Source organism: Punica granatum, chromosome 8, assembly GCF_007655135.1.
Source record: "Punica granatum isolate Tunisia-2019 chromosome 8, ASM765513v2, whole genome shotgun sequence".
NCBI lineage: Eukaryota > Viridiplantae > Streptophyta > Magnoliopsida > Myrtales > Lythraceae > Punica > Punica granatum.
In genome coordinates this window covers 10841283-10985461 of record NC_045134.1, presented here as the reverse complement: position 1 = coordinate 10985461, position 144179 = coordinate 10841283, and the positions used below count along the sequence as shown (strand labels likewise).

The 144179-nt window shown below is 37.8% G+C and overlaps 9 protein-coding genes and 3 pseudogenes across 17 annotated transcripts; 6 read left to right on the top strand and 6 right to left on the bottom strand.

The window, feature by feature from the left end:
- The first annotated feature begins 17659 nt into the window (after nucleotides 1-17659).
- On the top strand, nucleotides 17660-23150 carry LOC116189169 (AP2-like ethylene-responsive transcription factor AIL5). Its single transcript, XM_031518716.1, has 9 exons — nucleotides 17660-18165; nucleotides 18466-18892; nucleotides 19344-19426; nucleotides 20253-20261; nucleotides 21006-21094; nucleotides 21235-21308; nucleotides 21447-21497; nucleotides 21705-21781; nucleotides 21978-23150. Exons 1-9 carry the CDS (start codon nucleotides 17961-17963, stop codon nucleotides 22763-22765), a joined length of 1803 nt encoding a protein of 600 aa, XP_031374576.1. The 5' UTR covers nucleotides 17660-17960; the 3' UTR covers nucleotides 22766-23150.
- A 31233-nt stretch (nucleotides 23151-54383) lies between these two features.
- LOC116215913 (DExH-box ATP-dependent RNA helicase DExH15 chloroplastic-like) lies at nucleotides 54384-55701 on the bottom strand. Of its 2 annotated transcripts, none has more exons than XM_031551723.1 (3): nucleotides 55220-55701; nucleotides 54902-55077; nucleotides 54384-54793 (listed from the first exon to the last, which is right to left on the bottom strand). In XM_031551723.1, the coding sequence occupies exons 1-3, from the start codon at nucleotides 55583-55585 to the stop codon at nucleotides 54700-54702; spliced, it is 636 nt and encodes a 211-aa protein (XP_031407583.1). In that variant the 5' UTR covers nucleotides 55586-55701; the 3' UTR covers nucleotides 54384-54699. The 2 variants fall into 2 exon arrangements, with proteins under 2 accessions (XP_031407583.1, XP_031407584.1); XM_031551724.1 differs by having other exon boundaries at nucleotides 54384-54651.
- Nucleotides 55702-64831: 9130 nt separating this feature from the next.
- LOC116187942 (VIN3-like protein 2) lies at nucleotides 64832-69526 on the top strand. 5 transcript variants are annotated; one of them, XM_031516994.1, is made up of 5 exons: nucleotides 64832-65128; nucleotides 65239-65481; nucleotides 66070-66733; nucleotides 67485-67888; nucleotides 68070-69526. In XM_031516994.1, exons 3-5 carry the CDS (start codon nucleotides 66102-66104, stop codon nucleotides 69170-69172), a joined length of 2139 nt encoding a protein of 712 aa, XP_031372854.1. In that variant the 5' UTR covers nucleotides 64832-65128; nucleotides 65239-65481; nucleotides 66070-66101; the 3' UTR covers nucleotides 69173-69526. The 5 variants fall into 5 exon arrangements, with proteins under 5 accessions (XP_031372854.1, XP_031372853.1, XP_031372851.1 ...); XM_031516993.1 differs by having other exon boundaries at nucleotides 64834-65101; nucleotides 65239-65398; XM_031516991.1 differs by having other exon boundaries at nucleotides 64834-65128; nucleotides 65239-65398.
- A 1052-nt stretch (nucleotides 69527-70578) lies between these two features.
- LOC116187945 (ribulose bisphosphate carboxylase small chain clone 512-like) lies at nucleotides 70579-71785 on the top strand. Its single transcript, XM_031516997.1, has 3 exons — nucleotides 70579-70835; nucleotides 70924-71055; nucleotides 71301-71785. Exons 1-3 carry the CDS (start codon nucleotides 70689-70691, stop codon nucleotides 71529-71531), a joined length of 510 nt encoding a protein of 169 aa, XP_031372857.1. The 5' UTR covers nucleotides 70579-70688; the 3' UTR covers nucleotides 71532-71785.
- A 1008-nt stretch (nucleotides 71786-72793) lies between these two features.
- LOC116187943 (U4/U6.U5 small nuclear ribonucleoprotein 27 kDa protein) lies at nucleotides 72794-75216 on the bottom strand. Of its 4 annotated transcripts, XR_004152152.1 has the most exons (4): nucleotides 74467-75216; nucleotides 73623-73741; nucleotides 73344-73448; nucleotides 72794-73074 (listed from the first exon to the last, which is right to left on the bottom strand). XR_004152152.1 is itself a non-coding variant. In XM_031516996.1 (2 exons), exon 1 carries the CDS (start codon nucleotides 75131-75133, stop codon nucleotides 74480-74482), a length of 654 nt encoding a protein of 217 aa, XP_031372856.1. In that variant the 5' UTR covers nucleotides 75134-75215; the 3' UTR covers nucleotides 73124-73448; nucleotides 74467-74479. The 4 variants fall into 4 exon arrangements, 1 of the variants encoding a protein (XP_031372856.1); XR_004152150.1 differs by lacking the exon at nucleotides 73623-73741 and having other exon boundaries at nucleotides 74467-75215; XR_004152151.1 differs by lacking the exon at nucleotides 72794-73074 and having other exon boundaries at nucleotides 73124-73448.
- Nucleotides 75217-75452: 236 nt separating this feature from the next.
- On the bottom strand, nucleotides 75453-82798 carry LOC116187941 (WD repeat-containing protein 75). Its single transcript, XM_031516990.1, has 16 exons — nucleotides 82229-82798; nucleotides 81606-81791; nucleotides 81053-81226; nucleotides 79839-80247; nucleotides 79047-79165; nucleotides 78872-78949; nucleotides 78651-78788; nucleotides 78321-78365; nucleotides 78051-78217; nucleotides 77493-77571; nucleotides 77330-77415; nucleotides 77083-77212; nucleotides 76859-76991; nucleotides 76579-76739; nucleotides 76224-76416; nucleotides 75453-76082 (listed from the first exon to the last, which is right to left on the bottom strand). Exons 1-16 carry the CDS (start codon nucleotides 82346-82348, stop codon nucleotides 75865-75867), a joined length of 2436 nt encoding a protein of 811 aa, XP_031372850.1. The 5' UTR covers nucleotides 82349-82798; the 3' UTR covers nucleotides 75453-75864.
- Nucleotides 82799-85991: 3193 nt separating this feature from the next.
- Nucleotides 85992-93081, top strand: LOC116188733 (annotated as a pseudogene).
- Nucleotides 93082-98443: 5362 nt separating this feature from the next.
- Nucleotides 98444-102199, top strand: LOC116187343 (subtilisin-like protease SBT4.4). Its single transcript, XM_031516000.1, has 10 exons — nucleotides 98444-98679; nucleotides 98801-98895; nucleotides 98993-99084; nucleotides 99202-99448; nucleotides 99583-100075; nucleotides 100240-100337; nucleotides 100457-100687; nucleotides 100767-100881; nucleotides 100996-101209; nucleotides 101455-102199. The coding sequence occupies exons 1-10, from the start codon at nucleotides 98584-98586 to the stop codon at nucleotides 101973-101975; spliced, it is 2202 nt and encodes a 733-aa protein (XP_031371860.1). The 5' UTR covers nucleotides 98444-98583; the 3' UTR covers nucleotides 101976-102199.
- A 14651-nt stretch (nucleotides 102200-116850) lies between these two features.
- On the top strand, nucleotides 116851-118782 carry LOC116188769 (annotated as a pseudogene).
- A 125-nt stretch (nucleotides 118783-118907) lies between these two features.
- LOC116188731 lies at nucleotides 118908-120513 on the bottom strand (annotated as a pseudogene).
- A 630-nt stretch (nucleotides 120514-121143) lies between these two features.
- Nucleotides 121144-122692, bottom strand: LOC116188770 (pre-mRNA 3'-end-processing factor FIP1-like). The gene is made up of 3 exons (XM_031518242.1): nucleotides 122218-122692; nucleotides 121863-121960; nucleotides 121144-121512 (listed from the first exon to the last, which is right to left on the bottom strand). Exons 1-3 carry the CDS (start codon nucleotides 122444-122446, stop codon nucleotides 121471-121473), a joined length of 369 nt encoding a protein of 122 aa, XP_031374102.1. The 5' UTR covers nucleotides 122447-122692; the 3' UTR covers nucleotides 121144-121470.
- Nucleotides 122693-123283: 591 nt separating this feature from the next.
- LOC116188767 (adagio protein 1) lies at nucleotides 123284-128374 on the bottom strand. The gene is made up of 2 exons (XM_031518241.1): nucleotides 127808-128374; nucleotides 123284-125444 (listed from the first exon to the last, which is right to left on the bottom strand). Exons 1-2 carry the CDS (start codon nucleotides 128038-128040, stop codon nucleotides 123836-123838), a joined length of 1842 nt encoding a protein of 613 aa, XP_031374101.1. The 5' UTR covers nucleotides 128041-128374; the 3' UTR covers nucleotides 123284-123835.
- Between the last annotated feature and the right edge of the window lie 15805 nt (nucleotides 128375-144179).

The window sequence follows — 144179 nt, the reverse complement described above, 5'->3', positions numbered from 1 at the left end:
CCTAATCCCCCCCCCCCCAAAAAAAAAAAGGGTAGGATATTACTTTGGAAAATGATTAATTTTGTCTTTTAAAGGATGAATTTGAAATTATGATTAATTTCCCCGAAAATGACGATCGAGACATTCATTTCCTGTAGGGGTCAAAAAAGAAGGGACACTTTAAAAGTTCACAAGAAAAACGAAGACAAGAAAAGACACGCAGCACACGTTGGGTCCAATTGAAATGATATAAAGTACAAAGATAGAAATATATATATATATATATATATATATTTAACCCATGTATTTATGTATGTATATATATATATATATATGTATTTATACAATCAATATATATATATAGAATTATAACCCATGTAATAATAGGGTATAAATATAATTAATTATTTATATGGGATAAAAATATCAATATTTTTGCAATAAATAAGATTAGAAAAGTAAATGTTTATTGATATAGAATTAGATTAATCATTATCTAAATAATATTTACTTCTAGATCTAATTTAGCTTAAATTTAATTGAAAAATAATAAAATAAGAAAAAATTTACTTGAATTAATTTTTCTAAGTATTTTTTCTCTCAATCTTGAAAATTTCCTTTGTATTTAAAAATAAAAAGATAGAGAAGAAACATGTATTTTTGCCCTAACCTAGAAAATTTTATTTGTAAAAATTAAATTTCAAGTAATAGGTTAATTATACTATCTATGAAAAATTAAAACTTATAAGGACAAAGTTCAATATATTGTTAGTTAGACTGTTACGATACAAATATCCTAAGATTTTAAAATTATCTTGAAAATTTTATTATAGCAAATAAAATTTCTATTATGTATAACAAATTGATCATTTTATTGCATAAAATGACGATATAATTATTTGTACTTTGAATCTTGCTTAATTTATGAAAACCACTTTATTCAAATTAAAACTATAATTAATTTTGGAAAAACATAAAAAAATTTCACTGAGAAAAAAAAGAATTATAATCTTATATTTAAAGGGAAAAAATTCAGCGATTCTCCCACAAAAAGCTATCCGTGCAATGCATGGTTTAAAAATTCTAATATATATATGTAGAGAGAGTAGATCCCTTTTAATTTCTTTATTAAGTTAGCTCAAACTAAATTAGGTGGAGTTATTGCCTTCCCAATATTAACATATACATCCAAAAAATCTCTCTCTTTATTAAGCAATTTAGCCCTGGTTAACTCTGACTGAAAAAGGAATAAAAAGGGGTAAAAAAGAAAAATGAATTGGCCCTTAATAATTCAAATCCGTGTTATGGGCCAGATCGTGTTCCCTTTCCCTCCCGCCTGCTTCCCCACTCACATACACAAAATATTCGAAGATGCATGGTATGTGATAAAAATTTTATTATTCTTAATAAAATAATTTAGGTTCAAGAGAGATTTAAATTAACCCAGTATTTAAAGATGGTATCTGAAAATATTTTATTATTTTTAATTATAAAAGAGACATATGATTCTAATATAATGAAATAAAATACTAAATAAATGGATATAAATAGTTCCACAGTCCCACCAACAAGAATCAAACATATGACTTACTGATTATCAGACGGGAGTTTTTTTTACTATATTGTATTTCTTTTTGAAAATATTTTATTATTTAAGAATCATCTTATGGTATTATGTACTGTACATCGGTTGGGTCTCTCCTTTACAAAGAAATTTGACTTGATTTCTGAAGAGTTTATTTTTATGGTTTTTTTTCGGTAATGAGTTTCTTTTATAGTTAGATATTGTTATAATGAGTCCACATTATTTACCTTGACGTAGTCAATAGAATTGTTGTTCTGTAATTTATAGTCCTTTTTTTTGCTGAATAATACAGTCCTATTTCCATTTTAATAAAACTCTACTTTTTTTCAGTTAGAAAAATAAACTAATTTTTTTTGCTCAACATATATTATACTTTTTTTTAAGTTAGAATAATAAATTAATTATCCGAAAAAGAAGCTAAGTCTATGTATATTTTATTAAATTATAGATCCTACATTATAACACATTTATGGTTCTGCAAAAACTGTAAATCGTACGTTAGACATTGAATGGCTATATCCATATATACCTAGTAAATGTAAATGATAGAAATGCAATTGCAGAATTATAAAAATGGTGAGTGATAGATATATATATATATATATATCATAAAAATCAACCAGAAGCAGATAAGATACTATATATTAGGGTAGATGTAGGGTGTCGGTCTTCGTGTTCGGTTCACGCCGACCCTTGTGATCTCACTCCATTTGGACTTTCTAAGTTTGAATTTGAATCATTTCTTTTAAATAATTAATTAACTTAGCAGACACATCATCAAAATTCTGTGTTGCCTTCTATATAATGGTAAATATAGAAGCAAAAGACGGCCAAAAAGTCACATGACTTAGAGATTACGAAAAGGAGTAATTCAAAATGCCAATGTGGATTGATATAGGCAGTTTGATACTTAATTTGTTATTTGAAATCCTTATGAATGCAGAAAATTCACTTTGCGAGAGCCCTACCTCTTAGTTGATCTGACCCTATTCGACTGGATTAGTTCCGAATATCAGGGTTCGCACCGAAAAATGAAGTAATTCAGAATAAAATTTATGAGATAGCAAGACCATTGGAAGAAGGCACAAAGACAGCAAACAAAAGGGACCTTTGAAATTTACTACATACTTTAAAAATTGCTGGAAGGGCATGTATTTTTCATTTCCTGTCAAATTTAGTATGTCACGAATTTCCGTCCAAATTTAATGGGATTGCTCGCGTGATGCACTACATTGTGAAATATTGGCGACACCAAGACATATCATGGAATTCACCCTCTTGGTCTCGAATTCAAGTGACGGAGGAGAGAGAAAGAGAGAGAGTCAACGAAGAAGGATTTGGAGGAGTATGGGTAAGCAACGATAGCGAGGGAGGGGATGGCAGTCATTGAGAGTCAAAAGGAAATACATATGATATATATAAAGAGTACATAATTTTGTAATGCGAACCCAATAGAGTTGGCATGTGTGGCAGATAATTTGGAAATGGTATTTGGCGCATTGAATTTGGAAATGTTTCGTATCCCGATGAGTGAATTCAAATATTGAAAACTTTCAAAAAAAATATTGTAATCATCATATACAAGTAACATGGGTGAATAATCAAAATACATCGAATATGATGCTAATAAAATATAGTAAAATTCATTGAACTTGAATTGATAAGTCAATGCTTATATTGTTACTTCGTTTCTTCTCCCTTTTATTTTCTCTATCGACAACCCTTGAAGAAATTAAACCCTAACTAGCCTCCCTTCGCTGGCGTGTCCCGCCACTATTCCCCCCATTGGAAATTCGAGTCCTTCCTCTTAGTGGGCTTGGTTTCCCTGATGACTCTCTCTTCTTTCTCCCCCTCTTCTCTTTCTTTGGAAGGTAGGTGAAGGAGATTATGTAGGTGATGGCAACGAAGTCCACCATCGTCCTCAGTGGAGCTCGCTAGGCCGCGTCCTCTATCTCGATCTCGGTGGCTCGAATCCTTCGCATCTGTGGAGATTTGGGCTAGCTTAATAGTCTTTCAACCGAGATGCGGTGCGGAGATGATGAAGACCACATCCCCTATGGTCGTAGCAGCCCCCCTTCCCCTTCTTCTCTATTTGGGCGTGGGGTTCTTGGTGGTGGTTACCCCTTCCTTTGGTGGCCTGCGCCCACTCTAGCTCTGTCCAGTCCTATGGCGAAGAGCGGAGAAGGCTAGGCTTGCTACCCAAGCGATGGAAATCTGACAGCACCTCCTGATTAGTGGAAGAACGGCAGCAAAGGCCCTCCTGATTGGCGGCGATTGGCTCATTGATGGCTCGTCCTCCTCTCCAACCCTCTCATTCCTCCCTCCTCCTCCTCCCCTCTGAATGCAGCTTCTCTTCTACAGGAACTCTGCCTCTCGTTAGCGATAGCATCCCCACCCATCATACATAGGATTGTGCTTCCAACAGATCTGATCATTTCTCCCATCGATTCAAATTAATTTTTATATGGCTTGCCTTTTTATTGTTGATTTTGGACATGTCTGAGTTTAGGATCAGGTTGATAGTTAGGTTGATTGAGCTATGTCTAGGGTTTGTAATCTGTTGCAAGATCTCGCGCTCGGATACTGCCCAAGATGCCATGTCTGTTCCACTTTGTCGTGGAACTGGAATTTCACCATGGATTTATGGATTGGATTGAGGATCCCTATTCTCGGTTTTTACTGGGGTTCATGGTGAAGTGCTCCATGATGTGAATCTCAACGAACTTGCCGCGAGGCCCAACAACAATAGAATGAAATCAGATCCGGGATCGTCCAATGAAGGTTTCAAGGATAGAGAATATTGACCCGCTGACTATAAAGAGTTAGAAACCAATATTATAAATGTTGGGAATCACAAGTCATCACACTTGCAATATCGGCGAAGTTGCTGAAGAACATCTCAATGAAAACCTCTCTTACAAAGTTGAATGAAAATTGATCTATCTTCTCTAGGGAGGCCACAGGCCTATTTATAGAGAGAAGCTGATAACCTAATTGGGTTAATGGACTGGGCTAAAATAAATAAATCTAATAAGCCCAAAAATGAAATAGGCCAAAGTTATGGAAAAATAACTAAATTCAGCCCATTGAACTAGGATCATCTTCTAAATAAATTTCTAAGATATGAACGGTCATGCCTTCTTGTTCTACATGCAGCCAGCCCAAGAGCTCGACTTCTCCTCCATGGACATGCAATAACAGCCTTTACATGACTTATTGGATTCGCTTGGCTCGTGCTCTTGTACTTGTTCTAGCTGGCACATACTTATCCCAAAGCTCGCCTTCATACCCGACCTTGTCATCCTGTGATTTTTCCTCAAACCCGTGCGAAGGGTCCTCTAGCTAGATCATATCACTACAGATAGGTCGTGATCGAGATTAACGGTTTTAGGACGATAATTTTCAATTGCACTTGTTTTATTCTAATGGTTTGTGCACATTATTTTTCTTTGCAGAATGCCTAGTGGATAAATTGTTATATTCCATTATTGTAATATCCGAATTGGGCGTTTTCCTTTGTATCCATTTTTATTGAATATATGAAAGATCCTCGTGATCGTTTCAAGCAACAGAGGACGTATTACCTGTAGGCTGTAGCTAAGAGTTATGGAATGTAAATCTCACATTTCACACGTCGACTTTTATATATTAAATATAAAATTTAACACAAGAATAGGGGCATTTGAGCCATTATGTTATAAGTGATAGAAATTTCATTAATTAAAAGGGTATCTACAAAGTACACTATCCAAGGTAATAATTAAACACAAATATACATCAGAATTCAAAAACTCTAGCAGCAAGAGAAGTCTCAAGTTTGGCCTCAAAAGTAGGAATAGATCTCTCTTTTAGCTTTACAAGGCCTAATACTTGCTGCAAAAGAACTGATATCGAATTCATCCTCTTTTGAAAAACCCGGAGGTTCCATTCCTGTCATACTTGATAGATATAGCCTGTCCTCGCTAGACGAAGAATGGTAGAATCAACTCCCCTGCCTTTAAACAAGCAAGTCCATCTCACCTCTGAATACCAATCCTTCACTTCTTGATGAACTCCAAACCTGCTAAGAATATTCTTTCAAAGAGTCCGAGTTGCGCAACAAGTAAAAAAACAAGTGATCCCTCGATCTATGTTATATATTCGCTTGCACGCACATTCATATTTAATTGTGCAGATTAACCGAAGTCGATGTGCCATGTTTGAGTTTTGCATTACGGAAGTTTCAAAACTTATTTAGATTTGGTGGAAATTCATATTTTTTTTAGGCAATTTTTAAAATATGTACTAAATTTGATACATTATCCAAATGATACGGCGCTATCATATCCTTTATTTTTTTCGGTTATAATGGAGATCCGTGTACCTAGTTTAATGAAATAGAAATCACAATAGCTGATAAAGGGATATTAGTAATCACACTAAGTATCGAACCTGTAACGTTTTGATTGTCAGGCTAGAGTATATATTATTGCACTCCATATTTTTTATATTTGCAGTGCTAAAGCAGTGACTGCACCTTCTTTAATATTTTATCCTTTATTTTATATAAGCAACCTATCCCTTCATGTAGGTTTTTTTTTTGGTACCAGATCCCTTAATGTAGGTTAATTTCTTCTTTGTTGTTACATTCTTTTTGCAGGTGGAGCAACAAAAGATTTCATAGGCCGATATCCTTCGAAAAAAAATTTGCTTCATATTTTTATGGCATGTAAATATGTATATATTGATTACCAAAAAAAACGTACGTATATATTCATTAGAAACTAACACAATGACGTTGATAGATCGTTATTAGTATCCGTCAACTTAACGAATAGATTGGATGTCTTATGATGATAGAATATTGTTTAGCAATCTGATTAACAACCATCTAATGAGCATATCCAGCATCAACCAAACCACTGACGATGTTTTCAACAAAAAAAAAACCATTGAAGAAATCGCCACATGTAGCGCCAAAAAAAAAAAGGAGAAAAAGGGGACCGTCAGATTTGCCCTCCCGTTTACATGTTGACATATTTCTCATCTCAAAGGGGACGCTTTTTCGGGTCAAAATAGGGAGCGGCAAACAGTGGGAGTCACCGCTCCCCTGTCCCATGAAAAGCTTCCACTTGGGGTACTCCCCCTCCTTATGATATTGAATACACATAAAAAATTATATTATTATGTATAAGGAGAACATATAAAAGTACAGACGTAGTACACTTTTTACATTATAAACTATTTTATTTTATGAAAAATATTCAAACTATTAATTCGTTATCAGTTTCATCATATCGTTAAATTTTTCGTCAATTCTAACTTGATGTGCTGATGTGACACTTAACAATGACACGTGGCGTATAAATATTGGCTAGGTAGACCTCGAATTTTTGAAAAATTATAAATTAAAAAAAAGAGCAAAACTGTACCTGAAAAACTAAGAAGGAAGAGGAGGGGGGCCAACAATGGGGACCTTATCGGCGGCCACCGTATTCCCAATCAGGGTCCGAGCATTCCCTCAATTTCTATCGGTGGCCCTCACCGGCAGTCTCCACCACTCCAAATGGGGTCGTCAACCATCACACTGGTGACCGACGATCCCGATTGAGTTGTGGTGGGAAGGCTACCTCCCTGCAAATCGGGTCACCAACGACTACTGCCCCCATCTTTGACCCCTACTCCCTTGTTCCTCCTTCATGTCTTCTATTTTTTTTTATAATAACTTTTAATAATAAAATTTATATAGGGCCTACTTAGCCAATATCAATGCGCTACTTATTACCATCAAGTGTCATGTTAGCACATTTGGTTAGAATTGACAAATAATCTAATGGCATGCTAAAATTAATAATGAATCAATAGCTTGCGTATTTTTCTACAGAGAAAAAAATAATTTGTGCTAAAAAGTAAAAAAAACGTATAAAGTTTGTACTTTTTCTATATAATTTTCCCTATATATAGTTATAAAGTTTCTCAAAAGAGGAAGAAATATATTAAAAGGAGTATTTGCGTTCTTTTTTTGTTTTTTAATAATAATAATATATAATAATAATTATAGTTATAAATAGATTTTGGCATCTATCTGCTCCCAATGAAAACAAAAACGAACATGAAAGTGGCTGACATTTTTGGTGTACACAATGAAATATATTATCATATATATACATATATATGTGTGTGTTTATTTGTTTTTCTTAAGACCAATTTAATGTATGCACAAATAATAGAAGAGTAATGATTACCAAGAGTCATTTTTTTACTTATGTAAAATAAATTAACGTATGATTTCACCGATAATCAAACATATCATCGACTTAATTCATATTTTGCTTCATCTTTTGTTTTATTTATTTATTTAGTTATTATGATCGCTGCATGCATTTGCTTCTTAATCTGTTTCTGACCATTATCCGGCTTTCACATCTTTGATGAGTCGATATGCATATTACTTGTTATTCACCGTAAAATAACAATGCATACTTTATTAGTAGGAAGAAAGTGGAGCCCGATCTAAATTCTTATTAGTTACCCAGTTAATATTTCATATATAAAAGGAGCTATTCATTAATTTTCACAACATAACACTCTTCAGTTATTGCTCCTTTTAGCAATTAATTTTTTTAATTACCCTATAAGCAACAAAAATAGAAAGGGGTATTGTGCGTACAGAAACTTCGACCTTTTCTCGAGTGCTTTGAAAATTATATAGGACAAGCGTTTTGCGGTCATAATACGGGGCACGTGTCTAAGAAGCAGGACCTGTTGGCTTTGGTTTTCACACTTCTTGCAACCCATTGGGGAAAATTTTCGCTGGACTCCTCGAGGAATCCCGATACGAAAGAATTTCGAATTCGAGATAAAACTGAAAGATAAGAACAACAAACCTCCGATTATATGTGACAAAACTCAAACTGAAGGAGTAAACAAATATAGGCAGAACAGAGGAATTTTACTATTGAAAAACGAAAATTATTGTTGAAAGAAGTTGTATTCCATGTCGGAGAAACATGAAGAAATTCATAGGTATATAATCAAATCCTGATTATCCTATCGATTTGCGCTTTTGGGATATATATGATCGTATTCGCTTATATGTCCAATAGAAATTTTTCCTGAATCATGGATTATCACAACCTGTAAAGATATTTTTTCTTATCCCATGATTTGGGGAAAGTATCCCGTAATGATATCAGAGCATGTTGCACATCCTTGTGACTCCCACACTAGATTCAATGCCGATGTTGCCAAAATTGTGCCTTGTGTTAGTCCAACCAAGCGTGAAGCTTGTGGCGAGTAGTTCGCATGCGACCGCCTCGTAATTAGTTTATCTATGTTTCTTTTTTGAAAGTTCGAGTGTGGAACCCGTGACCCATTTGTCCCCCTTGCCCAAAGTCAAGTGAAGACGAAGCTTGGAGTTGGAGAATGGGGCTGTGAAAACTGCGGTCGCTCCTTTCTCAAACCGTGGTTCATACCTTGCACACTAAAGTATAGAGGCAAACATGCCTCTACACCGCATTTCAAGCGGTCCAAATTGTGGTTTGTGGTCGCTCAATGGCAAACCGAGGTTCGGCTCCCTAAAACATGATTTGGCATTGTGGTATCCTAATTAGTTCTGCCTTAAAATGCTCCCTGCAACTCTTGGTGATATGTATCATCAAGATTTGTCTCGGGATTTCCTCCATCCTTTTATGGTCTTATATTCATCTCTTTGTTATAAGAGGGTGCATGTGTGAAAGTATTCTTTGAGAGTTTTTGATAAATTACGGGACAAATTACAAAAAAATTCAAATTTTGTAAAAAGTTTCAGTTTTGTCCTAAATTTTGTTTTGTAACAGAAAAAATCATAAGTTTTCTAAAATATCTAAAAAATGACATCCGTTATAAATTCCGTCAATTTTTGCTGCTGATGGTGGGTCCCTTTAACAGTCCACGTAGGTCACACGTAGGCAAAAATTGACGAAATTTATAACGGATGTCATTTTTGAGACATTTTAGAAAACTTATGGTTTTTTCTATTACAAAACAAAATTTAGGACAAAATTGAAACTGTTTACAAAATTTGAGTTTTTTTTTGTAATTTACCATAAATTACACCATACATCATGATTTTTTAATTCTTTTCACCGCACATCAAAAATCGAAATATTTTCATGACATGACACAAAATTTTCGATTTTTTACAACACACATCAAAATGTTAATTTTCTATCAAAAAATTGACAGAACGCTATTGTGGCACATTTTTGAGGCCAAATGTTGCCTAGTTGGACACATGCGAGTCCCATAACCTTATTGTCCCCCTTCCTATATCCTGCCTTTCTCGCCCATCTATGCAAACACTTCTACTCCCAAACACCCCTTTGTTTTTTCTTCTTCTTTGGCAAAGCAAACAAAGGCGATCAAAACCCTAAATCCTCAATGATCACTGGAATGATCGACTGAACTACGAAGGAGAAAGTGTAAAAAAAAAATAATAATAAAGAGGTAGCACGAGAACTTAGAAACTCAAACTGATACAAAGACGAAACCGGAAGATCGGAAGACACGAGAGAGCCGAGTCCTGTGTTAGACACAAACCCCTTGAAACAGAATTATCATCTCCTGGGTGCTTGAGGTCACGTGGACAATTGTTTCCCAAGGTAAAAATAGCAACAAGCGAAGTAGCAACACAAACAACAACGCTTCAGCGAACTCGAAGTGAAGTGCGAACACTATCTCAAAATACGGATGCAAGTTTAGAAATCTAAGAGAAGAAAATGCTTGTGCGCCCTTTTAAAAGTGAGAGAATTGTTGGATTTTATAGGCTAGGAGTTCAATGCTTTTATGACTCTTCTTATTCTCTCCGTGCACTAACACATATATTCAATATATGTGTTATTGGAATTTGATTATTCATGAATGCAATCCATTCATCTCTTGTAACCACCACTTAAACATAATTCATTCCCACTTGAATGTAATATATTCCTCTACCATGAAGAGGAATTTTAAGTTTGGTTAACACAAGCAAATCGAGAGTCATTAGTTTGTGAACAATTTTTTCATTCACCCATAAGCCATAATTTCCAACAATCCCCCACATGAATGTAAATTGTTTTGTTTTGACTCACTGATAGTGTTCACCAGTTGAACTTGCATAGGATAGGTAGGTGTCACCACCCTTGAACCTTCCCTTGTGAAAATGCATGTACTTTACTCTAACAGTCCAATAGACGCGATGTCCTTGAATTGTTCCACTGTTTTGTGTAAAGATATCACACACCTCACACATGAGTCAACTAACTTCATTCGGTTCTCATAGTTGTGTCTATTTTTGCCATAGAACATTGTCCTGGTTCTACGAGAGTTTTTGAAGAATTAAGTCCATAGAAATTTTCCTCTATAGCGGCCCTACTTCTCTTTCACATAGGTGATTTCACATATCATTAAAGTAATTTAGATTGCTAGCCTTATTCATTTATCACCGTTTCATCAAGGAGTGGTCCAGGGATATTCTCCCCCACAATGATTTAATTCAGTTCTATAATTTGGTTGTCCCATTGAACCTAGATCTTGGGATCTCTAGTCAGCTAAGTTGGGTGTTCTCTATAAAACCTTTCCTATAATGGCCTTCAAACCCATTCCCTTTGACAACTTCTCAAACTGCTATTTACTTAACCCTTTGGTTAGCTGCATCTATATTATCCTTTGATCGCACGTAGTCAATAGAGATAATTTCAGTTGAGATCAGTTGGCTAATGATATTATGTCTACGATGTATATGTCTAGACTTACCATTATACATATTACTTTGTGCCCTTCCAATTGCCGTTTGACTATCATAGTAGATACAAATTGGTGGCACTAATTTTTTCCATTTAGGAATGTCTTCTAGAAAATGGCGCAGCCATTCAACTTTTTCTCCACATTTATCCAAAGCAATAAACTCAGATTCCATTGTGGACCTAGCGATAACAGTTTATTTCGAGGACTTCCATGACACTACTGCACCTGCTAGTGTGAACATATATCCACTAGTGGATTTCGAATCCGTTATATCAGATATCCAGTTTGCATCACTGTACCCCTCTAGGACAACTGGATATCTAGTATAGTACAGTCCGTAATCTCGAGTGTATCTAAGGTATCTGAATATCCTGACAATTACATTCCAATAGTTCCGACTCGGATTATTCGTATATTTACTGAGTATACTAACTGAGTATGCAATATCCGGCTAGTACAACTCATCAGATATATTAGATTTCCAATGACCCGTGAGTATTCTAACTGAGAAATACTTTATCATCTATTCTTTGATAGATGAAGATTATTGTTTATTGGAGTCTTTGAAATTCCATAATCATTTTTGCGAAATTTTTTCAGAATTTTATCTATGTAGTGTGACTGATTCAAAATTAGTCCGTCTGATGTTCTCATGATTTTAATTCCTAAAATCACATCAGTGAGTCCAATATCTTTTATGTCAAATCTCGAATTCAGCATATTCTTCGTAAATTTGATCATTTTGTCATCACTACTAACAATAAGTATGTCATCCACGTAGAGACATAAAATGACGTAGCCATTTTATGTCTCCTTAATGTATACACATTTATCACATTCATTGATATTAAATCCATTGGAAATCATTGCATTATCGAATTTTTCGGGCCACTACTTTGCGCTTGTTTCAACCCATACAATGATTTGATGAATTTATAGACTATCTTTCTTTTCCTAAAGCCACAAACCCATATAGATTTCTTCATCTAAATCTCCATTTAAGAAAGCTGTTTTCACATCCATTTGATGAACTACCAAATTATGTAGTGCCGCAATTGCAAGTATCATCCTAATGGAATTTATTCTTGTCACAAGAGAATAAGTATCAAAATAGTCCAAGCCTTCCTTTTGCCTGTATTCCTTAATTACAAGCCTGACCTTGTACTTATCAATGGATCCATCTGCTTTCATTTTCTTCTTAAAGATCCATTTGGATCCTAAGAGTTTGCAACCAGTGGGGAGATCCACTAATTTCCAAGTATGATTCTGCATAACCGAATCAATTTCACTTTTGATTGCCTCCTTCTAGAGAGGTCCCTCGAAGGAATTCACTACTTCAGCATAGCTTTGTGGTTACTTTTCTAACAAATATGTCAGAAAATCATTCACAAATGATTTTTCAATTCTAGCTCTTTTGTTGCGTCTAGGTTCAATTTCTTAATCTGAACCCTGGCTTTCATGATCTATGTCATGAAGTCCATCATTCATAGTGTATGAGGTTTGCTTCGACAAACTCAATGCCTTATTTAGTTTACATGGAAATACATCTTCAAAAAACGATGCATTCCTTGATTCCATTATCGTGTTCTTCTGTATATCGGGAATCTTAGATTCATGCACAAGAAATCGATAAGCACTATTGTTATGTGCATAGCCAATAAAGATGCAGTCCACCGTCTTTGGATCAATCTTTACTTTCTTTGGTGTTGGAACAACTACTTTTGCCAAGCACTCCCACACTCGCAAGTGATTGTAGGATAGTCTCATGCCTCTAAATAATTCATAAGGTGTCTTTTCCTCTTTCTTTCGAGGTACCTTATTTAATAGGTAATTGCTTGACAAAATTGCTTCACTCCACATATTTTGAGGTAATCATGAATTTAATAACATCGCATTCATCATGTCTTTCAACGTGTGGTTTTTGCGTTCAACAACACATTCGATTGAGGTGAATAGGGTGCAGTCACTTCGTGTATAATTCCGTGTTGTGTACAGAATTCCCTGAAAGGCGTTACGTATTTGCCTCCTCTGTCGCTCCTCAATCTCTTAATTTTCTTGTTGAATTGATTCTCAACTTCATTTTTATAGAGAACAAAATTTTCTATGGCCTCATCTTTGTTTTTCAACAAATATACATAACAGTATTTTGTACTATCATCGATAAAGGTAATAAAATAATTATTACCACCTCTTGTTGTTGCGAACTTTAAATCGCATACATCACTATGAATTAGATCAAGTGTCTCGGTGTTCCTTTCAATCGTTTGAAAGGGTGATCTTGTCAATTTTGTCTCAACACAAATTTCACATTTGTGTTGTGATTCAATTTGGAATGTAGGTATGTAATTCAAGTTAATTAATCTACACAAAGTATTATAATTAACATGACCTAGTCTTCCATGCCACAAATTAGGAGACTCAATCAAATATGCAGAAGAACCATAATTCTTATTGATTGTGGTCATTACATTGAGCTTAAAAAGCCCATCACACACATATCCCTTTCCTAAGTACATTCCAGACTTGGACAAAATAACTTTGTCTAACTCAAAAACCATCCTGAACCCATGCTTGTTTAGCAATGACCCGTAGACTAAATTCTTCCGAATCTCAAGTACGTACAATACGTTGTTCAGAGTTAGCTCATTTCCTGAAGTCATCTTCAAGACCACCTTGCCTTGACCTTCAACAACAGAATGGGTAGAGTTTCTCATATAGATCCTCTCCGCAATGACCGGTTCAAGCATAGTGAACAAATCTCTGTTTAAGCACACATGTCTGGTGGCATCGGTATCAAGTCACCATTCCTTCGGGTTGGACCCAATGAGGTTCACCTCAGAAATCACAGCAGATAGGTTGATGTTTGCCACATCTCGGGCTATCTCATTAACCATGTTTGCTTCATGGTCCATTTTCCTCTTGGGAGCTTGCAGTCAGCAGATCTGTGACCTTTCTTGTCACAGTTGAAGCATTTCCCCTGAAACTTGGACTTGGAGACTTCTCCATTTATACCCAGTTTTTTCTTGCCTTTTTTGTTCTTGGAGATTTACCCTTGCTCCATGACATTTACCTTAGCAGCAGTAGGAAGGATGAGATCCTTTCCGGAGTTCTTATTGTCTTCTTCAATTCGAAACTTGACAACTAGATCTTATATTATCATCTCCTCCCGTTTATGCTTCAAATAATTCTTGAAATCCTTCCAACCAGGAGGTAGTTTCTCAATGACAACAACCACTTGGAAGGATTCATTTAGAGTTATCCCCTCAGCTTGAATCTCATGCAAAAGCACTTGAAATTCATGGAATTGACTCATTACGGTCCTTGAATCCACCATTTTAAAATCGAGGAATCGTCCGACGAGAAATTTTTCGCACCGGCATCCTCTGATTTATATTTACGGTCCAAGGATTCCCAAAACTCTTTTGCCGTCTTAAGCCCTTGATAGACACTAAATAGGGAATCATGAAGACTATTCATGATATAGTTCCGTCAAAGATAGTTGGAGTGCTTGCAGGCGTCAACCGCACTGAGAGCCTGCACATCCAACTCCCCCTCAGATAGGGTTGGAGCATTTTCAATTAAGAACCTTGCAAGGTTCATAATTGTGAGGTAGAATAGCATCTTTTGCTGCCACCTCTTGAAGTTCAACCCATTGAACTTCTCGGGCTTTTCGACATGGTTCACAGGAACCATCGAAGGAGCAGCCATGTTTTGGCTAACTAAATGGTTAGGCAACATAGGAGCAGGGCCGGAGCCAGTAGTTTGGCTTCCGTTGGTCGCATTCCCATCGTTCCCCGACGCCATTCGAATCGTTCAAAATAGAAAAAAATATGTTTCAAGATTGTAAAAAAAAATAAAAATAAAGAGGTAGCATGTAATAAGTAACAAAATTGAACGACAATTCGTATAGCAATTCGGACAAATAGAATACTATAAAATTAAATGAATTTCACTAGTATAAGAACTTAAAAATTCAAACCGATAAAAAGACGAAATCGGAAGATCGAAAGAAACGAGAGAGCCGAGCCCCACTTGAGACACAAGCCCCTTGAAACAGAATTGTCCCCTCCTCGGTGCTTGAGGTCACGTGGACAATTGTTTCCCATGGCAACAAGCGAAGCAGCAACACAAACAGCAGCGCTCCAGCGAACTCGAAGTGAAGTGCGAACACTATCTCAAAATATGAATGCAAGTTCAGAGATCTAAGAGAAGAAAATGTTTGTGCGCCCTTTTAAAAGTGAGAGAATTGTTGGATTTTATATGCTAGGGGTTCAATGCTTCTATGACTCTTCCTATTCTCTCCGTGCACTAACACATATATTCAATATATGTGTTAATGTAATTTGATTATTCATTAATGCAATCCATTTATCTCTTGTAACCACCACTTAAACATAATTCATTCCCACTTGAATGTAATATATTCCTCTACCATTAAGAGGAATTTTAAGTGTGGTTAACACATGCAAATCAAGAGCCATTAACTCGTGAACAATTTTCTCATTCACCCATAAGCCATAATTTTCAACAGAAAGCTCCTGATCGTTGAAGGGTATCGGTTCCTTCCGTGAAGAGGAGCAATCGTCGGTACATCTTGCGGTAAATAGAATGATCAATCATAGGTACTCTCGATATCATTTTGCATGTCTTTTTTCTGATTTCGAGTTGATGATGGATAAACACAATCCTTTCTTTAGTTGCGGGGGGACATAACTTAGAGAGAGTTGGTGGATTGGTGGGATAAAAATAGGAAATTTTCGACACAGGGAGCATTAGGTGTCCTATCATTTGTATGTCGATGTCCTTATGAGGTTTGTCTTATTCATTAACAGCCATGGAGTTTGAGTATTTGCTTAGACTATGAGATTGCATTGCACGAGATGTTCCCTATTGTGTCGTTCATTTTATGAGATCACCAATGCTTACTAATCGAGGAAAGCAAAATTAAACTTGCAAGAGCACAAGAGACAAGCAAAAGGAAGAATCGCATACCGGCTGAGGAAAAGGAAGGAAGCGCGTAGCTTAAGAGCTCCTCTTTTATTGTCCGATTGTAATTGAACTGAAAAAGGGCAAGGAAGAACCCTAAGTCTGTTTTTGTATTGGGTGAAAAGACGGGAGGGAGAAGGAAAAATTGCAGAGATGGGCGGGAAAGACAGGACAGAGGAAGGGGGAAATAAGGTTGTGGGACCCACACGTGTCCAGTTGGGCAACATTTGCCTAAAAATCGTGCCACGACAGCATTCCATCAATATTTTGACGGAAAATTAACATTTTGATATGTGTTGCAAAAAATCAGAAATTTCATGTTATGTCATGAAAATATTTTCATTTTTTATTTGTGGTGAAAAGAACTAAAAGCAATGATGTGTAGTGCAATTTATACCAGAGTTTTTGGATTCCACTTATAATCTAAAACATTGAAATTGCTCATAGTAAAATAACAACCGAAAAAACCTCCTTTACTTGTGGACGTACGGTTGGCACACCACTAGCCTGAACCATGTACATGAGTACGTGATTGTGCAATCTTCTCTTCCCTTATCCCTTTTAATTGTTCGCTCGTTATTATTGTGAGTTAGATGTTAATCAATTTCATCACGACACTACACAACATAATAAACTTCTATTAAAAGTTTAATTTTGAAATAAAAATATTTATTCCTTGCAAATGATATTTAACAATTCTCCAAATACTCACGTATGTCAGTTGTCCGTTGTTGTTATGTAAATTACGAATTATTGAATCACAATACTTTTTTTTTCGATTACAAGAGAGACTCACGTATTTTAGTAAAAGAAAATAGAAATTTAAATAAAGTAACACATATCTTTTTTGTTAGATAAAAAAAGTAGGCAACAGTGATGGAAACTTTGATGCTTCTGTTACGCAATATTTAGACTCTCGTGTTTAACTGCTAATATATCAAACGAACTGAACAACTAGCACAACCAGTGTTTCCGTTCAAATAACATCACCGAAAATTTAGTATAGTTCACAGAAATCAGTGTCCCCAAACAATATTAAAGAGCACATTTTTAATAAATATTTTGATATAATTACGTGAAGGAGGCTCAAACATAGGACATTAGAATTACACAAATACATAAGAATAAATTTAGAACCCATCAGATTGAGTGATAAGTAAAACATATATACACGATGAAAACCTCTTCATCGGTGAATAAAAACTCGACACTACACACTAAAGCAACGCGCATTTTTTAATCCTCTCTCATCAGGGAAGAGAAAAAAGAAAAGACCTCGATGGCCCTGTCGTGTACACACAGAGGCTCACTTCTCCCTCTTATCTTACTCTCTCTCTGCCTTAGCTTGCATATTAATCTCTTTCTTCATACACATACTCTCTCTCTCTCTCTCTCTCTACCACCTCTATATCTGTGTCAAACCTCGCCACTTTCCTCTTCGTCTCCTCCCCTCCCCTTCCCCCACTCTCTCTCTCTCCCCCTGCAACCCTCTGGATTAAGATTGGCCTGAAGTATGTGTGGCGTTGTTTGATATTTCCAAAGAAGTCGACCCCCCCATTTTTTCGCCTTTTTTTCTAGTGAAGACTGGAGAAGAAATTTCAGCAAAGAAGAGACATCCCCTGCCCATCCCTTTCACGCTCACCGACGAACCTAAAACTAAAACATGAGCTCCAACATCAACATGGACACCACCAATCCTCTTCATCATCATCAACAACATCAGAATTGGCTCGGTTTCTCTCTCTCCAACACCTCCTCTTCCCCTCATCATCATCACCACCACCACCACGACTCCGCCACTTCTCATTCCCACCACCTCTCCCTTTTCGAAGCCTTCACCTCCTCCTCCACCTCCTCCTCCACACCAGGTCCCCCATCTTTGCATGCTTTGCTTCCCCTCTCCTTTTTTCTCCTCTATTACTATTATTATTTCACCATCAGTCGAAGAGATATATGTATATATATATTATGAATGATAGAAAGAGGGCTCGTGCCACTTCATCGTCCTCGAACGGGGACTAATCATCATTGGGACTTTCGGTTCTCGTTTGTAACCGAAGAAAAATATATGTGTGGGTGTGTGTGGATATGGCTGTCTGCATGATATGAGTCAAAGCTGCTATATCTGACTTAAAATGGATCGGGCTTCTTTTCATATTGATCATCAGGTAGTGCCGTTGATGTCTCGAGGGAGGAGGATCCCCACCATCACCATGCAACCACGGCCGGTGGTGCAACTACGGTCGATCTCTCCATGTTCGGCAGTGGCGGCGGTGTCCGGAAGCTGGAGGACTTCCTTGGTGGTGGCGGCGGAGCCACTGCCCAGCAGCAGCCGCAGCTGAGCCACTTCCCGGTGGAGGTGGCGACGACCGTGGTCTCGATCCCCGAGGTGGCCGAGTACGACTCGGAGCTCAAGACGATAGCGGCGAGTTTCTTGCGCGGGTTCTCTTCATCGGACGATCAGCAGAAGCAGCCGCAGCAGCAGCAGCAGCAGCAGCAGCAACTGGTGGTGGCTCCTCCGCCGTCCGATCTCAACCCCAAGAAGACTCTCGATACCTTCGGGCAGCGGACCTCCATTTACCGTGGCGTTACTAGGTAAGTAAAATATAACCCTGAAATCCACTGAAAAAAAAAAAGATCCACCAAAAAAAAATTATTGCATTCAAAGAGCCACAAGCTTTGAAGAAATGAATATGAAAATTTCTTTTTGTGGGAAGGGTATTTTTTCCCCCTATTTTTCGAAGTTATAGGATCATTTGATAGGAAAAAAAAACACTGTATTTCAAAACCCTTTTTCTGGTTTTTACTTTTTTGGACATTATTTATTTATGAACATGAAAATAGAGGGAAATGAAATAACCGACATACATGTTCGAGCATACTTTTTCTTTGACTAAGATCAAGAAGATAAGGAAAAAAAATAAAAAAAATAAACCCTTGCCTCTTCGCGGTAAAGTCCAAATTTTATAGCAAACTAAATCACCAGAGTTAATTAATGATTTTCACTTTTTGGGGCTTCTATTTTTCTCTTGAATGGTTTAATTAGGCATAGATGGACCGGAAGATACGAGGCTCACCTTTGGGACAATAGCTGTAGAAGAGAAGGGCAGAGTAGAAAAGGAAGACAAGGTATACTTCTCTCTACTTCTTTCGCCTTTTCAAACTTTATCTTCTTCTTTTAGATTAATATATATTTATATACATTATTTTTTGAATTATATATATTATATGATTTATATTAAAGAGAAGTTTATACAGAGAGAACAAATTAATGTACGAGCTAATATATCTTTCATGGGTTTTAAGGGTTTTTCTTTCTGGCTCCAGTTCTAACATACGCCTGGTGTTTAAATGAGCATAGACCTAATTATATATAGTTTCTCGGGACATGGATCCTTTGAAGCTTTTGGCCTATACATACAATACAAATAAAAATAAAAAGAGGAGTAACTACTTTAGTTCAATATGAAAACTATTACTGGAAAAACTGGGAGATTTTTTTTTTGATAACTAGGATATAAGTAATTATTTATATGATATAAATATTTTTTTTCATTGAATCTGCCATTGTCAAGATAAGACTTAATGTAACTCGGAGGTGCATGGTGAAGAGAATTTATTATACATAAAAAGCAGTGACTAGTAGGCAGCTGGCTTGTTTTGAAAGAATCTCATGAGTTTACCGATGAATCACTACCAAATGGCATTCCTTCTGGATGATCCCTTGAGAGTGTGTTTTAGTTCTTGATTTGTAAATTTTCTTTATATCAGATAATTGATGCTGTGGATAGATAATTAGATAAGCGGATGCAGATGTGCAGATATCTTTAGAGGAAAATGAATGGAGGAATTAATAATTTGAGAATATTCTAATGTGCATTTTTGTATGTGTGGCATGTGCCATGGGGAAATCATTGCTCACACGGATTCTCGTACCCATCATTATGTTCTGCAGTCTACCTAGGTGAGTTCATTCTCTCTCGTGGTCTTTTCCATAACATTTACACAGCCCCAATTAATTTCAAATGTACTTTGAACCATCTTCCGCCAAAAAAAAAAGGGTACTTTGAACCATCATTTTTATTCACTGTAACAAAATCTCTCTCTTCTGATCTTCTCATCATCTCAAACTATGTATTTTTAGCTTAACAAAACCAGTGATTAAGTAATGATTCTCATTATTGAAAATGTGTAGCTCATCATGGTCAACATATGCACAAACCGTCCGTAAATAACACAAAATTTGTTAAGAAAGACAGAGTTATTGAGGCTCTCTCAAGGGAATTCAGCATTCATTATCGACATTGCACTGTTTGGGGAAAAGCAGAGTTTTGTTATTTTTATCTAGGATTTATAGCCCCACTTTCAATTTTCTCATAAAAATCTTCACTTTTTTATTTTGTATAAAATATAGCCTGAGCCGGTCATGATTCGCCTATTACGTTTTGCTTACGTGGAGACTAATGGAGTGTACATGTGTGTTGCCTCATAAGCTCTGGGTAAGCAAAGAGATGGAAAACATGATGGGCAACTCATGGCTGGATATATCTAAAGATAAAATCGAAAATGTGAGTAATTTTATGAGATAAATTGAAAGTGGGGCTAAATCTGAAATAAGAGTGAAATCTCGGGCTATTTGGTGTGATTTACCCTATTTCTTTTTATTTTTCCCAGATGGTATCTGACGTTGATTTAATTCGATTGGTAGGTGGTTATGATAAGGAAGACAAAGCAGCTAGAGCATATGACCTTGCAGCTCTCAAATATTGGGGCCCAACGACTACCACAAACTTTCCGGTAAGATTGGCTAATTGGTAACCTTTCGCTATACACACGATTTTATCATATATATAACTATCCTATCCTCTATATGATGTCTATGTGTTTGTATTTCTTATAAGTTTTGATTGCTAAAAGGCTGTCTGTTTTGGTGATAGATTTCTAACTATGAGAAGGAGCTGGAAGAGATGAAGCACATGACTAGGCAAGAGTTTGTTGCGTCCCTTAGAAGGTAGAGATTACATATTTTCCATTTAAAACATCTTTAGCATGTGAAATATTAATATTAATACTAATATCGGTGCATTGGTCAAAAGTTGGAAAAATGAGTCCGGCGACTTTAATTATTTTCTTTCCATATACTTTGCAGGAAAAGTAGTGGGTTCTCTAGAGGAGCCTCAATTTACAGAGGAGTCACCAGGTACGTATGTATCATGCATATATTGTCATTTTGTTCGTTCTGGCTAATGTACATGTCATATATACATATTATATAGTTATATATATATATTATATAATTATATAATGGCGTGCTTGGACATCAATTTCAGTTGTTAGATGATCGAGTTTTCTCTTGTAAGACTTGTCCCATTTTTCAACTGTACTCAACAATATTAATGTGTATCAGGCACCATCAGCACGGGAGGTGGCAAGCACGGATTGGGAGAGTTGCAGGCAACAAAGATCTCTACCTTGGCACATTCAGTGAGTGTTTGAGTGTTTTAATCTTTCACATATAATGCTGACATTTTAATCATAGCTTAGCTTGACCAATATAAATGCATGAATGTATGTGGCCTTAGAGGAGATTTATTTTAGTTTGAATTGGACAATCGATGGTGTTCCCTTTTGCTTTCCTGCTTTTACTTTCTATTGAATAAAGCTATGATTGCTTTTACAGGCACCCAAGAAGAAGCAGCTGAGGCCTATGACATCGCGGCCATAAAGTTTAGGGGCCCGAACGCTGTGACCAACTTTGACATGAGCCGGTACGACGTGAAGAGCATCATGAACAGAAACCTCCCAATTGGCGGGATGTCCGGAAAATCCAAGAATGGCTCAGACACAACCTCAGACAGCAGGAGTGGATCCCGTTCTGACGAGCTGGACCCGTCCTCAGCCTCCTCCTTGACCTTTACCTCGCAGCCTCCCTCGTCCACCCTGAGCTTCGCGATCCCCATCAAGCAGGACACGAGTTCCGACTGCTGGTCCAACATCTTCGGGTACCAACAGACTGGCCAGACGACACTGAACCAAACCCAGATCCCCTCCTTGAACAATTCCAAGAACGAGAATCCTCCACCGGCTCACAATATCACTACTCCAGCATCCAGCGGACTGTTCCTGAACGTCCCGTCAGCGATATCATCCTATGGCATGGATTTTGTAATCGGTCAGGGCGGGAGCCCTAACCCGAGCCATAGCGGACTGTTCCTATTCAATGGAGGGTACAATAACTTCCATCATCAGCAGAGCGAGAACAGTCCTGCCTCAGTGCCACCACTGATCCCATTTGCCACGCCCATTGCCCTAAATTGCAATAATAATAACACCAACAATGCTGCCAGCAACAGTGGGAGCAGCTGGAACAGTGGCAATGGCACCAGCATTGCACCATCTCTGCATTCAATCCAAGCTGCAAAGCCCAATCTGTCAATGTTCCAGACACCCATTTTTGGAATGGAGTGACATTAGCTTATGTTGTCCTCTGGGGTGGCATTGAGAGGGAAGATCTATCAGGTTAGGGGGATCTAATGAGAATCTGTGTAGATGGAAGGTTGGAGCCCTGTGAGTGGTGAGTCAAAGTTTTTGGGCAGAAGGAGCGGGGGAAGGAGACTGACAAAATCATTTCAGCTTCTGACATAGGACTAACTCAAGTTTTTGCTTTTTTGTAACAGAAGGATTATATATCTATATATCTATATATATGTATGTAGGTTTTCTTTGCTGCTTTTGCTTTTTCTTGCTCCTGACATGATTTCATACAATGGGTAAAGAAAATCCTTGTGTAATCTTTCCAGTATATCCATGTTAAATGGAAAAATCTTCCGATGCATTCCGCATATTATCCCGTCGTTTTGGAGTACTTCTTGTGCCAGTGATTAATTTGCGGTGTCAGATAAGAATGTCATATCATGCCAAGTTATATAATCATCTATTGAGCTGGTTGCTAATAACCTTGTGGACCTAGATCATATGGTAAATGATTCAGTGATGCTTTAAGGGCCTGTTTTCCCCCTCCGGTTGGAACACCTCGTGTTCTCATTTTATCATTTTATGGATAAAGACTAATCTCGTTTGGGCGTCGACATCTTTGGGCTTTTCGATGATTTTTGGGCGGGAATGTTGTGTTCCTATGCAATTATAGTTCGAGGTAAGTTTGTGTTGTGTTTATATGCAATTATACAGTTAGATATTTATTTTACTTATGAAATAAAAATTGAGTAGTACCTTTAAAAAAACAAAAGGATTTAGATATATATATATATATATATATATATTTAAGGCAATTTGTAGGTGGCTACCATCACATCCTTTTTATTCATGCACGGCAAATTAAAAGCAATTGGAAATGTTCACCAAAAAATAAATGTTAACATGTTTCTTATTTATGTATTAACAAGAAGTGAGGATCTTCTCCTTATTTTTCATTTTTCATTTCTAGTAGTATCGTAGAGTCTATTTTTGCTTAGATCTTGATATGTTATGTAACGAAATGCGTCTATTTTTGCTTAGACTTGATATGTTATGTCACGAAATGCTTTTAAGGATTTTAAACTTCTAAATGCACGAAGTGCGAGGGCGAGGTTTAGAAGTTATCCGTGTTACACTTACATTCATTGCTGGATTTCTTTATCCTTCAGAGTGGAATGAGGAGCATCTTCACTTCTAGACGGAAGAATTCATCTTGTACAAAGTGGTTGAGAGCAAGAACGTTCTTGCTTTATTCGGTCATGTTAACGAGACTTAAGCAAAGCATGTCATCACTTGTACATGTTCTTGCTTTAAAAGGTTTAGAAGCATGTTTACAGTATTTAATATTGTTTAAAATATGAGAAAAGAATATAAAGACGGTAATATTTATGCAAATGCACACTTCTCTTGGGATAATAAAGGCAAGACGGTAATATTTATGCAAATGCACACTTCTCTTGGGATAATAAAGGCAAATAGTATATAACCAACGTTGATTGGTTTAAGCGATTCGACGCTTATTCTCCTTAAATAAGATTTCGTATATGAGTCTTGTTGATTGAGAAAATTCACTCTGAGAGAGTTTTACCCGTTAGTGAAGTGACCATGTTTGACCGGATTAGTCGAGGTCCATTGAGTTTCGAATACCCGGATTCACACCGAAAAAAGACATTTAGTATATGTATTGCGTGTTCTTTTAGAATATACGTGTTAACTAACGAATCCTTAATGGTGTTACTAGGACTAGGCTGAGAGAGTTTTATCCCTTAGTGGACTGATCATGCTTAACTGAATTAGTTGAGGTCCATTAAGTTTCGAACACATGGATTCACACCGAAAAAAAGACAATTAGTATAAGTATTGCGTGTCCTTTTAAAATATACGTGTTAACAAAGGAACCCTTAATGGTGTTACTAGGACTAATGTAACTTCACGTGAACAGAAATTATTGAAGACTACTTGGATTGGAAAGAGGAAGAAGCCCTCGGAGACCCCAAGGAACCAAATGGGCCATAGCTAGCATAATCGTACGATTGACCCAAATGATGACAAAATACAATAATCCGAAAGCGAAATTATATAACAGAAATTCTTATACATATACATATATATATATATATATATATGCCTAAAAGAAAAAGGTGGGTTAACAGACTTTTAAAAAAGATGACGATTAATACCAAATAGGGACAAAAACAAAAACCCACATCTTAGTCTGGTTTGTTTGTGTCCCTCAGCCTTCTCGATATGAGTCCCTTTCGTACTTTCTTTCCTTAAATCCCTCACTTTATAAATCACGTCAATATTATAGCCACGACAGCTAGCTAGCAAACTATAGTGCCGGGTAGCCGACTTCATCTATAAACAAGATTTGAAACTAATGAGAAGCACTTCTAGACCGGTGCAAATTAACACCATTTCCATTAGTAGATAGAGAACACGTGCCATGCTCACTGAGAAAATCCTTTAATATTATTGTCTTATTAATTCTTAAGCTATATGAATTCAAGGTAATGCTTTGTTATCTATTACTAATCAAAGATTCTGATAAGACTCCAAGATTTCAGATCGCTTTGGCATACACAAATCCAAAATCCCAATCTCTTCCAATAATTGTAAATATTGATAAGCATCATTTAGTTTCAAGAAAATTAAACCATGCAGAGACATACATATTTATGTACACGCATATAAATATATATAGAAGAGAGAGAAAGAGGGAGAAAAGAGGGAGGGAGAGGAACCTTTTGTCCTTTTATTGTCCCTATTTCGACTCCATAAGATGATGGTCCTGTTTGCAACTTTCGGCGCAGATTGGATCCTTACTACTTATCCCCCACCATTATGCTCCAATCTTTGACCAATGCTTTGACTGCCAATTATAATTTTCATAATTATAAGGATATTTATCTATTTTCCCCAATTTTTATCATGCAAAAGAAAGAATTATTTTGAGTCCTGCAAGGACTGTATGTAGAATCTCAAAGAGCTACAAGGGACATGAAATCATTGAACTATATAGCTTCCATCACATGGAGAATTGATCACCATTTTTGGAGGGAACATTAAACATGTCTTTTTAGTTATAAGGTTGAATATCCAAATATGTAAAATGGAAAAATATGATTCTCTCTGAAAAATTTTATCTATGGTAGAGAGGACGACAAATTTTACAAAATTAATTGAAGGAAAGAGAGAAATAAATCAAAATAAATCAAAATGGGCTTCTTCTAGCAATTCGGCAAATTTTTTCTTAAGTAAGATTTTGATTTCAGATCTTGTGAATGAAGAAAATTCATAGATGAGATAAAATTTATTCCAAATGGATTTATTCGACCCAAACTAGATTAGTTGGGTCCCGTATTACACTTTCAGATACTGGGGCACGCAAAAAAAAAACTTACATATACAAAATCTAAACCGACTAGGTATATGCAACATTATTTTTAATAACAATATTGAATAAATCTCCAACAATCACATTGCAAGCAATCCCAGCTAACAATATATGAGTTGAGTTTGACATTGTTCGAGCTAGAGTGTGTACACGAACATGAGGATAAGATTGAGGAAAAAGGGGACGTACGAGCGGCCGATCATCTTTTTACTTTAACTAGGAAAGAAGCAAATCTCACCGAATTGATAAGCGTTTGGTTGGTTTTTTAGCCAGCAGAAAGAGATAAGTTAGGCAATTTTGTCAAATGGGTTGGTGTTTTGTCTAATATATTATACCAAACCACACAATCTCGAATACGGCTGTCTGTGTATTGTCGTTTATTCACCTTTTTCTTTTTATATGTTCTTTATTTGACAGGACAAAACTAAGGTATCTTCTCTATCTCTAATATGCTTCGTAGCACATGCTGATTCCCTGAAAAGGCTACGTTTCAATTGCAAAATGGAATAATAAATAATGAAAAAAAAAAAGAATCAATAAAGGAAGGGGAAGTATTGCTAGTCTTTTTTTCCCCCCCTTGGAAGGGGAAGAATTGCTAGTCAAAGGCCATTGATGCTGCAAAAGTTCCATCCTCTCCCTTTTCCTTTTTGTTCATTCCCTCCTTTAAATAATTGGTGGGGCAAAAGCAAAACCCCAATTATCATTGAAGCATTTTATCGTACTCTTCTATATTGTTATTATTATTATTTTTTCATAATGAGAGTGTTCGGTTTTTCCTTATTAATATAACGTGCAAATCCACAGGACAAGTAAGTCCAGTCCGGCTATAGACCATGCAGGTGATCCGATAGAGAATATTCTCCTGCATAACTTCCAGAGTGACTCGAATTTAAAACTTCCTTGAGGAAATCACAACCATTCACCACCGGTTCAACCTCATGGGTTTATATTGAAACTTTACAAGCTCATGTGTGTGTGTGTATGTGAGTTAACGAAATGAAACACCAAAAAAGGCAATCCTAATTCCCACGTATATGAAAAATAAATCTTAATGAACTCAAGGGATAGAGAAAAGCATGCATATACATATATATCATAAATCAAATTCTATAATGTGATCCTCAAGTTGAAATATGTCTAGAGTCACCCAATATCGCCAATAGCACGTGGGGATTATCCTTTGGAAACAATCCCCGAAATCATCACATGATGGTATTGAAGTAATTAAGTCGATGCCACTGAAACTGCTAGAATCTACGTAAAAGAATGATTGGTGCATGCAATAATTTTACCAGTTTTATATCAAGCCTATATGGATATTTGTATGCTCCTTATCTAGGAAAGATAATAGCGCTTTATATGCAGTAATACCCTTTTTTTCCCTTTTACAATATCAATAACACATATATATTAGATTACTCCTCAGGTATTTGTCAATATAATGATCTTCTTCTTCTTCTTCTTCTTCTTCTTCTTCTTGGTTTAATTTTCAACCCATGTTGGCCCTTTTCTTTTGCATACATCACATGCAAGGGGTGGATGTCGGCCATATTCACCTACTTATTATAAGTCGTATATAATATATTTTCACTGATGAACTTTTCTTTTTTGTCTCAACCTTTTCCTTTGACCATAAGCCCCTTTACCCAACTGTTCAATTCCTATATATAGATATACATATAGACGGAGTAAAGACGAAAGGATTAGCTAGGGTTTTGCCCTCCAGAATGTGAACAAGGCTTCATGAATCAAGGACGACGACGAAGACAGATGCTATTATTATAGTGCAAATTGCACTAATTGGCTTTATATCTTTTCTCTATATGTGTTGGAGTTGCAATTATTATAATGAACTGTGCTTTGGATAGTTGCAAGGCAGTGAGTTTAATAATCATGAGTATATATTGGTAATGAAGCCCCACCACACGTTCTTGTTGACTGGAAGTGATCGGCGAAACGTGCGGTTGAACGCTGCTTCATGTGTCCTGTTCAAGACCAAAACTTAATACTTTTATTATCATTCCAGTTTGGTGGATTATGGGAGACAGGATTTTTTTTTCGGTTATAAAGAGAACTCATGGATTTAGGATAATAGAAATATAAATTTTAATAGATGATAAAGGGGTAAAAATAGTCACACGGCAAGTATCTAATTTAGAATCTCTTAATTACTAGATGAAGGCGTACGGCAGTATGCTTCTCTCTTCTTTGATTGTGGAGAACGATATTAGATAACCAAAGTGTATGGTTTGGTTTCCTTCCTGAAACAGAATTAATAATGCAGAGTCGATGCCACGTTTCTTATTAATTTATTCGGTTCAGTTTCAAGTAATAGAAGATGCCCTCGAAACCATTAATCTCGATTTCTGATCTATTCATTTTCTATGTATAAAATAACTTCCAATGAGTTATGTACATATATAATCATGTTGTGTCTAATAAGGTTACTCTTGATTTCAATGGAGCAACAAGTTATGATAATCATGTACATATATATAATCTTTGTTATGTAAACAATTATGATAATTATCTCAAAATCTTACATTTTATCTATTGATCAGTCACATATGCAAAATAAATAAATAAATAAATTTATGAAATATGACATTTTTTTTTCCTTCTTTATTATGTTTCTCCTGTGAGGCATAAAGATTTTGTATACTAAATTTTAACAGGGCATTCATCCCAGAAGAAGAGAAAATTGTAAGAGGGCAAAATTTTCTTCCAAGCGTTGCGGGCTAGCTTGGTCCCAGTGAAAGTCGCGGTTTAAAGTTAATTTACTAGTACTACCTTGACTATCAAAATGGCGACACGTGTATATATACCCACAAGAATGTGATTCAATAGCAAATTAAACCTTTAGTGACTGGCTTTATTTGCATTACAGGGATTCAAAACTCATTGGAAATAACTCGTGACTGGAGACTAGCTAATGTCAATATTGGAATAGCCTCAGCCCATTGGCTGTGAATACCCATGCATTATTTCCGGAAACATAAAATTTAAACAACGGTATTGGTGTAATGTATTAGTAGATGGGTAGATGCCTTCAGAAGACAACCTACGCATATATATGTTGGATAATAAAGAACAAAACTTATTACCCAAGGAATAAGATATATAATAACAAAAATGCTACCCCCGAATGAAAACAATCAAAAGTTCTGCGGTTTTCCAATCAGATCCTGACCTGGGCGCCTGGATCAAATGAACTGAAGATTGTCTGGAATGGGCGAAAGGAACGAAGAACTCCGACCAAGAAAAATTCGTAAGTACGGGAAGTTTCACTTGGAAGATTAAACTCGTGACATCTATTGATTCCGGATAGACAACTTGTGTAGTGTATACTAAGCGCCTTTCCTCAGCATTTGGTCTGTTTTTTGTCAAAGCTCCGATCTTAGAATATATCAGGATTTTGCTGCAATTGCTCACTGCTTGCTAGGGGATATTCATGGGATCGATGTTCTATATATTAATGTATTAACAGTTAAATTAATATCAGGAAATCTTAATCATGATCAAAACGAATTTGAACTTCTCAACGAAAAAGTTCCACGAAGATTGGACAATAGCCATGATCTTCGCGGGAGAAAAATCCTTATTTTTCTATAATAATATACCATCTTATATGAACCTTCAAGATCAATCATTGCTGTTAGTACTCTTAATAACATCTCCTGGATGTCCAGCCTTTTCTTCAAGCTTTATTTTTGGCATGAATTGACGTCATTGAGAAAGTTGAAAAATCATTATATTGTCTTCATATAATTGCTTTACTTTATCTTGTGGTCATATAGTTTTGACCAGACAAAAATGCGAATCATAGCAAGGTGCTCTCCCTAATATTATTCCCATGCAGAACTATCATGATACTTTGAATAGAATAGGTCAGACTCTCACGATTCCGCGGTTTCCTTTCCTTTCCAGTTTAGGCTGGCCGACGTGGGGTCAATTTGCGTATAACTCAATTAATTTACTTCTTTCGAGCAAGTTAAAACCAGGCCATTCACCATTTACCCAAAAAAAAAAAAAAGGCAGGCCAGTCATTGCACTATGGCTCACGGGATTGATTTCCTGTGCGCCATTTGGTCCAACAGAGATTTTCATATTCCAAGGTTTTGACATGAACACGCAAATTCTAGATCATGGGCTTCCCACAACAGGGCTTTCACTAAATTAAGAGCTGTCGTAGCAAATTTTCATGAGCTTTGACATGAGCCACATTTGAGATTTTTCTTGAGATAATAAAATTTAAACTATGATTTTTGTGTTGAAGTTCGGCTACTTCTGGTCTAACATACTTAACCGCATGTTGTTGGATTGCACAATATGAAAAGAGTGAGGAATTAGTAAATCGACATTAGTCCCGAGTTCGATCCTCGTTAGCTGGGCCTCATCCACTTCATTTCCTTGGCAATGGGCCTCTTTGTAATCCTTAAAAAAAAAAAAAAAGGAAATATTTTTGGAAAGAAGAAAGAGAAATGAGCCGATTGCATGGGAAGAGAGGAGGGGGTGCGAAAAGACAAACGCGATTGGGCTTCCAGTAAGTAATGTGGGCTGGACCCACAGAGGCAAACCAGAGCGACTCGACAAGTAATAACTGGGCTAATGTTACATACTTGTATTCTCATGGACCATTACTGGGCTGATAATCAAATTGGGCCTAAACTTGGATCCGTGGGCCTACAATTTCGATCCGTGGGCCTGAATTTTGGCCTCAATTTGAGATAGGAAATCACCAGCTGTCCCCCAGCAATCATCTTGCAAGACATGATTTATGAAAAATCCAACAGCTCATGAAAATTTTGCTACGGCTCACGAAAACTCAGTAAATTAATCTCTGAAATCCGAGAGAGACCACCACTGCATCTGCCTCGTGATTTACAGACGATGAGATGACAATTATGATCGATGATCATGGAATTAACTCGGAAAGTGAACGATCAACTTGATCTTGTCCTCGCTGAGCCATACCGGGCAACCTCATCTACTTGTAAATTGGTAATTATATATACATCTACTCGTCCAAGGAGGTAGACTAGTTGAGATGTGCCTAAGCTGATTCCGTGCTCACTTACCGTCAAATTAAAAAGAAAAAAATTAAACATAAAATATAAAAAATATATATATTTATTAAATAAATAAATAAATGAAGAGAGGAGTCAGCTGGTTTCCATTTTCTGTTGCACACCGAACGGTACCCGTTTCCCATTAATTGCTCAGCTAATCAATGATAAGAATTAAGAAAGGACCCACACAGTCCAGTTTGGGATCAATGCCCATATTGATTGTTTCACCGAATTTAAATCATTATAGATGATGTTGAACATGATATGTGGGAGCCACTTTCGCGGTTGGAACAATAAAACTGAAACTTTTTCACGATAATCTCAATTCACCTTCGTAGGATTGACAACATATTTCATACAAGTTCCGAAAAATAGGATGGAATACTTTAATTTACGTTTGATCGAGATAAGGGATGCAACCTATTGATGCCCCATCGCTCGGGAGTCGGCCTGGACAAGTTGGTTTAGGTTTAGCCACCTGATCGAGGCCGAAACTTTTCTTCAATATGAACATGATGAGCCTTACATGTGGATTTTGGATTTCACTTGTTAATATAAAATGAAATAATCACGCCGAGATTTCCTCGGAAGGTGAATTGCAATGGCATTAGGCACTTTAATTTGAGCCAAAATGATAAGCTTTTCTTGCTCCCGGCGGGTTTCGGCACATTTGGGACACCGTCTTGGTGTTTGGCATTGGAAAAAAAAAAAAAAGGAAAACTTTATAATACCCACTGCGGGTATTATCTCTGCACTCCTATTAATTGACGATTACGAATTTCACACTCGGATCTTACTAACAAGTCGAACCCACTACGGATATTATGTCTGCCCTCGGACTAATTGACGATCACGCATTTCACACAAAGATCTAACTAACATGAGGCACACTTTAGCGACCTCCGACCAATTAACGACCAAAATGAATATGTAACTCACTCTGATACATTTTAAATTTCAAATGTATTCATGAGAGATTGGCGGCATTTCTAAACTAAAAATTCAAGCTGATTAGGTATAGCACCCGACCTTTTATCAATTTATAAATTTCCTTTTTATTTTTCAATGTGGGATTATTATTATTATTTTTTTTTTGAGTTACGGATTGAGTATTATGTTTAACTCTCAACAAAATATATGTTTCCTATAGATCTTATTTTCCCATTACATGGACAAACTTTGGTATGCATGTTCTTCTTGATCCTTTTCTCATGGAGGAAAGAGACCCTTCTAATTGGGCCGATTTAATTCAAATTGAATTTAATAAATAGAAAAAAATTATAATGAGAGAGATTTATCCATTAATAGGTCAACCTGATTCAAAGATTCATTAATTTTTCGGATATCATAGTGGACGTTGGGAAAAAAAAAAAAGACCCATCCCATTTTTTAGCGCAAAATGAAGAAATGAATTTCATCCTGCCGCTGCACGATAATCTATTATTCGTTTATATAAATTGATTAGCATGGGGAGATGTCAATCATTTAGAAGGAAATTATTGTAGGGAGGACAAAGAAAAGCAATAGCCAATACAATTACAAGCTTGGGTCGTGATAATCCCAGCCAACATGATTCTTGGAGGGGAAGCTTCTCTTGTTGCATAAAGGTACCCCAACCTGTGAGAGACTCATTGGTTACTCTAAAGTAAATAGCATATAAAATAATATAATAAATTATTATAAAATAAAATGTAGATCAGATCACATTATGTTATATTATATCATATAAATTGGCCATGATAACGAGGTTGGCGACTGTTTCGGGAAATACTTAACTTAATCATCAATTATGAGGTGATGAAAGAGGCATTAAAAGTCGACTATTGTACAAAAAATTCATATTATTTACATTTTTTATATTTTTAATTATAAGAGAAGTTTATGAATCTAATACAAGAAAGTAAAAATAGAAACATAATCAAGGAAATACGATAATCCTACCACCAAAATCGAATTTGGAATCTTTTTATTACTGATCGATGATATTTCCTACTACACTACTACATTTATCTATTATATATATGCATTTTCTCATTCAAAATCACAATAATATATATTTAAGGCTTGTTTGGTTTCAAAGTGTAATTTTAAAATTATACTTTAACTTAATTCTACCAACAACAAAACAAAATAACTCATACAAAGTCAAAAGGTAAATCTCATACATAATCATTTATACTATTTTTTTTCAAAATCAAAATCTTATTTTAAAATCTTACTTTGAAACCAAACGCAGCATAATTAATCTCCATTATTAATAAGTTTTTGTATCCCAAACCCGATCTCTTTTTCATCCCAAACTTCACGAAATTATCTTTTACCATATTTTTGTGTGGTTAGTTAACCCATGTGTAGGCGACATTGACAGGATAGACATAAGAACATGGTTCTTAGAATCATGATTCGAATCGTAGAATCGTAGGGTCATGCGATTCCGATACTATGGGCTGAATCGCAAACTGTTGAATCGGGCCTGAATCGGGCCTTGAATCGCTAAATCGCGGAATCGGGCCGATTCCGCGATTCCGGATTCGGCCCACACTCAAGCGGAGGCCAAGCCAGATTTGAGTCCTCGGGCCAAAGCCCAGCCCATTGGGCATGGGCCCGACTCTTCCCCCCCTCCCTCCTTTCCTTTTCTTCTCCGACGCTCCTCCTTTCTCCTCGAAATCTCCATGCCCTAATCCACTGGCCTTCTTTCGAGCTGTTTCAATTTTCGCCCCATTTCTTCAGATTCTTCTTGTTATGCCCGTACCGGTGTCTCTTGTTTGGTTGTTCCGATTCCGATGATGAAACTCCGCAAGTCCGCAGATCCGACTTCCGAATTTTTTCGAGTTCTGATTTCCGCGAGCTTCCAGTCAGTTGCTTCCAGTCATCTGTGTTGGGGTTAGGGATGTACTCAACCAAACAATAACGCAGCAATTAATCTTCCTCCCCTTCTAGTGTAATCGAGATAGGAACTAATCAAATCAACCAACAAGCAGTAAAGTAAAACAACACCAAGAATTTTACGTGGAAAACCCCAATGTGGGGAAAAACCACGGGACCAACTCCGAATCAACGATCCACTATGAAGATTATACAATGTCTTTCATCAAGGGTAAACCCTTGGATCACCAAACTCAAGAGAAACACTCTCTTGGATCACCCAAATACTAAATTCGTCACCCACACCGGGTGGTTCACAAAATCAGCTGAAACAGCACCTACAGAGCTCGAATAGAAATTCTGACCGTTCAGAAGTTAGCCCCACGTGTTGTGAAGCTGCTGTCAAAATTTCGTCCCAATCGGAGTTCGTTTGATATACCGATCGAGGTTTGATCTCCAGCTGCGCGCTGCCCCTTTGCTGCTGCTGTGCTGCCGCCTTTGCTGCTGCTGTTCTGCCGCCTCTTCAAATCTGCAGCTCCGTTATTCTGCTGTTCTCTGCTGCCATATATATATATATATGCTGAAATATAAACCCTAACAAAACTGGGTTCTTGGGCCTATTAAAGCCCGATAAAAGCCCAATACAATTTGAGCCCAACTTCCTCCAAATTGGAGGGATAGCCCAACAAACTCCCCCTCCCGACTATTTGGAGGCTTCAAGCATACCGGCTATACTTCGGCAAACATGAAGTTTCTCCCTAGCGAGAGGTTTTGTCATCATATCAGCTCCATTCTCATCAGTGTGCACTTTGTCTAGCTTCACCAGCTTGGACTCCAACACATCTCTAATCCAATGAAACTTGATATCGATATGCTTCGACCTCGAATGGAAAGTGGGATTCTTGCAAAGATGAATGGCGCTTTGACTATCACAGTGTAGAACATACCTTTCTTGCTTCAAGCTCAACTCCTGCAAAAACTTTTGCAACCACAACATCTCCTTGCAACCTTCGGTCACCGCAATGTATTCGGCTTCCGTTGTAGACAAAGCGATGCACTTTTGAAGCCTTGACTGCCATGAGATAGCTCCCCCTGCAAAAGTCATCAAGTATCCCGAAGTGGATTTCCGGGAATCAATATCTCCTGCCATATCCGCATCCGTATAGCCCACTAACTCCGGCTTACCAGTGCCAAAGTGTAAACACACCTTGGATGTTCCTCTGAGATACCTCAGAATCCACTTAACTGCATTCCAATGCTCTTTCCCCGGATTGGAGAGAAAACGACTAACCACACCAACAGAATGAGCGATATCTGGCCTTGTACAGACCATGGCATACATTAAACTTCCTACAGCTGATGAGTAAGGAACTTTCTTCATCTCTTCTTTCTCCTTCTCACTTGTAGGACATTGCTTCGAGCTAAGTTTGAAATGAGAAGCAAGTGGTGATGAAACTGGTTTAGCATTACCCATGTTGAACCGATCCAAAATCTTCTCGATGTACTTCTCTTGAGAAAGCCAAAGTTTTCCACTTGATCTGTCACGAGAAATATGCATCCCAAGGATCTGCTTTGCCGGTCCCAAATCCTTCATGGCAAAGGACTTGTTGAGCTCCTTCTTCAACTCTGTAATCTTGCTCATATCATGACCAACAAGTAGCATATCATCCACATATAACAGTAAAATGATAAAATCACCATTCGAGAATTGTTTCACGAACACACAATGATCTGAAGTTGTCCGTGTGTAGCCATGGCTCAACATGAAAGAGTCAAACTTTTTATACCACTGCCGAGGTGCTTGCTTAAGCCCATACAAGCTCTTCCTCAGCCTGCACACCAAATGCTCCTTACCTTTAACTCGGAATCCTTCAGGCTGCTCCATATATATTTCTTCCTCCAAGTCACCATGCAGGAAAGCTGTTTTTACATCGAGCTGCTCGATCTCCAAGTTCAGACTAGCTGCCAGTGCGAGAACAACTCGGATCGATGACATCTTGACAACGGGCGAGAAGATCTCCTCGAAGTCAACTCCTTTCTTCTGGTTGAAACCTTTCACTACCAGTCGAGCTTTGTATCGAGGTCGCGAGTTCTCTGTCTTCAACCTGTAGACCCATTTGTTCTTCAATGCTCTCTTACCTTGCGGTAGCTTCACTAGGTCATACGTGTGATTTTCAGACAAGGAGTTCATCTCCTCATTCATCGCCTTCAACCAGTGCTCCTTGTACTCATGTGCCACAGCTTCATCATAGCACTCAGGTTCTCCCCCGTCAGTCAGTAGCACATATTCATGAGGCGGATATCTTGTAGATGATCGTCTTATTCTATCAGATTGTCTAGGTAGATCTGCAGGCTCTAACTGTAACTGCGAGCCTGTATCATCCGTAGTCACATCATCATCTACCTGAGGAATCTCACCCCCAGTCGTGGTTTCTTCATACTCACCAGATACCTCTTCCACTGGATGTTCTACATCAACCGGTACAGGAATAGAGATCTCGTGAGGATTGCCTACACTGGCCTTCTCTAACTTTTGCAAATCCTCGATTGTCTGGTCCTCAAAGAAGACAACATCCCTGCTCCTGATGATCTTCTTGCTATCAGGGTCCCAAAGCCTGTACCCGAACTCTTCATGTGCATAACCCAAGAAGATGCACTGTTTTGCCTTGGCATCAAGTTTTGATCTTTCATCTCGAGGAATGTGAACAGATGCCCTGCACCCGAATACTCTGAGATGCTTGTATGATACTTTCTTGCCGGTCCACACCTGCTGGGGTACATCTCCATCAAGTGCAACTGACGGTGTAAGATTAATAAGATCAACCGCTGACCTCATTGCCTCGCCCCAGAAAGGCTTAGACAGTTTCGCTTGAGAAAGCATACAACGAACTCTCTCAACAATTGTGCGGTTCATCCTCTCTGCAAGCCCGTTCTGTTGTGGTGTCTTCGGTACCGTCTTCTCAAGTTTAATACCGTGAGTCCTGCAATAGTTCTCGAAAGGACCTCTATACTCACCACCATTATCAGCTCTGACACATTTCAGCTTCATGCCTGTTTCTCTTTCCACTGCTACATGGAAGTTCTTGAAAATCTCAGTCACCTGATCTTTAGTTCTCATAGGGTAAGCCCAAACTTTCCTGGTGTGATCATCTATAAATGTCACAAAATAGAGAGCACCACCAAGAGATCTATCCGACATAAAACAAACATCTGTATGCACAAGATCAAGTATATGATGGCATCTAGAGGGACGACTTCTAACAAAAGAAACTCTCCTCTGCTTACCAGCTAAACAGTGATCACAGGTGCTCAAGTGCATACCTTTAATGGGCAAAGACTGCTTTCTAGCAAGAATTTGAATACCTTTCTCGCTGATATGCCCAAGTCTCCTATGCCATAGCTCGATAGGATAATCCTCAGCAACATTAATTTGACCGGAATTGTGTCTGGCACGCAGCCTGTAGAGAGTGTCGGTCTTCTGACCCTGTGCCACAATCAACGAACCCTTGGAGAGCTTCCATCTCCCATTGCTGAATTCATTACTGTAGCCTTCATCATCAAGTTGACCCGTCGAGATTAGGTTAAGGCGAATTTCTGGAACATGCCTCACCTTCTTCAAAAACAACTTGCAGCCAAGCTCGGTCTCTAGACAGACATCACCAATACCGACAATCTTGCATGATTGTCCATTCCCCATTCTCACATAACCATAGTCCCCGGTAGTGTAAGATGAAAAGAAATCCCGATGAGGAGTGACATGAAACGAGGCACCTGTATCTGCAACCCAGGTAGAGTCCTGACATGTGAAATTCACATAAGCTTCATCACAAATGATGTAGGTCTCTCCATCACATGCCACTGCTGTAGTGCCTTCTTCCTTCTTGCTCTCACCGTTGCCATTCTGATTTTTCTTCAGAGCTCTACACTCCCTTTTGTAGTGTCCCTCCTTTCCACAGTGATAGCAAGTGACCACTTTCCTCGTCTTCGACTTTGATCTACCCCTCGATTTGCCACGTGAGTTACTATGCTTGGAAGAGAAATTTCTGCTTTGACTTCTCCCCCGTTGTTCAGTAACCAAAGCTTCAGACTGAATGGAAATTCCCGTGCCTTTCCTTCTAGTCTCCTCATTAAATAAACTGTCTGTCACCGTAGCCAACGATAGCTTCCCGTTTGGCGCAGAATTGCTTAATGCAACCACAAGTGTGTCCCAATTATCCGGTAGAGTCCCTAAAAGTAGACAGGCCTGCAACTCATCGGGTAATATTATCTCCAGGTTCGTCAACTGGTTAATAATATCTTGGAAATTACTCATGTGCGCAGCCATATCACCTCCATCCTGAAAACGAAGATGAACCAGCTTCTTCACGAGGAATGCTTTATTTTGCGGTGTCTTCCTCGCATAGAGATTTGTCAATTTATCCCACAAAGCTTTTGCATTTGTCTCCTGAGCAACATGATGATAAATACTATTGTCTATCCACTGCCGAATCAAACCAATAGTCTTCCGATTTGTGCGTTCCCAAGCCTTGTCATCCTTATCTTTGGGTTTCGCGGAATCCCCTTCAATGGGATCGTACAAATCCCTGCAAAATAGAAGATCCTCCATCCGAGACTTCCATATAGAGTAGTTGGTTGCATTCAACTTGAACATAGATCCTGTAGATTCCTCCATCTCGAAAACACCGAAAAACTCAAACTTCTCTAACCCGAGGCTCTGATACCACTTGTTGGGGTTAGGGATGTACTCAACCAAACAATAACGCAACAATTAATCTTCCTCCCCTTCTAGTGTAATCGAGATAGGAACTAATCAAATCAACCAACAAGCAGTAAAGTAAAACAACACCAAGAATTTTACGTGGAAAACCCCAATGTGGGGAAAAACCACGGGACCAACTCCGAATCAACGATCCACTATGAAGATTATACAATGTCTTTCATCAAGGGTAAACCCTTGGATCACCAAACTCAAGAGAAACACTCTCTTGGATCACCCAAATACTAAATTCGTCACCCACACCGGGTGGTTCACAAAATCAGCTGAAACAGCACCTACAGAGCTCGAATAGAAATTCTGACCGTTCAGAAGTTAGCCCCACGTGTTGTGAAGCTGCTGTCAAAATTTCGTCCCAATCGGAGTTCGTTTGATATACCGATCGAGGTTTGATCTCCAGCTGCGCGCTGCCCCTTTGCTGCTGCTGTGCTGCCGCCTTTGCTGCTGCTGTTCTGCCGCCTCTTCAAATCTGCAGCTCCGTTATTCTGCTGTTCTCTGCTGCCATATATATATATATATGCTGAAATATAAACCCTAACAAAACTGGGTTCTTGGGCCTATTAAAGCCCGATAAAAGCCCAATACAATTTGAGCCCAACTTCCTCCAAATTGGAGGGATAGCCCAACAATCTGCCCCAGCTTCCAGTCAGTTACTTGCTCACTGCAGTCTGCCCAAGCTTCGAGCCGAGAGCGTCCACTATCCAGACTCCAGGTAGCGTGACTTGAACATCCGATCGCCTTCTGCTTCGATTCATTCGATGAACTGAACTAAATTGAGTGAACTGATTCTGAAAACCTTGGCTGAGCTGCTTAGCGTTGTCTTGTTTCCATGGCCGCGTCATTTCTCGGTTTTGAGTTTTTGTCCTTTTTAACAGAAGCAAATTATAGCTTGAACAGTGGTGTAAATTTCTATCTACTGTCGGATGTCAAGTATTACTTCTTCTTACTGTACAGCATCATCCTAATTTCCGCAGAGTGAATCCGAGATAGCCTCTTCATCATTTATGAAAACCTTTTTCCTTCAACATTCTACTAGGCCAGCAACTGCGTATTTTCCCTTTTTTTTTCATGCATTTGCAGAGATAAAGTCACTGCCATGCAAATTTTCGAGTTTTTCCCTTTTATTTCAGCTTCATGAGTTTTTCCCTTTTATTTCAGCTTCGAGTTTTTCCCTAGTATATGATCAGACTAATCATGCTGAAGATTAGGTGTCATGTCAAAATTTGTATGCAAATTGAATCTACTGATTCATGTCTGAATATAAGGAATCAAGGATTGTTTTTTTTTTTTTCAAGAAAGTATAATACATATATATATATGTTATTTTTTTAATTACAGGTAGAATCTTATGATTCACATTACGATTCTACGATTCACGATTCTACGACCCTCGACCGATTCTAGGTAGAATCGCGATTCTGAAAACCTTGCATAAGAAAGTGGCAACCCAATTCCGCGAGCTACTTCTTCTTCTTGCTTAAAGAACGTTATCTTTTAGTATATCATGTGTACGACAAGCTGATCTAATGAACTAGAATAAGAGAACTAGGCTCAAAACATGATTTGAAAAAAGAAATCATCATTGAGTAAGTAAAATCACGTTAATTATAGTAAACATATTTCAAATCATGCATGCTACCCCCCCAGTCAATGAAACAAATTCAAAATCTAATTATTGAGTCCTATAAGTAACGTTTTGCAATGACATCTACCAGTTTCTTGTCTCTTAATTCTAATCTTGCCTTAACAATTTGTACGTTTATATCTGTAACTTCTCTATTTTCTTTCTTAATATACTTTTATCATTTTAAATTATATTTCAATAATTAATTCTATAAATTAATATATTTAATTACATGGCATCACCTCAACTAAAATTATATTAAAATACTATGAAGCGATTAAAAAATTAGAAAAAGAGAAAGTCTCTCGCATTTAGAATGAAAAGAGATAAAATAATAATAATAAATAAATAAATAAAGGGGGTGGAAACTGAAAAGATGACAGAAGTGTTCGGACTAGAATGACATTTGCAATCTCGAAATTGATATGTATTGCTAGAGAAAGAAAACACGAGCTGTTATCCGCACTCCTTTTTTTTTTTTTAAATAAGTATCCACACTCTTTGCATTGTTTGAACTGGTTTATGAAAGCTATAAGATCCATATTTAGGTAAATTATAAGAACCATATTTCTTATAATCAAGTTTGCATACTTGAAATTAATACATATTGACAATAATTTGACGATTAAATACATTATTGATCAATTTTGCATCCTTACCTAATTTTGTTCACAAGGCAATAGGATGCCCCCTTAGTACAACCTCTCGTTTAAGGGAGCTTATGTAAATCCTTCATACTCTTGTATATAGTTTTGGAGTAATAAAGTCTCGCATTTATCATAATAAAAAGAAAATTATCTGTAAAACAGTCACTATAACATTCAAATTAGTCGAATATATTGTAATTATTGTTCGAAGTCTTAAAATTCTTTTTGTTCCAAAAGAAGTAAATAATTTTTTTTTAAATGATGAAAAATGGTTACCTGAAAAATCGTTGTGCTTTTTTTTTTTTGTCTCACTACATATGTTTCACTAGTGTGGGAGTATTATGACCATTCATATATAATATTATTTTCTAGTAAATGATAATGTCGGCTGCCCAATGAAGCCCGCATCTCTAATTAGTTAAAAAATGAAAATGGTTCATCTCTGAAATTCTTTTACGTGTTCTTTTAGGCACATGTCCCTTTCGAAATACATGTCTACAAAAATAATTATAAGCTTTTTGGCAGTCAATATTCCGCCGCACCACCCAAAAACAAAATATTCTTTATGTAAAGTTGGTGCAATATAATGTCATGCCTTCGTATCCGTTTGTGAATAATTTGCAGTACCTTTATATAATTAATTAATATATATTATCTCTTGTCAAAAGTAACAAATCATCAAACATTTTTGTAAACAAAAAGACAAATAAATTATTTAACATAATTGGACTCGTTTCAGTAGAACTGTGAAATTGAAAGGTACCAAAACACATGCATCAGTTGATCTAAAAGAATTAAGGGGAGAGTGAAATGGGAAGAAAGTGGCACGAGAAAAGCCACGACATTAAATAAAAGTTAGAACATTTAAAGATCGAGGTAGTTACACCCATTTCTCTAATTTTGATGGTAAGAATATTTAATAGCCGATTCAAACTCGAAAACTCAGATAGAGCTAATATATGAACATACTTAGAGAGCTATATGAACGTTCAATGCGTAATATATATTGTTTAGGAAATGCCATTACATATTCAATCAATCATAATTCTATTTAACTAATTGGTACATCGCTGGTGAATGGGTCCTCTTTCTTTTCAAGCATGAAGGTATGGGTTAGCATTATTATGTCTTGGCGGTCCCCCGCCAGCAAAAGAAGAAGAAGAAGAAAGAAAAGATCTTGGACAGGGCTCTGAAGAAGTTAATTACAAGATGAGAAGTAGAGAATGGAGATATCAAAACGTGGTGGTCGTAAACGATGGGAGTTTTATTCTGACTTGACTCAATACATAGATAGCCTATTTATAGGCTCAGGACACAACGGAATTAGGAAACAAATAATCTCAATATTGATTGATACAATCTTATTTTCAAATATTCTATTTTCTAATATGATAAATCAATATCTCCAATACTCCCGCACAAAATGAACATGGAGGGTCACGAAATGTTCATATTGCAACTAAAGTTCAAGATCGCAGCTTATTATTTTGATCAATTGAGCAATTAATCCATCCCTAGGCTTAACTCCAATAAATGGAAGCAGAACTTAACTTTCCTTTTCCCTTTAACGGAGGTGAAACATCTGACCATACACGTGCAAATACTAGAAGTATCGAATAAACTAGGGATAGATAAGCAGAGAAAAGGGTGATTGTATTCTTTGTGTTATCAGTTATCGTATATGTACAAGACAAGGATTGATGTGCTTCAAATTGCAGCCCAACTCGTATTCATGAATCAGAACTTGATAAGAAATAAGGGTGGATGGTAGAACCAACAAAACTCATTCGATAAGATGACTCGCCACGAGTAAGAAAAGTCTGGTTGATTCGCCAGGCTCAAGGATGAACTATAAGAATATGGGTTTTCGCCACTAAACAAGGGACTTGTTTAGATAAGAAAAATAGAGGAAACGCTCTAGGCAATTTCATTCAAATATTCATCAAATTCGTCTGTGTTCTTCTCTTACAATAAGGTGCATATTTATATAGAAAGAAGACACCCCTTTGACTTTAAAATAGGAAACTGATATCTAATCTTCCCTAGATTACTTTCCAAAAATAGAGTAAGGCAATAATCTGAAATAGGAAACTCAAGACTACTGACTCAAGCTAATATAGGAAATAATATCTAATTAAGAGAAATTATATTATAGCAATAACGGAAACTTAATATCTAATTAAGCTAAATTCTTGTTCCGGAGTCATCTGGAATACGCGTTTGGACCTGCAAATTCAAATACAAGTTGGGCTACAATCTGAAGCACATCATGCCCTCTCGATTTGGAAAAGACGCGTCCTCGAGTCTTCGTCAATCTTCTGCTGGTCTTCATGTGTGCGCTTCGGTGCTTTTTAGCTTGCCACTTAATGACCAACTTTTCTGTACGAACTCTCTCTTGTAATTCCGCATAGATCAGATTCTCTGTTCTTCCTCGCCGATCAACTCTCTAGCTGGATTGCCCGTTCCTCAGCCAAGTCATGTGCTCTTCAGGTAGCTTAGGTTTCACTTGATGAAACACCATTGATAGATCTTCAATAGCAAATTCTTCCTGAAGTTCCTCTTGGGCTGAGCTTAAAATGGGTTCCTTCAGGACTTGCTTTGGAGAGTTTGATATCAGTACCTTCGGAATGTTCTCCAAGCATTCCCGCTGCTCTTCCAACTTTGATTCCAAACTCACGACTTGCTAAGCCTTGAGCTCCTCACCCTCATCAGCATATTCCACTTTCTCCTTGCTCGTAACTACACAAACATCTACAACGGCCTCTTCAACTTCACTTTCGACAGCGTGAGGGTTCTGAATGGTTACCTCTCGCCAATTGGAGAATTCGGAGGTAAAGTGTCTGAATCCATGAAATTCAAGGAACTTAATGTTTTGGCACCAAACAGGGGGTTGTGGATCGACCTCCTACTCCTTCACCTTGGCCAACTCAACTTGAGACTTGAGTGAGCCCTCAACTTCCTTTCGTGGCTTGTTCCACCTTGAGGCTAACCTTTGGGGTGTGGATCCAGCGATCACCGGCTTCTGGTTGAACACTCTTGGCGTAGTTCGTTGGCAATGTTTCCGCTGCCTTAGTACCTTAATGGCCAGCTTTATAACATCCTCTAGCGACACAAAAGGCTGTCGTTTGATCATATCCGCAATCTCCTTGTTTAGACCACCTAAGAAACACGCAATGGATGTCTCTTGAGCCTCACGCAGCTCACATCCCATGGTCAGTTGTTTGAATTCCTTAACATAATCTTCTACGGACATACCACACTGCATAATACTTTGCAATTGAAGATAAAGTTGTTACTTGTAGTACTCAGGCACAAATCTTCTATGCATAAGTCTTTTCATTTCCCACCAACTACGAATCTCATTCTCACAATCTCTCATTCGTTGTGCTTTTAAACTTTCCCACCAGAGAATAGCATAACCAGTGAACTCAAGGGCAGCATGCTTACACTTTTCCAATTCAGAGTACTCGTGGTACTCAAAGACCTTTTCAACTCGTTGCACCCACTCGAGATACTCTTAAGGGGAACTCGTGCATTTGAATTGGTGAATCTTCAGCTTGATATTGTTCCCGATGACCCTTTGCTGCTGTCGTGGAACCGGCTGCTCTTTTTCTTCAGGAAGTTCATCCTCCTGGTCAGCTTCATCTTCCACTCGAACATTCCGTTTAGGAACTCGATGTGCACATTGTGGAGGAGCACGCACCAAGGCTATTCGCTCAACAACTTGGGTCAGTTGATCGAGTTGTGCAGAAAGCTTGTCTTGCCTCTGCAGGAACCCAAGGAATTGCTCTTGGTCGAGTGTGAGTCCCCTCGGAACCTCATGGACGTTTTCCTCATCCATTGCGTTTCTCATAATGATTCCTCACTAAACACTCGTGTTTATACTCCGTCATGTGTTTCAATCGACCAACAAGAATAGAACCTTCGCTTTGATACCAAATGATAAGCTCACGAACCAGAACTTGATAAGAAAGAATGGTGGAGGGTAGAACCAACAAAACTCACTCGATAAGATGACTTACCATGAGTAAGAAAATTCGGGTTGATTCGTCACGCTCAAGGATGAACGATAAGAATCGGGATTTTCGCCACTAAACAAAGGACTTATTTAGATAAGAAAAATAGAGGAAACACTCTAGGCAATTTCATTCAAATATTCATCAAATTCGTCTGTGCACTTCTCTTATAATAAGGTGCATATTTATATAGAGGGAAGACACCCCTTGACTCTAAAATAGGAAATCGATATCTAATCTCCTTTAGATTACTTTCATAAAATAGAGTAAGGTAATAATCTGAAATAGGAAAATCAAGACTACTGACTCAAGCTAACATAGGAAATAATATCTAATTAAGAGAAACTATATTATAGCAATATCGGAAACTTAATATCTAATTAAGCTAAATTCTTGTTCCGGAGTCATCTAGAATACGCATTTGGACCTGCAAATTCGAATACAAGTTAGGCTGCAATCTGAAGCACATCATGATTTCTTCTTGAGGTTCCACTTGGCCTGGGTCTAAAAACAATTCAGCCTGAACTTTCTCTTCAGAGTTTGAAATTAGTTCCTCCCGCAGAATCTTGCCAATCGCTAAATTCTTCTCGACCAGAACATTATTATCATGTGACGCTTGAGCTGCTTCATTCTTGGACTCCACTTCTTCTTCTTTAAATTTGTCACCCTTCATAGAAGTTTCTTCAAGTTGTACTTTTTCCTTGATATCAACAATCGTCATAGGAAAAACATTTGTTTTTCCATTCTTAAGAGGATAGGTAGACTTCATGCAATCGTCTTCACATTCATAGAGGCGTTCTTCATATCCCAAAGGAAAGAATCTGACCTTTAAGAGTTGTTTCATGTGCCTCCACGTAAATAACAGATTCCTTCCATCTTGAAGACGATTATTTTTCAATTTTTCCCACCAAGTAGACACTTTGCCTCTTAACCGATAAACAACTCTAACAACTCGACTTCCATTGAAAGTCGATGAATCGGTCCACATCCGAAATCCACGCCAAGAATTCCGCGGCATTCATGCTTCCATTGAAAGTCGGGATTCTCTTTGGGCGATAATCCTCCTACACCCATTGGTGTCTTCTTATTTCATCGGAACTCGCAAGGGCTTAGATAACTCGCTCGAGCCATGCTAAACTCTCTTCTATTCGTTGCAATGTGGGGAGCAGGTCTTGGTCGAAAGTAAGCCCTCTTGGAACTCGTTCTAGGTGGTCTTTAGCCATTATCTCCGCATATTTAGCAAAATCCACTCAATCACATGCATGTTCACTTGTTCACGTGTTTTCACTCGGCCAACAAAAATAGAACCTTCATTTTGATATCAAATGATAAGCTTACGAACCAGAACTTGTTAAGAAAGAAGGGTGGAGGGTAGAACCAACAACACTCACTCAATAAGATGATTCGCCACGAGTAAGAAAAGTCGGGTTAATTCGCCACGCTCAAGGATGAATGATAAGAATCGGGGTTTTCGCCACTAAACAAGGGACTTGTTTAGATAAGAAAAATAGAGGAAACGCTCTAGGCAATTTCATTCAAATATTCATCAAATTCGTCTGTGTTCTTCTCTTACAATAAGGTACATATTTATATAGACGGAAGACACCCGCCTTGACTTTAAAATAGGAAACTGATATCTAATCTTCTCTAGATTACTTTCCTAAAATAGAGTAAGGTAATAATCTGAAATATAAAACTCAAGACTACTGACCCAAGCTAACATAGGAAATAATATCTAATTAAGAGAAACTATATTATAGCAATATCAGAAACTTAATATCTAATTAAGCTAAATTCTTGTTTTAGAGTCATCTAGAATACGCGTTTGGACCTGCAAATTCAAATGCGATTGGGCTGCAATATGAAGCACATCAAGGATGGTTGTATACAATCTTTACAATCTTGTTTTTGTATAATGGTCAGGAAATCCCAAGATTTTCAGGTTGTGAGGCGGCACCACATTGTAATGAATCTTTTCCTTCAATACAAATGAAAATAAAATGCCAACTTCAATTGATAATAGCAACCGACTTGTTTTGATCGATCTATGTAATAACATGATGAATTTCCTATGGACCTATAAGCAATTGGGCAATAGAAATTTTATATCATACCAAAGTAAGTCATGCGTCCCCGTGTGAGCTAATACCATATCGAGCCCACTTCTAAGAGTAGCCAAAGTACGCGCCTCATATAAGTGCCCTCTCATCCAAGAACGGAAAGGGAGCCTGGCTTGTGGTCATGAGTTATTGAGGATTAGTGTCTAAGGGCATATAACACGCAATGACAAGTGAGAAAACATCACACGTTATTGCATGAGGGTGGATGTTGAGAGTTGTCCAATTCCACATTGAAAAATTAAAAAGAAATTCATTGAATTTATAAGAGATTAGATACCACAACTTATTAACTCGTACTATTGGATTAGAGATTGATCCAGTTACTTATAGATCCAATTGAAATTTTAGAGATTTGGCCCGATACGATCATCTGCAATCTTGATGAGCACTTCATTTTTTCATAGGAAAAAAGAATGATGCATCATCACTGAAGAGTCCCCGACACGCTTTGGGCAACAAAAAGTGGGGAATCCTCTTCGAGGGTCCTTAAAATTATAAATTTTTCTCTGTGTTTGCCCATTCAGAAATGCATGCTTGGTAAGATCCCAACTCACTGCACTAGCTAGGATACGTACCTTTAAGATGGATACGTTTTATCACCTCACTATATATAGGTCAAAATGCTCCACCCATGGCCCCAAATGACACAATGCTATAATACTATACCCATTGAGCTTATATCTAGGGTCAATTATGCCGACATTTGAATAAAGATTAATCTCAGTTGGTCGGCTACAATAACCCATATGGTCTCATCAGGCCCAAAAATAAAAAATAAAAAAATTATAGAGTAAGTAATGGTTTTGTTAACAGTCGAAAAGGAATTATTGCTACAGGTTCTCTGGATTTATTTTATTGGGTAGCCATGCTTTATTGCATTCAAAATTAAAAAGAATATTTTGAAGAGAGCTATTATGTAGCCGTGATTTATTGCGTTCAAAATTAAGAAGATGCGTTTTTCTTTGTTGTATCTAAGGCTTATGCCTTCCTGTCCTACCGAAAACAATTAAGAAGAATAAAAACCTATCTGTATATAAGTATAAATTACTTGACTGGCAATAAATACTCCTTAATAAATTCTCTTTAAATTAATACAATTGAAAAAAAAATTGAAATTAAAATACTATTTAAAGATATATTACATATGTAAAATTGACTACTTTTTACAATAAATTCTATCAATAATTGTGACAATTATACTTAACTTTTTTGAACAATAAATGGTTGAGAAAATGATATATTTGGTCCTCTAGATTTGTTTGTTTTTCTTTTTTAATCCTTTTTTCTAATTTTTTATAGTTTATATCCAGTAATTTTGAATACTTTTTTGTTTCAATCCTTTTTCTTTTTTGTGATTCGTTTAGGTCCAAAACTTATACTTTTCTTTTCATCCTTTTTATCAAAATTGTTTATCATAAAAATTTTAATTTTGATACGCAACCTTTTGTAGCTAATTTTTCATCCTAGTTCTTTATTTTTTGTTCAATTTTTCATAAATAAAAGATATTTTTTAGCTTCAAAAATAAAACAAAATTAAATTAAAATAATAAAAGAAAAATCATGAACGTTATCGATAGGATGAGAAGGAGCGGGCATATAGGCTGTAGGCAATCTTGGTAGGGGCAACGGTGATCAAAATTGAGAGCATAGGTACTCGAATTTGCGAGCAATGAATTAGAAAAATATATGAAAAAAAGTCGATTGTGGCCCAATAGCCGTCAACCGCTCTTGTGAGGTTGGGCGATGACACACTAAATATATGAAAATCATAGTCACGTTATTATTCTAATTGTTATTAATTTAGTTTCATAATTTTCAAAAATAATTTTGAACTATGATGGAATAAGAAGTTTCATGTTGAGGCAAAATTAAACAAAAAAATAAAAGAATTAGGACAAAAGAACTGACAACAAAAGGTTGATTACCAAAATTAATTTTTTTTCCTAATGATTATTTTGATAAAAAGTTCTAAACAGAAAAAGTAGTAAAATAAAGAAATATATAGGTTAATTATACCGGTGGTACAAAAAAATTTTAAAGTGTAACACTTTGGTACAAAAAAAATTGAAACAATTAAGTACACAAGCTTTCGAAAATGTTGCAATTAAGTGCATTCTAGTAATTTCAAACTAACACTTTCAATCACTTGTGACGTGGCATATGACATGGCATAAATATTAAAATCAAATATTTATTTTAACATTTTTAAACTGAAAATATAATTAAAAAAAGTAAAAAAAAATATATACTTACTCCGAAACTAAAGTCTCACTTACACCGAAACTTTGATATGATCGAATCGATCTCTCAATTGTTCTCAAGGGAATGAGATCGCTCACGGAGACGATGGCGACTACATGTCCCCGGCCAAGTATGTATCTGATTTGTTGTCTCGGGCACAACAAATCTACAGCAAAGTCACTCCCACGCCGTCAGAGTATAATGCGAAGTTTCCTCCAGCTAATGGCTCTCCGTTAGCGGATCCTACTCTTTATCATCTCGTGGGCGGTCTTGCCTAATTTGCACTGACACGACCTGACATTGCTTACGCGGTGCATGTAGTCAGCTAGTTTATGACAGCACCACGGTACATAGCAGTTCTTCGCATACTCTAATATGTGAAAGGCACCATCTTCCACGAGTTGCATTGCTCCTCCAGCTCCTCCTTGCAGTTGCGTGCATACGATGATGCTGATTGGGCAATTGACCTTACAGATCGACGATCCACCCCCGATTATTGTCTCCATCTTGGAGACTCTCTTATCTCGTGGTGCAGTGAGAAACTGGTTATCGCAGCTCACTCCAGCATTGAAGCGGAATATCGTGCTTTATCCGACCTTTTTTTTCTAACTTCTGAGGCTCAAGAGGCTTCTTGCAGGCATCGACGTCATTCCGAGTCCACGATACTCTAATGTGATAACAAGAGTGCTATGCAATGATGTTTTTCACGAACAAGCCAAGCATATTGAAATGGATTGTCATTTCATTCTCCAGACTAGCATATTAAGTAAAATCGTGTGCCATTATACTACACCTTCTTTGAATTTTATATATTATTTTCTTATTTTGACTATGACGTTTGACCTATAAATTGGCCTCTTCTTGTACAATCTTAATCATCGATATACATAATATCGTATTACTTATACTCGTTGTCAAAAAGTAAAAATATATATTTGTATTACCCATAAAATAGCACAATATTATATTGACACAATATGAGTAGCTAACTTAAATCGCTCATCAACTGCATTGACTTCATAAAGAAATCTCATGAGGACATATATACGAAAACAAAATAAATATATAGATCATGAACGAGTCTGCGGAGACATCTGATGTGTGTATATATATACTCACGCGGGCAATTGGATTTGGCTCTTGGATTATCTATTAATGAATAAAAGTAAGCTACGCATATTTGTTAGGCATCATTAATTGATGATGGCTATGGTGACCAGCTAAATACTCTGATGCAGAAAACCACCACTCGAGAGATTTAGTTTTATTGTGAATTAATCAGGTGGTTTGCCACTTCTTTCGCCTAATCCACATATCAAGTTTGAGTTTTTGTAAATAAAAAAAATTTATGATTTTGAGAGTTTTATTTCGTAATAGTCGATCAGACTTAAGTATGGATTGATTGAGGTAATTGAACTTTCGCATATCAAACGATATAGACCTCAAGTGGAAAAAAAATCAAGGACTTTTTGTCTCGGTATGTAGGTTGATCTACTATGGCTAGAGGGACCACTTGACTTGATAACAGCTAATAGTACGTTACTCCATATTAACATAATAATCTTTAACCGATTTTTACACGTGTAGATATTGTTGTGGCTCGCGTCCTATACAGATAATGTAAGATGTGACTTACTAATGTAATCCACGGTCGTTTTCCTTTTCCAGAGGGAATGCATGCTCTTCATCGTTTCGCACAACTGGCTGAAGTGAAATTCATTCGCAATTCTCACTCACTGTATAGGTTAACGAGAAACTATCAATATTGATAAATGCAGGACTGGCCAATCGACATATATATACAATAATTGCCATGAACTTGCACAAGAAAAGAATTGATATTGATTCTTTTTCGTCGGATTCTTTGAATCGCGGGTCACCGTAGATTTTGTGATATATATTTTTAGTTGTGCGATTATGTAAGAATTAATTGTGGGACCATAGCTGGCTTTCGTTTTGGATGGGGAAGTAGGACATTTCTTGCAATTGGAATAGGGATAAAAGACAAATTAAAGGCCCAACAAAACAACTCATCATCAGAGGCTAAACGTCGGTGTTCTTGGAAGAATCGTAGGACGTGTTATTTCACCATTAGCCGAAGCACTGATTGGACGGTGCGATCTCATCGCAACCTTTTTTTCTTTTTATGATTTAACCAGCCGTCCAAGCAATTTATCCATGGCTCCAAAAATAGTACTTCAATAATTTCAATTGAATTGAAATCATCATCACTGTGTCGACAATTTAGACTAAACCATAGGTATTCATGATTCTACTTTGAGTTTGCTGAAGTCGTTCTTTTTCTAGAAATATTTGATGCTGTCCAAGAAAAGACCATCTCATATTATATGATGATTATTATATGTCGATCGCTGAGATAAGATAACTTTACATTAATGACTTTTACTTATATTATCTAAATACTATTATAAGTAAGGATTTGATGTCCCGTGCAATTATAATCTCCGTGAACCGTCCAAAATACTGCAATTTGAAGCCCATAGACAAAATAATTAAATAAATATCATAAAATTACAAAGATACAATTGTCCATGCAATTTATTTTCTCTCCTCTCTCTCACTAGCCAACCATGAAGATCACGTTTTCATAATTTTCTGTTTTTGTTTTTACCTTTTCTTTTCCCTAATTAGCGTTCAATTTTCTTTTTCAAAATTAACCAGAACTACGGAAAATTTTGAAAAGAAAAAAACCCATCTCACCAACCGAGAAAAAAACCCAGGTCAAAAAAGAAAAAACGGATAGTGCAGTGCATATGCGCAGGTTATAAGTTTAGATGCATGATGATTAAATGAAGAATAGTATATTACTAGTACATCGGACACGTGCAAGGGTGCATCTATATAGTTTAGTTTCGCACGTAGTAGGACTACATGATTTAGTATTGTTTGCACTCATTTTCCGCACTTTGCAGTAAATGCACTGAGGCGTCCACTGGACCGGTCCAATTAGGACCAGCCCATGATCAAAGACTCGAGGACTCGACTCGAGAATCCGTGGCACTACCCAATTTGAACAGCTACTAGTGGGAAGCTAATTCGAGAAAGAAGTCATGAAATGCTTTAATTGGGTTGATTAGATCAGATAGTCGAGAGCAAGCTGTTAGGTCGTACTAAGGGAGGAGTTCTGATTCTTTCCTAAACGGCATTATCGCACGAATCTAGACATACATGATCAAGACTCGAGTATGTGACTCTACATGACAGCGGGAGTTATTTCCTTGGCTTGCACACCAGACATGGAGAGTTAGCGCGACACACAATATTACTAGCTTAATTATGGAATTTATTCGATACTCTTCCTTTTATGGGCTGGTGCGTGCGGATCAAGGCAGAGGCACAGCTGGTGGCCTAAATCTGGCATCCAGAGAGTCTTTCCTTGGAGGAAGCTTGCGTTTACGGAAATTGCTTGGAGGTTTAGCAAGTAAATTATTTTAGTTAGGCAATTTCCTTACCTTTAGTTAGGTGATATATTTTGTTTCCTAGTTTAGCTAGCTGCTTGGATAGCACGAATTTTATTACTTTATATTGCTTATCTCCTTAGAATAAGACCGAGATATGCTCTTTAGGGTTTCCTAGATCTGTCCTATAAGAGTTGACGATGCCATTCGATGCAATCCCCTTTCGACACATCAATCAAACGCACTTATCTTTTCTATCCTTGCTTATCACACTCGCACATTTCAATATCTATTTTTCCCGTAGCTTTATATACCATGCACTAAACCACTTTCTGAAACAACCCTATCGAACTTTCAGGGTCACTCTACCGCCGATCCATTTGCTACAACAACTAGACTTGGCTTCTGGATCAAGGCATTCACTGAGCTATGGTTTCGGCCTCTAGCTTAACTCTCTCGACTATCCGTAGCCGAAACCAACTAGCTCCCGTGCTCCTTGGATCGTGAACAACTAGCCTCGAGATCGGCTTCCGAGCCATCTCCTTCTATGAGTCGGGGTACAACAATCATGAGCACATTCGGGAGAACCAAAACGGCCTTTCCCTCGTGGCCGTGATATCACCTGAAGATAGTTCAACCATCAATCACCCGAACCTACTCATCTCCGAGGAAACCTAGCCGACAGCTAGTCCTTTGGACCTCAGGCACCGAGGCGCTACGCACTAGATCGGTGAGGAAAGCTGGTGGTTCCGCCACCTCACTATCTTGGGACTGCGTCTTGATACGCCTGGCATTCTAACCGCTACATGCGTGTGCTGAAGAGTTCCTGTGAAATATTTTGAGCGGAACAAATATATAAATTTTAAACAATTTTGAATTAATGTTGCATGTGTCGTCATGTCAAAGGATATAGATAAATTTTTACTCTTTTTAAATTTATTTGCCCCTATCTCTATTCTTTTTTCTAATTATAAAAAAGTATCATGTAGGGCCGACAATTCGTATCGTGTCGTGTTTATACGTGTCGTGTCTAAACGGGTTCGTGTTATCGAAGTCATAACCCGTACACGACACGATTATTAAACGGGTCAGGTTTTGGAAACCCGTACATGACACGGTTATATTCGTGTCAACCCGTACACGACACGTTTAAACCCGTTTATCGAAACGTGTCATAATAGGTATACGAATACACGACACGATTATAACCAGTACCCGGACACGTTTACACGACCCGTTTATCCGATAAACCCGATTACCCGTACACGTTTACACGACCCGTTTATCCGATAAACCCATTTACCCGGATACGTTTACACGACCCATTTACCCGTTCAATCCGGTTACCCGGACACGTTATACGACCCGTTTATCCATTTATTTCCTCCATGCATTGCACAGTTGCACTGCAGCTCAACAAAATTTCAAACACCATCCAAATTATACTGAAAGCCAAACACAAGTCTCATCCATCAAAGACAAGTCCCAGTTCTCAATTATACTCATCCAAATTATACTGAAAGCCAAACACAAATCTCCTCCATCAAAGACAAGTCTCAATTCTCAATCAACAAAATTTCAAACATTCATCCAAATTATATTGAAAGCCAAACACAAGTCTCCTCCATCAAAGACAAGTCTCAGTTCTCAATTTCTGACTTGTAATCCTCCATCAAAGACACAAGTCTCCATATATCATAATGTTTTCCTACAGAAACGAGAAAAACACGATCCATCAGATACAAATTACATCAAATTATATTTCGGTTGTCATTACAACAACTTGAGCATCCTTGTTGACGGCACTCTCCCCAGTTAGAAGGCCAACGTACTTATCTCCAAAAGTTTCCCTGATATGATAAAATTAAAATGCAAGCATTTGAAGAATTACATCAAATGGAGAACCCCAAAAGTCTGCACCTTCAGAAAAAATTCAATTTAAGCAAACTATAGCTCACCGAAGTTCGCGAAATTTCTGATTAGATAGTGCCTTAAGTGGAGTTGTATAGAACAACCGTCTTCCTCTCGCTACGGTGGCGACTGCTGCGGCTTCTGCAATCAGAGTCTTTCCGCTGCTCGTGGGCGCAGAAACCACAACGGAGGAGCCTCTGAGAAATGCTTCGATTGCCAATCGCTAACAAAAGGGTAATGAACCTCAGTCAGGACATTGTCCAGCTACATAAACAATCATTCGCAGGATTCTTCCATTTCTAGCAATTTAATCCAACAGCGGAACAGGAAGATGTCAATTCAAGGAACAGGAGAGGGAATTGAACCTGAAATTTGTCAATGCGAAAGTCGTAGATCGAAGCAAGCTCATCCACATCGATCAGCTCAGCTCCGAACTCTCTGACTTCGCTGCAGAGCTTCTCGACTCTCTGGACCTTCAACTTCTCCAACACAGCGCGCCCACCTGCCCTGACCTCCGATTCCACGGACATCTCGGCTTCATCATCGCTTGGCTCAGCTCCGTCGTCGGAGAGGTCGCTGGAGATGTCTTCGTCGTCGTACTCATCCACGGCCAAGTCAACGAAGAGAAGTAGAGACCTCGAGGTCGACGGCTCGAGGATCGAGGGCTCGAGGGTCGCGGGGTCGAGTCGAGGTCGCAGTCGAGGGCCCGGGGTCGCGGCTCGCGGGTTCATCTTCGTCTGGTCAACTGGTCTGAGTAGAGGGCTTCGACTCGTGAAGATGAAGGATGAAGGGGGGCGTGTCGCCGTGTGAAAGTTGAAATCGGGTGGAAGCTCAAGCCTACTGCCTCCGAAATTTCGAAATTATGGTTAACTTAAGGATATTTTCGTAAATTCAGTTAGATAAACGGGTTAATGGGTTACACGATTACAGTAACATAATTAAACATGGTTAAATAAACATGTTTAATCGTGTATAATCGGGTTACACGGGTTCAACCCGCTAAGACACGTTTATTAATTGTGTCTAAACGGGTTGGACCCGTTTAACTCGAATATCAAAAATACCCGACCCAAACCCATTTAACTCTGTGTCGTGTAATCGTGTCGTATCAAATATTGTCGGCCCTAGTATCCTGGGCTTGATAAGGAAAGAGGCACTAAAAGGGACATATCAAATTTTACTAACGAGAATTAAATTCATAATTTTTTAATTTCATGTTAAGAACATATAATGGTTGGAGATTTTATTTATTGTTATAAGGAAATAATTTGTTAGAGATCAAATAAATTTGTTAATTTATATTCTAGAAAATTAGGAGCATTTTTGGATTTTTTTATGTGCACCATGATATTTGAAAGTCCAATGGACCTTGCCTAATCCAGTCGAGCAAGGTCGCTCACTAAGGAGTAAAACTCTTTCAATATGACTCAAACCCCAAACCTTATTTAAGGGGAAAAAAAAGAAAAATTAGATAATCTGCTCATCTAAGGCGGATGATTCATATTTTATCATCGAACTACTTGAATCAACCCACATTGGTAATGTATTTTTGGATTTGATATTTTCTTATTTTTATTTCACCATATAAGCTATAAATTGCTAAATCAATAATTTGTAATTTCTAAAGTCGTTCTACCTAGTCAGTATATTTTAGTCCCTTGAATTCGGTCTCTCTCGTGCCACCGCGCAATTTACCATATCTTTCCTCTCCTCCAAATTACATGAAATTTGTCATGTACATTACAGGATCTAAGAATCCCGATTTTTCTTGTCTCATATGTTTATTTTACTTGTAAAATTGTGGATGATTGGCGTTAAACAACATGCCTAACTTTCGACCAACACTGCGTATGATCGACATTCGAGCTATATGGACCAAAAATATTTGGCAATCTTTTATTTTTTATTTTTTATTTTTTTTAAGGGTTGGGAGCAGGGGGAACTCGAGAACCATATTGATCCGGTGGCATGGGGAGCATGATCATTAAACCAATGAGTGTGGCAGATCATTCACAGCCTATTCATGACACACACTACCTGCCCTTTTTTGTTAAATTGTCGATCCACTAGTTTCCTTCAGTCTACATAAATATATAGTCAGCAATATATATATTATCATATATGCTCTTAGGAATTTTATAATATGAAAGAGTCATGATGATGGCGTGATATATTATGTTGAAAGATGTGGTATTTTTATTCCAATGATTTTGAAATACTTTTATTCAAATGCATTGTAGTTTGCATTTGCATTTGAATAGAATACCGTATTATATTACTATGACTAAATTATCGTATTATAAAATCTCATAGTCTTTAATGGATCTACATTTACGTGTTTTGACTGGAAAAATGGCATTTCTCGAAATTCAAAAATCACGTGTATAATCAGGGGCGGAGCCAATGAAGGAGCAGGGGGCAATTGCCCCCTTGAACTTTGAAATTTTAAAATTTTACCTCAAAAGTATGAGTTTTTTTTATGTAAAATTAGTACTTTGCCCTCTTGAACTTTGAAAATTTTAAATTGTACCCCAAAAGTATAAGTTTGCCCCCCTGATAAAAATCTTGGCTCCGCCCCTATGTATAATAATTCCTAAACTCTTTACGGAGGTAATATAGTTCACGCACTACTATTATTGGATATTATGTACTTGAAATAATCGTGTTGGGCATGTTTGGTTTTGAAGTTTTTTTTTAATTCTACTCCACTTAACTCTACTTATGTTTAATTCTACAACACAATTATTACTTTTTTTTCTTTTTTTTATCCATTGAATTCTATTTACAATACTAAATTTTCTCAACTATTCATTATTTTTTCACAATTCAACAACACAATCATTATTTTTTCTTAACTATTCATTATTTTTTCTTACTTTTTTTCACAATTCAACAACAAATCACTACAACTCTAAATAAATATAATTATTTATAATTAAAATGGAGTTGAATGAAACTTCACTCCATTTCCAAACATAATTTTTTCAGTGAGCATCATTTGGTAATGGGAATTCCAATGGCTCCAGCTAATCCAAATTCAAATCAAGTAAGTCTACTAAGATATAAAATTCTTTCTATTATGAATAACCACCTTAATTTAAGTCCTATGAAAACTAGACTGTTTTTTAAGCTAATGCAAGGTCGTAGTTTCCGTCTAGGAATAGGACATAGCTATTGTAGGGTGTACCAGTCTAGAAATGATAATACTCACCAAACCTGAACGTGTTGTAATAGAAATTCTCGATGCAAAAAGTACTATTTAAGAACCATGAGAATGCGAGTTAGCTTATATCGACCAGATTTTACCTACAATGCCGATTGCCGTAAACCAAAATTTACTGAAAATATTTAATGGTTGGTGCCAAACCTATCTTTCAATAGAATTAATTTTAATTAATAGATTAAGAATATTCGTAACCTGAGCAAAAACATAAAACTTATTTTAACAGAGACTTCGCATACCAAGCAAAAACTCGACCTTCCTTGGATTTTAGTCAAAGCCAAATTATTTCACAAGATTCTCAAGTTATGACCAGAATCCAAGAAAGTCACATGATTTTCCACTATGTGATATAGTCTCATACATATATGTGTGGGTATATATAGGGGGGGCCAGTGATTAACTACTTTTTGTTTCTTCCATTGGAGCACCAATGTCTACTTTGGATTCCAAAATTTCATTATTTTACTCGCATTACTTTTTTATACTCAAAGTTATACATTTTTATAATTTTTCGATGAATTCATCTCTCTCACGAAAAAGGGTTTCAGAATAAAAGTAGATTTAACACAGTTGTAATTATACCCGACTCAAAGTCGAGGTCTTTACTCTATATGTCACTATTCACATGTGAAACTCGAATAAAATTTTTTTTTTCAATAAACTCACGAATTTCATTTATAATTATGAATAAAAAAAGAAAAAAAAGAGTTGTTTTAGGTGACTAATCTGAATTTTCAAATATAAAATGGTGCCTGCGTTTCCTGAGTGGGCACAGACATTGAGAAATCGAGGAGACTAGTACACCACCTTCCCCCCTCTTATCAACTTGACCATTAATTATTAATTACCAAAAGATATATTAAAAAATCAACGATTTGAGGATGTCCCACGCTCTCACATTGCGCGTGCAGCGGAAAGAACATTTTCGCTGATTGGATTGGGAAAAAAGGTAGACGTGATATTTAAAAATAAAAATAAAAATAAAAATAGTAATAATAATAACAGTAGAAATACTATAATAGATTCTGTTTTTTCTTAAAAAACCGGTAGGGTATCCTATGATAAAATCCAAAATAATATGTCTCGGTTCGAACAGATTATCTATATCCAACGTAGTATAATCATGACAATTTACTTCCAATGACAATTAAAACTCAAAACCTTAAAGAAATGAACAAACTTTCTATATATCTAACCTAACTTTTTATTGGTAAATAATAATAAGCGAATTGATTTACATGTTGATAGTATCTCATAAAATCACGCATCTCTCTAATAAAAAAATAATTAGGAAATTACAGTGCTTTTTAGAAAAAAAAAAGTTTGGAATGGTGAGCAGTCATAACCACTTCTAGTACAGCCTAGGGCTCCAACAGTTTCAGCTCGGTGCAGCCTCATAAAGCACAACGTGCCTCCCTACCAAGGCACTAGTAGTAAGAAGAGAACATATTACATGAACTCTCCCAAGAGTTTATTAGGGGGCGTTTAGTTTCAGAGTTAAAATAATTTTGATTTTAATTTTGATTTTGATTGTGAAAAAAACAAATGAGATGGTATTATAAATTTGATTTGAAAAACGTGTGTTTTTGTTGTGTAGTGGGTAGAGTTAAAATCAAAATCATGATTCTAAAATCTGATAATGAAACCAAACGGACCCTTACATATAGGAGAACTGCAGGGAAATCGCAATTCTTATGGACACAGTGCCGTTTTCCTATTATATTATTTTTCAATGAATTAAGCCTATGATCCCATTTTTAACACGTAGTAGTAGTAATAGTAATAATAATAATAATAATAATAATAATAATAATAATAATAATAATAATAATAATAATGTATAATTATTATTATTTCAGATAATGGAATCATCCATTTTTCATCACAAATGAAGAAAATGACAAAGTGTCTAATATATCTATGTGGATGATTGGGACATCCCTCTTTATCGAGTGGACATCGAAAGAAAATATCACCCTATACATATTTGGACATAAAATATTGGAATATATGGACAATATAATTTTTAGGGTGCAGAAAGATTCTGAATTGCAAAGAAAAGAAATTTTCTTTCCTATCAGTATATGCTCAAATTTATTCAATTAATTAATTTTTCCATGCTATATAAGGATTTAAAATAAGGTACAATAAATAAATTTTTTTCATGCATATTCTGAAAATGCCCGTACTCATTTAGGTTCCATACATCAATGAAGACATGTACATTCAATCCCTTAATTTCCTCCTCCAATCCAATAAAATGGAGATTCTACAAAATACAACCATCGTGGTTGTTTTTATTTCAACCGTTAGATTTTAATAGTTAAATATGGACGATATACGTGTCTATATTTTTTAAATATGAAGATTTCTTACTCATACATTTTATATTTTTAACCACATCTTTTTCATGATGCTCGATCGCAGTAGATGATAAATCGATCTTGATTCATATCATTTCCAAACTGAACTTGCCAGTTCAATTAAAAAAAACCATAAATTTTTTGCCAAAAAAAAAAGAAAAATAAATGAAAAAAACTAACTAAAGATTAAATAAAAACCAACTTACATACAAACCGATTTCGAGCTTGGGAACAAAAGCGAAAGCTCAGCTCCGGCAAATAAACGAGTAAACAAAGCACAAGTGAAAGGAAGAAACAGTAGCCTCTTCCTCTCACTCTATGTCCGTCTCTTTTCTCTCTCTACCTGTCTGGGTTAATCAGTTTCTCTCTATACTATTACTTGGGTATCAAAGTTCAATGAGAGGCCCCACGAGATTGAAATCTTGGGTAAAGAGAGAGAATGTAGAGAGGGAATGAACAAGTTCAAACATATCTGTTGCAATGGATTGGGGAAGGAGAAGGAAGAAGGAGGGTGGAGGGGGAAGAGCTTTCTGGTTTAATCTTTCATAATGATTCCCGGTCATACGTAGGTTGGGGTTTTCTGGTTTAATCTTTAATTTGTTTTGAAAAGTATGAAATTATTACTTTATTTTATTGAATCCATTAACTTCGCTTTAATTTCGAGCCGGGTTCGACTTGTTTCGTACACAATGGAGTGTTGTTGAAAAGATCCGTGATCGAAGCTATAAAAGAGAAAAGTATGAGTGGGGAATCTTCGTATTATGAAAATATGAACACATTTACGATTTAGGTCTTACCTAATAAAATCGAACAGCTAAAATAAAAACAACAACGATTGTTGTTTTTAGGCACCAACCGCTGTAATATCACCCCCAATTAATTAAATAATCAGCGTAATTATTCAAGCTTATTATCACCCATGCTCTCTTATTGCATGCGACAGAAATTGTTATTTAGCATGTACACATACGTATTGAATGATGTTGCTATTTCACTTATGGCCAACTTCTTTCTTACACATTCAATGAACTTTCGCTCCTCTCACCATCAAATGACAATATAAAACTTGATTCAAATTTTGTGAATTTTGCGGCTTGCAAGTAGATGAATGGTGTCGTACTATACGTTGTTATACTATGGTGCGAGTGGATGATGGGCATTTCAAATTTTAAAATATATGCGCATATTGGACTGGGATAAAATCTATGTTGTAATTTATAAAGCAAGAGCTAATACAACGGCGATTATAAGGGAGGTTCATGCATATAGTATAGGAAAATAAAATCCTAAATAAAGAAGCATATGTAATTTCACGAAAAGTGAACCAACTTCTGGATTTTTAAGTGAGTACATTCATTCATTATAACTCGCTTTCTTACTCACGTATTTTAACTATTTTTTTTGTAAAATATATTATGAAATTTAATGAAATGACGACTTAGAGTTTAATCATTGATATTTTATAAATTATACACAAGATTTTATTGCTCTCCAAAAATCAACAACCATATTATGCCACTTTCGGGTCTCCTTTAAATCTAGAATTTGAACTGACAAAGTATTTTCTCTATATCATTGCATCATTCCATCATCTTTGTTTCTTTTAGTCTGAGCGGGTGCATTTATGTTCATAATTTCAATTAATATCTTAAATTAAATTCATGAACACTAATAGAATAATTTGTAAATATCACATCATCATAGAGAACATCCAAGCTGCTAACAGGTAAAGAAGCACACATTACATTTCCGTCCTTTTGTCCAGCATTATTATGTTCACTCTTCAACCAACCATGGACCCACCACCCACTGATTAAATTATTAAAAGTTCGAGTATAAAAATTCATCTGAAACCCACAAGGGTAAGCATATATATCTATAAAACTGCAAGCATACCTTGCCTTCCTGCATACTCTTCTACTGGAACAACATTTACACCATCAGTTACTGGGGCTTGGACCTCTGGTGCTATACCCACCCGATTCATTGCCGACATAAAATATAATTGAATTGCTTCATCAAGCTGGCTCCCAACTTGTATCCTGATATATAAGAGTTTCTCATTAACAATTGCCATTCGAGATGTTTTAATGCCTAATAAAATATTTTAGAAAGAAAAAAGTAATATGCATATCAACTGAGAAAAGGAAAGCCACAATAACAATGCATAACTCAATTTTCAGACATTCTATTCAATATTAAGTTCAATAGAGCTTCGTCATTATATCAACCAGAGCCATCATACAGCTTGATAGAGCACGAACGTTGTCCCTGCTCACAGATTGACGCACTCAAGCAGGTCAATTGGTGTCAAAGACTTGATCAGGTCAATCAGCCAGCCGATTTGGAAGCAGAGATCCAACGGACAATAAAACTGAAACATTCAAAACATTGTAGTCCACATTAATTAGGCAAAAAGACAATTACAGTTTCTATTCGTTCCTCAAATTATTCAATGACTGCAGGCTGCTGAGAATGCTTGATATGGATGGGCTTTGATCCCGTGATGCCTCAAATTCGAGAGATCATCCTGAAGAAGGCGAGTGACTTTATTCGGAGCAATATCGGGACAGGTCACTAATTTACCAGAAATGCCATTCGAGATATTATGCCATTAGAAGAAGCATTCTTCTGTAAATTAACAGTAGATGATATATATATATCTTGATGTTGTGACTCGTAAAATTTAAAAACGAATTGCACTTAAGGAATATATGCATATTGTAGGAAGATGCCACAGGTGGGTCCTGGCTCGGCGAGTGAAGCATGTGCTCGTAGAAGCCTTGGATTCGAGAATTGGAGGGTGCTGAGGAGTGAGCACTGCTGGCCGAGGAAATCACTGGAGAAGAGGAAGAGAAGCGATGGAGGAAATGCGGTGGATGGGCTCATCTGATAATTATTAATTAGAAAATTATATACATCATTAAGATGAACCCATGTATGCTTAATAACGTAAGGAAATGCAAAGACACTGAACCAAATGCTTCTGAATTTATCAAAATACTGACGTGACCAATTTCTATTATATAAACGGAGGCTTCTCGTCGCTCAGGCTCCGAAAACCAATTTTAATATAATATAAATAGAAAATAAGTACGTCCTCTCCCTTCTTAAATATTGGGTTTTAGTATCCTCATAGTAAATCACCTTTTACATCGCACTCAGTTGAATTAGAGTACGTACGTACGTGGCACCTTATGGTGATGATATATCATTGGTAATTGCAAGGTCCTACGTAATTTAGCATTAAATGAATCTATTATATTGCATGAACTGAATAAAATGGTACAATAAGAAAAACAACTCATATGATCCATATCCAGTTGAAAAATATAAAATCAAGTAAAATATATAGATGGCAATCCTTATCTAGACTACAGTGATCAAATTGAAAGAAACTACTAATCAACATTATATATATTGCTATACATATAGCTTTTGCATTAACCTCCATCTGTGCATATATTTCTGAACCTTTCCCAATTTCCATAAAATGCCTAGTTTGAGTGCAATCCATGAAAAGAAAATGTAGAAGTATACTACGTCATATTTGGACATTTAAGCATTAACACAAGGGCCCATCAACCGGTAATAATTAATATGACGTCTTTAATTACTCCTTGCACGATGTTGTAGAGTACTTTGCAATAATTTACTCAGAACTATTTGAGAAAAAGATACCCAAGGGGATTACTTGAAACCGTTATTATACTAAGATGAGATTGGATTATGTAAAAGAAGATGATCTTAACTATGTCATATAACACAATTTTAATATACTCATAGTGGATGACTTTTCACATCATGTCAATCGAATTAGGGCGTGGGGCACCTTAGGGTGGCGACCATTAGTAAATGCAAGGTCTATGGAATTTACTCTTATTTAAAGGAATTTCTATTGCACGATATCTAAAATAAAGTGGTACAAGAAAGAAAAACAACATACCTGTCGATCCGTAGTAAAATGCAATATTATTAATCTTGATGCAATGTTGCGGAGTACCTATCTACAACGTACTTGGATTTCAACATATAAGACGTTAATTTTGTTAAATTAACGTGAGTATCACTGCATCTGTTATAAGACGATAATTCGGGTAATCTATATGGTGACCCAACAACATAATGTTGCCTTACTATCTGGATTTCAATCCTTGACAGCTCTAATGTATTTGATGCAATCTTACCGATGCTTTTTTAGTAACTTTTCATTCCTTCCCCCCCCCCTGTCCCGCAAAGTTTTTATTTTTATTTTTTGCCAAAAAAGTTGGGAAAATAAAAATAAAACGAGAAACGCCGCTTTCTGGTGAGATCACACAGTTTTGGCGCGTGGCCTACAAGAGCGAGTGAGCGGCTGTTTATTAATTCATTGGCTGCCTTTTCTTCTTTCGCTTCCCTCTCCCTCCCTCTCTCTCTCTCTCTCTCTCTCTAGCACAGTCCCTCTCGTACCTCTTCCTCCTCCCTCTGCACAGAGAGCCGGGGGGGAAGACCAGTTCATCGCCACCCCCACCAGACAGCAACAAGAAGCAGGACCCATATCACCGATTAGATAGATTGGATTGGATTGGACAAATTCACCCAGCAACAGAACGAGAGAGAGAGAGAGAGAGAGAGGAGGGGAGAGGGGACAATCTCATTCGTCGGTTCCTACGCTTTAAATGGTACAAGATTCTCTCGCGCCGTCCATGGTATCATTCGTCAATCGTCCTCCACCTCTTTTTCCCCATCTGGGTCTTCTCTCCTCCTCCTTTCGGTTCTCTTTATTGGCTTTGGCTTTGGGTTTTGTTCTCTTCTTCAGGGCTATCTCCTTTTGGTGGGAATCGCGGAGAGTCTCCATCTTCGTTTTTCCTCGCTCTCCCTTTTGTAATGTCGCGTGCTGATTGAGCGGTTCTGTTGTGTGTATCTATCTATCTGGACGAGACGAGGGAGCTCTCTTTCAATGGATTCTTCTTCTGAGGGTAAAAAATCTCTCCTTTCCCCTGTGATTGTGAATGCCTCGTTTTCATTGACGGAGCCCCCCACTGGTTGTCGGGATTGATAGGTGAGTGATGTGGTCATTTGTTATTCGTGATGAGTTGTTGCTGCTCATAGCTGCAAATCTTCTGGGGAAAAGTCAACGGGAGTTCTCTCATTTCTGGTGATCCATGATCTGGTTTTGGGAGTAGTGTGGCTCTTTTTTTTTATATATATATATACATATATAATTAAAATTACAGAACCATAGCCCATGTTGTGTTGGGACTCTTTGTTGATGGAATTTTATATTATTTGTGGTAGCTGGGGTGTCACTGTTATTGCAAGTCAACGACCTTTTCCGGTTTTCATTGATGACAGCTTATGTTTCATTCTTTCGTAAATACATATATGCGACAATTTTTCCCAGATAAAATTTCATGGTCAGATGTTCGTAGTGGCGATTTGTTGATTTGAATGTTGATGTTTCATTCCAATACTTCCGAGTTCTGCTTGCCCGTTTTGCTTTTGGTGTTCTCGCTCTGAAGTGAAGATTAAGTATTGCACTGATAAGGGAACATGATAAGTATCTGTATCTTTGAATAGAGTCAAATTCTCGATCAAGTCAATGCACTTTCTTTGGCAATAACATCATTCTGTTTGTCCTTTACATTAGGCGTCCCGGTTGATGCAACGAAACACAGTAAGATGAGTGTAGAAGAAAAGAGAGAGTTTGTCTATCAGATAGCGAAGTGGCCCCAGGGTGCCCCTGCAGTGTTACAATCATGGAGCCGTCAGGAAATCCTGCAGATCCTCTGCCTGGAAATGGGCAAGGAGAGGAAGTACACTGGCCTAACGAAGCTAAAAATGATTGAGCATCTCCTCAAAATTGTGTGTGAGAAACAATCGGGTGAATCTGAGGAGGCAGATAATAATTCTTCACAGGACCCGAGATCATCCAAGAGGCAGAGGAAATCGGATAATCCATCCCGACTGTCTGTTTCAACAAGCAGCACCCAAACAGTCAAAACTGAGATTGATTCAGAGAAGTCGGTGTATTGCAAGAACACGGCCTGCAAGGCCAGCCTGAGTAGGGAGGACAAGTTCTGTAAAAGGTGTTCGTGTTGCATATGTTATAAGTATGATGATAATAAGGATCCAAGCTTGTGGCTTATTTGCAACTCAGAACCGCCATTTCAGGGGGACTCTTGTGGAATGTCGTGTCATTTGGATTGTGCCCTGAAGAATGAGAGGTCTAGGATTGCTAGAGGTGGGCAGAGAGGTGGTGTCGATGGGAGCTTCTGTTGCGTATCTTGTGGAAAAGTAAATGATATTCTCGGGTATTTATTCTGAACTTCCTTTTCCTCTTCAATATCTACCTGTGTGTCTATCTATATGTATGTTTTAGAGGATAAACAATTTTTGACATGGGAAATTGTGTTGTTACTTTCATTTCTTTTCATTCTAGTGAGGCTTTCAGAAATATTTGACAAAACGATTGCTTGGATTGGACTAAGTTGAAGTGATTGTTTGCTGATTGTTACATTGTGTTGCGATATCTACATAATCCTTACAAATTTTTACAGATATTAGGATGTTTTCATTTATTTTGCTAGTTACTCCACCTGGACATGATGTATTATACTTTTTCTTGGATCTGGGATTTTATTGAGGACAGTTATATGAGCTTACTTTTCCATTTAAAAATGAGATGCTTAGACTAATGTACTTTTTCTTTTTGGTAAGTTAGACTATTATACCTATCTAAGCACAAATGGGTAATGGAAAGCAAGTATCCAGTCACTTGAAGCTTCATATCTCTCCATTAATGAATCCTATTTTGGCGTTAAAATGGAAATGTTAGTTTAGCACTTGATTAACACTTGCATAATCTGAGAATTTATTATCTGCATTTAATAGTTGGATTCTATTGGACTTTGCATTTTAACCATGAAGCACATGCCTCTAACATTTCATGGAGCTACATCTTTAAGATTGGAAACTCGTAGTGGAAATCGATACAAAAGCAGAAAATGGGTTCAGGTTTTTGGTTTTTAATACTGTCTAAATAGGGGTTGATATGCATTTTAGGTGCTGGAGAAAGCAATTAATGATTGCAAAAGACACAAGACGGGTGGACATACTGTGTTATCGTCTAGCCTTGACCAAGAAACTTACTAGCGGAACTGAGAAGTACTCAGAGATCAATGGGATTGTAGAAGAAGCGGTGAAGAAGCTTGAGGCAGAAGTGGGTCCCCTATCTGGGTTACCCGTAAAAATGGGTAGAGGAATTGTGAACCGGCTTTCTTCTGGACCAGCGGTTCAGAAACTCTGTGCTTCTGCCGTGGAGTTATTGGACTTCATGCTTTCAAGTTTAGCCTCACCTCAATCACCTGAATCAATATCACCAGGTACTATGCCTTATTTTCTGACAATAAGACCGGATGCTTGGATTCGTAGTTGGCACTTTTGGAATATCGTGAAGGCTTCGGATGGTATTTTCTCTCGACTGTTTTTATATTTTACTGGAAGTCTTCATGTAAGTTATTTCTGTTTAATCATGGAAGGGACAAGAAAACCGCTGCGTTTTTGCTGGCGACAACTGATTGCTTGAGGGTATGAAATTTGTTTTAGGCATTGGCCTTAATTCGCTGTATGTCTTCCTATACCGTGCAGATTCAGTTTTAGCCCCTGAAAACCTACTCAAATTTGAAAACATCGGCCCAACATCAATTACGGTGATTCTGGGCTCAGAAGATCCTCCCTCTGGAAGTTCCATGCTGTATAGTCTATGGCATCGTGGAGCTGATGAATCGGATTATTCATTACGAGCCACGTGCACACTTTCGACCCCAAACAGGAAGTTCACTGTCTCAGGTCTGACTCCATCCAGTGAGTATTTCTTCAGAGCGGTGGTGTCTGATGGAAAGAAAGAGCTAGGCTCATTTGAGATTAGCTCATCCACAAGTAGCTCCTCTGCCAATGAACTGTCAAACCAGATCGTAGTAGAAAGAAGTCAAAGCCCTGCAACTAACTGCAGCAGCCTCTCAAATCCTTCCTCAGTAGAAGACGAGACTAACAATATGGCTCCTTGCAGTAATCAGAATGGTATTGAAGCAGGGGATTATCAACTTGTTGCTAGTTGCCCTGGGTTCGGTGAAGGACAGAGCCTGCCAGAAGCATGTCCACTTGGGGCAAGGGCCATTGTCCCGATGATCCCAGACTCTGAGGCCCTGAACCAAGAAAACAAGGACAAAACTGCGGAGGAAACAAGTACCGATGATGGGTCAGGCAAAGAGTGCGTCCCCTTTGCAGGTTCATCAGAAGAAGCTAGCTTGCCCATTACTCCATGCAAGGCGGAGAATAATAACTCTAAGGATGAGTCTGGCCGTACCTGTAGGACAAAACCATGTGGTAACCTAGACATTGAGAATGAGATCGGCTTTGGGAGCACGATGAAGAAGCGAAGAAGGGAGAGTGGACCCATAAACAATGACGGTCAATCACCCGACCGGGACTTTGAGTTCTATGTGAAGCTTATCAGATGGCTAGAGTGCAAGGGCCACATTGAGAAGAACTTCAGGCAGAAGTTCCTCACGTGGTACACCCTCAAGGCTACTCCTCAGGAGGTGAGGATCGTGAAGGTCTTCGTGGACACATTTATAGAGGATCCCGCATCCCTCGCAGAGCAGCTCATGGACACATTCTCAGACTGCATTTCGAGTAAAGAGTCATCATCTGTTGTTCCTTCAGGGATCTGCATGAAGCTCTGGCATTGACAAGAGATGTTCGAGTGGAGGCAAGGGGTATCAAATATTATTCAATTGGATTGATTCTTGGGATGAATTCTAGGAAGAGCTGATGAAAATTCTTTGATTTTCCCCAGCATCTGATGTTCATATGATATCGTAGAATAAAGCTGGTAGAGAAGACTCAGTTTTTTGAGTTTATCTTTATAGGAAGAGTTAAAATACAGTCTATTGATCTAATTTATTTGGGTCCCTGTTCATCAGTTGCATATCATGAAATACTGTGTTTAAGTTGCTCTCTTCGTCAGATTCGAAGTTTCTGATGTGTATGTAATTTACTTCTCCTTTGATTATCCAACAGATGAAATGCAAGTGCTTTGACTACTGTGATGCTCTTATGAAATAGAGCAGAAGGGCAGATCAGATGCTATCACTCATGATTGGTAGCTCACGTCTCGTGGCTCAAATTCATTGACTATAACAGAAGAGACGGGGTTCCTCAAAGCTCGTTGCATGAGACAATAAATGTAATCGGTACTTGTGGACAGCGTGATAGAAGGTCCTAATCCCGGTTAAGTCGATACAATTGGACCTGCAGGCATCTGTTTCTGGTCTTTTAACATATTTTCCGTCTGCTAGAGGAGGAGACATATCTACCTGAGCATATGCAGAGTTGATCTTGTGGAAGGCGCCATGTCCAAATCGCATGAGAGAAATATTGAGTTTTCTATTTCTTTTTGGCCTTGGGAAGAGCCAAAGGGAAGAGATGACAGATTTCCTTTATATTATATTCGAATGATTGCTTGCCTGCACCCAAAGACCCGAGCAGGCGGTACCATATGATTGGCAGGGTCTTCAAATATCTATTCGACCCGTCCGAGTAAGTCGAAACACACCTCAACCATCAGATCGATGACAGCATACCGTAGGCGCAGCCAATACCAGCACGAATTCGCAAGTGGCATCGATGGCAGTCATGTGGAATCCCTGCGGTTCCATTTTGCCCTGCTCGCTATTTTCTACATATTCTGGTACATTTCAGCCATCGGATTTGTGGATTCACTGTGGATCCCGCAAGATCAAATGCCGGTGTTAGGCCCAAACCAGAATACAAGGGGCTGCCAGCAAGTGGGTGGTCGAATCAAGGACAGAGAACTTAATAAAAGCCCCCCAATTTCCTCGTTCCCACCGTCTTCCAGTTCACCTTTTTTTGCCTGTCCCGACAGACAATATAGTGGAGTGACATCATCCTCGATCACAAACCAAGAGGTCTTAAATTCGATTTTCACCCATAAAACTTTTTGTGTCCCTTTACATCTCTCCCTCTATTTATTATATTCTAAGCCCGTAAGCCTTTTTTTTTTATGAAAAAGGAATAAAAAAACCCATGCGTCTCTTTTTGCGCCCTTTTATGTAAGTTAGTATTACCACTTGGCCAGAAAATATATATTATTAGAACTCCAACTTTACCACTGAAAGCCTTCTTAAGTCTTTGACTCATCCCTTTGATCACTCATCAAACTACCCATCCTAATTTCCTTTAGACATGTCTGCTGGAATCTTTACTATTCTGGTCGCGGGACCCGCCTTCACGGGCCTGCATGCGAGCTCGAACAAGCTGTTCCCGGTTAAGGATTCTGTCGGGTGGCGGTGCAAGACTGTCTCCAATGGATCAAGGGTTCATTGCATGAAGGTGATTCATTTGAAAGATGATCATGGTAATTTAAAGGAAGATCCTCTCTTTCTGGTAACATGTATTGCCAATCTGTGTCTTTTGTCAGACGTGGAACCCGATCAACAACAAGAAGTTCGAGACGCTATCTTACCTGCCCCCTTTGTCGGATGAATCCATCGCGAAGGAGGTCGACTACATGCTTAAGAACGGGTGGATCCCTTGCCTTGAGTTTGATGAGGTAATTAAGTAAATCTAAGCCTTCTTCGAGAATCGGTCATGCGTTCTGATCCTTCTGGCTTTTACTATGTGCCGGAATGGATAGAGAATACAGATCTAGGACTTCATGACTCATTCGTGGCTGAATCATTCCAGTGATACGGTGGCCTATCAGACCTATGATTCGGTTTTAGTTCCATATACATAAAGCTGGTTGGGTTCCCTTAAAACTGACCCATCACCCTTCCCGATCGCTGTTTTTGAAAGGTCGGGTGCATACACAGGGAAAACAGCAGGATGCCGGGGTACTACGATGGGAGGTACTGGACGCTGTGGAAGCTGCCGATGTTCGGGTGCACCGACCCGTCCCAGGTGCTGAATGAGATGGACGAGTGCAAGAAAGCGTACCCGAACGCTTACATTAGGTGCCTGGCATTTGACAACAAGCGCCAGACTCAGTGTATGGCCTTCGTCATCCAAAAGCCCACCAACGCCTAATGACGAACAATTCCACCAAGCCACTGAAAGGAATTCGCCCACCCTTAGGGCATTCCCTACTTTTCAGATCACATAAGACTCAAATTTCTGCCTTTTGTTTTCGCTACTGGCAATAAAATTATTGGTGGTTTGAGTTTTTTTTTTTTTTTTTTTTTTTTTTTTTGTGTTTCTTGGCCTAATTAAAGAGCTTTACGATGTATACCGAATGATTTGAGCCGTAGCGCAGAGACTCGGTGGTGGGTGAATCATGGGCACATTGTGAGCCAGCTGTGTCGCATTGTCCGATTCGGAGAAGTCCATTCTTTTTTTAAGTAGGTCGTAGTAGTTAGATTAGGATAAGAAAGTTGTGTGCTGGCCATGGTTTATAGGCTTAATATATCATTAGGGGATCTGTGGGACTATGCAAAGCCCATGGTTTTTCAAACTTTACCTACCTCGAACTCAAAATACTTAAATTGGGGGTTAGTGGGATAGTCGAGATTGACTTCATCCCCTGGATGTCCTCTAGGTAATAATCCATTGTCGTTCAGGAAGGGGTTTAGTGCAGTACGTAAATCACCGACTCAAAAGAGGTTGCAGATCCGATTTTTTTCAGGAGGACTTTCTTGCGTCGTTATTTCACCTTTTCTATCCTCGTATTAGTCCCATGAGCTTTATTGCGTGTTGTATCTAACCCAATAGGTCATAAATGTCGAAAACTCAAAAGCACATCTTCTTTCGTAATGGGCGGAGCTAAATCCACGCATCATATGAATAGGACCACTACTTCTGTGATTAATAGACAAAATTACCTTTTAAAAGTGGACTCTAAAATTGGATCCTACGGAGAATAATTTTGACCATGAACAATAAAAGTGGTGTCCACCCGTATGGAGCGTGAATTTAGCCCCAGCCTTTCCTAATTGATTCTCTTTTCGGCCTCAATTTCCTAATTGCCAATAAGCTGAATTTGTAAGATATTAACCTGATCAAAATTTTCTTGAGCAGCAATGAATGTTAAGTACGAAACACGGTCCGAGTTCTTAGTCCACTGACAAAGCTATGTCACTAATGAGCCCACTTTTTCCGATCCTACACTCAGGACATCAAACTCATTCGATTTTTGCTTTCATTATTCGTCCATATTTAAATAAAACATGTCCGCACCAACAGTTGATTACACAAGTAAAGCTCAATCCGAGCACTCCTGATTTTCTTTTGCCCGCGGGTTTTTTTTTTGGGGGGGGGGGGGTGGTATTGAAGGCTACGATGATGAACGATGATTATGCCGATAAGATAACTTTTTCATATGTGTTAAAAATAATATGCACCATCAGATCTGGTCCACATTATGTGTTCAACCCAGAAGAATATGCAAGTCTACTACTACATCTCACCTATCCAAGGCATCCCGAATTACCACAGAACAATGCTCAAGGATCGCTACGTGAGACAACCCATTAGTTGCTTGATAAGAATAGCGTTAGGCTATGGAACTTCACGCAACATACCATTGTTCATGCTTTATGATCCTTTCGAGACAAATCACAGGCTCCTGTGCATCCTGCAAAATAGACCCAGGAGGAGATAGATTGATAGCATTGAAAATGACATTGGAGCGTCTGCAAACTTTGTGCATTGAGATAATAGTCGATCATAGGTCAACCGGATACAATGTTCATGATGGATAAGATGGCGGGATAATCTCATGATACATCCTAAATTTAAAATTCCCACAATTTGCACCACATACTCGGAACTCATCAAGACAACATCAACCAACTTCAATGTAAATCAAACCCAAATGCAAAACATTTCAGAAGAATCAACCACCTGCAGGCACTAGACATTGTATTCGCAATGTGCAACTCCACATTCTTGAGGCTCCGATAGTTGAATGCCAGTGTAAAGGTTGTAGTTTCCGCGAGCACTCACCACCTACATAAAACCGAAAGATTCATTCAATCAATTTGGAGCATGTGATGCAACATTTTACCTGCAGTACCGAACATTGATTTCTAACTATGAAAAAATGTTGTAAGGCTCCCACAATGACTTCCAATTAATGGCACCTTCATAAACAAATCATGGCAAGTTAATCCAGACACTGACCTAAGCCAATAGTTTGCCCCCACAAGATCTAAAGATTAGGTTGTGCATCGAAGTCAATCTAACTATCAAACATCCCGAGTCACATCACCATCTAAAGTAACTGATCTTATCCATTATCCCTGCATCAATTGAAGAATAGCACCACTTATTAGTTATGGAAACTTAATTTAGCATATGATTGTAGGTCCAAATGCTAAAGATGGTCAAAAATCAGGACAAAAAGGTGAAGATATTGATGAAGGGTCTGATTCCTCGGCGATGGATTCATCCAGATTAAACCAAATGAAAGGGGCCCAATGCACAATCCTCCTGCATATACCAGGGTCCTCATGGTTTTATCTAATTCCGAGGAACAAAACTTGAATTCTATTCAAACTTGCTACTCATAAACCAATCACAATAGTTTTTGAGGAAGCGACTCCAGATCAAATTGCATGAAACTGGTACTTATCATGTTTAGCAACGGGGACTATTTGATGCAACGAGGACCTTAGCATAACAAAGATCTTAACATCACCTACCAAGTTCCTGGGACAATACATTTACACAACCCATATGGACTAATGCACTTCAAGCTCAGTTCAACCATTCATGCGGGCACAAGCAGATTAACCCAAATTTGGCTCATGTACACTCGAAGTTCATGAATTTCACATCATCCTCATTGTATCGAGCTCATTTAAGGTTATTCTACTTGGGCAATAATCAAACTTCCAGCCTGTCAGGACAGTACATCACATTGTATGCATAGCCCCTACACCGTGAAAAGCAAACCCTAGCTATTCCAATCAAAGGAGAAACGGAACTAAAATTTGATCAGAGATTAAACACGAAAAGCTCTGACCTCAAAATGGTTGCTACCGGTTCCGCTCCGCCGGCAAAGGCCTGTTAAACCCTCCTCTCCTGTTCATGTACTGGCGGGGCTGCCGCTTCGTCACGGGCCTGACGCCACCTACGTCAGCCCCCGGGACGGGCTTCCCCTTGGTTGAATCAAAACCGACTGGAATCCCTAGCTTCTTCATCATCTCGATCTCATCGTCCTCCATCCCTTCCTCTCCCACCCCTCCACCAGCGCCGCCGTCCTTACCCTTCTCCTTCTTGCTGTTATGCTCCTTAGCGATTCCATCCACGAAGTCCGAGACCACCTTCTGCCTCTCCCTATCCCGGTCCCTGTCCTCCCGCTCCGGGGAGTCCCGCCGGTGCCGCTTCCTCGCCGGTGAGGGCGATGGACTGTCCTTGTGCCGGTGCCGCCGGTGGGACCTGTCGTCGGGGGACCGAGTCCTGGACCGGGCGTGGCGGGATCTCGGGTCGTCTGGAGTGCGAGAACGCTTGCTCCGCCGCTCTCGGTCCCTGTCGCGTTCCCGGTCCCGGTCGCGCTCCCGGTCACGGTCAGATTCCTTGTCACGTCTTCTCTCCCGGTCACGGTCTCGGTCCCATTCCCGGTCCCGCTCTCTGTAAGCGTCGCGGTCGCGGTCGCGGTCTCGGTCGCGAGCTCTGTCGCGGTCGCCCATTGAGAGCTCGGCTGAAGCAGGGAGGAAGAGCAGCAATGGCGGAGAGGAGGGTTTATGCTTTTTCAAAATTCCCAAATGTCTCTTCTTGCAAATAGAGGAAAATGTATATATCCAGTTTCCAGTTTTACCCTTTCCTCTGAATTATTTCATGGACATTATTGGGGCAATTTCACACTACTATAAGGGTAAAAGGGTAATTACATTATAGCCCAATTAGTTTTTCACATCCGAGTTTAGCAGGAAGAAAAATATGCAACTCTTTCTTTTCGTTCCGTTATAAGGAATAGTAAGGAGGCACAAACACAGAGTCGAAAAAATCTCACTAATAAAAATCGAATCTGACACATTTCATGGATGAATATAATTTAGTAACAGGAAAATTACACAACGCAATTATATATATATCTTTCAAAAGTAATACAATTTTCTCCCTCGGGTCATAATTCTCCTTCCAGGTTCTATAACCTTGATCAAACAAAAATGCCTCCACTTGAAAGATCTCAAAGGTCACGAAAATTGAGCTCCGAAACTAAGCTACAAAACTGTATCAATCTCTCTGAGCAGTTGACCACATTCTTTATCGAGACTGGGCAACTTCACCTGTGCCTTTCTCTTTGTCCAGATAGGCAGCAACTTTCGATCGTACAACTCTTTCAATTTTACCCTGAACAGGCCAAGAAGATGGGCAGAGAGACAGCCTGAGTATCAAGAATCTCCCATCTGGGAGCGCACTATGATGACTCTACAGCAGCGGGTCGTTTCTCGAGCAATGACTCGAGGAAGGCTGCACACAATTTGGTGAGCGGTGGAAGATTGTGTGATGACCCGCTGAAGATTGTTTCCCACGGCCTCTCTGATGGTACCACCACCGCCTCCGCAGCAGCCTTCTGGCTCTTCTTCAAGTCAAACTCCGGCAGCTCCCCGTACAAGGACGCATACCCCACATGTTCTGTAATTAAAAAGATATATAAGAAAAAATAAGAATAAAGGCTTAAATTTGGTTTTGATACCCATTTCAGCCACCCACTTGATGTACCACACTAACTTCAAAAACCCGAACTAGTAGAAGACCGAGTAAAAGAAAGTGCACCTGTTTCTTCAGAAGCCAAACTTCTATTAACAGAAACACTGTGCTCAACCAGTTCCTGATCATCAAATGGGTCAAAGAGGATGTACTCATGATGGCCATTTATAAAAGCGAGCAACCTGTGCTTTGGCCTCCAGTCAGAATTGTACTCTCCCAATGGATTACCTTCGATGAAAGCAAGTCCCCCTCCCTCAGCCTGCAATAAGTGCATAAGAAAATAAGAAACAACGCAGATATTACTTGGTAGAGTTTAAAATCCAGAACTTATCAGAGCAACTTCTAGTTCTAAAAAATGAACAAGCAGAAGCAAGCAAAAAAATTGTGTCCAAGTTGCTCCTAAGGCAAAGGCATATGCTACCTTTATCACAGACCATGAAGCCACTGGGAAAGGTTGCTTAACATCAAATAATAAGATTACTCCATCTCTCCCCACAAATGTCATTTCCTCAGACTCGGTGAACGATTTTGGAAGGAGAGCTACAACAGCAAAACTCGAGGAATTCTCCATGCAAGCTACAGCTGCAGAATACAAGGAAGATATGCTTGTAAGATATAAATGCAGCAAATGATGCCAGTTGGGGACTCTACCGGGTGCTAAACAGGCTAACTACAAGATCTGATAGTGGGATGTTCAAAACCTTCTACTTGAAGCATATACGACCAAGATTTAGTGAGTTGTGACAAGCTCCAGACAGATAGATGTGGATCGGGATTACCAGAGGCAGCAACTAGATATTCCGACTGCCCAATGAATGACAAAGTCTTGATTGGCTGCAATAGGACATTTAGAATACGAGTCACAGGATGTTTCAATTTCCTACATGCAGGGCAGAAATGTCTACAGGTAAAATTTTAGGCCCACCGAGAAAGTATCTCCAAGTACAGCAACAAGAACATTCCTATCGGGATCCCATAATGTTATTACTGTCTCGGCTGCAACAGCTAGAACAGAACCATCAGCAGAAAATGCTGCAGCTGTCATTGGCTTTTTCCTGCAATTTCATATAACCAAATTATCACATTTTTTTAAAAATATTAAAAAAGTAGTTTTTAAGCAATTTTCTAAAGTACAAACAGCTCATTTGCACATATGATAGCTATATACATACTTGTATGCCCCCACCGCATGGCAGACCCAACCAGAACTCTGTCCCAACTCATTTTTCTGCTGAGTCTCATCTTTGCATACCCAAATCTGAGAATATAAAAAGTCAATTAGTTAACATCATGAGCAATAAGAGTCCTGATAATCCTACATGATTCAGTGATTACCTTAAAATCTCCACCCTTGGATGTGGTGACAGCCATTAGACGATTAGGCCGGAAAGCAATAGAAGACACATGCGAATCCCTGAAAGATCAAATGTCAATGTTCACATTCAATATCTCAAAATAAACTTGCTCCCACCAGACGAAACTAATTTAAAATGTACTTTGAAACAGGATAAACTGGTCAGTCTAATTGGTCCAACTGGAAATAAGGACCTCAAGTCACTCCGTTATTGGAAGAACTGGTTCTGAAATAGGATCTAGTGAGTCAGGTATTTTCCTGCTTTGAACTGGTTTATATAGCCTTATTTTTACTGAATTCATGCTCGTAAAATGATTTTATGTTATAAATATCTACAAGTCTAGTTGAACCCGTTGAACCTCGTTAAACCTGTAGCTCATCCACATTCTGTCCAGTCCAGACTATGATTATGATTTAGACTCTTCTTCCTGCCCTCTCTCTCCAGTTCTTCAAATAGAATAAACTCTTCCAGCAACACATTGAAGGCAGATGTTTGAGAATCAATTTAAATTCCTCCAACTTAGAGGAACAACTGATACCTGTGAGGCTCATAGATGACTGTTGATAAGGTGAATTGTTTGTTTTCTGGAGCTGATGTCCAAAACTTTAGACAAATAAGGCCACCGATGTCTTGTTCAGGAAGTCTAACATCCACAGTACTCATCACAGAGCCATCTGATGAGAGAGCCATTAAAGTCACTACCACCTGCAAACTCACCGTTGGAAGATTTTAGATTAAACTAAACTATCAAAAACTCAGATATAGAGCACAAAAGAATACAGAAAATGAAATTGTCATCACTTCATACCGTGACTTCATCAGCAGGTTGATGGTTCCTCTCACAGACATATACCTGCATATTTACAACAGATCATGAAGAACTGATGAACCTCATTCTCCTAGAAACAAGATACACCAGCAAAATAGTCCAGAAAAGAACCTACCATTCTGACACAAAAGAATGCAACTTTGAAGCACATACGTCTTACAGGGGGTAATTAGCAAAAACCACTTTAAGGCCTAACCAGGGGGAACAACCATGACTTACACATGAACAGCTAACCGTGTCTAGAAAGAAGAGTAAAATGGCGAACAAGACTACTATCATTTCATTCTTAGATATCCAATTTGCTTGTACCTCAGAAATCCCGCGGTCATCAAGCAAGCTATAGCATTGTATTCCATAGGCTTCAGTACGTAGGGCAACTAATCCAGCTTTATCAAATGCAAATCGACCACATATACCCTTGAGTGCTTCTGGAGCCGAAAAAGGAAGCTGCAAAATTTAAATTTGAGACCTCATAAGTACCCGTTGTTTCTAGCTATCAGCAAACAATGGAAATGCCACTAGGAACACACCTTGATTCCTGATATGGACTTCATAATCCCCAAAGAAGGCATTTTCAGTAGATGAATTTGGTTATCTGCACATGATATCTGAAGAAATTATCTTAGTAACAGCTTGAATCAGATTACTATTAGGTAAAAAGAATTCACTGATGACTACTGCAGAAGGTTACGAGGTTCTTCTTACTGAGGCAAGCGTGGGATCAGGAGAGTCCACAAAATACAAAAGTGGAGATCCAATTCGTGGTAAAAATTTCTTCTTCCCAGTATCCAGCTGCCATACCACAAGTACACCTTCCCTTCCTCCTAAGTGGGGTTGAAAAAAAAAAAAGGATTCATGATGAATTAGAAGATTGGACATTCTACGCGGCCCAAATTAGGAAATATATGAAGGATTTACAATCAAGTCATTCCATCAAGAGACCCAACTGCAATTTAACAGGAAAGTCTAACATCGTATGCAAAAGAACTCCCATGAAAGCTGCAGTATGACTCTCCAAGAACACCTATGCTGACCGTTCTGCTAGCAAGTCTTTACTAAACCTGTTCCAAGCATTAATCTATATATTTCAAGTGTAGTTGAAAATTTTAGTAAAAAAACAAAGATAAATCAGCATAGTTGAACCCCGCTGACTAATGCCAGCTTAGCTGGTTTAACCTGCAACCACCAGTCTGGATATAGTCCATATCTTGGCAATAGAAAGTGCATCTGAACCTGCTACTTCACCAACAAAGCAGGTTGAACTGTGGGTTCTTTCTGCATACCAGTTTGAACAGAGTTTTTATATTATGATTATCTAATATGCAAGTAAGCAGTTGAATCCTTCCAACACACGGTTTGTCACATAAATGGCTGAATCCTGGCCTCTAGAGGTTTCAATTTCTTGTCTATTTCACTAATAAAAGTTGGTGGGGGGAAAAAAAAAAGAAAAACACAAGTAGAATATAATCTTTTGTAGATAAATCCACATGGACTAACCAGAATAAAGATATTCGCCATCAGAAGAGAATGCAAGGACATTAACTTCTGTAGGGTGCCAATGCCACGTTGAGCAAGATTCTGCATCATCATCTCCCCGAACCCCGGGTCTTACATCATCATAATTCTGTGAATTTCCGTCCATTAATCCATGACTGTTCGAAAATGTTTTATTGCCAAAACCTCTCCATATTAAAATTCTCCCAGTGACATCACCAGCAGCTACTATTCTCTGACTTTGATGAAACGCCAAGACCGTGAAGTCCTTCGTATGATGCAAGACTATCTTCTTAAGTGCCACTTGGTCTGAGTCAGTCTGGGGGACCTTCCAGATGATGAGCTTGCGCTTGCTTGAGATGCCAAAAAATCTCCCTGAAGGACATACGCTTATAAATTCTGGCCTCAGAGTCTGTTATAATTGACAAATAATTGTCATAAATATTCAGATATTAATCAAAGACATATAAAAGAGTGCGACGACATCATTTACCATAGACAAATTTTCAGTACAAAGGGCATAACAACAATACCGATAAAGGAAAAGCATTATCTAGAATTCTCAAGGTCACCATAGGTAATACTTGTACGTGTTTTATTAGTTCTAATATCTAGCAATCATCCAACTATCATATATTAATACTTTCCTTTTCACTGCAAGGTGTTTTTGTTTAAGAAGATATATACAATTAAAAGCTTTCATCATATCTCCAAGGCATCAAATGTTGATGAGAAAATGAATGTACATCATATCATCAAGTCATCCAATGTTTTCCATCATAGATATGATGTTGATCAGAGAATAAATGACACAATCTTCATTTTACTGGTGAATATTAATTGCATCTATTTGAACTTACCTGTAAGATACCCTTACTCCAATGAGGGGGGAAAAAAAAAAAGGGTTCACATATTTCACAAGCATATATTGGAGATGACCTTTAGATTCCAGTACCATCAGTGGCCCCATCTTAATCTATTTCAAACTTGAATTACCATTTCATCCACCCCACTCAATGTCACTGAGACAAAATTCTCCACAGCTCAACAAGATACTATATCTGGATAGAAAAGCTTAGATAGCATAAGAAGAAAACAGAATAAAATGCAACAATGGTGAAAGCATGAATGGACACATTGACTAAAAAAAGTTTTCCAGGATTACTTGAAATGAACAGACCACTCAAAGCAATGTTCTCTACACATTTGATGCATACCTCTTTCAAGATCACTCCTCCAATAAGTGACGACTTGGTTAAATTACACTTCCGAAGTTGTCCACTCAAGGATTTGGGCTTTTCAGATTTTCTTATATTCTCAGTTGATATATAAGCATAAAGACCCTGTGTTCTTTCACTATCAGCTGGACTCCTTAGTAATGAGGGAATCACCTGAAAACAGAACGCCATAAGCATAAACTTAAGAGCTGATGGGTCAAAAAATATTTAAGAAAGATATCAAAATTACAGCAGTTGAATATAGAATATTGGGATAAAATATGATTTTTAGAGTTTCAGTACTCTAAATTTTCATTCAATTGGTCAACTATTGAAGATAAAATCAAACTCCAACTGAAAAAGAAGAAAAAAAAAATCCTTTCACAAAATTGATATACCCAATAACATAAGCCTTTCTCCAGTATGTCCAATCAGACAGCTTTTCACAATTCAGACGTATAGCAGATCGTGCAAACTCGGGAAAACGAAGTGCAAATTCAATTCTCATGTTCGTTACATTTATTTAGAAGAAAAGGAAGTGATGCAAACATACCATGGAAAAGATGGGCATCCGAATATCAACTGTTTTCATCAACTCGGGAACTGAAAAATCCCAATATCGAATAGTCCCATCAAGTGAAGCAGTCCAACAATAGCACAATATCCTACTACCAGGGCTCGAGGCAGGTACCACTATGACTGATGTTACCAGTGCAACATGACCTTCCAAGGATGCTATCTACAGAATCCGGAAGATAAGCCATACAAACAGTAAACAAAAGGAAATATTAGAAATGTAGGTGGAATTCGACAGGGACTTCTTGAATGCAACGAATCACAATTTCCCCCTAGCAAGAAGGATGATCTTTTGTGCTCTCACCCACTATATCTTAACATTTCCGAATAAAATTCTAAACATTTTGTATTCGAATTTTTCCCAAAAATTTGCATAATTGGCGTCCTAAAATCACACAGCTCTCAATTTTGTTTAGGACCGTGCGCATCATTTGACAAGATAGTCATCAAATGTAGAACGATTAACCGCATCAATCTCGAGTCACAGAGCCAATCACTTTCCTTGCCTAATGAGTCAAACTATCATTGATTCAAAATACTAAACAGACTTTTGAGTGATCACACGTCGACGAAAGCTTCGAATTTGAGAACAAAACAAACCTGCAGGCCAGTGGCAGTGCTGAAGATGGAGACGGTGTTGCCCGTACAAACAAGCAGCCGCTTGGCGTCATTCGAGAAAGCCGGAGACGAGGAAACGTAGCTTCTGCCGCCTCTGATCATGTTGTACTCAAATTTGGGTGGCTTTATCTTCCAAATTTGAGACACACAGCGAGACTCTTCCTTCAAGGGGCAGCAGCAATTGTCCCCAGTGCGATGCGGGAAGCTCCAAAGAACCCCTTTGAGGCCTGTCTATGAATAAAACCAGTTGCCCACCTACTAAATCGAAACAATCGTCACCACTCTTAGTTTCAGCCGGGCAGTAACACAGCAGCAGGCGGAAGACGTTGGCCCTGCTAATCAGAGAAACGCCGAGAGAGAGAGAGAGAGAGAGAGAGAGAGAGAGAGAGAGAGAGAGAGAGGGAGAGATAGAGGGGAGGCGGCGGAAGGAGTCGAGCTTCGGGGATGTCACCGAGCGGAGCAACAACGAGCCAAGAAGCAGCAGCAGAGGCCCTGTTTGTTAAACCCTAGGGGAGCGGCTAAACTTGCTAAACCCTCTCTGCTTGTTTGTCTTTCTTCGCGGGTAACTTTTTGTTTTTTTCTTTTCCGCTAGCAATCTTCACTTGGATAAACGGGTTAATACTAAAAGTTATTTTACTTTTATGAAATCTTATTATCCAAGAATAAAAATATTTCTTATAAAACATCAATCGACTAATTTATATATGCAGTTGACTGATTATTTTATAAAAAACGTTATTTTTCTCATACAAAATATTATTCTAGAGTAAACTAACAATTTGGTCCTTGATGTTTGGACCGGCCATCAATTTCGTCCCCAGTGTTTTGTGGCCATCAAATACATCCTGGACGTTTGCATTCCGTCCTTCACTTTCATCCAGCCATCCAACCCCCGTTACTGCAGATATTAAAAAAGAAACAAACAAACAAACAAAACGAACCCCACTTTATTGAAATCAATTCCCAAATCAACATTCCCTCCTTTTACCCTTCTTTACTCTTCAATACCCAAATCCCTAAAGAATCCTTGTACCAGTCTGTCATTTTTTATTCTGAAGATAGGGAAGAGGAATTATTGGGCGAAAATCTGTAAAGGTCAGTTCGGGAGAATATACAAAAAGTTACAAACAGTAGAGGAGGCTTCATCCCAGCCTTCTTGCAACCAGCCCTCTCAAAGATCTTCCACCAATTCGTCTGCTAAAACTAAGGAGAATTGATGTAGCTTGTTTTTGAAATGTGAGATATGTTGTTTTTGGATGAACATGTAAATATATTGTTTTAAGTATGGAATATGCTCTTTTTTGGTAAATATGTTCCCCGTGTTTGATTGATTATGGAAAACTGTCCATGGTCATCTGAATATGATCCTTTTGGGTGAAATGTAAGGTTGTTTCAGGTTTGATTGAGTATGCTACATTTTAAGTTTTGAGATGTTTGTTAGATACCAATGAAAATATTTGACTCTGTGAAGGGTTGTTGATGTTGTTGGGAGAAAGGTAATTGGGATTAGGCTATGACTTCATTGCATAATGTAACTAGGACAATGAAGTGCAGAACACTGGATGCTCGAGCAGCAACCTCTGTTTGCAAAGCTTGCTTGCTCATTGAATGTTCAGCAACTTCAGTTGGCACAGTTTTCGAGCAGCAACCTCCATTTGACAAAGGGTTTGTATGCAAACAAATTTCATTGATTGATACTAGCAGCCAGAGTAGTGGCTAGTTCAGATTTTGGACTCCGTATGTTTTATCAGAAATGGTAAACTTCTAGTATATGAGAGCACCTAAGTTTTGTTCAGTTCTTTCTTTGTTCGCTTTTAACCAAAAGGAAAATTCTTTGTTTGTTGTTGTGTGATGCGATGACTGTTTATTCTTGTGCAAATGTGTTGGCTGAACTTCATAACCTTCGGTTATCAAATTAAGCAGATCAACTTTTCACCAGTGAAGAATCTTTGGAGTATTCTGATATGTAAAACCTAATATACATTCTCAATTTTGGTTGTTGCTTATAAGTTAGAATAAGCAAGCCTTCAATATGGACAAGGAGAGGAATATGCAGCAATAACAAAACCACAACAGCAACAATATAAAGCTCACTGCAACAACAATAGCAGAGCTTAAAAAAAAATTCAGCAACTCATTCACTTATTCAATTGCTTGTCTTGTACAGAGGAAAAAGTTAAAAGAGAAGAGTCAATCAATCGAAATACTTCCAAGTAGATCAGAGAAGAGGTATTATAGTATTTATAATTGCTTCTTGATTACATAAGATGGGTATATACAATGACAAAGTACAAAATCAGCAACTCATTCGCTTTCTACTACAACAAACAAATGCATGACCACACCATTCTAATGGAAGCCTGGCAGGCTCTCTTCTTCTACAGCTCGACATCATCATCTGCAACCCTGTTGCTTTGCTGCTCCCTTCCCCCTACAGCAAACACAAAGCTTGTAACCAGATAGATGGAAAGGTCTCTCTTTGTCATCCTCTGTGCCCCTTCAATGGCCTTGCAAAGTGTCACCGTTCTTCTGAAGCTCCGCTTCAATGGGTAGAATGAAGTTTAAATTGAGTGCCAAAAACTGAATTCAATTCAAGAAACTGCAATCCCATTAAGGACTTGGGGTTGGTGGTCGACAAATTGGAATCAAGCTAAGGTATATGGGGATTGAAGAAAGAATAAACGAGAGAGAAGCAATTGGGATTTGCAATTTGATTTCAGCTGCAACCCTAAGAACTCAGCTGCAATTTGATTTTGGCGACCAAACCACAAACAACTTCCCGCCTTTCGCCTTCTTGCTCGTGCGCTTTTCACCTTCTTCACTTGCTCCCCGCCGGAGCCTTGATGCGTGAGAGCTGAGAGCGGCGTGGGTTTCTACTGGCAGAGGGATTCTACTGATGTTGGGCTAGGATTTCAACTATGCATGAAGCGATATCATTTTAAGTCAATTTTCCCTTTTATTTTCTTTATTTTTAGCTATTTAATGGACGGTGTTAAGTCATCTGTGACGACAGGAAAACAGTTGGACCAAAACAATGGACGGAGCACAAACGTCGGGGGTAAAAATGATGGCCACGAAACACTGGAGACGAAATTGATGGCCGGTCCAAACATCAAGGACCAAATTGTTAGTTTACTCATTATTCTAAGTATGAAAATATTTCGTACAGGACGCAGTGATTGAATATTCAGCCACTTAACCCCAAGAATTTCAAATCACTTGAATAAATTTACTAATACTAGTTAATTTATGTGCATTTCGCGATAATTTTTTATTTTTTTATATAAAAATGGATAATAAATACATATAACTTATAAATGAATATATATAAATAAAAAATGTAGTCAAACAAGTAAAATCATGATGAAATAAAATATACTCTAAACATATAAAGCAAATAATATATTTATAGAGATATCGCAATTTAATAATATAATTTTTTTATCTAAAAAAGTACGTACTATTTAAAATTTTTTTAATCTAGCGCGTACTTTAAAATTGACAAAAAGAAAAACATAACATTTCAAATCATTTCTTAATTTAGGATGCCGTCTCCATCATCCATCCTTCACTATTAATTGCTTACGTGGCCGTTACTTTTGATTTAGTTAACCGTTAATTGCTTACGTAGACCGTTAATTGTAACGTGTAATCATCCCATTAGCTATTCCATTTTCTTTTTCCCTTCCACCCTTCTCTCCTTCTTCGTTTTCCCCTCCCATGTTCTTTTACTTCCCCCAATGCCATGTCGACCACTGCCCCCACAACCCCCGGTATTTCTCCTCCACCTCCTTTCTCCACCAACCCGACATTAACCATCACGTCTCTCGCCCGTTCTCTCTCGGTCACTTACTCCATTGACAGAACGAAGGGAAAGGAGAACTGGAGAAGCAGACCATTGAAAAACAGAGAGAGGAAGACAGTGAAAGAGAAGGTGACGGTGATGGAAGGGAGTCGAGGAGGGGACGAAGGTGATGGTGATGGTCAACATAAGAAGGAGACAGGCCCCACGAGCTGCTCGTGATACATTTTCCGCTACTAGTCTGTCGCCAATCCAAACTATGGCGACACAGTCCCCGTCGTCACCTCCATGTCGGACTCGTCCCTGAACTGAGAAAGAAGAAGGAGAGGCTTCCATAATTTGCAGCCAATCAGAGAGAAGAAGGAAAGGCTTGCCGAAGGAGGAGGAGGAGGAGATGGCGAAGCAGAGGGCGAAGAAACGGAAGGAAGAGAATGCCCGGCACATGTCCAACCTCCCCCGCCTCATCATCGCCTGCAACGTACGCAGGCTGGAATTTATGTCTCTTTCCCATCTTAGATTCCCATCTTATCTTCTTAGATTCACGTGTCTCTTTCCATTAATCATTGACCGAACTGCAATCATACCCTCTATTTGAAGCGAAGCCCACCTGTTATTAGCCTGGAATTTGTGCAAAGCTCTGAACTTTTTGTGAATCTTCACTATCTTGTTAGTGCCGGGGTGCATTCAATTTGCGTCATCATCCTGAAACTGTATCAGCTTTCATGTTTTGTCGTATCAATGTCGTTTAACAATTCTGTGTTTCTTTTTTGCTATATAACAGAGAGCACTGGGGCTTCTAGTGAGGTACTTATGTCGATAGGGAAGAAGAATTAAGAAATTTGCTGATAGTTTGCATGTCTATGGATAAATAGGCAACATAATGGTGATGTCAGTGATGGTCTGTTGCAATCCTCCAATCTAAAAAGTTTCACCTTTAACGAACTCAAGACCGCGATCAGAAACTTATTGGATTTTGATGTTGAATCGAGCTGTGTTGATCGAAGCTCAAGGTGGGGCAGTCAGGGTGGCGAGCTAAGCAGCAGAGCTGCAGGAAAGAGAAGGAAGGAGATACATAGCAGAATGGTCGTGATCTTGAGGCCGTCTAAGGTAGCCGTGATTTGGCGGAGGGTGGGCGAGTGGTGATGGTGGTGGTGTTGAAAGGGCAGTCCGGGATATGAAGAGTAGGGGTAGAGGAATAACAAGTGATGAAGGAGAAAGGGCAAGAGTTGAAGAGGGAAAAAAACCGCCAATACGAGGATTACACGTTGTAATTGACTGCCAGCTAGTCAAGCTTAACAGCCATGTTAGCAATTAACTGCAGAGGACGGACGGAAGGTAATGGCGTGCTAAATTAGGGAAGGATTTGAAAGTTTGTGGTTTTTAAGACTTTTTTAAAGTACGTATTAGATTTAGGAATTTTTGAATAGTACTTGCTTTTTTAAGCAAAAAAACCCTTAATAATATGTATAAGTACTTATGAAAAGTAGAGATATCATGTAGAGATGTAGAAAAAAAAAACATAGTGAATAAAAAGGATGATGGATAAAATGAATTTTATCAATAGTTTATAGAGAATTTAATACACTAAACTTAAAGTATATTACGTAGTTCAAGCAATTTTATCAATAATTTACAAAGTTTCATAAGTCGAGCAATATTACATTGTTTCATAATTCGAGCAATATTATTATTCATTTAAAAAAAAAAGGTTGAGTCGAGCAATATTACATTTGGTTCTTTCTCAGTACAAGACAGGCCTCTTCATGGAAATTATGTGCCCATTAATTGCAGGGGAGCAGGTCATCGTGACGGAGATTATCATAGAGCAGTATATGTATGCATCTATGCCGAGAGCACCCAGGAGTTGCTGCTTCGGAAGCATGCTGACTGCAAGAATTCGTGGCCCGGGCTATGGGATATTTCGAGTGCTGGTCATATTTCTGCGGGCGATTCTTCGCTTATATCAGCACGGTAATTTCTTAAACTCTCAATAAAATAATGTCTTTCCAGCATTATTTTTTACATGAGAAGGCTTATCTCGAATTTGAGTTGCAATAGTTTTCACGTCATTATGTAAACCTGGAGGAGCTGCTTTACATTAGGCTGCTTCGCTCTTTGTGGATATTTTATTTTATTCACTGAGAGAGAGTCCATGCACGAGCACTCGAATAATACCATGAGTTTGAACCTAATAACTTCTGGTTGCACTCAGGAGAGCACTTGAGGAAGAGCTGGGTATAGTGCTCCCAAAGGATGCGTTCGAGTTGATATTTAATTTTCTCCGAGATTGGTTAGTACGTATGTGGTTTTTCTCTGAATGCTCCATCTCAGATCATGTGATACGCTAAATCCTAAGCTGGTCTTTTTCTTCTTTGATTTGGAGTGCAGGACGACAAATAATGGCACATTTATCAGCAATGAATTTGATGATGTGTATCTGGTGACAACTCTCGATCCGATTCCTCTAGAGGCCTTCACACTTCAGGTGAGAGGTTAAGGATTAGATTGGCTTTATAGTGACAGCTAAAGCCCCTTCCGCATGCATGCCTTTAAGTTTCCGAAGTATATTAGCTGCATGATTCTGTTATGATTAATTAATGTTTGGTCATTATTTCTCCTATTTAATAGTTAGTTCCTTTCTGGTGGATGTTCGTTCGAGAATCATTTTTCACAACATATATAATGACAATTGCTTGTGCACTTTTTGCCAAGGTCCTTACTGAATGTTGGTTTCTACAACTTTTCTTTAGGAAAGTGAAGTATCTGCTGTGAAGTATCTACACTACAACCAATATAGAAGCCTTCTTGCGAAAGAAGATCCTGATTATGCGCCATATGATGTTGATGGACAATATGGACAGCTCTTCGATATAATCGAACAGAGGTATGTTGTCGTCTTCTCTCTTGAAACGACCCATTACTCTCTGTTAATTTGCTTTTCATGTCGAAAAAAGTTACCCCAGCTGAAGAAAAGCATCTTCCTTTTCACTGAGGATATTTGCTGTTTCTGCTCGTTCGATGGATAATATTCTCCATCGAATTCCATCTTGTTATATAGTTGCTGAATCTTTCATCCATCATTTTTACTATGAATGAATGTGCCGCAGATACAAAGAGAACACAACAGCACGCTGTTTGGCCCTGCAGAAACAAATTGAACGTTATGCTTCAGTCACCCTTAATCTCGAGGTTGTGAACTCCTAGGAAAGGATACATGAACAGCTCCTCTCTTTGCAAGAGAGGGAAAATTGATTGTCCTCTTTACTCATTATCCCCTTTCTTAGCAGTTGAGAGGGCTTTCAGAAGGAGATACGAGAGCTCTGGTTCTAATTATTAAGGCTGCACGAGTTATGGATGAGATCTCTCACCAGCAGGTAGTTATATCCCACATAAATAATTGAATCTAGTGATCATCTATACTCGCCATGTCTGAGTGATTCTTCAATTCATGCATTCTATGTACCATTTCAGGTATGGCACAGCAACCCAGCTCTAAGAGATTGGTTGAAAGAGCACGCTGCAACTTCCGAGTTGGACCGACTAAAATGGGTATACTATTCGATTAACAAGAGTCCTTGGTAAGTGTTTCCTCTTCAGGACTCAACTCAAGGAACAATTGACTATAATATTTGGTTCCGTGTTTCCTCTTCAGGACTCAGTTCAAGGAACAATTGACTATAATATTTGATTCCAAGTCATAATTTTGAGGACTCGTGTGTTTTGATTAAGAAAAATGTTTCATGTGAACATCTGTAACAGGTCCTGTCTCGATGAAAGTGAAGCATTTTTAACGACAGCCGATTCTGCTGTTAAGTTGCTTTCTCAATGCTCGAAACCAGTTTCTGGGAGGGAGGGTCTTGAATATAAGGCTGCGTTCCCTAAGCTGAAACCACCCGGTGCAAATTTCTATCCTCCCGATATGGACAAAATGGTATATCTTGTATATTAAGTAGTCTGTGCACATCATCCTTTGTGGGCAATAATTACTTATCCTTTTTGTGTAATAGGAATTTGATTTATGGTAGCATGGCTTACCAAAGGATCAACTGGAAGAAGTGACGGGATTCTTCAATGTCATTAAGAGGCGAAGTGAGCTAAGCATTGAAGCTTCCATGACTAATCTTGCAGTCAAAAATCACGATAATGATAATGTGGCAGTGTCTGGCACTGACCTATACAACGTTCCCTACTGCAAAGAATATATGTCATCTCTCTCGAAAGCAGCTGAACTGTTGCTTGAAGCTCGAAATCTAACCAGCTCAACTAGGTATATTGTTCATTCAATTTTTTTTCGTTGATAGTTCATTTATTGTAGTGTATCTTACTAGATCTTATTTCCTATATAGTTTGAAGAGGCTTCTTCATGAGAAGGCCAAAGCTTTCTTGTCAAATGACTATTATGAATCTGACATAGCATGGATGGAGTTGGTTAGTCATGTCTCTTTCATCTACACTTAATTGCCATTATCTTCTTTTTTTTTTCTCTGGTGGGATTTCATTAATTACACATAATGCTAAACTTGGAAGTTCATTGTGGTTTCTTAACACGCATTAGCATGTCCACTTAAGCATAAGAAAGGCAAGGTCATATTTCCTTACTGGTCAATTACCAGTGATTTCCTCGTCAAGCTGTCACGAAACTTTTTTTCTTTTTTCCCGTTTCTTTTGTTACAGGACTCCAAGTTGGATGTTACTATTGGTCCTTATGAGACATATGAAGATGCTCTATTTGGCTATAAGGTACAACATCTGCAGAATTTTCCTCATATCTGGGTGAATATAAGTATTTCACGATGCTTGTATTGACTTCATCGCTCTGAAATGTAGGATTCTTAAGGCATTGTCTTTTGAACCAGCTTTTGTGTTATATGAAAAAAGGACCAGGTTATTAGAAACTTGATGATGAATACGAACTTGTCATTCATGCATCAGACTCCAATGATAATAGTTGTCATGTTCAGATATAGTGAATATATGCCTCATTTCATCGGTCGCCAGTGTAGTATATGTTGCTCAGCATTTGCTCTTGTTTCAGGCTACATTTGAAGCGTTTGTTGGAATTCGGGACGACAACGTGACTGCTCAGATTATCTTTCAGCTTATGATAGCAATAACTATCTATCTAATCCTTAACTAAGTCCAGTCCTTAAATGCATGTGCTCTAGGTATTGGAACAGAATCTCCCATTGGACGGTTGTTAAAAATAAAAAAATGTCAGTGCTGCTCCAATTCGCATCATTAACCTTGTTTTCAATGCAGGGGTAAGTTTCCTGAGTTATGCTGGAGATACTGAATTCCACACTTTGACCTTCTGCATCCAACTGTAGCCATTTCAATGTCAAGTGGGTTAACATTTATTTGACTATTTTACTGCAGGATGTGAAGGGTCCTCAAACTATTGCTTTCAACTTGCCAAATGATGAGCGCATTGTAAAAGATTGAGGAACATCGATGGCCATTCTCAAGAATATTTTGGAAGCAAAGTACACCCTTGGCTCTTATTCCTTCATGATCATCCTCTTTGAGTTGTTGCTTAGATTTGGAAACAGCACCAATACGTTTCTTTACTTCTATCTATTTATCATTTTATCCAGGTTTAAGCATATTCTCCAGCCCATAGCTGGTGCTTGCATTTCAAGAGAGCACCGAAAGCAAGTAGATTTTGAATCTTTCTTCACTCACACGATTTGCCACGAATGCTGCCACGGAATTGGTCCGCACACAATAACACTCCCAAATGGTCGCACTTCTACTGTAAGAAAGGTCAGTCCTATTTTCACTAGACAGATGTTGAACGCTTTTCTAATCCTTTTAAGTGGTCAATTGACAAATATATTTGTGCAATGCTTTTGGTCTTCGGTCACAGGAGCTTCAAGAGCTCCACTCACCTTTGGAAGAAGCAAAAGCTGATATCGTCGGTCTTTGGGCACTGAAATTCTTGATCGCCGAGGTGATTATAGACATAGTAACTGAAAGGATGGAAAAACAGAATTACCTGATTCCGAAGAGCAAACTCTAAATTTTAATGAGGCAATGACTAATTTTTATTCTCTGATAATACCAGGGCTTGCTTCCAAACAATTTAGTCAAGTCCATGTACGTGTCTTTCCTAGCGGGATGCTTCCGCTCTGTACGTTTTGGTCTGGAGAAAGCTCACGGGTAAGCTAGACAATCTACTCCATTCTGAAACAACCATTGGTGTAATGTAGCACCTACTAACTCATTCATGCTGCCCGTCCCTTGCACAAACTGTAAAGGTCAAGCATTGCAGTTCAACTGGTTATTTGAGAAAGGAGCCTTCTTTCAGGATTCTGATGGAACATTTTCAGTTAATTTCTCGAAGGTAATTCCATCCCCGATTTTTTCTTTTCTTTCTCTTTTTAATCCTTGATGAGCTTTTTAGTTAAGAGAGACATCGTAAATTGTCTGGTTCGACATCTTTCATTTGCAAAAGGTTGAAGGTGCAGTCGAGAGATTGAGCAGGGAGATACTCACGATACAGGCAAGAGGTGACAAAGCGGCTGCAGGATGTCTGCTTGAGAAGTACGGTACAGTGACGCCGCCACTGAGAGCTGCTCTGCAGAAATTAGAAAGCATTCAGGTAGAACTCTGACTTTCCCTTGCTGCTTCATTGTATGATCTGTTCTTCATTGTATATGAAGTAATGAATTAAGCTTAAATTAACACGAGTTGCAGCAGTTTGCAGGTTCCTCTACTCTACTGATGTGTTATTCTTGTCGTGCCGTGCTTTTCAGGTACCTGTGGATATTACTCCGGTATTCTCGGCAGCTGACGACATAGTAATAATAGAGTAAAAAGAGACGATGGTTAATTAAGAAGCAAGCATTCAAATGACTGGTTCATTTGGCATTTACATTTGCTTTCCTAGATAGAATCTACAAATGTAAGGGCAATGCATTTCGCTGAAAGGTTGAATCATGTTTGTTCCGACTTCTTTCATATCATGATTCTTCGAGTGGACGGAGAAAAAGGGGCGATATATGGGAAATTATCTCCTTTTTTTTTTCCTAGACAATATAGGAATTAAACTAGACCAAGTCAAGCCCCTGTCAAACATTGCTAATTCAGATCTTACGGCGAACGATTTTTCTCTGGAACGGTATATCGCACATAAAATGATTAGCTTCTTGTACAGCAACAACCATTGTTGGCTCGGCAAAACACTCATTAAATAAATAGTTCGCTCATATACAATCTTTGCGTTGCTAGAGCCAAGCTCTCTGATTATCATATATAGAAGCTCAATTGGTTTGGTATTCTCTTTTCCCTCCACGAATTTGATTCGGTAAATAGTTTTCAGCAAGAAACAGGAGCTTTTTGGATATATTAACAACAAACAGGATCAATCTGCAATACAAACCTAAATTTGGGGGACAAGGGGGAAAAAAAGAAGTCGAGGGAAAAAATTTCTCAGAATAATTTGTTCGGGCCATATTGATCGGGCCGATTGAGGGAATGGGTCAGCTAAATTACTAGGTGCATTGTCCCTTCCGGTTTAAAAACACACAATAAAAAGAAGAGATTTTTCTAAAAGAAGTTAAAAGTAAAAACTATCAAAAATATTTTTAAAAAAGAGAAAAAATGAAAATTTTGCATTTCTTTTAACTTCCAGATAATAGATTATATACGTGCATGCGCGCCTGCTTGCACGTTTACATATACATATGCATATCCATATATATATATATATATATATATATATAACAAAAATGATCAAATTAAAAAATGCTGGAAAGTAAACTTCCATTAATTTTAACAATATAATTAAAACTCAATAAGTCAAAGAAGATTTCCTTTAGTTAAAAACTATTAATAAATGAAAAAATTAAATACAGGTAAAGCATATGAAAAATATCAATTCTTGCCGCAAGAAAATAATTTCACCCAAAATATAAAGAATTCTAAACAGCTATTTATCTTTTTAAGAAAATAACATGCTTGGCATATTGAATTAGTACTGAACATTAAGAGATAATAGATAAATAATATATAAATAAATTTTCATTACTTACTTTGATATTGAATATTGCTTCATGTGTACCTTATACATTTACTATTTTGTATTTATTAAAACAAAGTTTCTCGATGAAGACAATTAATCCTTAATTTTATTAAAAAATGTAAATGAAACTAACTATTATGGTCTTTTCTTCAATCCTTAATTGAACAAGTTTTTTTTTCCTTTTGTCTTAAGTATTATTATTTTATAGATACAGGACTCTAATATAAATGATTGGTTTTGATTTATTAATATATAATCCGTCTTTATTCGTATAAAAACACATTTTTAATCTAAATTATATAATTGTATATATATTGTTAATTTTTTTCAAATAGCAATAAAATTTTAAACAAATCAAGAAACAACATTAATGTGTAACCGAAAAAAGAAACAACATTAATGTAAATAAACAACGATTGATAAGATTCTAGGAAGTTATCAACCAAGAAACTTCTTAAACAAAACTAAAAACAAAATCCTACGAAATGCGCAGGTTTATAGGCCAATTAATAATTATTGCGTACATATTGAAATAGATGAAATTATGTTTATATGAATTAATTGTATAAATATTTTTTCGTTAATTTAATTTAAATATTTCATATTTGATCATAATTATTACTTATTTTTTACGATTTTATCCTTATTTATTGGATTGTAGTCATCTCTCTCTCTATATATATATAAAAGAAAGAGAGCTACCGAGGAAACTACATTTAGATACAAGTTGAAATTTTATTTTCAACACTTAATTTCGATGTGCACTTTGGTATTCAAAAGTTCAATGGGCCTCCGACTAATTCAGTCGAGCCAATTCTGCCCATTAAGGGATAAAGATCTCCAAACGTTAAGTTTTTTCATTCACAAAACTCAAACTCGAGACCTGACTTGAGGAAAAAAAGTATTGAACCACTTGAATCAACCCATGTTGGTTAATTTTAACACTTAATTTAGAGTTGTCAAAAATCACCTTATCTTATTTTTGGTATACATTTGAAGTTGCGATCAAATCCATTCATTAGAAAGAATCGATACATATTATATTAATCATATAATATAGTTAGAATTATAACTAACATTTCATTAATTTAGAAATAGAAGATAATTATAATTATTCAGTTATTTAGAATTATTAGGAATTATTAGAATTCTAATATACATTATATTCTATATATTAGAGTTTCTTTTTTCAAAATCGTGGAAGATTCTAATGGAAATATTAAACTAAGAAATTCTTATTGAGTTTAGAAGGTTGGACTGATATGGAAAGAATACTCAAGCCAAAGCTTTTGCCAAACATGCCAAAATTAGATTTCCTAGTAGATCAATATGTATGCTAATTAGTTTTTTTGGAAAAATTATAGTAGTGGTCCTATATGTTTGTCATTTTTTGACATTGAGTTCTAAAAGTTTAATTTTGAAAAATCAAGTCCTAAAAGGTTTGTAAATAAGGCAACATTGGTCCTTTCTGTCACGGCCCGTCACGAAGTTGCCGACATGGAGCAAAAGTTGTGAAATTCATTCCAGGTGGCCGTTTATTGTATATGTGGCCTTATTTTATCCGGAAACCTGACCTAATGGAAAAGCCGAAGCTCTGAAACACAAAGCTCAAAAACCAAAGCTCCCCAACTTCAAAAATTAAGTGTTGTTGTGTAGGAGAAAGCAGGAGAACTGCTCTTGTCGCGCAGGAGAAAGCGCATTGTCATGCAGGAGAGGAGAGGAGGTAGCAGCAGAAAAATAGAAGCTTTACTTTTATTCTGTGAACAACCAGAGATGAAGAAGAAGAAGAGGAAAGCTTTGACCTTTTAGTTTCATGTTCAAGGTTCCCAAACTTTACTATTCAATTACTGTTCATTTTTTTGGCACGTCATGTTTTATGGGAAAGATTGTCAATATTGTGAAGCTTCTTCTATAACTTTGGTTTTGTAGAATGAATGATTTCAACTTTCCCAACTTTACCTATTATGGATACACCCTTGAAATACACCATGGCAGTACCTTTAAGAAGGAGGGGAACTATTGTACAGTGGGGAGAGATATTACTTTAGGATATTGACCCAGACAAAGTGTCTGTTACTCATATGGTCAAAGAATTGGAAAAGATGGGGTATAAAGGTAATTTAGAGGTGGTCTTGTGTAGGGTCCTTGGGAAGGGATTAAAAGAGGGATTATATGTGGTGTACAAGGACAGTTCTGTCATTCAAGTCATAGGGTAGCTGTTGGTGCATAAATATTGCGAACTGTATGTCAAGCACATAATCGACCTCGCAATCCTTAATAGTTTCAGTTATTAATAGTACGTTTGATTTCAGAGTTAAAGTTTTGTATTTATAACTTTGATTTTGATTGTAAGAAAAGACAAAAAAAAATGTAGGGTCTGTAGACCCCACAAGTTTTGTTGTGTAGTGTATTGAGTAGTGTATGGGATTGTATATTGAATAATATATGGGGCTCACCAGTTTGACTTTGGAAAATTATGTTTTATTGTGTAGTGTATTTAGTTAAAGTCAAAGTTAAAATTTTAAATCGCGACTTCGAAAACAAACGGAGCGTTGTAAATGGCACTTTTGTTCTTACCGAAAAGAAAATAGAAGATAAAGATAAATTTTCTATAGATATTGGGTTTTGTAATTTCTAGGAGGAGTAGTGCAAATTATTTTTTCGTAAAAAATGAGACTTCTAAATTTAGTACAGAGAAATTAAGAAAAGAAAAAATAAATAAAAAGTAATTATTGATAAAAATCGAATTTGAAATTTCGAAATTAATAAATAAAAACACGTGGCACTCAATTCCACGCCGTTTCTAGAGGCGAGCTAATTAAATTATTATGTCTTCTTTTGCTGAATAATTATTACGTCAGGAGTAATAAGGTATGTGTTGAATTGATTCAGTCATCACTGTAAGTAATAAAGTACGTGTTGAATTGGGCCCTTCAAAGGGCCTTCGAAAAGGCTTTCGGATCCCTCAATGCATAACCTAATGTAATGGTTCGCTCCAATCGGACGACCTTATAGTGATTGGATTGAATCATTATAGAGGCCCTTGCAATAATTTCTGCTTGTTATGTCAAAATTTAGTCCCTTCACAGAAATTAACAAGTTAAGGGCTCACCTAATTAATTAGCAAACCATGCATCTAGCTAAACATGATCTGCTCTGGTCGACATCTAGTGACACGTGGTTGACGTCACTGTCTGCACTCGGGAAGATCTTCCTGAGAGATGACGCAAACGCAAATTCGCGGACCCGAAACGTGTGGGCACCTATAAAGAACATGAAATTTGAGGTGAACAATCTCTCGCGACTGATTAAATCCTGAACTCCATTAGCAAAACTCAAAGATATACATAATAATTAATCATCTGAGAGGGCAACCATTTCTTTGTATCGACCAATACAATTTCGTGCCATGCGTCCCTTCATATTGCATCAAAAACAAATCGGTACTCCACTACTAAACTGTGGACGATTATTCTTCAAGTGATCACGTCATCCACTACGATACGCGACCGTCGGATTGTGCATAGCAAACACCGGAATGAGCACGCCCACATGTCACAGAATTCTGACTCCTTGGGAAGTTTGTTTGAGCACGTCCATGCTCAGACTGATCAGCCATACTTCCCGACCTGTAGGATGATGCCAAGCCATGTTGTGAGACTGGCTTCCCTTTGAAGAAGCACTGAATGAATATGCCTCCCTTCTATGATCAATAGGATCCTGTTCAACCGAGCTACTAAGCTGAGCTCTACCTTGTTCCCTCTATGTAATCTCCTCTTGTAAGTCTTCTTCAGCGATAAAAAAGATTAAAAACGTTTGCAAATGGAATGGATAATAAGCTGTTAATGTTGCTAAGTGACCAGAGCGAGCTGACGAGTTTTATCATCCCATGTGTCACTGTATGATTGGCTGGTGTCACCATATGGCAGTGCTGACGTGGTGACACTGTTACATAGGATACTTTCTCGTTAAGAAGGAGGATCGGTGTTTATACGATGTACCATATATGCTTAACAATTTTCTCCTTCAAGAAATCTAAAAATTTTAGTAGCAACTGAAGTATAATATTTTGCATAATATTGTTTTAATTATTACTTCGGATTTATATCCTTAAACAGATTATTACATAAGTCAATATATCATTGAATATAATTGTGTGAACCCACGGCATCGGGCGTAATCTCTGACCAGGTGTACCTGGCTGACCGGATCCTGCAATGGCACCCTGCCTACGAATTCGGCTTGTGGACGCTCTCGGTTATTAGGCTGCTCAATGTTCATTCAGGATGCTTTGACTGCTGAACCGCACATATCAAATCATGTATATATGCATATACAAAATGACCAGAAAGGAAACAATTGAATCAAAATAAATGTGGTTCCAAATTTGTAGGACAATACCAAAAATAAAAAAAGAACGGATAGCCCATTGATTGATATAATAAGTTTGTGAGATGTACTACTCTGAGCAGTGACAAGAATCCGATCGGTTCGAAGAAAAAACCTATCGACATGAACGGATTTTGTCGGGTTCTCGGTGTTCTTTCAGCTGTGCTGCTACTGCACATGAACAGATTGTGCAGCTCCCAGGATGCAGAGGAAAGGAAGGCAAGCCTGCTTCTATCCACTTTCTATTGACAATTCTCATGGTTTCCGGAAAATTAAACATTGATTGGTTTCCCATAAAAGGATATCAATTCTGCATAGGATTTTCTGATAATCGATGCAGGTCTACATCGTGTACATGGGTCACCTTCCGGAGGACGGGATGTATTCACCGGCTTCTGCACACTCCAGTATATTGCAGGAAGCGATTGGAGAGGGGTAAAAATTTTATGTACTTGACCTTCCGATCACATCCCTCTAGTCGAATCTTCCTGGTTTTGATTGCTCCATACCTATTCATTGTCTGTTCCACAAGCGCCGTTTCCGATTCCCTTATCCGAAGTTACAAGAGGAGTTTCAACGGTTTTGTGGCGAGGCTCACAGAAAGTGAGGCCAAGAGAATAGCCAGTAAGTGCTTCAAGAAATGTTTATACCATAGGCGAAATTTAATTTTGGTGGTATGATTTCCTTCCTTCATTTCGATTAGTTATTTCAGTAACTCTTGATGATCGTGCAACGTTACAGGCAGAGACGACGTAATTTCGGTATTCCCCAGTGGGACTTTCCACCTCCACACGACGGGATCGTGGGACTTCCTGGGCTTGCATGAGACGGCAAAGCGAAACCCTTCAATCGAGAGTGATATAATCATTGGAGTTGTCGACAGTGGTGTCTGGCCGGAGTCGGAATCATTCAGCGATGAAGGTTTTGGTCCTCCTCCGAAGAAGTGGAAGGGTACCTGCCAAGGAGGCGCCAACTTCACCTGCAACAAGTAAAATGATGTTCATCCTTTGATGGTTCCTTGTGTCACAAGAAATTTCGTTTTGCTCTTTCCGTCTTTTCCTTTGCACCCAGATGTTCCGTCCATGGTGGTTTTACTATTAACTTCTGATCCTGGACTTGCAGCAAGCTCATTGGAGCACGATTATACACCGATGACTCACCTTCTGCAAGGGACTCTTTTGGCCACGGGACGCACACAGCTTCGACAGCAGCTGGTAACTCTGTGAATGGCGTGAGCTTTTTTGGATTAGGGAATGGGACTGCAAGAGGCGGCGTCCCATCTGCGAGGATTGCTGTGTACAAGGTGTGCGATGGCAAAGGAGACTGTGTGGATGCCGACATCCTGGCTGGCTTCGATGATGCCATCGCAGATGGAGTCGACGTCATCACGGTGTCACTGGGTGGCTCAGTGGTGCAGAGCTTCGACACAGACCCTGTTGCAATTGGAGGCTTTCACGCAATGGAGAGAGGGATCCTCACGACACAGTCTGCAGGGAACGATGGGCCATTCGGGGGAACTGTCTCTAGTGTGGCCCCGTGGCTCTTCACTGTGGCAGCAAGCAGCACAAATCGAGGGTTCGAGACCACTCTCGAGGACGCGGTTACTTGGGCGACTGTACGTATATCGACTAGAAAACAGTGCTCCAATTATTCAGTTTTTTTCCCCACTTGGCTGGAATTCATGTGTTCAATTGCATTTCATATAGCATTGCCTTTAGTCGGATTGTACCCAAATTTTGCCTTACACTGCAATCGAAATACACTTTTCTTGTTGAACAGGAAAATACCATAAATGCGTTTCCATCTATGAGCACGAGTGTCCCGATTGTACATGGTGTCCAGGTGAAGAATTCTGTTTGCACGGAGGACCTGGCCAGGTAGATCTTCAAGCTGGAAGATAACTTTTCAATAAATGATCGCCCTATTACAGTTTCCTTCTTCTATGTGTATATCGATGTTGTTAACTGAAACATTTGTTGCTCGAATTCATATCCAGGGAGTGCAACCCCACTTGTTTGGACAGCAAGAAAGTGACTGGAAAAATTGTGCTCTGTGACACGCAGCTTCCCGAGAATATCGAGGAGGCTGTCAGTAAAGGAGCTGCAAGTGTGATTGCACAGTGCAACACCCTGACACCCTTCCCTGAACCTTTCGTCACTCCAATTCCAGTCGTGTGTTTTGTGGACGTTATCTTCGATTCTTACGTTATGTTCTTCAACGATACAAAGTAAGCGTTATTAATTACTCAGGAAAATGAAAGTTACACGAATATGTGACCTCTCGGGTTCTTTTCCTCCCCACTGCAGAAACCTCACGGGACGGATACTGAAATCTAAGGAAGTTGAAAACACCAATCCATATCCTATAGTTGCTTCCTTCTCATCGCGGGGCCCGAATAATTTAGTCGCAGAAATCAGGAAGGCGAGTCCAATCAGCAAATCTTTGTTCTCTTTTCTGGATGAAATGGATATATATATCTGTTAAATCACACGACTCTCGCTTTATTGATGTTGTTCCGGATGAAAATCTTGACAGCCCGACATAAGTGCCCCAGGGGTGAATATCTTGGCCGCCTTTTCGCCTCTCGGCTCACCTTCTTCTTCCCCATTAGACAAGAGGAGTGTGAATTATAATTTCCTGTCAGGGACCTCCATGGCTGCCCCCCATGTTGCTGGTGTAGCAGCGTACATTAAGTCGTTTCATCCCGATTGGTCTCCTTCTGCCATAAAATCGGCTATTATGACTACCGGTAAGTGTATATCTATCTTCTCCTCCACCACCCCTGAGCTGAGACCTCTGCTTGTTTTGGTAAACATTGTACCTGTGCTGTGCTGCCTCCTAGTCCTAGAAAAGTGACGAACTTGGAGATTCTGGAACCGGATGTTATTCCTTCCTGAATTCTCGATTCTCCATTAAATGAATTGAACGAAAAACTGGGGCAGCAAGGAGCCTTTTGGCCTTGTCTAACGACGAACCTCCTTCCCTTTGTTGCAGCTACTGAGATGCATGCCCTTTCCGATCCTGAAGGTATTGGTTCGGGCCACATTAATCCAGTAGGCGCTGTGGATCCAGGTCTCGTGTATGAAATTGAGAAACAGGACTATCTCAGCTTCCTCTGCAACCTAGAGTACAACTTGGGGAGAATTTCGTCGAATCGAACCGCCAGTTGTCCCGAAGGATCGAAGGAAATGTCACCAGCGAAGCTCAACTACCCTGCGGTCATCTTCAGAGTGCCAGTCAGGAAGTCTTTTCAGGTAGCCTTGAACAGGACAGTGACGAACGTGGGTCCCCCAAACTCGATCTACAGAGTATTGGTTCCGCAGATCGCCCCAGAATTAGGTGTGAGTATCGATGTATTCCCGCAGGTCCTCCGCTTCAAATCCATAGGCGAGAAGCAGACTTTCACAGTCGTAGCTTCAGGAAGACTGAGGGATGTTATTCACACTTCGATCTTATGGGCAGATGGACAGCGCAAGGTGAGAACACCGATCACCATGTATCCGGGGCCACAGTAGCAATTATAGCATCGCCTTCTTAGCGATTAAAAGCAGGAGATCTCTAGTAGATAACAATAAGCGAAGAAAAGCATGCAACGAATACCATGTGTTCTCATGCTATGCCGCAAACATCTCCCTGTATTTTGGAGTTGATCATTTGTTACATATATTCCTTCATGATCGGATGCCAAATCATATCTCTTGGAATGGAAATGAAATTAATACTGTCGATCATCTGCAAATTCTTTTTGTGTTGCTTGGATTATTAGAATATTATATCGATCAGATAGATAGATTGCACGATCAAAGAATCCGTACTATTTTCAAGTGATATATGCACCACTATTTTAATTTTCTTGCTTGGAGATTTTTTACCTACCTAACTTGAAGATGTTGTATGGTATCGGACATGTCCACGCAATACTGAAGTCGATATTTGCAATCACATAAATCAAACCAATCTCTCATCTAATCCCTTTTAGGTTAATGTTTTACAATATTATTCATGTAAATATTGTTATTGATTGTAAATCACTATTTTCAACAATTTATAACGCATATTTTGTAAATGATAAATTGGAGGGGGAAAAAATCATGTTCAATCCCGCGTAACGCACAGGCTCTATGACTGATAATAAAATATAACAAAACCAATGACATCCCGAAATTGTGAGGTAATATCTCGAACTTGTTATCCTACAAACTAATGATCTTTCTATGCAATTCAGGTTAACCACCATGATTAGATTGGGATAGTAAATTGTAAGTATTCATAACTACATCTGTAATGATAGAAAAATAGATATTTCATGTATGATCTGTGTTGGTTGTACATGTTAAATATCAAACGGGCTTATTCACCTTAAAATATGTATCTCTCGTGAGTTTAGAAGGGATTGGGCTCCCATTTATTCTAAGAGTTCAAGCTTATACGGTTGCGGAACCAACTCTTTTATAAACGAGTCGCATGAAGGGATAATTCTAGAATATCTTTAGAATATTTCAAATGGGAAAATATCATAAGATTATATTGTGATATCTTTGAGATATTTGAAAGGTGTTATATCTATTTAATGGGGAGAGGGTCTTGTATCAAGACAACATATTGTTTGAGAATTACGAGTAATCTTCTTGGAAATTCTTGGGTTTACTCTCTTGGAGTCTCTAAGGTTCATAAAGTGAAAGAGTGGTGAGGATTGAGAGAATTGTGAGGCTATTCTCGGGTTGGCTCTCGTAATAGGAGCTGAGAAATATAAGTGTTATCTCGAGTGTGTAATTTCCGATTTATTGATCCAGTAGAATCTCTCTGCTTTGTCCGTTGACGTTTCCCTCACTCATAGGGTTTTACCACGTATATCTTAGAGTTCTTTCTTCTCTCTTCTTGGTCCAAATTTATCGAATTCGACATCCTTCACAACATATACCATAAAGAAAATTGTAAAAAATGTATGAGAATATTTCAGTCACTTACTATTATACCATTAACAAATAAAAATATATTAATCATTTTAAGAAAATAAACAATGCATTAAATTGGGGTAGAAAAGAAAATATCAAAATAATGCATGAGTAAAGTGGTATAATCCTTATTAATTCATACGTCAATATACTATATATATCTTATGAAGAAAATATTCAAAAATTTATAAACGATATTTCAATCACTTATTATCACATCATTAACAAATAAATATATTTATCATTTTAAGAAAATAAATAATTGTTTATACTTGTATAAATGTAAAATTTATTTAAAAAATTGAATCATTGTAGCTAATCTTATAAAAGCTTAATTAAGTAAAACTCTCATCCAAGTACTGGGTCATTTTATCTAGAAGTGTTCAAATTTATAAAATTTAATATATGGAATATTAGTTATAAGAAATATGTAACCAATGCATTAAATATTGGTAGAAAAGAAAGTGTCGAAATAATATAGAGGTAAAATGGTAAAATATTTACTATTACAGATGTTAGTAAATATACTATATATACTATAAAGAAATTGAAAAATTTATCAATAATGTTTTGATCACTAAATTATTATTATTATATCGTTAACAAATAAAAAATATTCATCATTTTAGAAAGTAACCAATGCATTAAATGGGAGTAGAAAAGAAAAATGTCAAAATAATATGGGGGTAATTCCTTACTAATTCATATGTTAATATGTTATATATTATGAAGAAAATATATTGAAAAATGTGTGAAAAATATTTCAATCACTTATTATCATGTCGTTAATAGATAAATATATTTATCATTTTAAGAAAATAAATAATCATATTTACTTATATACTTATATAAACTTAAAATTAATTTTAAAAATTTGAGCATTATTGCTGCTCTTATAAAAACTTAATTAAGTAAAACTCTTATCTATATGACAGGGTCATTTTATCTAAAAGTGTTCAAATTTATAAAACTTAATATATGAAATATCAGTTATACTAAAGGCGCACAAGCAAATAATAAAGTTTGAAAGTTTTGATAAACTCTAAGGTTCATATTCTTTCATAAAATAAAACTAATGATCTTATTTAAAAATATTCAAATTTTAGATTATTTTCTTAGAAATTAATTTGATAATTATAATGATATATATATATATATATATTACATGAATTCCTTACTTAAGAACTTTTATGAGTATTTAATATATGTTACTCTATTACAAGTTTGAATTTACAACTTTTTACATGCTAATATAAAATTATGAATACAAACTAAATTATTGTTTTTATAATGGTTAGATCTCTATTGTTAAAATAGTTTCAGTTATTAGAATGAGAATACACCTCGCAATCCTTAATAGTTTCAGTTATTTAAATGGCACTTTTGTTCTTACCGAAAAGAAAATAGAAGATAAAGATAAAATTTCTATAGATATTGGGTTTTGTAATTTCTAGGAGGAGTAGTGGAAATTATTTTTTCGTAAAAAATGAGACTTCTAAATTTAGTACAGAGAAATTAAGAAAAGAAAAAATAAATAAATAATAATTATTGATAAAAATCGAATTTGAAATTTTGAAATTAATAAATAAAAACATGTGGCACTCAATTCCACTCTGTTTCTAGAGGCGAGCTAATTAAATTATTATGTCTTCTTTTGCTGAATAATTATTACGTCAGGAGTAATAAGGTACGTGTTGAATTGATTCAGTCATCACTATGAGTAATAAAGTACGTGTTGAATTGGACCCTTCAAAGGGCCTTCGAAAAGGCTTTCGGATCCCTCAATGCATCACCTAATGTAATGGTTCGCTCCAATCGGACGGCCTTATAGTGATTGGATTGAATCATTATAGAGGCCCTTGCAATAATTTCTGCTTGTTATGTCAAAATTTAGTCCCTTCACAGAAATTAACAAGTTAAGGGCTCACCTAATTAATTAGCAAACCATGCATCTAGCTAAACATGATCTGCTCTGGTCGACATCCAGTGACGCGTGGTTGTCGTCACCGTCTGCACTCGGGAAGATCTTCCTGAGAGATGAAGCAAATGCAGGTTCGCGGACTCGAAACGCGTTGGCATAAATAGAGAACATGAAATTTGAGGTGAACAATCTCTCGCGACTAATTAAATCCTGAACTCCATTAGGAAAACTCGAAGATATACATAATAATTAATCACCTGAGAGGGCAACCATTTTTTTGTATAGACCAATACAATTTCGTGCCATGCGTCCCTTCATATTGCATCGAAACCAAATTGGTACTCCACTACTAAACTGTGGACGATTATTCTTCAAGTGATCGCGTCATCTACAACGATACACAACCTCCAGATTGTGCATAGCAAACACCGGAATGAGCACGCCCACATGTCACACAATTCTGACTCCTTGGGAAATTTGTTTAAGCACGTCCATGCTCAGACTAACCAGCAATACTTCTCGACCTGTAGGATGATGCCAAGCCAGGTTGTGAGACTAGCTTACCTCTAAAGAAGCACTGAATGAATCTGCCTGTCTTCTATGATCAATAGGATCTTGTTCCAACCGAGCTACTAAGCGGAGCTCTACCTTGTTCCCTCTAAGTAGTCTCCTATCGTAAGTCTTCTTCAGTGATAAAAAAGATTAAAAACGTTTGCAAATGGAATGGAGAATAAGCTGTTAACGTTGCTAAGTGACTAGAGCGAGCTGAAGAGTTTTATCATCCCATGTGTCACTGTATGATTGGCTGGTGTCACCATATGGCAATGCTGACGTGGTGACACTGTTACATAAGATACTTTCTCGTTAAGAAGGAGGATCGGTGTTTATACGATGTACCATATATGCTTGACAATTTCCTCCTTCAAGAAATCTAAAAATTTTAGTAGCAACTGAAGTATAATATTTTGCATAATATTGTTTTAATTATTACTTCGGATTTATATCCTTAAATAGATTATTACATAAGTCAATATATCATTGAATATAATTGTGTGAACCCATGGCATCAGGCTAAAGCCAAACCTGCAAATGTTGAAAATAGATTTGAGCAAGCTGAGGCGGCTATTGAGGGAGCTATTGAGGAGACTTGTCATGGGACTATTGATGAAACTGCATTTGGTAGGTTAGGAAGGAATGGATTTGATGCGTTGTAGAAGTAGAAGTGAGAGGATATAGTACAGCTGTTAAGGCAGTTGAAGATGTTATAACTGGTGGTGCCAAATTTTGCTATGGAGGAAGAGTAACAGCTATTGAACTAGATCCAACTGTAGAAGATTGTGAAGAGAACAATGGTGGGAGTGAGAGTGATTTTGCTTATGGGGATGTGTCTGCAGATCTAAGTGAAGATGATGATATTGAGCTCCAAGATATCAGATCCCAAGTTCAAATTGAGAAGAAGAACAAAGGTGAAAAGTTGAAGAGCGTGAGGCTAGGGAAGGATCAAGAGACTATTACAAGGGAAGCAAGACAAGATCAGTAGAAAAACGAGGGCAAAGAGAAACAGAATGCTATTGATATTGGTGATATAGTAGATCAAGGATACATAACATATTTATCAATCTTCTAATAAGGCCTGCAGCATTAACTCTGGTGAATCAAGTTTAGAGTTTGGGGATGATGAAGACACATTGAGAGAAAATGAACACATATGTTACTTCAAAAAGTCAGGTACATTCCTTCAATATGAACCGACTTCTGAGTGGCCTACTTTTGTTGTCGGTCAACTGTTTGAAGATGGGAAACAGTTAAAGGATGCAATTTCTTTGGCTTTTGTGAAGACCCAAAGGAACCTATACTTCAAAAAAAAATTGCAAAAGAGTATATAAGAGCGAGATGTAAAGAGAGGAACTGTCATTGGAAGATAGTTGCTAAATTCATAAAGAACCTTGGAGCTTACCAAGTGAGGAAAATTTTGGACAATCACACCTGCAATATCACTTACAAGAATAGTAGAGTGAATAGCCAATGATTGGCTAGACATTACATAGGCACAATCAGGTCACTTCCATCCATCAAGCTAAATGAATTCAAAGGCTAGTGAAGGAGCAGCTAGGTGTGGAGGTATCTAGATTCCAGTGTAGGAGGGTAAAGGAAAATGCGTATGATTTGTTGGTTGGTGATAGTAAAGCAGAGTATGCATTGATGTAGTTTTTATGCTGATGAATTGAAGAGTGCAAATAGGGATTCCTCTATGTGTATGATGGTTCAAAGGCCAATACCAGCTAAGCTACCAATTTTTGATAGATTTTATGTGTGCTTTGAGGCTTTGAAGACAGGATTTGTAAAGTGCTACAGGTAAATAATTGGTGTTAATGGCTATTTCTTGAAGACAGTGCTTAAGGGTCAACTACTGATTGCCATTGGTAATGATGTGAACAATCAAATGTTTCCCATAGCTTGGACCGTAGTTCAGGTTGAGAGTACGGATACATGGTTATGGTTTTTGAATTTGCTTAAGGAGGACTTAAACATAACTGATGGCATGAATTGGTCAATCATATATGATCAATAGAAGGTAATGTAAATAATATGCATACATATTAATTATTCTCCTCATGTTATTTTTAAAAAGTGCTAATTGTTTTGTTTTTTTTTTACATAGGAGTTGGTACAAGCAGTAACTTAGTTGTTCCCTCACGTAGAGCATAGAATGTATGCAAGACACATCTATGCTAATTGGGATGGAAGTCAAAAGGGGCCAAAGATACAGAGGTAATTCTGGAACATTACTAGATCAACTACTGAAGCCGATTTCAAGGAAAATATGTAATTACTCCGTAAAATGTCACCCCAAGCATATGAGGACTTGTTGGAAAGACCACATCCCAAACATTGGTGTAAGGCTTTCTTTAATCCCATGGTTAAATGTGACATTATTGTTAATAATCTAGGTGAAGCCTTTAATAGGAGAATACTTGAAGTAATGTGTAAATCCATTTATTCAATGTTAGAGGACATTGGGAAGTTGTCTATGGAAAGGATCCCCACTCAGAGATCAAATTGTGAGAAGTGGACGAATGATTTTGGTCTTGGAATTGAAAAAAAAAATTGCAAGATAGTTTGAAGTTTAGTAATAGTAGGTATTGTCATATTACTTGGAATGGTGAAAATGCTTATGAGATCGAGGCTTGGGGCACCAAGTATATGGTTGACATCAAGAATAAATCATGTGGTTGTAGAGCATGGTAGCTTTCTGGAATTCCTTATTGTCATGTTGTATGTGCCTTCTTAGATAAGGATTTTGACCCAAGTGATTGCATTCATAGCTTCTATAAGAAGTACATGTTTTTAGAAGCTTATGGCAAGGTGATGGAACCTTTGAGGGACCTTAAGTTTTGGGAGAGAACTGACATGCATGAACCACCTATCCCTCCAAAGTTAAAGAAGAAGAAAGGAAGACCAAAGAAATTGAGAAAAAAGATAGTGTTGGAGACTACCATTGGAAAATATGGGGTTGAACAAATGTCTCATAAAGGTGCAACTGATACGTGCAGCCTATGTAAGCAGCCTAGTCATAAAAGGATGAGGTGTAATCTAGGATGCAAAGACAACACTGAATTAGTAAGTTAATTTGACCTTAAATGGATTTCATTATTTGTCTGCTCTATTATATATGTCCGTGTGAACTAAATTTGGAATTAGGTTAGTAAGCTATCTGTGGATTTGCAGGACCTTTTCCTACAGTGCAACAAATGCCAACCCAACAAACAAATTGCCAATCATCATCACATGTTCCAGAAAGAAGTAATACAAGGTATGTTCGATAATGATATGTATGCTACTACATATTAGATATTCAATATAAGATTCATGATATTATTTTATTTGTCAATTTAAACAAGCATGATAATTAGGGGCATAAAATTATACCAATATTGGAGATGGAGGAAGAAGAAAAAAAATCCAACTCATAGAAGCGGAGATCTGACCTTACATCTGGTTTAAGAACTAAGAGATCAATGCAGCTACATATGAAGCCCAAGCATCCTCAACTCAGTCATTATTCCTAAGAAAAAGCATTGCAGTAACAACCCCAAGTGTTAATAGAGAATATATTGTAATGAATGTGAGTCAATTACTATAAAAATCTACAAATGATCCTCTGTTTATTTTGACCATATTATTTATGGTTTCATATAAAATGGCATCCATTCTCCGTCTAAGTGCAACCTAGAAGTGTAAGAGAGTTGCTTGTGGCTAGCGAAGCTGATCATTCAAGGGAGACCGTGACTATCAACCAACTTCAAGCCTAAGCATAGAGGAGATCAAACAGGAAAAAGGCAGATGCAAGCAAAAAAAATAAGACTGCAATCATCTCAAGGGAGTTCAATTGGAAAATCTGGAAAATAGACTCTGTGTTTGGTTTGTGTTTTGAGCTACATATAAGGACTTAAATCACCTTTATTTTGTTGTGCTGAAGTCGAACTTCCTGAAGCATTAGTATGATCTTCTTGCAGCATTATGAGCTACAAAGAAGATCTGCATAGTTTTTTATTGTATTTTGAGCTGTAAAGAAGAATTTCCTGCAACACTAGTATGATTTGGATGAACTCTGCAGCATTGTGCTTCCTGCAAGATTAGTATGATTATGTATGAACTCTGCAACATTATGAAAATTCCTGCAGCATTATACAAATTCAGTATTTGACATTATTTTTTCTTATTATGATCATATTTCATCTCTGTTTTGCCATTATTTCATCTTATGACCATGTCTCATCTTATGAGCAGAAGATTTAACAACTTTGGCCATAAAAGATCAACCTTGTATTTCATTCTCAAGAATGGAGTCGAGTGCATATATACTCATATAAAACAAGATATCCAAAACTAACAAAGTACAAGCTTACAACAAAGATCAACCTCGTATTTCATTACCAAGAAGGGAGTCGACTCATATCAAACAAGATATCCAAAACTAACAAAGTACAAGCTTACAACATTTATAAATGAAACCATATCATGCCTCATTACTTCATAAGTCATGCCATACTGACTTTAATTCCATGTACTTCATTTCCCATTTAGACAAGGAAACTTTTTCTTCAGTAAATTATGAAATCGATTTCTACTACGTAACTTCAAATGGATGGTCAATCCACTTAAAATAGCCACACCCTCCATTTTCTCGGTACCTTGGGCATCCAACGAATCTTCTACCTTGGTTGTTTGTTGTGCAAGATATCATCTACTGAACTCGCAATTCATAGCTACATAAGTGTGCATTTGTGAAATCCCACATTTTTATACGCATTCACATGCATATGGTGCACACATGTGTGTGTGTGTGTGTATATATATATATATACACTTATGTAAGACCCGACATTTAAAAAAAAAAAAGAATGGGAGCATGGGCTCCACGTGGCCCAAATTCCTCCCCTAAGCTTCCACCGCCATTGACCATTCCTTTCCTTTTCTTACTCTGTTTTCTGCTGAAATGGTGGAAGGAAGAAACAAAGCATTAGAGAACTAGAGAGAACAAGAGAGAGAGAAAGAGAGAGAGAGAGAGAGACATGGAGAGAAGTGTCGAGAAGGCAAGGAAGAGCTCGACTTTGCTTTGTGGTTCGATTGTCAGCCAATTTCAGGTATGTAGTGTGAATTTTCTTTTTGTTTTGTTAGTGGGATAGCTTAAACGGGAAGTCATTCAAGAGAATGAGTTTTGATTGCAATCAGTTAGCCTATGGGCACGTTTGTTCAATATGTTATTGATTTTTTTTATTGTGCTTTCCTTGATAACGTTTGTTGAATTTCTAAATTTCAGTTCGGGATAGGTGGAGCGAGGGTGGAGGAAGAATCATTTTAATCATGCTCTATTGAAGGTTCTTTGTTTCTCATTCGATTGAATTTAATTTCGTTTTAAGCTGTAGGAGTTAGAGTGGATGAGATTGCTTAAGCTTGATAGGGTTTGATGGAAGATTGAAACTATGTGCTGATTATATATTCAATGATTGGAATTGATGAGATTGTTTGTGTAAAGAGTAGGTTTGTGATAGTTGAGTTTTGTTAAAATGAAGACCATTATGCACTGCAGTATGTATATGTATAGCTGAGCTCAATCGATATTTGTATGAATTGGTTTATTGAAGGATGAGTTTACATTGCAATTGTTAGGTCTGTTAGTGATTCTTCTTGATTAAGCCCCATTTATTTGATTATGTCTTTGCTGTGAAATACGAAACAACGGGTTAGTTGGATGAATAAATTAGAGAAATCGATGGATTAGTTTAAACTAGCTCATTCAAATGTTTAGTGAACTAAGCTAGGACAAATTAATGGTGCTGAAATATACTTGTGATTATCAGTCCTTGCTGATTTAGTTGTTGTATTGAGAGTTGGTTTTCCATTAAAGTTGTTGCTCGTATTTGCTTTGCTAAATTGTAAGATAGAAGTAATGGAAGTGTGAAGAGCTAGATATCCACATGAGTTTGTGAGAGTAGTGGGGGATGATCTGTTGTTATCTTTCTCTGTGCATTTGGATGTGGCCACTAAACCCATTATGCCTACCTTTGGATTATCAACATTCTAAGTTAGTACTTAGCTTAGACAAATTATTATAATTTTTATAAATAATATTGGGTAGGCAATGTTGGGAGATTATACTTTGCTGCCTTGAGTTTCATGATGTCGGATTTCTGGTATAGAGTATTATTTGGTTGTTACGACAGCTGTGATTATATATTTTTGGTCTTTTATGATTCTCTCATTTACCTAGAAATTGACAAGAACAATCATGATTGTTTAAATGGGAATTATGGAGATTGTTTTAGTAGTTTTTGACATAGATGAGAAATGGACATAATGAATATATATAAATCGGAACTTATTGAAATGATAGGCTCTAAGGAAGATTGTGGGAGGTATCGAAAGTTCCTGTGATGGTGCTATATTTTTATTATCTAATCTAATATTTGCGAATAATGGGGATCAAGGAGACCGAAACCTTGCACTCTGAAGTGTTGACTGAATTTGCTATCTTTGGAGGGATTTCAGTGAGTACTTCATTTCTTTGTGAAATGATATATATATATATATATATATATTATGTGAGTACTTTATTCCCTTGTAAAATGATGTATATAGTTATATAAATTATTTAGGAAGGATATTGTGATAGTTAGAGATTAAGAAATCGGTCTTGCTATGTTTTATGAATTGATTTAAGAGATATTGCCCTTTTATGTTTATTTTGATTTGAGATATGCAGTGTGATTGTGTATGCTGATTGTGTGCGAGATATGTGATGATAACATGCTGCCATTGTAATGTGATTAGGATTGTGTTTGGGGTATGATGATATATGAGATCAGATGGCATGGTTGCAATTGATTGTGCTTGTGATTGTTGTTTGAATATAACCATGGGGCTTTAATGTCCGCTGGACCCGGCGGAATAGAAAGTGGGGCACAAATAGCCGCTGGACCCGGCGGAATAGCAAGTGGGGCACAAATGGCCGCTGGACCCGGCGGAATAGCAAGTGGGGCACAAATGGCCGCTGGACCCGGCGGAATAGAAACTGGGCACCAATGGCCGCTGAACCCGGCGGAATAGAAAAAGGAGCCCGAACATCCTGACTTGTCGCAAGGAAATGAGACCCTATGGTTATATTGATTGATTGTGTTGTATATTATTTGTCTGATATGTTTGCTGGAGATGTGATGATTGTTGAGATTGCTAGAGATGTGATGATTGTTGAGATTGTCTAAAGATGTTCTATGAAAGCCGTATTGTTGCTAGAATTTAATCTGTCAGGTGATTGTGTTGTGAGTTTCTGTGGAATGCTAATGAATGGATATTTGATGTTTATGTGATATTGGATATTAGAGAAATGGTTGTTTGCAATTAAATATTTATTTAATAATAATTCATTTTACTTTGGAATTTAGTACTCACTGAGATGCGACTCACACTCTGCATATATTTTTTTAGATGAGTTAGGAGCTAGACTAGCAGCACGGGAGAACTTTTTGGGCATCGGGGATCAGCTCGGAGAACTAGGTAGGAACTTTAGTTATTGGATAAGTATTCTTTTGTATAAAATGTATTTAAATATGTTACGACTTGAAAATTTTGTTTAGTTGTATCACTAATATGGGTGCGAAAAAGAAATCTTCGGAGAAGTATATATACATATTAGAGTTTGCTGGATTGGTTATATACTTCGGGAAATTATGGGAAGCAGGTTTTTATGTGAATAGGTTTTATGTGATAATAATTCGATGAAATATAGGGGAAACTTTATTGAAATTTTGGGTCGTGACAGCATTGCTCCCAGAAAAGGTTGAAGATACCTCACAACCAGATGTCTCCACTCTTCCATGATTTCCTCTGGAAGCTTATTGTCCTATTCCTCGTCGAGTGACAACTTTCATGCCAGTAATCAAAGACCTTTCAAGAAGCAGCGGGGGATTTCGAAGAACTTTCAATAAGTAGCAGGGGATTAGGGTTTCAATTACTTTGTTCAATTTTGGGGATTTTGGGATTTTACAGAATTTAGGGTTTCTAATCTCAATTGGGGAAAGAGTGGGAATCCACTTTTGTTGGGGTTAAAGTTGGGTCAAGTATTAAGTAAATGGTTATGGCGATATTGGGTCGGGTTGATAAGGGAGGCCATGTGTAAGACCTGACATTTTAATTTCAAATAGAGAACATATATATATACTTACATGCTTATATATATACGTCTATATATCATACACGTTGCTAGTGCCAAAAAAAAAATAGAAAGAAGGAAAGGTTGAATGGGATCCACGTGGTCTTGAAGACGACCCCATTTTTCCACCGCCATTCCTTTCTTTCTTTTTTCCCTCTTGTTCTGCTCTGTTTCAACTGAGGAGGGGGAAACGAAAAAAAAAAAAAAGGAAGCAGAGCAATAGATATAGCGAGAGAGAGTTGAGTTAAGAGGATACGGTGGAGAAGAAGAAGAGGAAGGATAAGTTCGGGGGAGTTCTTGATTGAGCTAAGGAGACCGAGTCTATACAACCTGAGGCTCTTCTCGTTGAATAAATTTTTGGGAGCACTGTGAGTACTTCATTCCATTGTGAAATGATATATATATATATATATTATGTGAGTACTCTATTCGATTGTAAAATGATGTATTATAGCTATATAAATTATTGAAGATGAATATTGTGATAGTTAGAGATTAAGAAATTGGTCTTGCTATGCTGAGTGAATTGATTTGAGAGATGTTGCCTTTTATGTTTCATTTTAATTTGGGATATGCAGTATGATTGTGAATGCTGATTGTGATGATAACTTGCTGCCATTGTACTATGATTGAGATTGTACTTGTGTATGATGATATATGAGGTGAGATGGCATGGTTGCAATTAATTATGTTTGTATTTTTTAAATATAGCCATAGGATTGCTGGATCCGGCGAATTATAAAATGGGCATGGTCGGCTACTGGACCCGACAGAATATAAATAGGGGCCTGATCAGCCGTGGACCCGGCGGAATATAAATATGGGCCAGATCGGCCGCTGGACCCGGTGGAATATAAATAGGGGCTTGATTGGCCGCTGGACCCGGCAGAATAGAAAAAGGGGCCCGATCGGCCGCTTGACCTGGCGGAATATAAATTGAGGTCAACTCTTACCGCCAGAAGTTAATAGGCGGCCCCCGCTTATGAGATATGGATATTGGGAGTTAAGGATGATATGAATGAGATGTGCGAGGTCACGGTACCGTCATAACTCTGTTGCGAGGAAATGCAACTCTATGGCTATTTTGATTGGTTGTATTGTATATTGTTTGTCTGGTCTGATTGCTGGAGATGTGATGATTGTTGAAATTGTCTGAGATTGTCCCGTGAAAGTTGTGTTGTTGCTAAAGCTTGATCTGTCAGATGATTGTGTAGTGATTTGTTATGAAACACTAAATGAATGGATATTCGATGTTTATATAATGTTGGATATTAGAGAAATGGTTGGAAGAGTATTTGTTAGTAGAACTTAAATTTAATTATTGTATTGGATATGATTATTATTATTATAGTTTGTGTTTATATAAATACTGTGTAATTGTGCGGGTGAGCTGATAGTTGAATTGTAAGTGATTATATTATTTATTTGAATATTTGGTTGATTGCAATTAAATATTTATTTAATAATAAGTCATTTTACTTTGGAATATAATACTCACTGGGATGCAGCTCACACCCTGCATATATTTTTCCAGATAAGCTTCTAGCTGCGCAAGAGAACCATTTTTGATATCGGGGATCAATTCGGAGAACTAGGTAGGGACCTTAGTTATTTTATAAGTATTCTTTCTGTATAGAATGAATTTAAAAATGTTACAACCTGATACTTTTGTCTAGTTGGTTTAGTGATGTAGCTTTGCCGAAATTATATTTATATAAATATATATGTGTGTGAGAGCTTATTGGATTAGTTATATGTTTTTTTGGAGTTATGGGAAGCGTGTTTTATATGAATAGTTATGGGATAAGGAATATCGATGAATTATAGGGAAAATTCAGTTGAAATTTCGGATCGTGACACCATGTAAGCGAAAATGGCCCATATATCAAAGCTGTGACAAAAACGACTAACGTTGCCTCATTTACAAACGTTTTAGGACTTGATTTTTCAAAATTAAACTTTTAGGACTCAATGTTAAAAATTGGCAAACATATAGGATTACTATTGTAATTTTTCCTTTTTTTTCTTTTTCCCTTTTTGGTATGAACTCAGGTATTTGGAAGCCCAATTGGATCCCGACTAATTCAGTCGAGCCGAGTCGACCCTCAAAGGAGTAAAATTTTCCTAGTGTGGATTTTTTGCATTCACAATGACTCAAACTCGAGATTTTATTTAAGCGAACAAGCGCCGTACCGCTTGAATCAACCCACGTTATATGCTAATTAGTTTTAACAAACCATTTAATATTCCTTATTGAGAAAATCTTAAATGATCCTACCTCATATTGACGTGATGAGAAAGAACCAATGAGAATTTTTTTAATGAAAAAAATTATGGCAACTGTCCGAGTTATCAGTATCAATTCTCCAATTTCATGCAATTTAATTAATACTTTCTCATGCCGCATGATGGGGGTAGAATCATCCAAGAATTTCTCCTTCTTATTCAGGTATATAGGCTTAGTACCATCGTCCATCTAGTCTTAATTTCTTACCATTTGGAGAGCTGTGGAGATCTCCATGCCATCTTTGTATTTTGCAATCTATTTCGATTGATTGATGGGCATCAGAGGATAACGTCGTCATCTGAATTTCGTTTGTATGGAAGGAGACCGGGTTGTCAATTTCGGCCAGTTCCCGGCAGTTTCCATCGAATGAGGATTGTCAAACGAAAACCGCGTTTGACAAAGAAGTCATGAAATTGCATTGTTAGTCAAAGATAACATCAATACAGTAGACCAAATGCATGCATGTACTGCATTGCTTAATGCATCCGGGAAAGCCGAATAAAAAGGCACTAGAAGTCTCGAGGATCGAATCCCGAACCACTGTTCCTCAATGAACGATTTGTGCTAAAGCCACTGCAAGCCCTTCCTCTCTGTTGCCTTGACATTGTTTACGCTTAGCTTTTTACTTTTCTTCTTCTTCTTGGTGTTCTTCTGGCAGAATATTATTCTGTTGCTCGATCAATCGAAAAGATGAGTTTTTCTTATTCAGATTTCGTTAACCACGCTCCACCCTTTCCCGATGACGATTCGTTTACCTCCTCAATGGATAAGGCAACCTCCTCAATGAACCAGGCAATAATTGCCGCTATTAGTAAGTTCAATTATGTATATTGATTAAGAAACAAGCGCGGGCTACTCGAAACAATTATATAATGATTCAATCTTCTTCGCAGTTTCTAGTATTGTTGGAACAGTTGCGGTCGTCGCAATAGCATACTTCCTCATCGACTGTCTAAAGAAGGCGGCGACGGCAACCTCGAGTTACGCCAAGATTGCCATGGACCCTTCCGAGAACCCTGTGCCGAGGGCGGTTCCTTCTCTTCCCTGGGAAAACAGTGGACGGGCTGACGAGTTCAAGCTCGAGACCATGGAGAGATTCATGAAGTCCAAGAGGTTTTCCTCCGAGGAACTTTCGGCTTTTACTGGGGATTACTCCACCGTTCTGGGCTCCGGCGCTTTTGGGGTTGTCTTCAAGGGGTACTTGCCGGACGGGCTGCCCGTGGCCGTGAAAGTCCTCACAAGTGCTGCTGACAAGAGGGCCGAGGACCAGTTCATGGCAGAAGTGAGCTCCATCGGCAGGACCCACCACATATACCTTGTCCGGCTTTATGGCTTTTGCTTCGACTCGACGACTCGAGCTTTGGTCTACGAGTTCATGGAAAATGGTTCGCTTGACAAGTGCCAGACTTGTTTTAGCGGCCAAATCGGTCTTCCTACGAATTATGATTTATGGATAGACATAGAAAATATATTTCGCAAAACATACGAAAATTAGGATAATATTCCCTGGATGATATATAATAAAATTGATCAAATGTATTCTTCTCTATCAGGCTATTGTTTGGCGAAGGAATTACCTTGATCGAATGGCCAAAACTCCGTGAGATCGCAATCGGTACAGCGAAGGGGATCGCCTATTTGCATGAGGAGTGCCGAGAGAGGATCGTCCATTACGATATAAAGCCCGGTAATGTGCTCCTGGACAGAAACATGGTTCCCAAGGTAGCGGATTTCGGTCTCGCGAAGCTCTGTAACCGGGAGAGCACCCATATAGTCATGACAGGCTTCCGTGGTACCCCAGCATATGCTGCCCCAGAGCTATTGAAACCGTTCCCAGTAACCTTCAAGTGTGATGTTTACAGCTACGGGATGCTCTTGTTTGAGATTGTGGGCCGGAGGAGGAACCATGTCGAGGCTAACCAGCCGGAGTCGAGGCAATGGCTTCCTAGGTGGACTTGGGACATGTTCTGACACAATGAGCTGCACCTAATGGTTTCACTCTTAGGGATCAGGGAGAAGGACCGGGTGGAGGCAGAGAGGATGTTAAGAGTTGCCCTGTTGTGCATTCAGTACTCACCGGAAGTGAGGCCTCTGATGAGCACTGTCGTGAAAATGTTAGAGGGAGACGTGGACTTACCTTTGCCTGTATATCCATTCGAGTATTTGGATCCAATGAGACCTTATTCGGGTACCAGAGAAGGGAGCAAGATCGACACGGACGATTCCACTATAAGGACAGTATACTCCGATGGATCTTGCTCAAAGCCTAATGATAGAAACACTCAGGAGATTGAGCTGTGTACAAGTTAGCTAAGAGAAATCCAGGAATAACCGTCGTGGTAATTAAGTTCCATCGAATTACATGTAGGCTTCATCACTCTTTGTACATGAGCAAAGCCGAAAAACGAATTCTTCTTTCAATGAAGTATCAAGAAGAGTACTTTGATCTACTTCTTGTTGACATAACGAGGTCATGTTAAGTTGACAAGAATGAAAATGAACAAAATGAAATAATATGGAATGGCAATATATAACGACTAGTGGAAGGGAAACAACAGTTGAGAAGACATGAACACACAAAAGAATAAGTTTTTCTTGCAATGTGTTCTTCAAACCACAAGACTCGGTTTCTAACTTTCTACAATGTCCCTGACTCCAAGATTCGGGGGTCCACAAAGTTCAAAGGCAAAATGAACTTACGCCACCACATAACCAGTTAAATGGTGTTCGAGATTGGAAGGAACGATGGGTGGGATCCTGCTTTGGTTTCAGCTACTGCGGGCGGAAAACTGCACGCCTCTCCTGTGACTTCAGCAAGCAAATCAGGCAGAGGAGTCTCCATGAGGTGCCTGAATGGGTTCTTAGGGGACGGTATCTCAACCCCTCCTTCCAACATCTTCACCACAAAACCCATGCTCGGCCTCAACTCAGGACGATACTGGACACACCAAAGGGCGGCCTGGGCCACCAGCTGGGCCTCCTCCAAGTCCTTCTCGTGTATCCTCCCCACACGCATCACGTGCGAGAACTCTCCTCTCTCGAATTCTTCCACAGCCACCTTGGGAACCATTCCTGACTATCGGGCAGGTTCAGATCGAGGTTCCGCCTCTTGCCCAGGATCTCAAAGAGCAGCATCCCGAAGCTGTAGACGTCGCATTTCTGAGTAATGCGGAATGGGGCCCACATCTCTGGAGCAGCATAGCCAGGGGTCCCTCTCAACCCTCCATTCGGGGTCCAATGGGTCTTTTCTCGGCTTGAGAGCTCTGCCAGCCCAAAATCAGCCACTTTAGGGCAGAAGTTCTCGTCTAGAAGAATATTCTCCGGCTTAATGTCGTAATGGATAATTCTATGCTGACAGTCTTCATGTAAGTAAGCAATCCCTTTAGCAGTTCCCACAGCAATGTTGAAAAGAACTTCCCATTCTATGTTCTTGTCCTGTCTGAACAAGAGACGGTCTAATGATCCATTTTGCATATATTCATAAACCAGTGCCCTTATATCTCTGTCAAAGCAAAACCCATAGAGCTGAACAAGATTAATGTGGTGGGTCCTCCCTATAGTGCTCACTTCTGCTAAGAACTGTTCCTCGATTTTCTTCTCCGAGCTACCTTTTAAAACCTTAACTGCCACTGACAATCCACAGGCGAATTGCCCTTGATAGACAGTCCCAAAACTTCCTTCCCCCAGTTTGTGCGAGAAGTTGTTGGTGGCGATTCTTAGCTGCTGAGAAGAGAACCTCACAGGCTGCTGAATATTTTCAAGAACCTTACTCAATACTTGTGAGGGAGAAGTTGAAGGAACGGGGTTTGTCTTTAGTGCTGTTGATCTGGGTGAGCAGGCGCGAAGATTAAGGCGAGCCTGATGAAGATAATCACCACTGCATTTTTAGGAAAAAGGAGAGAGCAAGTATGAGACAAATTTTGACGCGTACAGTTGATTGAATATTAATTGGACTGAATAAATATATGAACAACTTACACACGAAGATCAAGATCCCAGCTATTTCTGAACGCAACATCGGAGCAACAAGGACAAGAAAGCTAGAACTGTCTGTAAGAGCTACAAAGGCATACAGAATTCCATAGCTGCAGATGAGATCTGTTTCTTTATGACTAATTAACTTTGTTTCTGTCCCCAGATACAGATGCGACGGATATTCTGATGATCCCAAAACCATATGCCACCCATAAATATGATATGTTTATCTGCTTTGAGCCCTCTTGATCCCAAATTTGTTTCTTTGCATTTGTCCGTATGAGATGGAATTTGAATATTGGCAGCAGACCTACTTTGCACCAATGTATTCAAAAGGAGACTGATGTTGACAGCAGCAATCATCCAAATGGAAGGAAAACAAGCTAAAACAGAAACAAACTGTCATATAACAGAGACAACGAGATCACATATTTGATGAAAAGCCTTAGAAGCTGCAGTATGGCCATTTGAGATATTCAGAAAGCATAACTATCAAGTAAACGTGAAAAAAGGAAGTGTCCGGAAATTATACATACAAATACTTATATGTCAGGTAGTCCTAAGTTATGTAAAAGCCAAAAGGTACTTTGCTATTGACTACAGGCTACAGTAGATGCAATGAAATGGATCGAAAAAATTGGGGATAAACGAGAAATTGATACATGTAGGTCTCTTTCAGATTCAAGAAAGAGCTCCGAAAGACCCTCTTTTTTCCTTTTGGAAGATATAAGAAAGGGGTTCTTCATGCAGCTTCCCAGGGTCTCTCACTTTGGTTTCATGTAATTATCCCACTTTTAATGTGCCTTCACAGGAGAAGCAAGAAAGCAAGGGAAGAAAGAAAAATCATAATGAAGTATACTTATTTTTAGCCAGCAATCTCCACGAGTTCGATGAAAAGATGCCGTACCGAGTACCCACGAGAATGAACTAGCAATGGTTCCAAAAAGTCAAGTTACATATACCCATGATTTTGCATCTCTGAAATACTTGCAATTCAGAACGAGATACATTTTTAACCTACTCAAGAAGAGCAGATATTGATGACACTATGTTTCCGTTAGCCTATCATACAAGTAGACGCTACAACATGACGATATAGGACAACCAAAATATAACCATCTTCACCAGCTAATAGCACCTTAGAGTCTCAAACAGTCGTTTACTTGCTTGACACTTGTCGATTCTTTGCACCTTCCTTTTCCTGCAGTACAATATTGGGACACATAGGCATGACTACAGATCCTTATATAAGTCCATATACCAAGAATGCTATAATAATCAGAAAAATGAGGGAACGTGACAGATTAAGCAGCGGACATCTTCAAAGTAAATGGATCAAAAGTTTGCTGAAATTGACCTTGTACCTGCAAGGCAATCCTTAGAAGTTTACCAAGCAAGTACCACTGACAACTACCGATATAAAAAGTTATAGCCCAACAACCCCCACAAAGAAACAACCATCAGATACACCACAAATCAGACAAAACTTTAAGAACACCACACGCCAACAGCACAGTCAAAAGGAGATGTCAAGACTCATGTAATGCTTACAAATTTCTTGCTCTCATAGTAATCTTCCAGCACCCACTGATACTTGGATTGGTCCAGACCGAGCCAACGCGCCAGATGACCGTCTAAGCTTGAATGTGCTGCAAAATTGAATCAGCAAGGACAACCAGAAACCCAAATTGTGAGTGAAGCTATGAAGTGAAGATACTTGAGAAATCATATAATAACATGAAAAAATGGAAATGACAGAAACACAACCCAGGGGCTAACTGAAATCTTCCAAAACATTGGAAATGGAACCTTCCAAAACGCAGGGGCTAACTGAAATCACTCAAATGCTTGAAAATCTTCGACATGTTCAAGCATGCGTTTGAGTGTAAAAAGGTGGGAACTTTACCACTCTGTACTTTGGTGGCAGCGCTCTTGAGGAACCCGACAACAGAGCCATCTGGGACGAGCTTGTTGAACTGCTGGGGCGGCGGCTGGACCGGAGGGAGGCGGTACTTCAGGGCCGGCTCGAGGGCCGGCGGGGGCGACTGTGGGGTGGGCGGCGGGGTGATGAAGACCGTGTACGGGCCCATTTTGGCTATCATCGGCGGGGGCGTGGAGTCTCTGTTGATGGGCATTGTGGGAAGATGAAAGACGAGAGCGAGAAGGAGGAAGTGATCAGAGGAATGGAATGCGGAAAATCTTGGCAGACTCTGGTCAGAGAGATGTCAGACCACCGGCGACTATAAAGCATGAGAGGCGACCGTAAAGCATGAGAGAGCATCATGAACAGTAGAGATAGAGAGAGAGAGAGAGCGCCCTGCTATCTGTGTGCTCCAGGTTCAGTGCTCCCGCCATTTCCTTCTTTTTCTTTTTTTTTTTTTTCCTCCCTAATGGAAGCTGGCAGATGGATGATATGATAATCTCTTCAAGTCCGCCCAAGTATAAATAATACTCGTTGAGATCACATCTTTATATAAATGATCGAAGTAATTATAATCGAATTTGTGGGGTCACAGTCTTCTAGTGATGAGCTCAAATTCGATGAGGCTCGTAGTAGTCATAATTCAAATCGAACTTTAAGCTCGTATTAATTACATCGACAGGGGTCCAGGACACAAGTCAGCGACCAGTTGATGAGAGCTGCGGTTGTAGGCTCTTGAACTTGAGCTCTCGAGTATAAAACTTGACGCGTTATGGGGGATTCAACTATATCTTCCCCCTGTTTAAACACACTATTATACTCGGCGTTCGAGTGTTCAGTTCTGATCTTTAATTAACTCGACATTGCATAGGCACCATCCAACGTTCAACCTCTGCCTTAATTGAACCTTCTACATTTTTGTGGGCGAAGTCCACTGCTAACTTAGACGAGCCTCCTCTGATACGATATTGCAGTCAAAGAACTACTACCCGAGTTGAAACAACTCCTATAAACGATAGCAATAACAAAAAATCGGAAAAGGTACAACAAATGATCAAACATTTTTTTCTGGATTTCTTTACTTGTGGGGTTTGAATTACAGACGAAAAGGTTTGGACCAGGAAGGAACTTACATTAAGCATATATTAGAAATGTGCTCAAGAAGAGGGGTAAAAGAAGAGGAAGAAGAAGAGACATAACCTGTCTTCATAGTAGCACTACTATACCTACATATAACTCTGATATAATAGCTACCTGTCGTAATAACCTAACAAAGATTATGCTGACGATCATAACCATGATGAACACGATGATGATTTGCGCACTCTGACCGAGCAGAACCTCATGCAAACCTGGTGAAAACAACAAATAGAAAGAACACTGGTTCAAGTCAGTCATTATAAATAATAGTTCATCCCACGATCCTCTCAATACATATCATTCCCATCCCACTAGTAGTAATGCTGAGACCGAGCTTCTTCCCCGTCAGTTGTCTTGGCAACCAAAAACAGCATTCCTTGGTACAACCCAAGATTCGTATCTTTTATTCGACTCGATGGGCGAACTTCTTGTTTCAGCTATCTGCATTCTCCTGTACCCCGATTCAGATCAAGGAACTCGCCAAGGAAAGCTCGTGAAGCTCGCCGAGCATCCAATCCTCGCCCGTCTGACCACCTAATACGATTGCCCTCGTTCCCCCGACAACACAGGTACTGTGACCCCAAGCGAACCTGGGGGGCCTCCCCGGGACATTCAATATCCTCCAAGTAGGCTTCTCATCGGTGGGGTCAAGAAGGTAGAGTTGGGAGGCGGAGTGGAGGCCCGCCACAGACCCTCCAAATATGAGTATCCTGCCACCTGGAAGGCTGACAGCCACATGATCAAGCCTGGGTGGCGGGGCCACCCCAGCAGGGTTCCCCGCCCCAGGCATCCCACTCCCTGTCACGCATCTCCAGCCAGGCTCCTCCTCGCTCAGGTCCATTGTGAACACATCGCTAGATCGGAACCTTAGGGGACCGCTCTTAGCCAGCCCACCAAACATAAGTATCTTCCTCCCACCGTAGACCGTCAGTGTGTGACCTAATCGAGAAGGTGGGGTCCATGCAGCGGGGATCTCACGCCACACGGGCTTCTCCATCGACAGGTCGAGAAGGAAGGTGTCACTGAGGAGGACCCCTGAATCAGCACACCCTCCAGAGACAATCAATTTGCTCCCATCAAGGGTGCACGAGCTGTGCCAAGATCTCGGGAGTGGAGGAGCTAGCCCCGAGACCTCCCGCCAGGTCGGAGGGCTCGCGTCCAAGTCCAGCACAAACACATCATTGAGCAAACCCTGCCTCCCGCAGCCCCCGAAGACCACCAAGTGGGATCCATTCACGCATGACAAGGTGTGGCCCCACCGCCCAGGCGGTGGGGAGCTGACCTGGACATGCTGCCACTCGGGATTGCTCGAATTAAGGTCGAGAATAAAAGTATCATTCATTGGTTGCATATTCACCCCTTCTCCACCAAAAAGTACCACCCTGTTACCGACTGCACAGGCACTGAAGTTGCAACGAGAAGGTTCCACAGCTCCTCCAACAGTCACTTTTCTCCAAGCAGCTGCCTCCAGGGTAGTGAGCTCTCTTGCCAATCGTCCCCATCCAAGCCTCTTTGCCCCAGGAACTGTCTCTAAAACACTGGTTGTCTCACTTCCCCATGCATTCTGACATACCATTCTCCAGAGATCCTCATTCTGTGTCAGCTCATAGAGTCTCCTACACACAGAACCAATGGCTGCAATATCTCTTGGAGTCAGTCTCGATAGAATTTTCAGAGCGATAACCTCATCACTTAGCTGAAATATCCCACAGAGACCACGAGTAACATTTCGATCCCCCACTGGCACAGCTCTGAAAGAAGATAGTCCTGATCGAATAAGGTCATCCGACTTTGTGAACTCCTTAATTGAAGATCCGGGAACTATTCCGAGATCAATGTTGGCTTCCGTGAAGAACTGAATTCCAATAACATGAGTGATTACATCGTCATCCCCATAAATGGGAGTTAACCGAAGTCGGTTCATCAGTGGAGACCCATCCTTCCTGAAGTTCAGTAGCTCACCTTGAAACTCTATACCTTCCTCAAGGCATCTCCTTATTTCTGTTACTACTGCAGAGTCCACTGATGGATGCCTTCTCTTAGCAAATGGGCCTCTACACTGGAGAAAACGGCTGCAGCAATAACCGTGAGATGTTATTAGACATTAACAACCAGCAGTTCCCAGAACCATTCATCTCAAGTCATGCAAGAGTAGTTGACATGTCTACAAGATTTCCAACCACTGTCTTGAATGTCATACTATGCCCCGACAGACATGGCCCCGCCATTCCCCAGACTCAACTAATAACAAATCTTATTTTGCCAAGGCTGAGAAGATATGTGGTTTTAGTTCCATTTAAGTTTTCAATTTATGATGTCTAGTGTGCATTGCTTCCCCACCCCACAGCATGCACACACGTATAATGAGAGAGAATAGCTTTGCTTGGATATGAAGACAAATCACTGACCCTGCAGTCCCCTTGACTGTTCCAGCTGTCATGAGCCCCACAGACTAGGGGTAGGCAATATGAGGGAGAGTAAAAAAGAAAAAAGAACAAAAAGCCCACTAAAAGAAGTGACACCACAAAAATCATGTTTGCAAGGTTCAAAAGCTAATATACACCCCGACGAACAAAATAGACCAGTATGAAGTTTGTCTCACAATTATTCAGTCTGAAAACTACATTCATATGCCGTACAAGAGGACAGAGGTCTAGTCATATTTGATTTTCCTGTTTATTTTATATTGATTCGAAATTTAACATTGACAGGAGTTGGAATAACAACTTAAGGCCATCAATGCTAATCTAAAACACTTAACACATCAAATCAGCTGCATGGGAGATATATGACCACCATTATTTCAGAAGCAGGAAAAAAGAAAACAATAGAAAATGAAAGAACATTCAGCTTTGGGAGAACAAAGCCATTAACATGGTTATAGCATTTCTCCCTTTTCCTTCATTAAACCACCTCATTTTGCCATGGAACTTTTTTTTTTTTTGGGTAAATGAAAAAATATGTCATACTGGAGTCTGTTGATATTAGTTGTTTCTGTTATAAAGATCTTGTCATATGACCTAAGGTTCTAGTAAGTGTAGCATTGAGATATTTTGTACAGCAAACTTTGTGGAAGTTCCTAATAACCACATCCCAAAGGAAGGAGGCATCGTAGAAGGTCTAAGATGCTTGTGGATGATTTGGATGAAAATATCATAGCTGTTGAGGGATACATAGCCAAATTGAAGAATTGGGTACACCTAGCATGCAATTAACATATACAAGCAGAAAAGGCATAAATACAGCTGGCTCTAGAATTTTTCCAGAAAGAGGACAGGGTCTACCCAACCAGTGATCGTCTAAGCTGCATGGTAAAATTTTCTTCACTATCCTTCTCTTAATGGTAATTGCTACTCAATTATTGATACAACCACAGGAGCCTAAGCAATATTCACGGAAGGCCTTTGGAGTCTATAATACAAAGGAAAGAGCAACCAAGTAAGGGGCAACTAATGATACTACAAACCTACAAGAGGTCACAAAGTAAGCCTCTGAAGGAAAATTTCCAGACGATAAAGAAGACCTCACCATCCGGTATATGAATATGATGAGGAATTGGGATTCCTAGTAATTATATGGCATTATTGACTGTCAAAATTCAAGTAAAACAATTCCTATTCCATGAAATGAAACTCTAACAATTTACCTTGTTTTATTAGTTAAGAATGGCCATAAATAACTTTAAACTTTTTGACACCAAAAAGCGGCAAACAAATTGATCCAAGATATGCATTTCAAAACCACAAGAACTTAAAAGGCTTAAAAGGCAAACAATCATGAAGAGAAATATCAACTATCAGTAACTACAAATTTCTGCAATTCGTGTAACAATAAGACTTATATAGTATGGATAAATCAAACCAACAACATGTTGTTAACAGAAGATTCTATGGTACGCCTAACTGAAATAAAAAGGCCCGAAACTAAAGGTATGGTAATAGGTAATGCATCCTAGGCTCGGATGAATCTCTGTGTATGCAGTCAGAAAATTTAAGCTAAACCTACCGTGACATTATCGACAAAAAGAAGACCTACAATACCTGGCAAACTCAAAAGTTTTTCAAGAAAAGCCAAATCCTAGCTTATTCGACAAAAGTCACTGCGAAAATCCAACCAAGAAGGCGTGATGACTTGATGGTCTCAACCAAGTGAAACAATTCATCTCTGAGTCTGTACCATATACCAAAATTAACTTCAGCAATAAATTGTTCGACTTCTTATCCTATCGCTTGCTCACCAAAAACTTTCAGTAATCGAACAGATGTCCCACAAGTGATGGACTCGTTCCCAAGGAATTGCGTTTAGCAGCTCCACAGATGAATTCCGGGAAGAATTGAGAGTCGAATTCAAGGATTATACTTCTTTTACGAAGCTAGCCTAGCACAAGCAGAGAGCAGCAGCAAAGAAGAAGACAGATGGTTGGGGGGTTACTGACCAGTTGCGACCGAGGACATCCTCGGCACGGTAGCCGGTGACCATCTCGAAGACGGTGTTGACGTAAATGATGGGGTGGTCGGGCTCGAGGGCGTCAGATACGACGAAGCCGCAAGGGGCGGTGTGGAGCAAATCCTCGACGGGGAAGGGGAGGGGCCCGCCATCGTTGAGCATGAACCCTAGCTCCTCCTCCTCGTCGGCGCTCAGATCCGAGCTGCCGCTGTCCCACTCCATTTTCCACCAGAACCGCAATAGGAAGCACCGCCGCAGCTGGTCTCCTCAACCCATCAGGGCTGACCGAGGGAGAGGAAGACGAAGAATGCGCGGAGTGGTCAATTGAGGGAGAGCAGGGGGAGGAATTGAAGATGAAGAACAAGGCTAGAGGGGTTTTGGGTAAGGAGAGAGGGAGAGAGACGGTCAGGGAGGGACAAGAGGGGAGGGAGAGAGAGAGAGAGAGATGGAGGAAGAAAAAATCTAGTTGGGTGGAGTGATGGAGGTATGCGAAAAAATGTGAGCTTTGATGATCCGACGAGGAGGAGATGACGACGACGACGATGATGATGATGATGTTTGCTCCAGAGGTTTTAACATGGCGCTTGCTTGGTTGCGGTTCGTTCCTTTTTTGCGTTCATTGCAAATTGGCCCCTAGAGGTCGGGGCCATCTACGTGGTAACCTTGAACTTGTTTTTATTAACGAGTGACGCCTCATAGTTTTCTACGGACGTTCGCTTTCACATTCACTTATGGCTTCCTGGCGTTCTTGGGTCATCAGTGAGTGGGTGGGGGCTGTGGTGCTTTTTGGTTTTGGCTCTCGAGATGATAAATGTTAGTAGAAACTAAATCATGTGCATGGAAAAAGTCGCATATCAAATATTGATTTTTTGTTTATATATTTGTGGCTAGATGGGATTTAAAAAAAATGCAAATGATTCAGCTTTTTTTATCTTGATCATCTAGAATCAAATCATGGATGTATCACGGAAATTATAACAACTAAAACAATTATTGGGCTATGAAATCATGTTCCACGGGTAACTGTAATGTTATTTAACAGATGATTTCATACGCATTAATAACTAGTAAAGTGTTTTCATGTACTTGAATGTGCTGATTGTAGAATTGATAATACGCCCCTTATAGTAGTAGTGAGACGAACGAATACGTTGTCTTAGTCGCGTACCATCGTTTGGACATGCAAGAGGACTGAATGATGTCCATAATCTTGATTGAAGTTTGACCGTAAATAACATGGAAGCAAGCGGAATTTTGGGATATGCACTAATATATGTAAGCTTATTGAACTTGCGATAGTATAATAAGATGTAGATGAAGTTTTAAAGGGGAACGAGCCATTTTTTCTTACAAAATAGTTCTATCAAATGTCACTTACATAGCTTGTATAGTCGAACTTTTATATCTCACCAAGTTTTTTGGCCTTTCCGTCGCACGAGACTTTTGCTACAAATATAATTGTATTTATCTAATTCAAACTTTATATTTTTTGTTAAATTTAAATTTTTTCACAAATGATATTTGTTTTTCCTATAATATACAATATATAATAATTATGTCCAAATATTTTAAGGAATTATAATCAATTCATATGTTTTTACTATATTAAGAAGCAAAGTAGTAGTGTAACTTTTCAAAATTATTATTTTTCCAATTCGATAAAAAAATAAGTAACCGTAAGTTTTGATGATAATTTTGTAATTATAATATTTATGCATAAGTTTTGAGGATATATTAAAATTAAAATATTTCATGTCCAAATAAATTTATGCATATATATAAATTATTGCATAGTTTTTGAGGAAATACTAAAATTAAAATTTTTCAAGTCCAAATATATTTATGCATATATATATATATAAATTAAAATATTTATAAACTTTTAATTTATATGCATTCACTAATTTAATCCTATTTAATTCAAATTGTATAATAGTCAAACTTTTATATCTCATAGGATCGTAAAGTATTCACGTAAACCATGACAATTAATTGGACAAACTTTGGATACTCTTCATTTCTTCTGAAAAGAGAAAATAGTTTCATGGAGTAACCATAGAAAATTGAAACTATAGAGGGGTTCCTATGTATCAAAATAGAGTTCAGGCGGTCGAATGCAAATGAGGCAGTAGTTGGAGGGGGTTTTCAGCAATGAACAATTCTGTGGTCATTACTCATTACTGCCCTCTAAGCTTGGTGCCTACGCGAGGTTTCCAGCAAATGGGCGCAATTCAGGGGCCAAATTCCCGCCTCGCCGAAGATGGTAAAACCGATTTCATGGGCCGGGCCTAGACATTTTTGGGCTTTCCGACTTGTCAGAAAGCCCATGAAAACGAGGTCCATGAAAGTGTGTAATTTCTTTCAGGCAATCTGTTTCATTTTATGCAGAAAGTGAAATAATTATGCCGAGCAAAAAAAAAAAAGTGAGATAATTATATTTGATGAGTTTCATTGAAGACTTTATAGGAGAAGAGAAGAGGCTCAATGAAGATTGAGAGCATCTATAATGGTGGACACTCTTTGATTCTCGTTGAAGGTATACATGGTACCATATAAGTGTCACATAAAAAAGAAATAACTAAAAAAAAAAGGAGAGGCGCTCAAACCTCTAAGTGTAGGCACCCCATTTGGGTGTCCATCGAGGGTTCATGTACTTTTTATATTAGTAAACGAAAAAGTATAATACTATATAATATAAATAATTTATATTAAAAAGTAAAAACTATTTAAATTAATTAAACATGAGAAAATTAATTAAATTTAATGAAAATAATTATATTAATAAAAATATAAAAAAAATATTTAAATAAAGTTAATTAAATCAACATAATTACAAATATAATATTTAAATATGAAAATTTATTTAAATTAATGGAAAATTAATTAATTAAAATAATTGAATTTTGTTATACTTAAAAATTACATGATGAACAGCCACGTTGCATGCATTGAAATGTATTCTTTTTCCCCAATAATTCATTCATCCGTTCATTCATTCAAATATTTCATAATTACGATCGCCAATTTTAACGGGTGCGGTGGAATTGCCAGATATGTTCCTTCAAGTTCGCCTATAGTTATTAATGCTTTTGTCTATCACGAAGTTTGATATTATTTCAGATATATTCCTCGTACAGAGCAAAAGTTTCCTCCCCGAGGTCCGGTTGCGGTGCTCTAGCATATTTGCACATAATGGTCAATGGCGTCAGTTGATACTCAGTATGCTAACATACGTATGCATCCATGCATTTTTGCAACAGGGATATGCCTCTTTTGCGTGTAGCATTCACCCTCTCCTGGAAATAAGGACAACCCATGAGAGGCGTTCCACAATGCGAAGGAAAGGCATGATTCGCATCGGAACCTTCACTGGAATGTCTCAGGATGGTACACTGACTTAGATGCAAAGTAGTTCCTCTATAGGCATTCCTATCCTGCTACACGGTTTCTGTTTATCCTCTTACGAGATCTGGACAACTGCTGGAGGAGTTGAAGGCGGCGTACCTCTGGATCATTGAGCAAAAGTTCTTCAATCTAGTCAATCGGATCCTAAAGAGATGTTATTGGGTTGATCAGGATTTGGATGGGGGAAGTTTGGAATTGGGAAATTATTAGGAATTGGATTTTGAAAGTCTGAAGATCGGGGATTTTGGGAATTTGAATTTTAAAGGAAGTTGGAATTTTGCATGTAATTAAAAAAATCGTCGAGACTAAATTGATTTGGATACTTATTTTTTGTGGGCCCTACGCGAGCCAGGCGGCCTGCTGTCAATGATGGGGGCGAAAGATGGCATCGTCCCTGCACAGAGAGAAGAAGCCAGGGATGAAGCCCTCTTCGGGTGCCCTCTTCAATGGGGGTTGCGGCCTAGGAGTTGCCATGTCGGCAATGGGTCTGGCGGAGGCCCCCCATTGGAGATGGTTTGAAAGTCCTTTGTGACCTAGGACATGATATAGGAATGGAATTATGAGCACCGAAAATTCCAATCAGTAAGAATTGAGCTTCGGAGATCATGGTCTCAGATCGAACATGATACTACTGTACCAAACCTCTTTTCTTGCTTCTTTCTTAAAATTGTCCCAAGAACCATGATGCACCAATATTGACCATATTTATCGGAGTCGAACGAATGGCAACAAATGATATGTTACGTCTAGCACGTTGAAATTGAAAGGAATAGAATGTAATGGATATTTCATCATTTCCACCATTTCCTTTTTTAGTCTTTTACATATTAGAAAGAGTATTCTATTAGGATGATCTTTTTTCACTTACTTAATGAATGATGTTTCCTTAAATAAATTTAAATAATGCCCATTCCATCATTTGAAGTAACTTTTTGTTTAAGTATGATATATATTATTTTTGAGGTTCATATATGTAAATATCTAAATATATATAAATTGAAATATTATAAATATGTTCATTTTTTTTACATTCATCTAAATTTTCAAGTTCAATAACAAAAATATATTTCATATTTTGAAACCCCATTCAATTACTTTTCATTCCATTTCGATGTACCAAAAGTGACTTTATAAAAGAGCATCAAATTCATTTTCCTTTTTTCTTTTGTGTTTTTCCCTCAATAGGGCTAGTGAGCCAAGATCATGGATAAGACGAAGAAGGGAGGGAGGTCTTTGAGTATCATAAGTACTCCTAATTTGTACTCGACTGCTTTTGCATCAATGATAAAATGTGAAATTGGGTAATTATTATGATGGTCTTTTTCTGGTAATAGTTGTTGGCAATGTTGGCATTATCAAGCATAATGTTATTTTCAAGATTTTTAGATCTTATCAAATTTAAAAAACATTAACAATTACCTCATGTAATGCACCTGATATATGTGTAGATCAAGAATGTTGTGGTAAATAAGATTTTTTTGTCTAATATGAAGTGATTTTTAGAGTTCTATCTAATTGGTAAATGATAACAGGGATAATTTTATATTATCACAGTATTGTTAGAACTTATAAGGTCAAAATTGTATAGGAGACTTATTGTATTCTTATTTTGCTTGATTTTTAAATTTTCATAGTGACTGAAAAAGGTCAATTTTGTATAGATGGAATAGTTCATTATATTTTTAACTCTAACTATTAAAAAGAAAAAAATTGCGACAAAAGATCTGCTCATATACGAAAATTTTCAAAAATAAATAATTTTAATTAGACTAAGAACTTGTAAAACTAGAAAAAATTATTGTAAACAATAACTTAGGCTTTGCTTGGATTATTTGGTGTTGCAATGATTGTGTTGTTAAATTATGAGAAAAAGTAATGAATAGTTGAGAGAAAATAATGATTGTATTATGAAATTATGGAAAAAGTAATGAATAGTTGAGAGAATTTAGTATTAAAAATTGGATTGAATGGTAGTTAAGATAAAAAAAAAAGGAAAAATAATAATTGTGTTGTTGAATTGAAGATAAGTTGAGTTAAAATAGAGTAGAGTTAAAAAAAATTTATTTGCCAAATATGGCCAATATATTTTATATAGGTTCATAACATAAAAATACAGTCCCTAAAAATATCAAATATATAATAGTTATATTTTAACAGATACAAATACATGGCATATCATTAATTACTAAATATTATTAATTATTAATCAAGAAATATTAAGTAACATATTAAATATAGTCATTGAAAATATCAAATATATTATAATTGTATTTAGACAATCCGAATGCACTGAAATTAAATATGATTAGTTATTAATTAAAAATATTAATTAACAGATAAAATGTAGACATTAAAATTTTAAATATATAATAATTGTTATTACAGAGTTACAAGTGCACGAGACAGTTCTGTTCCATCAAATGGGAATACGGGGTTGAGTCTGCTTATGGACAAAGAATTTATACATTATATGTAGAAATGCTAACCCTCATGTCGGAACCAAGTTCAGGCTATTTTGCGGAACTCATCCCTTAAAGCATTGCACGAGCAATTCAACTAGCTAAAAATCTATATATAATTATAAAAGCGAATCAAATTACCGGACGATGTCACATATGATTTAAGTAATTCGTGGTTAAATAACTTTTAAAATTATCACCAATTATAACACAACAATCGATGTGTTAATACTGGGCGATGTCACTATGAGCTCCAAAGGTTTTTTAAATTATAAAAGTACAATAAGTAATATTTACGAAAAAAGTAGGAAAAAATCCACTTTTCTGGTATTATATGCCCTTAGAATAAACAAAAACAAAATGTTCTACCCTATGAATTACGACGACCTCACTGTTCTTTTGTAAATGTATTAGTTTCATGAGAAAAATAAAGAAACTTGAACAAAATATTGGTGAAAAATAAACTATGATTACTAGAAAATAAAATTTAATAAAATATGCAGTTGCAAAAGAATTTAAAATTAATCCTTGTGATAAATCTTATTCATGGATGGAATTTTATATATATTACTTATATGTCCGATCCAACGGTGGTCGCCAATTTATTAATATGCCAATCAAAGCTAGCCCATGCCTACAACGGGACCTGCGTCTAGATTTAAAAAATTCTCATGCAAATTTCTCTTCCCTCTTTTCCTTTTCTTCCGCTTCTTCCAATCCAAACGGAGGGATAATTTCTATGTCCGTAAGCGAACCCCACCACATGCTCCTATTTGGCGGAAAGGTGGCTCCTCGTGCATCCATATATTCAATATTTCTTAATGACTATATATAAGCTGTTATTTTGCGTATCGTGAATCTTCTATATTATATTTGTTTGTTTCAATGTCATACAATTGAAGAATTGTTTGATTTTAGAAAATTCCAAAGAAAGCTTTTTCTCCATCATTCTCTGTTATGGAAAACATAGGAAAGGAAAGAATAATCGTGGACAAGAACCCATTGAGACATGTTTTTTTGATTGAACACGTCAAGTGCATTCGAGCTAAAAAATTATGATTTCTGTATATATATGATTTCAACTTAATATAGTAGAGAGAAATAAAAATTTTAAATTTATATTGAAAACAAGTTTCTAAGAGGTTTTCAGAAATTTAATAACATTTTAACTTCCATGTAAAAACTATATGAACATAGAAAGTTAAAAAAAAAAATCAATCTTGAAAGGTTTAAGTAATTTTAGTACAATTAAAGTAAATTTATATTATTTTAATTAAATTTAAAAATTTTAATTTTACTACAAACGCCCCAGGTTGGTAGACACTCCCTTTGAGACTCTCTTCTGATCTTCCTCCACAAATGTGGTTCTCTCAGAAGCCTTTTCCTCACAGCATGACCAACTAAGCACCGTGTTCTGTGAACATGGGGGGTATCCTGACAATGTAACACAGAGTTTCCCTCCCTCCAGATAAAGTAAAAGTATGCATGCCGCAACAGTTTTAACAGTGGATGGCTTTCTTGTCAACATGTGGATGGCTTTGCCTTTGAGAGTATGAATTGCCCATGTGAATTCAATATTCCAGTCTCCCACGACTCTACTTAATCCGCAATGCTGCAGGACCTTTTCCCATAAGGACTTGCTCAAAGAAGAATAAGTGATTTCTGCTTTCTTCCACTCTTCACAACATGGTTTGCAGATTGAGTTCATACCCATACACCATGTGCTGACCCCGTCTAAAGTAGCTAGCTTGCTGTTGATAGCCAACCACCTTATAAAACAGTGTCTAGGCGCACCTGGGGTAAACCAAACAAACTTGTACCAAGGAACCTTCCTGCCTTTCCTTCTAAGTGCATTCCAGGTGCTAGCCACAGTGAATTTCCCATTGCAACTTGTCGTCCCCAGGATAGTATCCTTATTTGCCTGGTATCAGCTGGATTTCTCATAGCTGCTGCTGCAATAACTGCCTTTCTCTGTCCCTGAAGAACCTCTGACCCCAAACTGTGCAATTCAAAGCGTCCGCTACAGGAAGAACTCAGGGGAATACCATGCTTACTCCTGACTTCAGCCATTAAAGGGCTCGTACCACACCAATTATCAGACCAAAAGTGTGATAGTTCTGATACCATACTACGTTGTCCTCAATCCCTGCACAAAATAGTTCTGATTTTGCAGGATTGAGTCTACGACCTGACATCTCGTGAAACTTATTAAAGATGTCTAATATGATTTTCAATGAACTTAGATCACCCTTTAAGGACACCATGAGATCGTCAGCAAATCCCAAGTGAGTGAACTTGATTTTACCACAAAAGGGGTGATAAGAAATGCTTTTATCTGCAGCAGCACCATCAATGAGCCTAGATAATACTTCAATTACCATCACCAGGAGATAGGGAGAAAGGGGGTCTCCTTGTCTTAAACTTTTTTTACCTTTGAAGTATCCTTCCATTCCTCCATTCACATTGACAGAATATCTTGGCCCTGTAATGCAAGCAAAGACCCACTTGCTGAACTACTCTGGGATATTGATAGCCTTAAAGATATTCTGCAAGAAATCCCAGCTGAGAGAATCGAAGGCCTTCATAATGTCAGCCTTGATAGTACATCTAGGACTGACCCCTTTCCTCTTATATCCCTTTACAATCTCATGTGCAAGAATTATATTTTCTCCGATCATTCTTCCACTCACAAAGACACTTTGGTTAGGAGATATGAAACCAGACCGAATAGCTTTTAGCCTGTTAGCCAAAATCTTTGTTATACATTTTATAGATAACATTGCAGCAAGATATTGGCCTAAACTCGGTCATTCTTGAGGGATTTGGCACTTTGGGAATAACAGTAATACAAGTACTATCTACTTCACTGAGCAGCTTAGAACTTCGAAAGAAATTCTTTATAGCATAAGAGAAATCAATACCCACAATTAAGTTCGGTAAAGGCCCGATGAATAATTAAGCCCACAACTCAACTCAATCCATGTATTTTAATAATCACAGTCCATATTGCAAGCCAGATGGCAGAAGCTCTATTACGAAATCAGAATTTTCAAGCCCAAGCCAGATGGCAGAAGATTGAAATTCAATTACGAAATTTTATACTTATCTATATATGTAACTTATTGATGAATAATCTGATCTTTTTAATTAACTTTAGGACTTTACATTCATTATTATGGAAGGAATTTCGCTCATGAGTTAGAATTAGAGCTTACAGGTGGTTTTGTATGATGGGTAATTCTGTATGCATATTATGTCATGGAAATGATGGATTTTTACGGATATTTAAAGGATTTATCTTATTTATCTAAAGGACAAGTGGTTATTCGGTTAACCGAACAAAAGAAGAAAACGAATATTAAGGTTTTATTTTTAATTTTAATAATATAGTTTGAATATGTATATGATTTTTAATTTTCAAAAAACAAAATTTATGATTGGTTACAATAAGTCAAAACCGCACCAAATCGAAATCGAACACCATTTAAAATTCTGGGAACATAACCTAAAATTTTTTAAAAATCCTAAAAATTTTGAACCCACTGTTTTAATTTTTTAATTTAAAAATATTTAAAATTTAAAACTTAATTATTTTTAATTTTCAAAAATATTGAAATTATATTTTCAAAAATCTTAAAATTTTTTAAAATCACCCCCCTCTCCCCTCCCTCTCTCTCTCTCTCTCTCTCTCTCTCTCTCTCTCTCTCTCTCTCTCTCTCTCTCTCTGTACAGAAAGAAGTTCAAAAAATTTTAAGTCTTTCTTAAACTCACTAAATTTATTCTAGATGCCAATGAAATTAAAATACATGAACGAGTATGTTATGCAGAATGTGCCATGTCAGCTTTTAACAGGAAACCGGAGGAAAAACTATATTATGGATAGATTTTGGAGTCTACGTTAGTATTCAAAAATTCAATGAGTCCTGACTAATCTAGATAGAATCCAGTCGGCCCAATAAGAGGTATTAAAGCTCTCTCAATCAATGATTTTTTCCATTCACAATATTTGAATTCGAGACCTTACTTAAAAGAAACAATGGACGAATCGCTTGAACCAATCTCGTTGATATCTGGATAGATTTGACGAAAAATAAATCACATGATTTTTTACGTCAAAAAAAACAAATGCCTCGATAAATTTAGGGGAGAAGGCAAATAACGTATTGTAGTTTACCCTGATTTATTGGGTAAGCTAAAATAGGTACTCTTTTTTAGCTCTATCTTTTCTTTATCATCATTAGTTATTATTATTAGAGTTAATTACATAAAAAAGCACGATCTTTACACTGTTTTTTTTAAATATAGTATAACCTTTAGAAAATAGCACATAAAAGCACGACATTTACATTTTTTCCTAAATATAGTATAACCTTTGTAGAATAGCATATAAATGTACGACCTTTGCACTTTTTCTTAAATATATCACGAATTTTGAAAAATAGCACATAAATGCACGACTTTCATGTTGAGCTACGATTCTAGCACAGTGTCAATTATTTCGTCAAATGTAAAGATAATAGCTAGTGGGAGTTAACGATGCAATATGGCACAACATGATTGAATTAGTGGCACCTGGCATTGTTAGCTCCATATTAGCAGTTATCGTCTAATCATGTGGGGTCTACTCGTCCAATCATGTTCTGTCACGTGACAGCATTAGCTCCATGTTAGCTCTTATTGTTACAATTTGATTGAATAATTTACATTATGCTAAATGCACAACCAAACCTAAAGGTCGTGCTATATTTAGAAAAAAGTACAAATGTCGTGTTTTTATTTGCTATTCTCCAAATGTCATGCTACATTAGAAAAAAATGCAACCGTCATACATTTCTGTACTATTTTCTAAAGGTCGTGCTATATTTAGAAAAAAAATGCAAATGTCGTGCTTTTTTTGGTAATTAAACATTTTCATTATTCGATATTTTATCTTTTATGTCATAATATTATATTATCATTGTTATTGTTTTGAGCAACTTTGTTTTCTTTCCATATTTTTGTTTCTTTTTTTGTTTCCTTTTTTTTTTTTTTGCAGATTCAATTCATCAAGTGCTATAAATGAAAGACTTGAATTTTAAGACATAAGAACAATGATGATGGCCGGGCTCAATTTATCTTAGAATAAGAAAAAGAAAGGAGAATTACAATTGGTCCAATTTATACCCACGATGATTAATATCGTCATTATAATATATTTTCTGTGATTTGAATGAACAATCCAACTTTTCCAAATAACAAATTGGTAGTGATATAAGAAAATGTATAAAAGACAAAGATGATTAGCACATATAAATAGACTAATTAGAGGGAACGAAATGGGTTTCGTTTAGGTGGTTCCATGTCTATTCCTCTTAGCAAGTCTGGAGTTTAAAATTTGCGGATTAATTGTAACCCATTGCTTCTGGATGCCAGATGTGCACGCAGAAGAACAATAGATGAGTTAGAAAGAGTGATACAATATATTACAATAGACTTTGTTGTAAAATCCGAAAAAAATTTATAAGATAAATACAAAAATACAGATGAATTTCCATTCAAATTAGGAATATTCGGAGAATTACAAATTCAATGAGATAATTAAAAATCCCGATAAAATGCCACGGTCCACTGCCATTCTGACCTGAAAAACACTGAGAGAATATATTTGGGGGTGAGCTTGACGCCCAGTGAGTATCAACCTAAACTAGCCGGATCATAGCACGGGTTTAATAATATCATAAAAATATCATCGAGACTTTCAAAACTTAGATTATCCCTGTGTCCATTTCCAGCTCCCGACCATAGTGACGGCTCCACACTGGCAACCTCTATGCTTCAGGCAGCCCTTTCCTACTGCTCGGCTTATGACTGGCTCAGGGCGCCACAGGACTCACCGACTTCCATCAATCTCATATACACAACTCAATACCTCACTTCTCATTTCCAATTATCAATTTATATGCATGATCCGTAATACTGACATGGTCATGACAATGCAGTTCTAAAAATACCAACATAACGATAATAAAAGTACTAGTTTAAGAATAGGTTACTCACCTTGACAAGTCCCCCGAACATTAGAATACAGATTTCAATTGTTCACTATTTTTCTAAAAATCTCTCTCACTTGCTCTCGGCTTTTCTCTCAAGCAGCTAAATTTGACATTGAATGAAGTGGCCGAGAATTGAACAAGCACCAAATTTATATTGAAGAAGAATGGCGGTGGAAAGGATGAAATTGATTTTGACTTGGCCATGCGGTATTGAAGAAGAATGGCGGTGGAATGCATGGAATTGAGATGGACGTGTAGAAAGGCAAGGGCGAAGGAGAATTTAACACATGGAAAGTTAAATTAAAGCTCATCTTGCAAATAAGTACACATTAATAATTTATTAATTGTATTAAAATTGATAATGATATGAAATATGAGTATATGACAAAATCAAATTAAACAACCCACACATATACGTGTGTACATGTATGTAAAATTTTTAATTTAATAAATAATAGATTAAATCTGTAAATATGTATATTAAAGAAAATTCTCGTAATGTTACATTTGTCTTAATAGATAAATATTAGAGTACACTTTTAGTCAATCTTTGATGTTTTTATCATTTTCTTCCTGAACCTTTTTTCTCTGTCATCGTCATCCTCAACCATTTACTTTTTTGCCACTCTAGTCGAAACGTCCATTTTTCCGTCAGGAAACACATTTTCCATCAAAAATATATTTCTTTTGCAATAATTAGAATTTTTGAAATTAAAAATTAAATTAATAATCTGAAATTAAAAAGACTAGGAAAAAGTGGGAGCTTTCCCACCCATTGTTATCAGAACCGGACCGGACCGGCATCATGTCCGGTCCGATTCGCCTGAAAACCTAAAATGCACATTTGAACCGCCGAACCCATAGAACCGGCCGGTTTTGAGCAAAATTCCATTGAATCGGCCGGTTCTATGGTTTTTATGGGTTTACTATTTATTGTAAAAATTGCTTGATTGTGTAAGGATTTGAACTCGTGATCTCTTACTTCTTATACTAGTATACTACAAACCTACTTTCTTGTTCTTTTAACTCTACTTTTAAGTACTTATTAAAATTCAATATTTATTTTGAAGTAAGAAATATTAAATATATTTATATTTTCTTACACTATTCTCATATATCTTTGAAATCATCATACTTCTATTTTAATTATCATAATTTTTTCAATAATATGAATATTTATTTTATTTTAATTAAACGTGCGGTTCGACCCATCGAACCCTCGATTGGACCCATAAACCCATGAACGCATACCCCTTCCAGTTCATCATCTGGTCCGATTCTGATAACACTGCTCCCACCTCTTGAATTTAAGAAAACAAGAAACAAATCGAGAAAACGAAAGGAAAAGGGGGCCAAGTGCTAGTTTCACGGGGCTAACGGATGCGAAAAAGAAACAGAAATTCAAAATTTCCTACCCGTGAAACTAATCCCAAGACCTACTAGAAAAATAAGAGTAAATAAAAGCGTACCTGGAATTTTAAAATTGTCGACCGAGCATCTCAAGTGTGACGCCTCTACAAGTATCCATACCGACTTTATCGACGGGTCTTCGAGATCGGCGATGCTAGCTTCCAACGCTCGAAGAAAACATCAGTGCAACGCCCGAAATTATTAGGCTAATGGACCTAATTTGAATTGAACAATTCAACTCAAATTATATATACTTTATATGCATACAAATATATGCACAGACACATATATGTATTAGCATGGATATATATATATATATATATGTAGGATTACACACACATGTATATTTATATATGTTGTAAGCAAACCCTTAGCCTTATTTATAGGCATTTGGGGAATGCATTTGCTGGAGATTGACCGGTGTGGGATTAAACAAAATTAAGCCTCCCAAATATCATGTGTTCATGCACATGTCCATCCAAATGTCATCATATATATTGTGTATCAATCTAATCCAATTAATATAATAAATCGGGTTTAATTAATCGGCATATTTAATCTCATCAAATATTCGAATAATTGGTCGCACCATAAATCATCTAATCTCTATTAGACGATTTTATTGTTTCAAAATATCCCGTCGATTTAGTCGTCGTGTGTGACCCTGTACGTTCCCAATTACGTTGACAGTAATATTGAAAACTCTATTTCAATATTACAAACAGTGAGCGACATCTAGCAATGCATCACTGTTACTCAAGTAATTGGAAAATCAACTTCTCGACGAACCTTGTGACTTATGTTACTGTGCAGTACAATCCCTTTGTCCTCTATATCTCTATTGAGCCCAAGACATGGTCTATATCATCCTTGTATAGCTCAATCTTTTTTTCTTGGTTTACCAGGTAAGTCTATAAGAACAAATGAGTTCGATATCCCTATATCGACTCATTTGGGTATGCATACACTTTTAAACTCTTCCCACCAAGCTGCCGTGAGATATTACTCCCGTTATGTAGGAGGGACAAATTCTATCTTGGTCACTCACATTCTTTTCCATGCTTTGTGGCATACCCAATAACTGTCTTTATTATCAGCCTGTTACGGTGGCGTTTGACAGTATCAAAATATACGACATTACATGTAGGAATCCATGGTGACCTCAAGTCAAAGGAACACTACACTACAGTCACTATGAGATCTGCTAATGACAGTCACGTAACAACCCATGTAGCAATCTCATGGCGGGTCAGTCTAATCCACATTACTCCTAATGTATACATGTGGTGTGACTTGATGTCTCCACATCCATGACATGTAAGACTTGGTCATCAATCAACACCCACACTAGTCTAACCGCATTATCATCGTCCTAATTAATGATAATACTCCGACTAAGGACGTTTAGGAATAGTGTTCAGTAATTATAGGATCTCACAATCAAGTCACACTTGATGCCTATTGAACATACTATTTCAAGGACGTTATTGTGTGTAATTAATATTTAGCGCAATCCACACAATAATAAAATACCTCGTATTAAAATGAAATACATATCATATTATAGAACTTATGATAGATTACCTCTAGGGTATACACCAATTCCCAACACCAAGGATGGTTGTTTCTGTTGAGTGCGGCTCGAATTCTCACCTCAACTTGATGGCAACATGAAAGACCTAGGCTGCGGATAGTCAATTGCAACACTGCAGACATGCAACTGCAGTTTCAATAAGCTGAAGACAAAAGCTACAAACAGTCGACTATAGTAGCCCGCACAGTTGACTGTAGAAAGAAGCAGAATTTTCTGTAGCGAGATCTAGCATAATCGCATTAGATTTGACTAGTTTTTTTATTTCCTTGCTCAGTTGATTTCTTTATTGTATGGGATTTATTTTCCCTAATTCTTTTCTTCTCACACAAAATTATATATGGCGTGAGAGTGAGAGAGATTGTCTAGAGAGAACATTGTAATTAGGGTTTTGAGAAAACACTTTGTACTCCACAATTTCATCGCCCATAGTAAAGAAGAACAGTCAAAGCCTCCTTTGCTCGTGACCGTACGGCTGGCACACTACCGGCCCGAATCATGTACACGAGTGTGTAAACTTCTCTTCCCTTATCTCATTTCAATTGTTTCGTCGAGATTATTGTGAGTTAAATCGCTTTTGATCCTTACAAATCGATCTCAACCAACGATGATAACAAACTGGTATTAAAGCCATCATCGATGGGGTTTTCTCCGCATTGACTCAAGATGTCTATGACGAAATTCGACATTGAAAAGTTCGACGGCAACTCCAATTTTAGCACGTGGCAAGTTCGAATGCTTGCCATCTCGGTCTCAAGAAAGTTGTTGTCGAGCACGAAGCCCGAGTCCATGTCCGCAAGTGACTGGGCGGAACTGGATGAAAAGGCACTTTCAGCGATCCAGTCGTGTCTCATTAATAACGTTATGCAGGGGTTCTCTCGGAGAAGAAAGTAGCCAGTTTACAGGCAAAATTAGAGACTCTATATATGACAAAATCACTAGCCAATCGGTTACTTCCAAAGCAACGACTATACACGCTCCATATGGCCAAAGGTACATCAATCAAGTCTCATATCAATGAATTCATTAGCCTTATTAATGATTTGAAGAATGCTGATGTCAAAATAGATGATGAAGATGAAGCCCTGTTATTATTATGTTCATTACTTCCTTCTCACAAGACTTTTAGGGAAACCATGATATATGGTAGAGAAGATCTCACATTTGAGGATGTTAAGGCTAATTGGTTTAGAAAAGATCTGCTGGATAATGAATTAGAGTCTAGTAGTAAATCGGATGATCATGCCTCAAGGTTAGCTGCAAGAGGAAGGCAGCAATCCACAAATTCTAGTAAGAATAGGTCTAGGTTGAAGTCGAGGAATGGAGGCAAGTCTTGCAAATACTGCAAGGAAAAGGGCCATCTTGTTGACGAATGTTGGAATTGCAAAGCAAGAAAAAGGCCGATCATGATAATGGGAAGGGAAAACAAAAAGCCGATATAGCTGATGCTATTGTAGTAGAGGA

Coding starts and splice junctions, on each gene's coding strand:
- LOC116187343 (XM_031516000.1), top strand. CDS start 98,584: ATGAACGGATTTTGTCGGGTTCTCGGTGTTCTTTCAGCTGTGCTGCTA. Junction 99,085..99,201: donor TGAGGCCAAGAGAATAGCCA/GTAAGTGCTTCA, acceptor GCAACGTTACAG/GCAGAGACGACGTAATTTCG. Junction 100,688..100,766: donor ATGTTCTTCAACGATACAAA/GTAAGCGTTATT, acceptor TCCCCACTGCAG/AAACCTCACGGGACGGATAC.
- LOC116187942 (XM_031516993.1), top strand. Junction 66,734..67,484: donor AAAGTAAATGATATTCTCGG/GTATTTATTCTG, acceptor TATGCATTTTAG/GTGCTGGAGAAAGCAATTAA. Junction 67,889..68,069: donor TATCGTGAAGGCTTCGGATG/GTATTTTCTCTC, acceptor TATACCGTGCAG/ATTCAGTTTTAGCCCCTGAA.
- LOC116188770 (XM_031518242.1), bottom strand. CDS start 122,446: ATGCCCATCAACAGAGACTCCACGCCCCCGCCGATGATAGCCAAAATG. Junction 121,961..122,217: donor TGCCACCAAAGTACAGAGTG/GTAAAGTTCCCA, acceptor TCAATTTTGCAG/CACATTCAAGCTTAGACGGT. Junction 121,513..121,862: donor ACTATGAGAGCAAGAAATTT/GTAAGCATTACA, acceptor ATTGTACTGCAG/GAAAAGGAAGGTGCAAAGAA.
- LOC116189169 (XM_031518716.1), top strand. CDS start 17,961: ATGAGCTCCAACATCAACATGGACACCACCAATCCTCTTCATCATCAT. Junction 18,166..18,465: donor CACCTCCTCCTCCACACCAG/GTCCCCCATCTT, acceptor ATTGATCATCAG/GTAGTGCCGTTGATGTCTCG. Junction 21,309..21,446: donor TTTGTTGCGTCCCTTAGAAG/GTAGAGATTACA, acceptor TATACTTTGCAG/GAAAAGTAGTGGGTTCTCTA.
- LOC116187943 (XM_031516996.1), bottom strand. CDS start 75,133: ATGGGCGACCGCGACAGAGCTCGCGACCGAGACCGCGACCGCGACCGC.
- LOC116187941 (XM_031516990.1), bottom strand. CDS start 82,348: ATGATCAGAGGCGGCAGAAGCTACGTTTCCTCGTCTCCGGCTTTCTCG. Junction 81,792..82,228: donor GCACTGCCACTGGCCTGCAG/GTTTGTTTTGTT, acceptor CGGATTCTGTAG/ATAGCATCCTTGGAAGGTCA. Junction 78,218..78,320: donor AACCTGCTGATGAAGTCACG/GTATGAAGTGAT, acceptor GTGAGTTTGCAG/GTGGTAGTGACTTTAATGGC.
- LOC116215913 (XM_031551723.1), bottom strand. CDS start 55,585: ATGAACCCGCGAGCCGCGACCCCGGGCCCTCGACTGCGACCTCGACTC. Junction 55,078..55,219: donor TTCGCATTGACAAATTTCAG/GTTCAATTCCCT, acceptor CCCTTTTGTTAG/CGATTGGCAATCGAAGCATT. Junction 54,794..54,901: donor CAGAAATTTCGCGAACTTCG/GTGAGCTATAGT, acceptor TTATCATATCAG/GGAAACTTTTGGAGATAAGT.
- LOC116187945 (XM_031516997.1), top strand. CDS start 70,689: ATGTCTGCTGGAATCTTTACTATTCTGGTCGCGGGACCCGCCTTCACG. Junction 70,836..70,923: donor CAAGGGTTCATTGCATGAAG/GTGATTCATTTG, acceptor GTCTTTTGTCAG/ACGTGGAACCCGATCAACAA. Junction 71,056..71,300: donor CTTGCCTTGAGTTTGATGAG/GTAATTAAGTAA, acceptor TGTTTTTGAAAG/GTCGGGTGCATACACAGGGA.
- LOC116188767 (XM_031518241.1), bottom strand. CDS start 128,040: ATGGAGTGGGACAGCGGCAGCTCGGATCTGAGCGCCGACGAGGAGGAG. Junction 125,445..127,807: donor GATGTCCTCGGTCGCAACTG/GTCAGTAACCCC, acceptor TTATTGCTGCAG/CCGTTTTCTCCAGTGTAGAG.